Here is a 123,970-nt window from a genome sequence, read left to right on the forward strand (position 1 = left end):
GACAAGAATGCATGCATGTGAATTAAAAACAACAAATTATCGCTACTTCAAAAATGTTAAATTTATACACTCCATTTTACTTTTATTTTCTTTGATCTCTTTAATAGAAAATACTCTTTTTTTCTATATTTAATTTTTCTTGATGCAAAAAATGTCATCCACTAGAATCATCATAATAGAATTTTAATTACGTTTGTAAAATTATTATTGTATTCTTGGTAATTATTGTACTATATCATTAAGAAAATTAAAGTTTGACAAGGATTCATTTATCTTTAAACAATAAGAAATTAAAGCATTTCTGGTTAATTTTTATTAAAAAAAATACAAAGTTGGATTTTATTAATATTTATTATTGAGGGACGAAATAATAAATTAATGGCATGTCAGTGTTATTATTAGAGTGCTCAAAACGGGTCAGTGAACCGGCCGTGCCGCAAACTACCACAACTTGTTATTTGGCGGGATATAATAAGTCAATTTTTAGTTATATTTGACGGGTTAGGCAAGTTAGACCGCAATACGCCACAACCCACTATTTGATAGGCTGGTCAACCAGACGCAGCTGACTCATTTTGACAACTCTGGTGATTATGCATGAAATATTATTCTAATATTGAAATTTTTTGTCCTAAAACATACTACTCCGACCGATAACGGACATGCCTCAAGTCTTAAGAGCAGTTGAAATGGGTGAGGCAGGTCGGCGTGTCATTTGGGAGGATTGAAAATTTTCCAACCCAACCCGCGCGGTCGGGTGAGCTTATCCGACATGATCATCTCATTTGGTGACTCTACATGCCTTTGTATCATTTTCATATGTTATCTAGTATATTTGAATTATTAAAATGATAAAATATATTGATTTTTCATCTTTTATATTTGAGTTTTCTAAATTTGATCATCTATGTTACTACACTGAATTTTAATCTTAAATCTTTCGTTTTTCTTTTTTCTTTTTTCTTTTTTTTTTTGTATTTTAACGATTTGTTTTGCAATTTTAGTCCTTTTTTGCATGTAAATATTAACCTGAAAATTGACACGTGAGAGCCAAGCTAGCACCACATCGGAGGCACGTGGATAGATGACTAATTTTTTTTAAAAAAAAAATCAACAAAACAAAGATAGTTGACTAAAACTTAAATGTAACCATATATATGACTAAAATCGCAAAGAAATAAATATAAAATACCAGATTTTGCAATTTTCTCTAATAAAGTTTAAGAAAAATTTGTGGTATAATTAATGTTATGATTACATTTAGTTTAAACTTGCTTTATCGATTTTTGTTCTTGTTTTGAAATTGGAACCAAAAAGTTGTGGAAATGGTTGTTGGGAGCTACATTTGATTTTAATATATGATTAAAAAAAATAATGGTAGGATTTAAATATAAAGATCTTGCAAACAGGTATTGGATAATTGTTTTGGAGATTGATAAAAACAAAAGTAACCTTTTTCATTTTCAGATTTATAATTGTTACGGGGCTGGCCCAGCCCAAGTTCCCGTATTGCATGGTCCACGCCTTACGAGATTACATGTATGCTGCTTATGAATGGGTACTTCAACAACACAGTTATTGTCATTAAAATATGTAGATAAAGATTCAACCTTTCGAAGATAAATCAAGCTGCTCCTCGTATCATGTTAATGGATTGTGCCGTTTGTCATAACAAAAGATGTCTGTAATACATATGGAAAATATATTTTTTTCGTCGATTAACTTGCCCAATTTTACGTTTTAGTTCATCAACGCGTCAAACTTTGGTCTCGACACGCTAAATTTTATTTTCCGACCATTTTGGTTCATTTACTTACATGGTATCAGGCACATCACCACTTTTTTACAATTCCCAAAACACCCCTATCTATCTAATTATAAATAATGTTTTTTTACGTTTTATTTTCTTTCGTATCATTTAAATTTCAACTATTTATAACGTTAATTTAAAAAAAATCCATTCTCTATGTTTTCTACGAAACATATGTATCGTGTGTGTCACGATCTATTAATATATATTATATACGAGCCAGAATAATTCCAGACATCATTTTAAGTAGTAAATTAATAAGCCTGATCCGCTAATCTATGCTATTTATTAAAGTTAATTTTTTTTACCAGCAAACTTTCGTATAGATTTATGATGGTGGAACTTTTTTTATAATTTTTTAAACACCATCTAACTATCTATTTATATATAGCATTTTTTTTATATTTTATTTTCTCATATCATTTCAATTTCAACAATTAATAACTTTCATTTAAAAAAAAAAAACTACTTCATTATCTTATCTTTTCTTTAAAACACACGTCTCACGTGTGACACGATCCGTTAATATATGCCGCCATAAAAATTAATTTGGGACATCTTTTTAAAGTAATAAATTAATAAGTCCGGTTCAACATCACATCTAAATAAGGAAAAACATATATTTAAAAACTATATCTTCGAGTTTAAAAAAAATGGCAGTTATCTTCAAATCGACAATTATCACGTGATTATATATCAAACATATATGATATTAATATATATGTCATACCAAAAAGAGAAAAACAAAAAATATAAGAAACTTATTATTTTTTTAATTCTTGGGAGTTGGGAGTTAATAATTTGAAAATTGGAGAATCTATTTTTTTTAGACTGAAAATGATTGTGGTGCTATCACATGTGTATGAGTTGAAGAAATAAGTGAATGTTTGATCATGGTCAGTAGTTCGATTATCTGTCAACACTTTTTGGATCGCACAAAGTTTGTCTAACGTGGTTGCAGGATACTGAATCTACGTTAGATCGATAATTGATCCACTACATATCAAAGAGTAGCGATTTAAAATTTCACCGTCATAAAAAAAATTATTGTGATCATGATTTAAAAAGAAAATAACTCACACTTCCTAATAATTTAGTCAAATTATTTTAGAATTAAAATTATTAAAATGGTTAAATTACCTCCCGGCGGCATAAAGGGCAATTTCCAGTTGCCACAAGCAATGGATTATTGGATTATATATTCACGTGCAAACTCACTAAATGCATTCATTTTTAAAAAGGTTTTTTTTCCCTATCATTTATATTTATACTGTGTCCTTTACAATTCAACGCGCTCCTCGGACAACCTTTTTGACCCGTGAAATCCATTAATTCAATCTTAATTCCATTTTCTCCCTTCCCCCGTGGATTCTTGGACTGTGCTCCCCCTTATATATATATTTAAATCAACTTGATCTCTCAGCCGCAACATTTACAACAAAAAATGGATACCAACAGTGGGAACTCGTCGAATCTCGACGCACAGGACCAAGAATTGAAGTACACGGGTGTAAGAAAACGTAAATGGGGGAAATATGTCTGCGAGATACGGCTTCCGAACAGCCGGGATCGCATATGGCTCGGCTCCTACGACACGGCCGAGAAGGCGGCGCGGGCGTTCGACGCCGCCCAGTTCTGCCTCCGCGGCCACAACGCCAAGTTTAATTTCCCGGATGACCCGCCGAATATCGCAGGCGCCCAGTCGCTGACGCCGGGGGAGATTCAGGCTGTTGCACAGCGGTACGCTAGTAGTTATGGGGGAAGCTCAAGTAGACAGCGGCTGGCACCGCTGCCAGTGGAGAGTGGAGTAGAGGACCAGTTTCGGTCCGGGTCTTCTAACTCCATTGATTGGTCGTTCTTGGATCCCGTAGAAAACGGCACTGGAGGTAGGAATCAACAGGAGAGTGTTTCTGATTTCGGGCTTTTTCAGGAGCACTGTGATGTGTACGCGCCGCCGGATTTCGCAGTTGATGTTGTTGACGATGATGAAGATAATGGCCATGGACATGACGGCTACTTTACGTCGAATTTTCTTTGGAATTTCTGAGGCAATTTTTGCATTCTCACATACTGAAAAATGATTTCACAGTAGATTAATAGAGTGAAATAGTTGGTAATAAAACTTTTATATATAACTAGTACTGCAAGAGCTGCATGCATGCATGCATGCAAGATATACTGAGAAACTAGAAAACTTTATATATCTTGAGGAGAATTAAAAATAATATACTTAATAGAAATAAGTTTAATTTCAATCCAAGATCTTTATTATTTATAATGTTCTGATGTATAGCAGAACATTAAGCTGCCTATCTAATTTAGGTAAATTTATGTCTTCGGAAATATATTGTCCAATATAGAAGCTTAATTGGGATTGTATAATTATTTGGAATGAATTCAATAAATTATAAAACAAATTTTATGACAAGGTTTTCTATTTTTATTTCTAGCTAGTGCATTAAAAAGCTTGTTAATCGATAACAAAGAAAATAGACATTCTAGTACATGAGATACAAATCTCGAAAATCGAAGTATAATTCGATGGTCACGTAATCAAAAAAAATTTAATCTCGTGTAAAAATTAATTAATTTTCAAATTTTAGCTACATAATTCGTAAAAAAACATGAAATAACTGATGTTATTAGCTAGCTAAAGTTGACTAAGGGACTGCTAAAGGTCATTTTTGTTATTATAAATACATATTCTCGTGTAAAGCATAAACTCCCATTTAACTAAAGTTTCTTCCTCGATTTGTAGAATAATGTTTCAGCTGTCTACACTCATTCCTTCCCCTCATCCCCTTTATCATGCTTACAAAAATCATCTCCAAAAACCTGCAAGTTCGCAAAGTACAACCAAAAAATTTAAATCGAATCCGATTTTTCCTAAGTTCAAAATACCATTCATCAAAGAGATTATTGATCTCCTCAAGAGGGTGTCCGAGTTGATGGATTTGGTGAGTGTTTGACCAATAGTTATGGTTCAATTCTTCCTATCAACACTTTCTCTGACAAGCCTTGTGCGGTTTACCTAACATTTTTTTGAGGATACTATGTTATCTCTAAGGTTTACTCAATACATATAGAAGAAGCGGCCGCGTGATAGACTCAGTGTGCATGTGATCATTGCATTCTTCACCAAACATTCGATATTGAATCCCACAATTTTCCTAATATTACCATTTTCTAAAATATTTGAATCAATTTTTTAAAGAAGACAAGCGGTAATAATTTGGGGTAAATGCCGCTTTAAACGAACAAAAGATATTTTTGACCATGTTATATTTTTTATTAAAATATTAACGCAAAGTATTTTTGGAAGCATTATTTAATGAAAAGCACAAAATTAATTTGAAACATATGTGTCGATTTTGACCATTTGACAACATAAAATATATACTAAAAAGATACCATCGGAAAATAAGCTAAAAAATTTAATAATTGTTAGGTGAACTTAAAATCCAGAACTTTTGTACATGGAATTAAATAAATTTTAATTTATCTATTGTGTGTGTATATGTATATTATCCGGTAATTGATATGAAAAATAAATAATAAAAATGATGATGACGAAAACTCGTTTTTAAAGGATGGTTTTTTGCTTGGGAATGGAATTCATTCGGTCAAACCTGTTTTAGCCGTTGAAAAAGCGCATTTGCATAATGCGTTGACTTGGATTTAAAAGATATGTGGCTGTCCAATATTATTTATTTATTGGTTCAAGGTAAAAGGTGAGTAACGTTTTTGTCGTTGAAAGTTAAGTAGTTAGTTACTTGAACATACCCCAAGATATAAATAAATTAGGCTTTGTTCTATCTACATCGACGCGTCGGGGGTCAAACCGTCCATCCATATAATATAAATTAGCTAGCCGTCTGATTATAAATATTTTATAATTTTAATTTTAATAATTAAATACATACATGTCTAACAAAATTAATCGTATTTAAGAATATTATAATTTGTAAAGTCACAATCTTATCTTATAAGTTTTTTAATTGGCCCACGTTAATCCATGCATTCATATGTACCAAATGGTACGAATATGTATTACACAAAAATTTGTGTGACACGGTCTCATGGATCGTATTTTGTGAGACGGATCTCTTATTTGTGTCATCCATGAAAAAGTACTACTTTTTATGCTAAAAAATATTGATTTTTATTGTGAATATCGGTAGGGTTGATCCGTCTCACAGATAAAGATTCGTGAGACCGTCTCACAAGAGACCTACTCATATATTTTTATCAAATAAAAAACACAAGTAAGGTGACCAAAATTATATGTTCTATCGCCACATGTTATTTGGCCTAGTGATATCACGTGTCCCTAAAATGAGACTGATTTTCAGTTCAAGACCTGACATAACATCGAAAAATATTGACATATTTGATAACATATCAACGTTCCGATAAAAATAAGACCAAAAGAAGAAAAAATACAAAATAAAGATTCGATTTTGATTACTTAGATTCTTAGCATATCAAAACCGATAATAGATTAACTTAGAGAACCGTTTTGGTAATTTTTCACTACTACATTATATGGGTTGTAACTTGAGTTGGATTTTGTTTTTTTAATAAAAATTACACAAATTTTTCCAGTTCAAATGTTAATATATTGTGTATAATTCATAAAAACAATTAGGGTATATATGCTTGGTTTGGCTCTAAAAAAACAATTTTCCCACTTTTAAAAACAAAATAAACAATATTATTTTATCACCATATGCTTTCAGAAACTCTTTTTTTTTAAAAAAAATATTTGGATATAAACATTAATTTTAATATCACATTTTACCTCTCCCAGAAAATATTATATATATACTATTCTAAAATCAATTAGCAAATAAAATTTGTACGATTTATTAGAAAATCAATGCCAACTAAAAAAACCAAAGAAAAAATGTAATGTTATTTTGGTTTTTTTTTTTAATTTAAAAAATTAGAAATATTAATTTCATTCCCTGTTTTACTTTTCAATAATGCATTTTCCGACACAGATGTTAATATGTATTTCATGCCTAATGAGTAATAACATGTGTACGTAATTAAATATACGTTAATCTACAGTGATCTTTTTCGGTCTTTTAGATCACATATGCGTCTGTGTATATAACTTTAAGACACAAATGAGAATGAGACTCTTCTTTTATGCCATGGATGTACATAAAATAGTACGAAGTGTGGACAAAATAAATCGAACCATAACTAAAACTTGAAGGCTCGACTTCGATAAGATTGAAAACAAATCAAATATTTTTCGAGCTGATTTGAAAAATTCGTGAACTGGCTCAATTCATTTATTCCATTAGTAAGCACATGATTAAATAGGTGAACGTAAGCATACAAAAAATCACACTATAAATTTTAAAATTTATCATTAAAATCTGATATATATATTGGGTGGGAAAAGACAAAACCTGATACTTAAAAGAAATTACAAATAAAATTTGAAGGATTCGTTATTTGACACTTACAATGAAACCACGTAACGTACGTGTTCGCACCATTCCTCGCAAAAAGCACTAAAATTTTGACATTCTGGCCTCTTGCACAACTGCATTAGATAATTTGACAATTCATTTCCTCTTAGACATTTGCATCCAAAATCTGAGAAGACTGAGTTTTCTTTTATTATTATTATTATTATTATTATTTTATGAGAGGGAAAAATGGATATTTTCCATGAATGAAACTCAAAACACACCGCCGTTTTCCAAATAAATTCATTTCATGAAATAACAACTTAATATACGTTAAAAGTGTGTTTTCTGTAAGACCGTCTCATTAATTTATATACGTAAAATAAGTTGATTTTGGTCTATGTTTTCAATAAAAAATAATATTATTAACATAATAAGTAATATTTTTTTATAAATGGGTCGTGTCAAAAATTAATCTCACAAAATTAATTCGTGAGCAAATTGTTTTTTTCAAGATTGAAAGTATGTTGTAATTGATTAACGAACTCGATGACTCATGTTAAATTTGAGACTTTTGTATCATATAAATCATTGGTTATCGGCCATCGCAAATGGTTTAATAGAACCTACTACATATTAATGGAATGTTAATTAAATATTTGATCTATCTATTTTTAAGTAGATTGGATATCACATGCTTTCATCTAAAGTAAATAACAAAGTATATAGTTGACATATATATATCAATAGGACCGACCAAATTAAGAGGGGTTTCCCAGAATTGACTACTGACTATATATAGATTTTTTTTAAAAAAAATTGTTATTTTTTCTCAATCCAATTAAACCGAAATTGATTTGCATTCACATTTCTTATATTTTATACAATTTTCATTTATTTTCTTACAATTATAAAAATTATAACATGTCAATGAAGATGAACGACATATCTACTCGATTCTACTTTATCTTATTAAAGTTGAGTACATTATAGTAACCACCTAGAAAGCACACCAATTTTTTTTCCAACTTTGCCCTTATATGATATTAATATTACACTTTTGTTTTTTGTTTTAAATTTCAAAACACACTTTTATTTTTTTTATTTATATAATTTAAATATCAATTTAATCCTTCCATAATTTGTTAATTTTCACTTTAGGCCATCAATAATGATAAAAAAGACTGTAAACACAAGCAATGCGTGTGCGAAGTAACTAATATATAAAATTAGGGAAGGTGAATGAAAACTACCTCATATCGGTTAATCAAAATATTTATTATCTTAAAACATATTCGATCAATATATTTTTACCTTAATTTAAAGGCAAAAACTTGTGTGAGACGGTTTCACGGGTCGTATTTTGTGAGACAGATCTCTTATTTAGGTCATCCATGAAAAAATATTACTTTTTATGCTATAAGTATTACTTTTTATTGTGAATATCGATAGGGTTGACACGTCTCACAGATAAAAATTCGTGAGACCGTCTCACAAGAAACTTATTCTAATTTAAAAGAAGTAATTCGATATTTTAAATTGGGAAAAAACTGAGATTATTATTATTATTATTATTATTATTATTAAAAAACTCGGTTGATCAAACTCCAAACTTATGCTAAAATCATGGTAAAAGCTCAACTGCCTTTAATTTCTAAAATCAAACTGACTGCAAGTTTTTTGAGTTTCTAAAAATATATTTGATTTTTATTTGAAATTATTAAATTCTTGAATACGCTAAAAATATTTTCGAATCGAATACAAGTTCAAATTATTTTATCGGATAATCAGTGAACCTCTCACGAGCTTTAATAATATATTGTTGTAATATAAATATGTATTAAATAAATATATATCGAACTTTTCAAGTAATAACTCGAATATCTCGTGAATATGTTTGAATTTTTAGAATCAAATTCGAAATCACACTCTAATTTGAATCAAATTTGAGCCGAAGTTTTGAACTATTCGAGATTCGAATGAAATTCAAGTTCAAATATGATTAGTTTGAATCAAATTCGAGACTTGTAATTTTTTTCATATTAGATTTGGTTCACTTGGATTCGCTTCCAAACCTACGTTAACCTATATACACACCCTCAAGGAATAACAATCTCTCTATAAATGAAAAACTTTATTACTTTATTTAATATTTCTAAAAGAAATTATTTTATCTGTCAAAAAAAGAAAAAAAAAGAAATTATTTTTAATATACATTAAATTAAAATACTCATCGTAAATTCGGAAAAAGAGGATATAAAAAATGGATTAGTTTATTTAAAAAAAAATTTAAACCAAACCATTTAAATTTTGTAAACTATCATAAACAAATAAATATTAAATCATTTAATAATATAATATATCATACAATTCCAATTTCGTATAAAAAATAAAAATTCTGAAAATATAATTTTGAGTTTTCATGTGCTATCACCACCGATAAGGATAGATCCACCCACTGTCACTTGCGATTGCGAGATCCAAGTTGAAGTTTTGTCAGCTTCACTCAATTTTCTGGGTTACATTACTGCATTTATCGATGGATAGGGAATCAATAGGGATTGAGTTCGACCCGATGGGTGGTGGGGAGGAGAGGTGGTGCGTGGTGACCGGCGGGAGAGGGTTTGCGGCGAGGCATCTGGTGGTGATGCTAATCAACTACAACATGTTCTCGGTGCGTATTGCTGATTTAGGGCCCACCATCAAGCTGGATTCCGACGAGGAGAATGGTGTTCTCGGAGAAGCCTTGAAATCTGGCCGTGCCGTCTACGTGGCCGCAGATCTCCGTGACAAATCGCAAGTGTTCAAAGGTCCTCTTTCCAACATTATATTTTCATAATTGATGGTTAATTTGTATGAAAAAAGAAGTTACATATTCTCGCATTCAGTGGATGTATACTGCCGAAGCAAGAAGTTAAACGTGTAAACAAATCAAATTAAGAGTTACGTCGTTCAAGCTCGGTTAGCTTTTTTAATTTATTCATACTTCAATAGTGTTTGGATTCATTCTTTGGTTTGATTGTTTTAAAAACCGATATGGAATGAGCTTTAGTCTAGCACTTTTTAGGGTAAGTGATGTATAAGTTTGATTTGATGAGTCAAGTCCTTTTTAGCTCAAGTTAGCTTTTACCGATTGATGGAGCCAAATTTGAACTCGTTGCTTCTTTTTTATGGTCAAATGCTAACTTGTTTACGATAACGTTTTGCAAAAGAAAGTAATTTTTTCACATCTTTTGCTTGTGAGTCCACTATGCTCGTTAGCATTTTGAAGACCGTTACACAAAATTGGTGTGGCTTATCTGACAGTGTTGAGATTATGAATCAAAATGTTCTTACAGAGAGTCTGGTATTGTTCATTAGACAGTTAAAAATAAGAAAGAATAATAACTTTGTTAGAGTTTGTAATCATGCAGTCCAATCTGATTTCTGTTCATCTATTCATTGCAAATTTGAGCATCTAGCCTCTGGAATGTGTCATTAGCAAACAAACTTCTATAACTAATGGTGAGCTTTATGTCTTTTTTAAATTTTCTTGATGGCAATAATGGATTTTTGGCTATAAGGCATTATTATATAAATTTTGTAGGTAGAAGTGAATTCGTAAAAATATTTTAAAATTCGCACTGCAAAAAGTGTAATTGTAACAGTTGCATAGGTGGCCTCTTACTTCTTTCATCCCAAGATTTTTTAGGGATATCTCATATCAGTTGATTGAAAAAAGAAATTCTGAAATGTCTTTGTTTATGATAAACATTATTTTGTGTTTATTGATGAATAATTTAATGTATGAAATGATGTGTGTTTGGAGAAAAACATGAAAAGAAAGAAGTTAAAAAAATAGCCCAAAGACAAATTTGTGAAAAAGGAAAATAATGGGATATTTTGCGGAAAGGAAGAGAGCGGAAGTTTCAGTCCTGAATTGATGTATTAAAATCCCACGATCTGGTCTACTAAAAAATTTAAACTTGGCATTTCAGAATATACTTTTACTTGTTTTTTTTTTTTTGTTAATTGAACTTCAGTACAGATTTTTGAAATTTTTTGACCATTTCTTAATTTTTTTTTGCCATTGCAGCTTGCCAAGGATCTGAGGTTGTCTTTCACATGGCTGCTCCCGATTCTTCTATCAATAATCATGAACTCCATCACTCAGTCAATGTACAAGGTTAGTTGTTTCCTTAATCTTAGAAAGATACATGTAATTTTTCTGGATTACATTCTTTCTCACCAACCAATTTACTCTCCCTTTATACTAATAGATCTATGGTATGTAGGAACCAAGAACATTATTGATGCATGTATCGAGCTGAAAGTAAAACGGCTTGTATATACAAGCTCACCAAGTGTTGTCTTTGATGGAGTCAATGGAATTATAAATGGAAATGAATCAATACCCTATCCTGCTAAGGTATTGAATGGAGAATAATGAATATTGATATTTTTGTTGGTTCAATGCAGCATAGTGATTGATTATCTGACGCAGTAAGAAGTAAGAACATTGTTACTCTTTTTTTAAGTGTTTATATACTGGTTATCACTTGTCAGTTCAATTCTAAGAACCTTGATGTTTAATATTTCTTGACCTGTTAGTGTGAATGCTCAATCTCGAATCCCCACCCGTGCTTTTCATAAAGCATTGCTTTCAGCTATTCTTTTTAATATAAATCACTAGAATTCATATGGTCAATTTTTAGCACAATGATTCGTACTCCAGCACCAAAGCTGAAGGAGAGGCCCTGGTTATCAAGTCAAATGGATCGAATGGACTTCTAACATGCTGCATCAGACCTAGCAGCATTTTTGGCCCTGGTGATAAATTGCTTGTTCCATCTTTAGTTGATGCTGCAAGGGCTGGGAAATCAAAGGTAATTACTCGAAATATCTGGTTTTGTCAATCTGATATTATTAATTCGTCAAGTTGTTATTTACGAAAGAGCGAGATTAACCGTTTATTTCAACCGTCAACACTGTGTTGTGTGTTCGATTGGGATTACATAATTTTGGGAGTGATCCATGAAGTCATCCTTCCTCCTTTGTTTTATTTGTTTTTATTTTGATATGGATTATATTTTGTCTCGTATACTGAACAATTCAAGCACTTTTTTCGGACGTTCTGTTGTGGAATGACCAGTTTATCATTGGAGATGGGAACAATATGTATGATTTTACTTATGTCGAGAATGTGGCACACGCTCACATTTGTGCTGAACGAGCTTTGGCATCTGAACAGCCAGTATCAGAAAAAGCTGCCGGACAGGTACATTTTTGCAGAAAGGTCTTCTTGATTGCTTTATCTTAGCATTTCGTCCTATTTTGATAGACTGATATTTTTTCTTTAATATGAAGTAGAAATATTAAGCCTCATTTGTTGTTGAGGTCGCATTGAGATGTTTCAATGGCAAATCATTCTTGCAGGCATATTTCATTACCAATATGGAATCGATTAAGTTTTGGGAGTTTATGTCTCTCCTTCTCGAAGGTCTTGGTTATGAAAGGTATTCTTTTGTTCTGAAGCATGTGCATCTTTTTCGTTTTAGGACAATTCCCCAGCTCCCAACATTCATTGGTGCCTAGCAATGAGTTCGGAATACTAATCTTGGACTGATTGGTATATTTAATCACGTCTAGAAGAAAAGTTGAAATGGCTCTTTTTGCTTGATATCAGATCTTAGGGCAAAGTTTTTCATTATGTTGTCCTGAGTTGCTTTTTTTCCTTGGCTTTTGAACGATGTATTTAATGATATTTTTCTACCGTTCATACATGACTGCTGCTTTGACAAATGCTATGATAGTAAGAAATTCAACAGTTTCCCCTTTTGCATGGCCAATTTTTTTTTTTTTTTTTGAGGGATTGTTTTTTGTTTCATATATATAATTAACAGTTTAAGTTATCTTTATTTCTGATCTTGTGTAGTATGCAGGCCAAAAATTAAGATTCCAGCTGCTGTTATGATGCCAATTGCAAACTTGGTGGAGTTGATTTATAAACTTCTAGCCCCCTATGGAATGAAGGTACCACAATTGACACCTTCAAGAATTAGACTTCTGTCTCGGAGCAGAACTTTTGATTGTTCCAAGGCAAATGATCGTCTTGGCTACAATCCCATTGTCACACTCCAGGTCTGCGAAGAGTAAACTCTCTCTCTTTTTCATCATTGGGAAACACAGTTGTTTAAGTTGGTTGCAAGCTGGAGCTCTACCATCTCATGCTTTTGTTTTCTATCTGATACAGTTTGGTTCTATCGACTTTATAGGGCTTGATTGATGCTGTGTGCATGTGTATGCAGTTATATTATTAAGCCCATGGAACAATAATAACTTGTCTAGTTCTATTAAGTCACTTCATTCAATGCTCAATATTGATTTAAATGTCAACATTTTCGAGGTATTTCTAAGATGAACAAGGCAAACACTCTAGTTTGTGAACAAATGAACATGATTAAGATGAGACCGAATTCCTTTTGTGTTACAAATTTTTTATCTCTTTATCAACTGCACAATTCCAATTTTACCTGTGCGGTACTCGTGGAGTGTGATCTCATCTATTTAGTAATATTTTCCGCAACTATGCGCATTTTGATTAGTTGGATGCTGTTATATACAGGAGGGCCTGAGAAGAACTATCGAATCATACCCACACTTGAGGGCTGATGCTCGAACTAAAAGGATTGGGCCATCTAAAGCTGAATTGCTTCTCGGCAGTGGAAAAGGTACTGACTTTATGATGGAAAAACTTATCTATCGATGTCATTACTGAACCACAGACTGTGTTTGCATTGATATGCATCTTTGAACAAGGATATCTGGAACCATGTTTTAGATTATTATTTTTAAATGTAGTTAACTAGCTAATTCCAAAGCAGTGGTAATTTTCGGAGATAGTGGGCCAGTGGCAAAAACCATCACTGGGTAAGTGCTCTTGAACAGTGGCAGGGATGCAGACAATTTATGATACCCTGGCTTGGGTGCAATTATAAAAGAAAATGAATCGATCTTTTCACAGAATATCACTTTTTTGTGTGTATTGGTTTATTGTCTGCTTCTTTATTGCTAGTAATCACATCCTTTTTGCAGCTTGATTTCAATCTTTGTTTCCCATGGAACTGAAAAGCTGTGATGTAACTAATGGTCTAGCGAGATTATTTGTGTTTGACTTGGGAATTGTAATCCATTTCAGTATCTCTAACCGATAATGATGACACTTGCAGTTGCTGATGTATTATTGTGGAGGAATAGAAAGGAAACATTTACTGTATTGTTGATCTTGGCTGCTTTTTACTTCAATTTCATAGCAACCGGGTACACCGCCATTACTATAGTTTCCAAGCTTTTGTTAGCAGCATCAGTTTTCCTTTTCATCCACAGCAAGCTACCAAAGAAAATGTACTAGTACTTCCCTTCCCTTTTCCATATATATACAAACACGTGTGCTTGCGTTCGTGATTGCATTAACCTTCAATTGTTTTCTTTATTTCTTAAATGCAAACGCTCTGCCTTAATGATATAAATCATTTGAAAATTGAAATATTATAATGTAAGTGGTGTAGAAGTGGTGTTGGAATGCTTATTTCAACTTTGTGATGTTGTAGATTCGGATATGAAATTGAAAAAATTCCGGACTCGAAATTTCATGTTTCAGAAGCTGTAACTCGCCAAATCTCCTTGTCAGTGGCATCTTGGTGGAACTCTGCTATGAATGATCTAAAATCACTTTGTAAAGGAAATGACTCTATGCTTTTCTTCAAGGTAATGTACTGCTAAAAAAAAGGTAGTTGTGTAAACTGTTCATTCATAAACTGCTAACCACCTTTTCCTGAAAACATCAACACTTCACTTTAATTTATTGTAATTTTGGGTTCACAGGTCGACAAAAAGTTTACATTTATTGTCTTTTTGTTCGCTAATCCCCATCAAGAAGAACTTACCGAATATATTCGTATTTCACAGACATTACTTCTTTCTTGCATCTTAAAAGTGATGTTCATTTTTATTTGCTCTTGAAGCAGGTATTTCTCTCTTTATTGCTTGTCAGTATGGTTGGAGCATTTTCACTGCATAATCTTTTTGTGATAGGTATGTAAGATTCTTTGTATGATCTATGTATTTTGGGCATGTATTACCTGAGTGTGTCTGTGAAGTTGACATTGATATATTTTATTTTAATGGCACATTATGTTCGCTACATATACTTCGAAGTTCTAATACTCACGTCCTCTATGATTTCTTTACATATCTTTGAACATCGCAGGACTTCCCATCATCTTCATTGCTTTTGTTGTGTACGAGAAAAAGGAGGAAGAAATAGATGATTTGGTCGTCAAAGCTCTCTCATTCGGGTGCAAATTTAAGTCTGACTCAACCAGAATACTTTCCAACTCAAAGAAACAACAATAATTGGTGAAAGAGCCAAGTATCGATGCCCTCTTTACTTGCTGTGACTAATTTATTGATTTTCTTTCAAATTTGGTCTCCCATTGGTATTAAATGTTCTACTCCCATTCTTAAAAAAAATATTTTGCTCCCGCTTCAACTTAACTGAGAAAAAGAAAGACGAGCTCCGAAATATTTGCTGATACATTTTCAACATCTTAACTGAGAAAAAGAAAAATGAGCTCTGCTATATTTGCAGATACTTTTTTACATCAAACTTTTGACATGGAGCACCGTGTGTATTCTACCCTTTGCAGTCTGAAGCTGAGTGTCATGGACCTTGAGTTTGGTTTCTCTTGTGTCTCATTCATTGTTCTTCCGTTTTCTCCTCGATACTTTGTGATTTTTACAACTAACCGAGACGTTATTTTATATTTGCTGTATTGAGATATTCGTCGCAAGTAGCGTTTTTAATGTCTTGTGTTGTGCTCTTTTATTGGGGAATATAAACGTGTCCTTTTTATTCATTCGATTCACTTGCCCATCAAAATCCTTTTTTCCCCCTCAAGATCTGTTTTGAACGATGTTTTATTTTGAATTTTATGCATGTAAATTAGTGTCTTGTATTTTAATATTTGAAAAATGATTTAGTTTTTTTTAATTTTTTTTTATTTTCTGTATTTCACATCATTCTATTTATATTTAGGATGTATTTTAGACATGTATGTAAACGATCCAAACTAAGCTAAATAATATCAAGCTTGAGTTTGACTCGTTTAAAATTGATAGAGGTTTGAGCTCGTTTCGAGCTTTTATCATCATGATCGAGCTCAACTTGTCTTGAAATTATTAAGTTCGCGAAAAGCTCGAGCTCGGATCGTTAAAAGTTCGTTTTTCATGTTAATCAAGCTGGGCTTTAGCTTGGTTCATTAATAGCTCGTTTATCATGTTTAAAAAGCTTGACTTGAGCTCGGCTCGTTTCGAGCTCGTAAAACATACTTGAGTTCGAGTTTGAGCTTGATTCGAATTTGTTAAAAATTAAATATATCAATGAACTAATTTTAAATCAGACATAAAATTGTAAATTCATTCATAAATAACCAAAATAACAAACATAATGAACATAATTGCAAGCTCACGAGTTGAATATCTTTATGCTTAAGTTTGGTTTGATTAAATTGTCGAGCTCGAGTTTGGCTTGATACGATTAACAAACGAATTCAAATAAGTTTTTTATTGAACTGATTTTTTAATAATTCATCAACGATTTAGTTAGTTTACATCTTTTATTTTAGATAGATATGTCAAAAGTAGTTAGTGAAGCCCACAACGACGGGCTGTCTATCATGGGTTGAGAAAGTACCAACTCAACTAACTTATTTTAGATAGTGGACCGATGAACTTAGCCAATTTCATGTAATTTGATAGTTTTTGGAGGGTAAACAAAGATGGACACCATCGTCCGCCCCAGCAATGCAACACGATGATAATGAGCACGACAACAACCCGATCAAAGCGAAGCAAATTTTGAGATCAGTTCGATATTGATAAAAAAAGGTACAAACAACTCTTTTGTCTTACGTAAAATTTTCAAAACTAAATATTCTTACAAAGCGAGTGGTGGTTCTAGTGGTACAAACAATTTGAAAAAATGTTTAGTCAATGTACATAAACTTGACTCTGCTACACTACATCTATTCAGTAAGGAACCAACCCGACAACAAATTAAGCTTTCACAATCACAAAAGAAATTTCTCGAAAACCATCGTAAAACTTGTTATAAAATGTTGTAACCTTTTATAATAGCTGAAAAAGAAGGTTTTGTTAGATTTACTAGCATTATTCAACCCGATTTTCATAATATTTCTAGACACACTTAAGAAATATTGTTTTGATATACATAAAGAATATAAAGAGACATTAAATCGCATATTTCAAATATTTTATGTAGAATTAATTTGAAAACTGATATTTGAACTAATTTGAAATATGAATATTATCTTGTTGTTACATGTCGTTATATTGATAAAACTTGGACTATGCCAAAAAAAAAAAAATAGTGCTAGATCATCTAGAATAGTCACGCAACACATACACTATAGCTAGATATGTTCTAAATCTTGTTAAGATTTATGACATATAAAATAAAATAATGTCGATCATATTAGATAATGCGATGGTCAATACTATTGCAATTAAATACCTTAAATATTCATTAAAATCGATTTTAGATGATAATTTTTTTCATGTTAGATATGCATGTTTTATTATCAACTTATGTGTTAAATGTGTAATGTGATTAGCATATGTCTATTATAATAGAAATTTTAAAGTATGTCACAGATTATTACGTGAAAGAAGACATATACATGATTTGAAAAATACTGTTAAAATCAAACAGGATTAAATTTAAAAAATTTCCTCTGCCTGTTGAAACTGGATAGAATTATTTATATAATTTACTTCATACTTTGTATGTTTTCAAGATTTATTTAATCCATATTATAATAATATGTTTGTAGAGTTTTTAATGTTGACTGACGATTATCAGAATATTTTGAGTAATTGTGTTTCTTTGTTAGAAATTTTTAAAGAAACAACTGAAAAATTTTATGTCATTAACTACCCTACTTCAACCATGTTTCTACCCTAGCTTTTCAATATATTTATAAATTTATTGAATATCACGTTGATATTGTTAGGCATGATTTTGTTTCAAATATGAAAATCAAAATTTTAAAATATTGAGAGAATATCTCAATTGTACACGACTTAGCAACATAACTTGATCCTAATCAAAGTCAATGTGGGTTAGACGTATTTTTTGAATATTATGCTATTTTTCTTCGGAAAAATGTTGACGATCAAAAGAAGTCAGTCGTGCATTCTCTCCAAGAATTGTTTGATTTGTATGCTAATGAACAATGTGAATTGAGTGCGTAGCCACAGAAGAGGCCAACAGATAAAAGTAAAAGTGGTGCATGCACTCAACTTCTTTCAAAATTTGAGACGACAAAAGTTCAAAGGAAATCGGTGACAACAACAAATTACAATGAGATCCAAATTTATCTGAGCCGATATATTGATATTACAGAGAATTTCGATGTTGATTGATGAAAAGTAAATTATCAACTTTATCCATGTTAGCAGTAATATTTGCAAGAGATGTCCTAGCCATTAAAAGTTCAAGTATTGCTTCTGAATCAACATTTTCAGTATGTGGAAAAATCATTGGTGAATAAAGAACTAATTTAAAGTAAGAAACATTTAGCATGCTAACATGCCTACAAAATTGGTTTGCAGCTGAAAAAAAAAAGAACCGCGGGAGAGATTGATGAATTTCAAATCTCAAGCTCGGACGAAGATCTGTAGTATTCAAAATATATTTTAATAAATCATGATGAGTTTAGATATTCAATTTTAAAAATCAATGTTTAAGTTGTTTTATTTTTATTTTTATGATTAATCAGTATTGTTTCTAATCAAAATACTGAATAAAAAATTTATCTACTAATAAAAGTTATTTAATATTAAAAAATAACAAAATGGTGCCAAGGTTTTTCTCGGACCGCCCTATCCGGAATCGGAACCTGAGAACCGATAAGCATGTCTAAAACACATATACAACACAAGGGTTATTTTTTAAAATTTCCACTGTTGCAGATATACCATGCCACTAAAAAAGGGTAGCAAACAGCTTCAACATGGGGTTATACCTTAAAACCAAAGATTGATATTCATGGCAAGTTTTATATCGTGAAATAGTATCTGTATATGTAATTCTGTTACGTTTTCAAGATCCACTACGACGGATATATAACCCCAAGCAGGCTTTTAGATTCCATAAACTGGTCAATATCCGAACCAACCTCAACAGCTTCTATACATACAGTCATACAGACTCTTCCAGTTTTGACAACAGCATTGATGATGAAGGATCCTTTTTCTTTGACGCAAAGGAGGACAGAAAGGAATCTCAGACTTCATTTGTGAACTTATCCCGAATGCTCACAGAAATGTTGTACGCACTCTAGATTCTCCGTTTCATCCATTAGTGCATTATATTTTTTTCTAGACGTTGAAGCTGTTGAATATTCCTTGACTTTCTTATGCTTTTTTCCCTTGATCGTTTGGAAATTCATAACATCATGAAGATATCTGGATCCACTATTTAAGTTATTTTTCCTTCGGGGGCGGGCCTCAGTTCGATTTAGATCCATTTTTGTGCTGTTCTTGCTAAAGATATATGCTGCTTCTTCTATGATACCATTTCTGCATTTGTGGGTTAAGTTGCAGTGAGAAATCTGAGTTAGCATTCGAAAGCCATTTCCTCACTGTAATGTTTCCCGTTGATCGGTTTTCCAAGATTTTATCAGACAAAGTCTAGTTGATCATGAACGTGAAAAAAGGTAGGTAGTATGGAAAAAACACAAGTGACAAGAGTTTATAGATATATAAAACAATTGCATAGGATTTTTTTGAAACAAAAAGTCGTTACTTTTAATAGGATCATTTGTATAGGAAAACGTTACGATTCGATTTTTTTTGAGGCAAAAAGTCATTACTTTTAAAAATCATCTTAAGAATTTAATATATCAAGATACATGATAAATATCATTTATAATAATGAACTTTAAAATAAATTCATAGTAAAGTAAGTAAAAAAATTGAATGTACATATGACATTATTCATTCAAATAATTTAGTTATACAATTTTGTACTCTAATAATTATCACTTAATTTTATTATTATTTATTATTTATATATTTTTAGTTTATTCAATATATTTATGTAAATTCATATTTATAATTAGAACAAAACAAATATATATATATATATATAAAGTGTAGAATTAGAATGAGTAAATATATAAATTAAAATAACCACATAGATACCGAATAAGCTCAAATGCTAAATTATTTAAAACTCATAGAAATTCATGTATAAAAAATTTGCTAAGTGATTAAAATTCCTAAAATACATAACTATATATACATATTAATCCCGAGACTAGGCTGGGCTAAAGAACACCCTAGCTCCTAGTGAAGCTACGCCCGGTTAGGAATGACATTAAAAAAGCGTACAAATTACTTTGTAAAAATTATTTGTTCATCCAAATAGTAGAAGATGTAAATTACGTGTTTAGATTCTAATTTGCCGTCCATTTTAAATCATGCACTAATTTTCAAGGTCTAAAACAAGGTAATTTTTTAATTAAATAACATAATAAAATAAAAAAACCCACCCAAACACACAATATATATTTGACATCTTGACCATTTCCTTTTTTTTTTTTACCAGCATTTCCCACTTGTTTGACCCAAGAAAGTGTGAAACTGAGATGTCCCATCCAATGGTTTTTTGCATCGTATTTCACCACTCGCACTCATTCTTTTAATGACCATGGCCCAATATTGACGTTTGATTTGATGGTTAAGGATTCATTATCCTTACACACACTATAATCACAATCCTCTCAGAATTAAAGTCAAATCTCAGGTTTGCATGCACCAAACCTTAAGCACTTCCTTGTCCTTCACAATAACTATGAAGTAATTAAGAACCCAAATTCAAGCATATTAATATTTCACGAATTAGATGCAAGCTCATATATTTTCTCATGTACATGGCATGCATTTTAGAGTTTTTTCTATAATGTAAATCGTCATGTCTTTAGTGAATTAACCGATATATATTTGATCTTAGTATCAGAGAATATTTTAATGTGGAAGAGATTTGTGGATGGGAGTGTATATTGGCCAAAGGGTAACAAGGTGTAACCAAGGTTAAAGGTTTTACTACAAAGAATGGCTAAAAGATTTAAAGCAACATATTTCGACAGTTGTCTTGGCTAAGTCATTCACCAATAAAAGAACCATTTTTGCACAGGTTTCGGAAAGTTTCTTGTCTCTCAATCCAACAATGGAAAATGCCATCGAATTACCATGTATACCCCTCCCCCACCCCACTTCCTTCCCTATCCTCATCACCCCTTCAAGATCTCATTTTTTCTTCTTCGAGGGTTTTCTGCAAACGAAAAGCAAAGGCCTAAAAAAGTTGTTACTGTAGAAATGGGTAGAGGCAAGATTGAGATCAAGAGGATCGAAAACTCAAGCAACAGACAGGTCACTTACTCAAAAAGAAGAAATGGGATCATTAAGAAAGCTAAGGAGATCAGTGTTCTCTGTGATTCTCAAGTTTCTGTTATCATCTTCTCCACTTCTGGGAAGATGCATGAGTTTTGCAGCCCTTCCATTACGTAATAACTATTGAAAAAGAAAAGATTTAATTTTGTTTCTTCCCATATAAACAGCTTATTGTTGATATTCTTTGTATGCATAACTAGGTTTATTTTTGGTTGCTGATATTTCAGTAATATCTTGATCTGTTTCTGAAGGTTATCAGACATTTTGGAGCAGTACCACAAGCTTTCTGGGAAGAGGCTGTGGGATGCTAAACATGAGGTACTTATTCTTTGTGTATATATATGTGTGCGCGAGTTCATCACATAACCCTAGTGGTATTCAAGATTTGATCTCCAAGTTTTCACTTTGTTTTTTGGTGTAACTTTAATTAGTTGAAAACAAAGACATAAGTTTTTGCTGAAATTATGTAAGAACATTCAAATGAAGAATTTTGTGAAAGATCTATATTTAGTCTTATATATGTATGAAGTTAGTTTTCTATCTCTGGATCTAAGTCTAAACTTGTCCCCTCCACCTTTTTACGTCATTCCCAAGTGATTTAGTACTTTAACCATGATAAGAACACCAAAGAAACTGCATGAGATGTTACATCTATGAACAGATCTGGTAAAGAAATTGATTTCTCTCTCTTCCCTTTGTTTGCAAAATTTATGAAAGAAACCTATGAATATATATATCTTTTCAGTATGTTTGCTCATTCAAGAGACCTTGAATTGATGTACTAAAATAGATCCAGTTGGAAAATATTAATTCTATATCTTTTCAGTATGTTTGCTCATTCAAGAGACCTTGAATTGATGTACTAAAATAGATCCAGTTGGGAAATATTAATTCTACAAAATAGTTTGTGGTGAACTCCTTTTTTGACCTGTTGGTGCTAATATAAAAAACGGCTTTATGGGGACTTAATTTACCAACAAATTATATTTTCATCATATTTATTACAGTATTTGGCGTTTCTGTTGTTTGATTTATTGATTTGATGAACTCCTTTGAATTGCTTGCAATAATTTTGACAAAAAAAATCCAGCATTTGGACAATGAAATCAACAGAATCAAGAAAGAGAATGACAACATGCAGATTGAGCTAAGGTCTATGAACTGAACCCTTTCTTGTTTTTCCATCGGGGTTGACTCTTTGGTCACTCCTACTGGTTTGCTCCCTAGTAGGCCCCCGAAAACTGGGGGCAAACCCAAAATCTTTCTACTTGCGTGTGACCTTTATAATCGCCCCACTGCTTTGCTCCCTAGTCATATATACCCCTTAGAAAACCCTCTTTCTGCATGATTTTTATGTCTTATATCTCTTGTTCTCTACAATTTAGGCATCTGAAAGGAGATGACATTACTACTTTGAACTACAAAGAACTAATGGTCTTAGAGGAAGCTCTAACAAACGGGATATCAGCTCTTAAAACCAAACAGGTCCCTTCTTTCTCCTGGTTGACAAGTGTTTTTGCAGCGAACAATGTTGGGTATACCGGCCACTCGTTATTGTATATGGTAGATTTTCATTTAAAAAAAAAGAAGATAAACAAGTAAGGTTCCGGGATCAATAACAGATCGAGACCCTTCGATAATTCTTGTCAGAAATTTTTTCGTTAGGACTTCCTAAATCATTATATATTTACTATCTTATAACCATACAATCTCATGCAAAACTTTTTCTTTTACAGATGGAACTTGTGAGAATGATGAGGAAACATGTATGACCAAATAGATACATCCATGTGATTTTCAAGCATACTATATATATACACGCATATGCAGCTCAATAATATTGCATGAACTTGTTAGATACTTATATATACGCATGTTGGCTGAACATTGTTGCAGAATGAGATGATAGAGGAAGAGAATCAGAACCTCCAATTCAAGCTGGTATGTTCATTCCCTCTGTATATATCTATTCACAGATAAACCGGTACCATGAGTTCAACCATCCATTTCTTCAATAATATCCAACATGTGAACAAACTCAAAGAAACACTCAGATCAATCTCAAAGTGAGAGACAGGGACGTGTTTATAGCACATGGATGTGAAAAACAAACGATTAAAAACCTCGATGACTGCAAAACATGAGGCTGGATGCAGTTTCTCGTAGCAAGCATTTCATTTCGAGTTAAAAAGCAATTTATCTTTGCCTCGTTTCTTTCATCAAACAAAAAGTTAAAGCTAATTAATAATTTTTGTAAAATTATAAGTGTCGCCCTTAAAATACATTAATTAAATCACTTCTATATATCAACTAATTTTCAGCGTCAGCTGCAGCTGGATCCGATGGATACCGGTGGTAATCATGTAATGGAAAGCCATGGCCAGGGAATGTATGATCATCAAGCCGGAGTTGCAAACTATGAAGCTTGCCACAGCCAGATGCCGCCCCCGCCCTTCGCCTTTAGATTGCAGCCAATGCAGCCTAATCTACAAGACCATTTCTGAAAATCCTACATGCTTAATCTCTGCTATTAATTGGTCGTTGAATGTTCATTGTTCCAGGACAACCTTGTGTTAGAAACTGCTCAGACTTGATACAGTTGTACTTCATGAGTTACCATGTCGTTATCTATGTTTCTCTCGACCTGCTGACGCTTTAGAAGCTTGCCTCAAGATATCTTCTTAGCTAAGTGTTATCAATATTCATCATATAATCTATATTAGTGAATAACATAAATTGATTTAGTGAAATATTAAATTCTTTTTTTAAAAAATGAATAAATTTACAGTAGAAAATTATTTTTTATATGGCTTTCAAAATCGACACTCCGTATTCCTTGGGTTTTAATTATGCTTGAGACTGTGTTTCAAAAGTGTGTATTTGGAATTTCCAGTTTATATTTTATGAAGTGTTCTCTCTCAATAAATAGGAATAACTACAAAATATTTTTTTTTATTTCCTATACTATTTTATTCATGTATCCAATTCAAAACTTTACTCTTTAGTAGAAAGATATTAAATCTACTACTTTAAATTAAAATTTTCATAATTTCAAATTTTGCACCATCATTCGAGTAGCAATTCAAAAGAATGTGACACCATATATCGTTCCATATATCTATCTATTCACTAATAATAATCTTCCCCAGTCTCTTCAGTTCATACATCATCAGAAGTGCAGCTGAGTCAAATGAACTCTTCTTATCCGCTCTTGTCTCCCCTTTGAGTTTAATTACGCCGAAATCTGGAATAGTGAGACTGATTTCTGACTCATGACCATTGAAGCCTTTAACGTCAAGTCGCCAACAAACTGAATGGGAGTCCTGTAAACCGGAGATTAACTTGATTTATTCAGACTGTTTAATATAGAATGAAGCTAAATCGGGCAATGTTTGAACATCAAAGTTATGCTAATCTTGATTTTTGCTCCATGGTGTCAAAAGAAGGCAATGGCCATTGAAGTTTCTTGCAGAGGTCGTAAAGTGAGATCCGAGGTCCTCCTTTCTTCATGTTAATTGGTGGAAACACTGTTGACAAAGAAAGTGTCACAAAATATGAGAAATCTTTGATATGAGAGAATATTAGATGAACGGCACCAAATAATATGGAGAAAATAGATTGAAACTATACTTTAGCGTATTAGCTCATAGGAATTTCATTTGACATAACAACTATATGTTATTCAAATATAGGCGATGACACAAAAAAAATTCAGGTGCAAGCACTGATGAATGAACTGTTTTTTCATATGGTTTTTTGAAGACAAATACAGGGAATGTCAAGATCTTTAGAGTCACTGTCTTTCTCAGTGGATTCCCCGTTAAATTGATCACTTGGTATATTTGGCTGCGGCTGAGTTGTCTTGTGCTTTTTGCATGCTACGTAATCAGAACCTCCGCTGCATGTCAAGGATCTGATGTTAACATCAGAGTCTTGATCCGGCTGGTGATTTTTACGTTTGGAAAATGATATTCCTCTGGCTTGCCATCAAATTAAAGCATCTAAATCAGGGAAGCTTGGATGCTTCAATATGAACATCATAAACAGAAAAACCAGTCTTAACTTATTATGCATCAGTTACTATTATTGTGCACTTAGTTCCTCTTGAACCGAGTGTTTGCCATCGTACAAAAAGATATAAATGTTGTCAAAGTTACAACCCAAAACTATTATCCTGTAGAGCAGTAGTTGTCCAAGTGCCATATTTCATAATTGTGATGCATAGGCAGTCACACATAACAGTAGATCAATCGTTGCCCTCCATAAGTTACCAATAGGGGGAGTTAAGGTGATAATAGCCTGACATGCCAAAAGAAGTCGAGGTACATGTAGCACACAGCGACAGAATTTGCATCTTGCATATACTGTATTACCTCTGCTCTTTGCTCATTGCATTCTAGAGTTGGTAGACCAGGAAAATGTGAAAATTAGGAAGGATTTATAGGATTGAAGAGTAAATTTCTCATAAATTTAAGCAGAAAGCAACCTCTAGTTTCTTCAACAAACAAAGAGCTGACATTCCCTTTCCGGCTTTCCTGTTGGGTCCAGAGCCTCGCCCGTTCAAGAGCACATCTTCAAGCTGTAAAGTAAGTTCTGCATGTATGACATCTCCTTTTGGACTATAATTTTCTTTGACAAAGTAACCAAGAGAGTCGCACAACTCAATTAGCTTACAAGGAGGAGGAAGTTCGAGCTTTTCAGGAGTCACAATTGGCGATAGAAGCGGTTCAACAACTTTCCAAACTTCATCCAAATCCAGTTTAGAATCAAAAAGAATATCCCCAATTATGCTTTCGACCAAGTCTCCAAGTGCCTAAGACAGAAAATGAAAATACTCAAGAAATTATTAGAACAAATGAGAATAGATTAGATGAAGATCAAACAGCAAAAGCATGTTCTAATGATCGGAAGGCAGTATTCAGCAGTCAGTATCAGTAGCCAGTAGTCATTAAAATACTTACATTAAATAAACCTCACCCTAGGAGCTATGTTTTTCCGGTGTTAATGTCATGCTGCTCATACCAGAACAGACTTGACAAATGATGATATTTGATCTCTAAGACACTCTGAGTGATGCAGAAGGTGCTGATGAAGGTTGCGTCTCACAGCGGCAAAGGCAAAGTTGTTATTATTCACGGATGCAGAACGTAAATCTGTCAACTCCCCTGGATCAATATCTTTACGATTTTCATGAAGGTGCCTTGTAATAAGTATGGACAGTACAGAGTCACCCAGAAATTCCAGCCGCTGTATATGTTAAATAGTTGCTTGGTCACCTCTCATGAGCTTAGACAATGTTTTAAAATGTTTCCGAGAAATGTTTTCATTTCCAGGAATTATAAAATACAAATATTTTTTACAAATTCTTCCCCAAATATTTGTCTGTCTTCAAATTCTCATATACAATCATCAATTTTGTAGTTGAATTTTCTTAGTTCCCAAAAGATAGCATATGAAAATTAAGGTCCACCTGCAACTGGAGATCGACACCAAATTTATGAAGTGTTGAGTTACTAACAATCCTGGAATGATAAGAAGATAATAGTCCTTCGTGCTTCTTCGGATACTTGAGAAAGAGGTGGCAGCTTACAGCATACTTTAAAATTGCATCTCCGAGTAATTCCAACCTCTCCATGGAGAAACGTTCCATATATCTTAGGGTAGTAAGAGCTTCCAAAATCTGATCATGAATGAAATAATTAGATTAAATCAATAAATACCAAAGGAATGAGCATTAAAATTGATCATTAACCGCTAGAAAGGCACATACCTTAGCTTGGTATATTTAATTCACCAGTATGATGTGCTATTTCTTGCCCAAGTTGGCTAGCCAACATCGAAGACTCCATTTGGCGCATTAGTGAAGGTAACAAGTAGAATGATTTCGTTACATCTGTTCTAAGGTCAGTTCCAACGAGAAATTGCGGTCTACGTGCAGGTTGATGTGGCTTTTGCACAACATTTTTCCCACCACCTTTTGGTTTATGTTTACAAGAATCACCTTAAAATTAAGAAAATTCTCGCACAAAGAAACTATCAAAAAGGTGTATGAATAGTTGATTGGAGTCTATTCTTAGATCTCGAAGAAACTTAAACAAACAATAGAAAAATGCAGATAGGGTCTGGGTTAAAATTTCCCAAGTTTCATCAGCTAGGGCTTTTTGTCATGCACAAAGGAGACAATCAGGAAAAGAACAATGTAGTGCTCCGAAAACATACTAAACAGGAAAATTACCGAAAAGAAGCAGTTAGAGTGCATCTTTTGGGTTCATGAAGTTCTAGCCACACAGCAGATGAGTCAATTCAAAGATACAAGGAAACCTACAAAATATCATAAACAAGAAAGTGGTAAGAGTTGGGACGAGAAACTTCACACACCTTTATTTCTAAAGTCTACTAGAAGATTGTGTGAATTGTGGCTCTGCTTCAGAAGTAACAGAGGCTGTTCTGGATATTTTAGAAGAATTTTATACCTGACCAAAAGTAAGAGTAAATAATTGGAAACTAAGGGTGGAATAGAAATATCAAATCACTACAGACCCACTTTTTCTTATAATAATCAGCAAAAGATAAATAGCTTGTTTCCGTCTCTCCCTCAAACAGGCTTTCACCAGATGTATCAGCAAGTGCATCCAAAATAGAATAAATTCTGCCAGTATGGATGGCAACAACTACCATCCCCTTGAGGTTGTCAACAGAAACAGATATGTTAGCCAAGTGAATCCACATTGCTATCTAATTTAGTGACAACAGAATCTCTCATATGAGCTAACGAGTTTTTGTCAATGGCTTCAGATTGCAGAAAATTTAACCAAGCATTTTTTTTATCAAAAATTTTACTGCTGAAACACAAGAATCAATCCCTGTCCAGTTCACTCTCACACATCCCTGACCAAGCTTGTCCACTAACTCCAGGGGTAATATTAAATAATTATTAGACAAATCCCATAAGGATTCCTCGGAATTAAGTAAAAAGCTCCTCTGTCCAGATGATGATTTAACAAACAGTTTGCCAAATAAACTATTAAAAATCAGTTCCTGAAAGCATTTTGCTTTTGCCACCTGTTGGAAAAAGAGAATGACCATATACACGTATAAAGATGGAAATTATCTCAGATTTAACATAGAAACCTGCCTAGCATCCAAATTTGTAAGACCAGAAAACGAAACAGAAGATCCAACATATTTTGCGATCAAGTACAATTCCACTTGCATGTTTCCCACATCACCGTCAAGCTTTGTCTCCAATAGAAGCACAAAACTCGAAAATTTCTCCAGTAATGTTACAAGAAAAGTCCATTTTGTATGCATAAAAAGTGGCATCATCAAGTTTTTCTCGCAAAGTTCCAGACAACAAGCGTACACTAACTGAACCATGTAACTCCTTTCGCTTTGTTGTTCACATAATCCAACCAAGATTAATTTCATCAAACCACACCACATACAATAAAAGGGAAAGAATCCATTAATCATCAAGAACTTAAAATACTGAAACCATCACCAAATCAAAAACATACCAAATGTACAAGACAACAGTGGGTGCCAGGAAAACTATCAATCTATTGTCACCGATGTTACTTTTCAACATTTCTCCGATCTCCTTGATCAATATCACCGACATCATGGTTTTTCCAACCTCGGTCTCCAAAACAGCAACTGTATTTCTCTTCATTGCCGTTGTAACCACCTTCAGTAGATAACTTTACGTGCATGCACTCAAAATACCAAACTCGGCACCGAGAATTTCAACCATTAAATGAACGTCGAAACTGTGAGAGCCCAGCCCAAGTTATAACACCCAAGCCCAGCCCATTTGTTTTATTAATTAATTAAATAATATGAAATAATGTAAAAGAATGTATCAGAAGCGCTTTTCTCTCTCCCGTACCTTCTGTCCGTAAAAGTCAAACGATTTCTTCTGCCTTTGACCGCCTGTAATTCCACCAACTTTCAACGATTTTCGAAAGTAAGCATATTTTCGAAATCCTCTCGACGAGAGCTATCCATTGATACCAAAATTTCGCAGAAAACTTGCGACTCCCGGAAACCCATCGGAGACCGCCGCCTGTTTTCGCCGGAAAAGTTGGAAGAAAGCTTGTGTTAAGTTGTTTGAAGCTTAAATTCGAAACTTTGAGCAATTGTTGAAAGTTTAGAGGTATAATTCAGATTTTAGGGTTTCGAATTTTGGGCAATTTAATTCAATTGAGTTCCAATAATTAATATATATTGGATTATTGATTGTAGGTGCTATATCGGAGCCGATTGGAGGTATTAAGCTAATTTTCGAAATTTATTTAGATAATATTTCGAATTTAGCTTATTAATTTGAGAATTTATGATTTGTGAAATGTTAAATTGTTATTGTGATGTGTTTATAGCATTAGAAATAAAAATGAACATTTTGGAAATTCCTAGTAAATATCGAAAAATTTCAGATTCGATATGATCAAATTTTCAAAATTTCAAATTAAATATTATTGAGGAAATTAGGTTTATTAAGTTAAATAAATCATTATATTTGACTTTGCGATGAGTTTTAGACATATTAAAGCCTAAATTATGGATTTTAGAAATTTAGGCTAAATTAGTGAATATTGGAAAAACAAATGGAACTTAATATGGAATGTATTATTTGCCACAGGATCGGATTCTGCGAGAAATATTTAAGAGATTTTGTGGTAAATTAAGGATTCAGTTGAGGTACGTATGAACTGTTTTATTATGACGTCTGTAGTGATGTGGAATGACGTTAAGTACTTTGTAATGAGTTGTGGCATGCATTATGTGCTTCTGTGAATACGTGATTGCATTCATGTATTTATTTGAGTTGATACATAGCATTTCGAGCCTTGACTCCGTTGATTGCTAGCATTACTGATCTTTTGAGCTGTTGCGTCATCTATGGAGCGAGTGATAGGATTAGATCACTCCTGACATCTCATCGATGGAATGAGTGATAGGATTAGCACACTCCTGATGACTGCTCGAGGACTGACCGGGTCGCTACCGGACCCTCGATGCTACGTGCATGGATGAGCGGCGGCATGATATTACGTTGCTGCATTCCTGGCACGGGTGGCCACTGTTCCTGTTGCTGATGCGTTTTATTGGACTCCGTTTTGGTATCCGTTATTTAATTGTTACCGACACGCATTGCATTGTATATCATTGCATTTTACTTGATTTTATTTCACGTCAGTTATAATTGTCATAATTTTACTGGTTCGTCGTACTGGGGCCTGACCCCTCTTTTCTGTTTATGCTGTGGTTGTTTTTGATGCCATAGCAGATTATCCAGGAGGATTTGACGCGCGGTGCCCAGTAGTTGGATTGTTGTTGCGAGTTCCCAGATATTCTATCATTGAGTCATACTTTTGCCAGGGAATGCCCTGTGTAGCTGTACTGTTATTTTACGATGTTTTGGATTACTAGTTGTGTGATTGAGCCTTGTCGGCTATGTATGCATTAGTCCTGGCCAGTGCGGCTATAGGTTTGTGAATTGCTGTTATGACTTTCTTTCGAGTATATAAATGTTGTTTGTGTTGCTTGGAAATTTTTGGGATGTCCTACTTACGGGGAGGTCATGCCGAAATTTCTATTGGGCCAAAAGCAAAATTTTTAATCGCTTTCGCTATTTACATTAAAGAATCCTGGTTGTTTGGTCATTAAATATTAATCAGGAGCACGGGCGCCCCACAGAAACAAACTTGATTTCATACCAAGAAAAGCAACCATTATAGAAACCTAAAAACCAATCAAATTAAGAATATCAAGAATTCAAGAAACAATCAAAAAAGGGAAGAAAAAAGCACCCATACAAATTCAACGGGAAAAGTACAAAACAGATACTCTGTTGGTTCTTAGGAAGCGTCTATATCCACGTGTTCATTTCTAGGTAGAGTACCAGTCATTGCTTCAGAACTTCTCTTTAGTGGGTTTTTGTTCGTTCCCTCTCCGGATTTCCATTGAGTAGCTTTTCTGATTTTTTGAAACACTGCGCCACAATCAGACATTGGGGGTGCCTAACATACACCACACACAAGAAGAGCGTGTGCAGAGAAACAGAGAAGAGAGCTCATGTATGTACTGATCATGTACAACAAATCATCGGGGATCTTCTGACCAAAAACAAAAAAAAGCATAAACAATCTCTTGTTCAAACGGGGGGAAGACGGAGGACTTTATGAAAGTAAAGGACTTCAGGGGACAACTTTTTTTGTCCCTCGGGAAGACACAAAACATTTTTTTAAATCATGTTTTAAATTTAAATATAAAATCAAGTTTAATATATTTTTTTATTATTATATATGTTACCCACTTTAAGTAAATGTTTTACCCAAAATAATTGTAAGAATTACTAAACACCGACGGCCCAAATATTAGTGGCCCTTTTACATTTCTTCTTTGGACTCAAATGGATGGCTTGAAACTTGAAAGCATTGAAAATCGAGATGTCAAAGATAAGTTTTATTAAAATATGATAAGTTTTATTATTTTTAAATTAATGATTTTTTCCTTTTTTAAAAAATATGATTGAATTTTAAAATACAGATAAAAATAGAATTGAACTATTTTAGGAAAATAAAAAAAATGTTAATAAATTTATATAATGAGAATTTATATAATTGTGATTTTAAATAAGACTTCACTAAATAAATTAGAAGTTAATTAATACAATGTCTCGAAATTTCAAAACAAATCAAGAAACCACGAAAAAAGGTTTTAATGAATAATATATATAATAAAAAAAACAAATTAATCTTAAAGAAAATGAAATTATCTCTACCATAACCTGCAATTTTTCATATGAGATTTCGATTTATTATGTTTGGACAAAGCACATATTTAATTATGAAAATATTCGAAAATGTTAATTTACCCTTAATTCCCATCAATTGCTGGTCAATGTACGATGTAGTTACCTAATTGTTGTATATATATTATCGAAATTAACTAACTAAAAACGAATCATAAGTCGAGTTGGTAAGGCCCGGCCCTTGCCATCGAGAGCACGTACATGATCTAATTTATGAAATATAAAATTTAGTAATTCCACACAACTGAAAATCAGAATTTCTTCCGTCACAATTTCATCCATATATAGTATATTAACTATTATTGTTCATTAATTATCGTCCCGAAAAGATATTCTAGTAGATGAGTGGGTGAGCATTTAATCAATATTCAGGATTTTTATTCTTCCTACCAGCATTTTTTCGATCGAGCTTTTCATACTGGGCTTATGTAATATGATTTACTTGACTAACATGATTTGCAGTATATTGCGTTATTTGGGTGTTTATTCAGAGCACAACGAATGATAACAGATGCAGGTTCTCACGTTATCAAAAAAAAATTTCATGGTTATATTTAAATAGTAAAAACGATATATAATATTTAGTTAAAGATTAAAAATACATATATTATGTGAATGATAAGACAAACCAAACAATTCCTTTAAATATATTTTCATGAGTCATAGAAAATGTAAGAATTTAAAAAAATATTTGCGGTGGAAGGACAGTCTCCGTCTATTAATTTATGTTTTGCATATTAATTTATCCCCTTTAATTTAATAATGCAAACAAGAGATCGATCTTTATTTCAAATTAAAGGTATTTGTTATACATAATTTTTTTTCTAAAATTATAAAGTAAAATAAATTATTTGGATCATATATATATGATTTGGATTGACATTCATTTCTTTTCCTTTTATTTTTTTTTTCTTTTTTGGTGTGAATATTCAGCTCTACACCAAGCTAATTAATTAATTATATAATAACAAGCGGCTCCATACATTGGTAAACGCTTATTTGCTGTGGAGCTCCAATATTAATTCTTGTCTCCACGCTCTGGAGTTTAATATGCAAGATCCAAAGCCAAATCATTCCGAGTATATTGATCAATCAGAAAAACCCTTGACCGAAAACGAAGAAGATGAAGAACACGACACGAATAATCTCGCAGAGAAATACACAAACAGAACAATTTATAATCCAATCTTCTCCACCATCCTCGAACCATTTCAATGGCTTCAAATGCTATCTTCCAGGTTAAACCCCACCTTCGTCCTCGGAGTAGTCTTGGTCTACGGCCTCAACCAGGGATTTTCATGGTCATTATTCAAAGTGGTGTCGGATTATTACTGGAAAGACGTCCAGAAGGTACAACCATCGGAAGTACAGCTCTTCATAGGTTTATACTACATTCCATGGGTTATGAAGCCTGTCTGGGGTCTGCTGACAGATGTGTTCCCGGTGAAGGGATTCAGGAGACGGCCGTATTTCATCTTGTCCGGTGCTGCCGGAGCACTTTGTGCTCTGAAGGTGGCGTCTGGCGGCGGCGTGGCGGTGGCATTGGCTTTGGGTTGCTTGATGGGGATATCCGCCGGTGTGGCCATGGCGGACGTGGTAATCGATGCGTGTATAGCGAGAAATAGCATCGAGATAAGGTCTCTGGCTGCTGATATGCAGAGCCTTTGTGGGTTTTGTTCATCTGCCGGAGCTCTCGTGGGGTATTCAACCAGTGGTTTTTTTGTTCATCACATTGGACCTCAGGTCAGATCTGCGTTCTCATATATTAATTTATTTGCTTAATTATCCTCATTTATTTAATTAAATACATTAATCCAACATTTTTTTTGAATGACTCAAATATTTGCATAAACATATTATATATATATATAATATATATATATATATAGGGAGCATTAGGGCTTTTGGCGATTGCACCATTTACATTGATTATTCTTGGCTTTGTGATTTATGAACCAAGAAAGAGTGATGACAGTCATGTTCCAAAGAAAAAGGTTAGATTTTTTTTTACCCATTATTCTTTTTAGTTATTACCAAATTTCTATTATATTTTTCAAGTTGTGATCACTTAAAAATATCTCAATATAAAAAAATAAAGGCTCGATTTTGAAAGACGAAATAAAGATATATGGACTGATCGATACAGAGTTGTTCACATAAATTTAGCAATTTTAAAAAGTATTAATTAAGAATGTCATTTATATGTTAGAAATTTAATATTTATTTTATATTAAAATGGGAGTTTAGCTATAAATGGGGCTGTAGCATCGGACAGCTTGCAATGCGACGTCATTCTACTTGGAGATGTGCTCTCAAGTTTTTAAATATCTGTTAAGTACTGTTATTTTAATTACCGTTAAACCAGTCGTTTTTTATTATCAAAATTAGTTAAGATTCAGTAGGTCTATTGATTTTTACGATAGATATTGATCGAGTTGACATGTGAAATCGTTTCAGAAAAAATATATGTATTGTTTTTAAACCATGTCATTATCCAAATTTTAACTATTTTACCGACTAGACTAATTATATTTAAGAGTTGACTAATTGTATTTAAATATAAAGTGTAATAAACGCAAGAGTTTAAACTCCAACACGTTGAGTGCAAAAATCAACTTAATTTGACCAATAAATCACTACTAAGGTCTATATTGGTGTAAATGAATAGAATAATGATAGAGATATTTCTTTCTATCTCTAGCTTCAACGAGATGCCACCCTCTAGAAGTTCTTTCCCTATAATTATTTAACGTTTCGCCTTCTTTGGACATATAACTAGATGATCGCCATTGTATAGATAAATATAAAAATATACAGACCAGAAAATTTGTTTATTACAGGAGATTGACTTATAAAGAAGTAGAAATTGGAAGTCAAAAAGAAAAGGGATGATTTAAATATCCATGAATTTTACATTTCCAAATGATGCAGTGTGTTTTGGCCCGCAGGCTCAGGCAGCACAGAAAATAAGAGAAGCGGTGAATGATATGTACAAAACACTCAAATTCCCACAAGTGTGGAAGCCTGCACTCTATATGTACATGTCATTAGCTCTGAACATCAGCACTCATGAAGGCCAATTCTATTGGTATACTGATCCGCAGGCGGGTCCAGCATTCTCCCAGGTATATATAAAATTTTTGTCACTGCATGCTAATTCTATTGAAGCCAACTTGTACAGTAATGCACTTATATTGATCATTACGTGCAGGAATTTGTGGGCATGATTTATGCAATAGGTGCTATGGCTTCCATAGTCGGAGTCGTAATCTACCACAAGACCCTCAAAGACTACCCTTTCAGACCCGTTCTCTTCTTCGTGCAGCTCCTCTTCGGAATATCCGGGATGCTGGATATCGTCTTCATAAGACGTTGGAACTTGGCTCTCGGTATTCCTGACTATTACTTTATTATACTCGAAGAATGCATCTCCCGAATTGTGAGCCGAATCAGGTGGATGCCCATAATGGTGCTAAGTTCACAACTGTGCCCTTTGGGCATTGAGGGCACATTCTTTGCTCTCTTGATGTGCATCGACAGCCTCGGCGCGCTCACATCGAAATCGGCCGGAGGGATTCTCCTACATTATTTGCATGTTACTAGGAATGATTTCAAGAATCTTTGGGTGTCTGTTTTAATCAGAAACGTTTTGAGGATTTTGACATTAGGGTTGGTTTTCCTCGTCCCGAATTCGGACATGTACGAGACTCTGATACCACCTAATGTGGTGGAAAAAACTAAAAATGTGGATCATGAGAGTTTGCAGATGATTCCATTGAATACAAATGAGAAGGAAGAGACATGATCTGCTGTAGTGGAGGATGCTATTTCTCTGTCCTAATTATGATTGTTATAATTTTGAGAGACATTGCAATAGCCGGTTGAGTAGATAAAATAAGATAACGTCGTGATTCCATTGACTGTACTTTTAATTAAATTCGATTTGAAGAATAAACGCTTGATCAATTATTGTCCATTTTGTAGGTTGGGGGTAGAATTTCAGTCTTCAAAATAAACGTTAATTATTTGATAAGAAACCCGGTTAATCAATCCATGGATGATTTTATACTTTATATAGCATTGCTTCACTTGTGTGAGGGGATGACATGCAACAAATTGATAACATAATGATTTATAATTCTAATTCTTTGTGAAACTTGAATCATACATTGGATGAAAAATAAAAATATATAATCGACTAATTTCTTATTCTTTACATCAAACTTGTGTCATGCATGCATGCATATTGTTTGGGATTGGGAAGAAGTCTTTTCAAAAGCATGGAGAAGAGGCAATCAGCAAGTTTTGTAATCATTTCAACCGATCTGATGACACCCAGCCTCGTATAGGCCAACCATCGATTCTCAGTTAGTTTGAAGAATGATGCCCAAGGTTTCTTACACACGCATTATCAAGACTTGCGAACTTTCTATTAATTCGCGGGTTACGTGTGGACTGTGCCTAAAAAATTAGTGACATCGGTAACCATGCAAGCGAATCTGTAATGAAATTACTCCTTTTCAGATGTTTTAAGTTGTGCATCGGTCTTCCTATATCGTACTCATTGTCGTAATCTTAGAAATTAGCAGAGTTTTTGGTGTGGGAGAAGGTCTAAAAAGTGTGATGACAGTAATAATGTGAGACTGAAGGAAAACGTTTTGTATGCGTGCTTATTTTTCATTTTCTTACAGATTGAGAATGGTATAGCATACTGAACATGGCTCAGGATACTGAGCAGACTGGTATACATGTCAAAACGAGCCGAAAGGATGAATTGATCAGTTTTTTTATGAGTCTGGAAATTACCAACCCTACTTGCCTACTATATATATGAAAGACGGGTCGACCTACAATTTTGATTGATCGAGATATTGCTATAGCCTAACCCCGAGCACGCCTTGTGGTGGAACGGACCTATCTATTTTGACAACTCTACAAGCTTGTCGATGGTCAAACTTAAAAGTCAATGCACCCACGGGTATAAACAAACATAAGCACTCATTTCCTCCAATCCCAATTGTTTATGCTACTTACAAAAGTCGTAGTCACTATACAAAAATTGAAAAGAAACATAAAGTTATAGATGCTCTGACCACGTAAACTATAGCATTCTTGAGATTGGTTTTTAGTTATCGGAAGCAAAGATTGATTCAAAACAATAACAAGTGGGACAACTTTCAACCAAAATGATCGATCAATACTAGTCGATCCCCCTCCTCAAAGGCCATCCACTAAATCCATCGAAATTCAACGATGTCCGGAATCATAGTTAGTGAAAAGGAAAACCTCCACCAGAATACTCGACTACCTGCCAATCAAAACAAACCTTATATTTATTTTGGCATAGCAGTATAACAATAACAAATCCCAGTAGTAAAAGATTTTAGTACTAGAGATTGCAGTAGATCTGAAATGTAAAACTTGATTTGTTCCGGAAAAATTGGTTTATTATAGTTACGATTTTCAAGAGCAAAATTATGAACTTATATGAGCATGTATGATCGTCGAACCTGAGCAGGAGGCAAGGATGAAACCCAATCTGATACATGAGTAGGAAGGAGACCCAAACTATTAAGCTGAAATAAAAAAGATGGTTTTTTAGATTTTACAAATGTTCCGCGATGCTATGTGAGAATACATTGCTTTCATTAAGGGTCAGAGAACAAACTTTCCAGACGCCAAGTCCTAAGCCTACCAAATTCAGAGCAATGAATACTAACTTAGGCACAATCAGGTCCACTTTATTGTCCTTGTAAGGCTCAAAAACTACAAATCCAAAATTTCCAGTCAGCACAACATAAAACGAATTAATAAAATCACACAGTAGTGAAACTTTCTTTAGATAACACACTCAGAGTTCAAGCTGAATCAGACTGCAATCTGAGAATCAAAATGAATTAAAAAAGAAAAAGAAAAAAAGAAATAGCAATTGATAATAACACCTTGGCGAGGTTTAAGAACATCTGAACTTAAATAAAGGCAGTATAGTATGTAGACAAAAGGTTGACATGTTAAAACACTGAGCTGACAATAAGAACAACCGTGTTACACACAGATTGCAGGCTAGCAGCAGAAGAGATCATAATGACCATGAAAGAGCAAAGAAAAAATGATTAAGATTTAACGCCTCATCCATATAGGCTTAAACTTGCACAAAAAGCCGAGAATCAAGAGACACTTCTTCTACTTATAGTCCAATTACATAAGCGGACATCAAATAGTGATTAAGAACCAGAGTAACTTCTCAACAAAATATATACAAGGAACCATGTCACGGCTCAAAAACTGACAATTGAAAACATCACAAATGACTTCATCAAATGCACAAGCACGAACAGAAAGGGTGTGGGGGTCCGTGCTCCTGATTAATCTTTAATGACAAAACAACCAGGATTTATTAATGTAAACAGCGAAAGCGATTAAAATTTTTTCCTTTTGGGCCAATAGAAATTTCGACATGACCTTCACGTAAATAGGACATCCCAAAAATTTCCAAACCACACAAACAACATTTATATACTCGAAATAAAGTCATAACATCAATTCACAACCCTATAGCCGCACTGGCCAGGACTAAACACATATAGAGCCGGCAAGGCTCGATCACACAACTATCAATACAAAACATCGTAAAAATAACAGTACAGATACACGGGGCATCTCCCCGGTAAATGTTAATATAGTATATATATATCTGGGAATTCTCAACCATGACTCGACGATTGGGCACCACTACCTGACGCTCCACCAGACGCGTCAAATCCTTCTGGATAACCTGCTATGGCATAAAAAACAACCACAGCATAAAAAGAAACGAGGGGTCGGGCCCCAGTACGACGAACCAGTAATATTACGACAAATATAACTGACATGAAATAAAATCAAGTAAAATGCAATGAAATGCAATGCAATGCGTGTCGGTAACAACAAAATAATGGATACCAAAGCGGAGTCCAAATGAAACGCATCAGCAACAGTAACAGTGGCCACCCGTGGCAGGACTGCAGCAACGTAATATCATGCCGCCGCTCATCCATGCACGTAGCATCGAGGGTACGGGAGCGACCCGCTCAGCCCTCATGCAAGTCATCAGGAGTGCTAATCCTACCCACCCACTCCATCGATGACGCAACAACTCGATAGACCAATATCAATAGCAATCAAAGGAGTCAAGGCTCGAAATGCTATGCCACAATAGTATCAACTCAAATAAATGCGTGAATGCAATCACGTATTCACAGAAACACATAAGGCACGCCACAACTCATTACAAAGTACTTAACGTCATTTCACATCATATAGACGTCATAATAAAACAGTTCATGCGTACTTCAACTGACTTTAATTTACCACAAAATATCTTAAATCCTCAAGAAAGTCCGGTAAATGCCAACTCAGACAAATCACCTGAATATTAATTTAAATGGTCTTATCATCATATAAAAATTCCAGAACCATTTAAATTCACTAAAAATCCAATTTCAACAATTTAGGCATTTTAAATTTCTAAAATCTCAATATTCGACAAAAATGCCTAAAATCAATCATTTCTATTTTATCGTTGCAAAGCATCGAACTAGTTGATACTCGATTTATTCATCTCATTAATTCAAAAATCTCTTATTAAATATTCTGAAATTTGTTCAATACCTTGAATCAACTCAAATTTGTACCTACATCCAAAAATATAATCAATATCAATATTGATATCAAATTTAACCAAAAATGGAGCACCCTTAAACAATTTCTGGAATCATAAATTATACTTCAATATATATACCAAAACGAAGCTTATGACCCAGAGAACAAAAGCCCTCAATCAATTTCCGAACTCCGGCGACGTACGGTGACGATTCATCGGAGAAAGGGGCGACGGGTTTCGGACGGGTTTTTGAGAATCTCGATTTTTCCTATCTAAAGTGGTATCAACGGAAAGCTTACGTCGAGAGCTTTCCAACCGTATATTTACTTAAATATTTCGGTGACCGGTGCGGCCACAATCGACGGTCAAAGGTGGCAAAAATGGGTTGAAGCTTTTCACATAAAGTTACGGGAAGAGACGCGCGGCTTACGAGGAAAGATTTAGGATGATGATGTTTAATTTATATAATATTTATTTACTTAATCAAACTGGGCCGGGCTTGGGGAATGTATTTGGGCTGGGCTCTCACATTCTCCCCTACTAATGAAAGATTTCGTCCTCGAAATCTACCATACACAATATTTATACAAAATTGGTTTACAAACATTTACCACTGATAGTACATAGGGAAATCAGAATACATGGAATAATTTATTACATCTTCAAACAAATGAGGCTATTCCTGACGCATCTTAGCCTCTAATTCCCATGTTGCTTCTTCTCTCCCATGTCTACTCCACTGCACCATAACCAGTGGTATCGTCTTATTCCTAAGTTGCTTTTCTTTACGATCAAGAATTTGAACTGGATGCTCAACATAGCTGAGGGAACTATCCAACTCCACCTCATCAGTCCTCAAGACATGAGAAGGATCCGGCTCGTACTTTCGTAACATAGATACATGAAACACATCATGTATCGCAGACAAACTCTGTGGTAAGTCCAACCGATAAGCCAAAGTGTCAATCCTCTCAACAATCGCATATGGATCAATATAACGCGGAGCTAGCTTCCCTTTGCGCCCAAATCTCATAGTACCACGAAACGGTGATACTTTCAAGAAAACTTGATCGCCAACCTGAAATTCTAAAGGCCTACGCCTTTTATTAGCATAGTTGGCTTGACGATCCTGTGCTGCTTTCATTCTTTTTCTAATCATTTCAACCTTCTCTTTCATTTCTTGTATAAATTCTGGCATTGACATTTGTCTTTCTCCTACATCTTCCCAGTATATCGGAGATCTACATTTTCTACCGTACAAGACTTCAAATGGTGCCATTCCGATGGTTGCTTGGAAGCTGTTATTGTAAGAGAACTCAACAAGTGACAATGATTCCTGCCAACCACCCCTGAAATCCATCACGACTGCTCGCAACATGTCCTCGAGTGTCTGAATGGTCCTCTCAGACTGACCATCTGTCTGTGGGTGATATGCAGTACTCATCGCCAACTTTGAACCCAATGCTGATTGCAAACTACCCCAAAACTTCGAAGAAAACCTGGGAACACGATCTGATACTGTGGTTACAGGCACACCATGCAATCTCACCACATGATCGATGTACATTTTTGCCATTTTCTTATAAGTACAAGTACGATCATAAGGAATAAAATGGGCTGATTTAGACAATCTATCAACAATCACCCAAATGGGCTGATTCCAAACGTAGATAGACAAATCCTTCAATCACAACCACAACTAACCTAGAACCAACTGTTTTACACGCGAATTACATTAATATAGCAAAAAATGAACCTGAGCTTTCCAATTTCCTTCAGCATCCTTCTTCTGCTTACTCACGGCCGCCGAATCGTCCTACCCAAAACAGCAAAGATCCAAGTGAAAAAAGAGTCGAATTCTACAGAAACAAAATCCGGTGAATCGAAACACACCTGTTCCTGAGATGCGCGATTGAAGCCCAATGGATCAGGAATATCGCGCGACGAATTGGAAGCTGAACTATCCGTTAACTCAACGGCCCATCTGCGGCCCGATCCCATTACAGCTTTGTCTTTGTCCATTGTCACACGATTGGAGAAAATATGAAATAAAATCAAGAATCTCACACACTCAGCGTGCGAAACTCATATATATACATGAAACTCGTTGTACGTGTTACTTTTATCTTTATTTGCGAATTCTTTTCCCGTTGCTAATGATTGAATTTCTACTATGCTAATTTATTTATTTTTATTGATCGAATTCATTAATCATTTTTTTATGTTATTCCAAATTATATTATAATTCAAAGTAAAACATATCATTGGGTTTTTTTTAAAAATAATTTAATTTTTAAAATTAATTTCAAAAATAATTAAAAAAACAGGTATGCAAAAATACCCCAATCCGCGCTTACGAAGCGCGGACGCTGCAAATTTAATTTTTAAAATTAATTTCAAAAATAATTAAAAAAACAGGTATGCAAAAATACCCCAATCCGCGCTTACGAAGCGCGAACGCTGCTCACCTGGTGCTCCACGTCCGCGCGACGGAATATTTAGCGACGGAATATATATCAAAACCGTCGCTTTAACCGTCGCTAAAATGGAATCAGCGACGGTTTCAAAACAGTCGCTGTTCCGAAATTTTGGTACATTCCACGCTATGAATAATTGTATATATGCACGCCGCAAATAATAGTATTAACAGCGTACACATGTACGTCGCGGATAATCTTGAACTTTCAACGGCTTGCATCTTTGCAGCATGCAATGTGCGCTGCGGAAAATGAATTTGCGCGCTGTGAAAAACCATTTTTGTTGTAGTGAAGACATAGAAAAAAACTGACAAAAATTCATCACGAAATAAGTTTTTTCAGGAACCTATACTATTCAACCTAGTTTTTTCAGTAACCTCTACTATTCTTGAAAAAACTTATTTCGTGATGAATTTTTCTGTTTTTTTTCTATATCTTCACTACAACAAAAATGATTTTTCGCAGCGCGCAAATTCATTTTCCGTAGCGCACATTGCATGATGCAAAGATGCAAGCCATTGAAAGTTCAATATTATCTGCGGCGTACATGTGCACTTTGTTAATACTATTATCCGCTGCGTGCATATATACAATTATCCGTAGCGTGCAATGTACGACGTTAATGAATACACCAAAATTTCGGAACAGCGACTGTTTTGAAACCGTCGCTAAAATGAGCGACAGTTTGCAAGCCGTCGCTGATTCCATTTTAGCGAAGGTTTATGAAAACGGTCGATTCAATTTTAGCGACGGTTTTGATATATATTCCGTCGCTAAATATTCCGTCGCGCGGACGTGGAGCACCACGTCAGCAGCGTCCGCGCTTACGAAGCACGGACGCTGCTCAACGTGAGCAGCGTCCGTGCTTCGTAATCGCGGATTGGGGTATTTTTGAATACCTGTTTTTTTTAAAATTATTTTTAAAAAAACCCAACATATGTTGTGTTTGAAATGAGAATGAGATCGCATATTAGAGGATTTGGATTAGATCTCCTCCATTATGTAATAACTAGTATTTAACACGTGCGATGCACGGGATGATATTATTATTAAAAATTAGTAAAAAATGAATAGATATTTAAATTGAAAAAAATAATATAATTATAAAAAAATAAAAATAAAAATTTTTTTCGCTAATTTTAAAAAACTTTCTTAAATACATATGTCGATTAATTTTTTTTGCTAATAATCACTATCATATATCAAAATTTTAGATTGTGTTAGCTTAAGGCAATGACATGATGCTTATCGTATTTAGTATATTGATTTCGACCACCAACCTTAATATATATTTAATTCTTTGATTTTCGAGAAGCTATATATTATTATTTTTTAACGTGTGATAAAAAAATATTTTTAAATCACATTCAAATAAAATTAATGAGAAATTCTTTTTTAAAAATTCAGTAATTTCGTCTAAATCCACATTCACAAAAAATTTTGTGACATGAGACGTGTTTGACATATTTGAATAACAACAATAATTGTTTCATCAATATATTTATCCAAATGGGTTGCGATTTTATTTAAAAAATCACTTCATAATATACACAACAGCCTATTATTCTGAAAGAAAAATTAAAATGTGATATAAGTAAATTATGTATAAATCAGAAAAGTTATTTTATCAACATTTACTATGTGTATTCCAAAACAACGTCAATAAATTTTATAAGGTATCTTCTAATAAGATGTGTACTTTCTTTATAATTGGTTTAATCATTTCTATTACGGGACATTTTATACTATCATGTATCTGTAAACTTTGTAATATAGAAGAAAATTATCACATTAGTAATTCGTAATAATTAAAATTTTGTACAAATAGAAGAATAATATTTTTTACTTCTCGATCATAAAAGACATATTTCAAACTTGATGTCTCGTTGTTTCCATATGTAGGTAGTTCATAACAACGAACAAATCTAAATTTAAACGAACATTACATCTTGGAAGGATTCAACTCATATATGGTGCTGAAAAGAGGAGTCATTTCAGAATTCAATTTTGGAGTAGATAAATTTGGTAAAATAAATAGAATAAAATTGATTTCTAATATAATATGCAATATTGCATTATTTATAATTTAAAATTCAAATAAGACATTCCAAGAGACAAAAAATATACATTGGACGCTTTTGACATATTATACCATACATTAACTCTTTAACCAATCAAAATAAATTGCAAAAAATACATAATAAAGAAGAAGGCTACGTAAGAATTAATGAACTATGGAACTAAGAACAAGTATTCAAGTTGAGTCTTCCATGATTTATTATTTTCCTCCATTGCAGCCACATTACTGAAATAATAATAACAATAATAAAGATTAAAGTAAAATAAAGACAGTGCACATACATGCTACATGCTTATAGCCGAGAAGATAAATGAGATTAAGACCTTTAGCAGTACTTGGAATTTGAACAAGGATTTTGTCGTGACAAAAATTTGTGTGACACGGTTTCACGGGTCGTATTTTGTGAGACGAATATTTTATTTGAGTCATCCATGAAAAAGTATTATTTTTTATGCTAAGAATATTACTTTTTATTGTAAATATCGGTTGGGTTGATCCGTCTCATAGATAAAGATTCGAAAGACCGTCTCACAATAGATCTACTCTTTGTCATATGAAATTTTTTAATATCTACCGTAAACTAGGAGGAGAATGAGGAAGAAAATGGGAGAAGACGAGAGTGAAGAGAAAAAATTAAAATGAAATTTGAGAGTATCAGAAAGAGAATGTTAAATTTGGGTTGAATTTATAATGAAAAATAATAATTTAATATGTTTTTTTTTCTATCATGAATGATATAATTTTCTTAAATTTGAATAATAAAAAAATAATGTTTGAAGAAATATTTGTGACAAAATATTAAATAATAATTGTTTTTATTTAAAAGTAAATATATACAAGGTTATAATAATAATAATTATTATTTAATTTTCAAAATATATATAGAAGAAAGAAAATTAGAATTGAGATATTTTAATCATTATAATAAAATATTCAAAATTAACCAACAATTTTAAAATCAATCAAACACCACTAAATTATATTTTTATTTTTATTTTTAATTTTCTTATTACACTAAATTATCTATCGTTCATTTATCGGTACATAAAAGTTAATGTAATAATTTAGTGGGGATGTTTTGGAGGGATCATCCCAACTGTCCCCACCCAGTAGCAGCAGCCGCCTCTTTCTCCTAGCCGTCCTCCGCCACACCACCGCCGTACGGTTCATCGGAGTAAACGACCTCGCGCCTCCGACACAGATTACCCAGGTCCTCAAACAATAAACCACCGAATCAAAAATTATTTTTTGTCCCGATGATGTTGTAATATCTTTTAACACCATCGACTGAGTTAACGTCGGTTTCTCCGCCCCAAGACTGAAGCTTTTTTCCACAATCTCTGTGCCGCCGCAGTTACTGCACATCTTCAGTTCCATAAATTGAATTATGCCTTCACTAGTCAGTCCCATTTTCAGTTCCATTCCAAACCCACCGAAAGTAACTCGAAGGGATCATTCTTCCTTTAATTTCACCGTTTCAATGATGCATATGCCAAAAAGAAGGTAACTTTTCTCGCCTTACTGTTCCTATTTACGGTTCAATCAACGTGTGTTTTGTTAATAGATTGTATTTCTTTATTTTGATTACAGTGTTGATTTGTTTGACTTGCATCAAGAACTGGTTCCTTATGCTGAGGCTTGGTCATGGCAAAATGCTGTTGTTGAAGAGAAAAAATTGTTGAACGAAGAGGGTAAAGATTTGACTGACACTTTGATCATTTTGCAACACAACCCTGTATACACATTGGGTGCTGGTAGTAAGGAAGAGTACTTGAAGTTTGATGTACAAAATACATCTTTTGAAGTGCATCGAACCGAACGAGGTGGTGAAGTCACGTATCATGGCCCTGGTCAGGTATATGATACTGTATGTGTTCTACATTCTGTTGAAACTTGACTTGATCCCACACTGTAGTGGATCTTAAAGTTGAGTACTGTAGAGCAAATGAGCCACGCCTGGCTTTCTCTCTCAGTGAGGGTTGATAGGTGGAATGTATTTGGTATTTTGTTCTTTCCGATCTGTACTCATTTCACAAATCCACCAGGCATTCCCCCGACCCAGAGGAGGCAATCGCCCTTGGTCGGAAATGTTTGCAATTTTTATGCATATATTTCTAACAGCACAAGTAATGTAAAGTCTGTTCCACCCACCAAAATTTTGGGCTGTGCACCTAGGTACTCTAAGTTGGTGGTATAAAATAAATGCTCAAGATCATTTAAATTTTAATGACTTGGAATAGATGCTGTCGAAACACATTTGTTTGATTTAAAATGGATGTTTGGGTCTAAAAACATATCATAAAATTGAAATTCATGTGACTATGATGCTAATGTTTTGTTCTGAATGTTCCACGTGCTTGCTGCATTGTAGCTGGTCATGTACCCCATACTCAATCTCCGTTACTACGAGATGGATGCTCATTGGTACCTCAGGAAACTTGAAGAAGTGGTCATCCGTGCTCTTTCCTCGACGTTTTCTATTGAAGCTTCACGTGTCGAGGGCTTAACTGGTGTTTGGGTTGGTATGTCTAACAATCTTTTTTTTGCCTTGAACAGTCTCAATGCTACTCATAATTCAGAATTCCTCTAAATAAATTTCCGTGCTCTAGAATTCTGATAAGCTCTTATTAACCTTTTTTGTGTCCCTCCTCTATTTGGCATAGCATTCTTGAATCTTGATAACTTGAAATCTTGTTAATTCATCTTGTGTTCTTTCATATCTCTTCAGTGTTAACTATTTTTAACACCCTTTTGAATCCTTCAGGAAACCAGAAATTAGCAGCCATAGGTATAAAAGTATCAAAATGGATAGCATATCATGGCCTGGCGCTGAATGTCACCACGGATATGAAACCCTTTGAACAGATAGTTCCATGTGGGATTCGGGATCGTCAAGTTGGAAGCATAAAGGCGCTGCTGCAAGAAAACTTTTCATCTCAAGTAAATCGACAAGTGCATAATCACGATAATGGTTATTCAGAATTGATTGATGCCACTCATAAATCGCTGATTGAAAAATTTTGTGAAGTTTTCCAAGTTGATATCCGGAATAACATATTCAGTCAGGTGTCTCTCAAGGAAAAACTGTTGAATTAACATGCTGAAAAACAGACGCAGAAGATTCAATCAGAATTTATCCAATACAGTTTGCCCATTATAAAGAGACTGCAATGCTAGTCTGTTCCCTTTTCTGTTAACACATTTTTTGTAATTTATGTTCATTCTACATATTGTTGTATTTATGTCATTTCAATTGACACGGTTCAAAAGTATCACAATAATGGAATGAACTCAAAATCTTAATATATGCCTTTTCCGTTTTCTTGGAAAAGTTTGACAGCTGTGTCATGGAAGAATAACCATGTGATTTTTAAAGTTTCAATAGTGTTAAATTGTTATCATCCAAGAATAACAATTAACAGTGTTTGTACATTGGTTTCTCCCCTTATGTTTTATGCATGTTATGGGTTGTATTGTTTTGTCTTCACCACTAGAGCTATATAAAATCTTTCATCCCAACTAGTAATTGAGGATGAATGATTGTTGCATCAAAAGCAATAATCAATAAGAAAACCAATTCGCTCGCCATATTTAAACACAATGAAACCAGCGATCAACTGACTTTCAAGTTGGTAATGATCAAACACACCAAATTTTTGGATCTTAAATAGCAAAGAGTAACAAAAAAACATTCCCACGACTCTCAGTTGTCTCGTACAATTGCCGAGAATAGCAACTGGTTGATATTGTTAGAGCCTGGCTCCTCCACTCCCTCTGCAAAATCAAAATTGTTTGAGTATGTAACAAGTGAGATCAAATGACTTCGCAGTCACGGACTAACTAAGCAAAGGTAACTTAAGTCTTTATATCAACATTTACACTATAAAATTCAACCAAAAAATAACCTGTTTTAGCTCTGACTTGAACAGTCCATTCATCAATAATCTGTAAATCATAAACAAAAGCTTTACACAACAGCCACTCTACTTCAAGAAACAGTGAGAAATAGCCACCAAGAATGTCAAAATGTGCAGCGAGGCTACCAGATATCAATTCATGCAATGATACTTGAAAAAACAAACCTCGCCACTTAAATATTGGTTGCTTGCTGGCACATGATGCAATACTTTATGCAGCACATGGAAAATGCAACCCGTAGAAACTAAAAACATATTTTAAAATTCCTATCAGTGGCCTATATTTATCGTTAATCGTGGATGGAAGGCTTTAACAACAGTAGTTCAAATCAAGATAGTCAACATAGAACCTGGTTGAAGTTCTCATAAGAGAGATCATCATCATCACAAGCCATGGGAACACCTGCAGAAACTTGCAATCTCTGCAGAAGCGCCTTGTTCCCCACCAAGACTGTTCTAGCTTTATCAATCAGATCCTGCAGGTTGACAAGACTGAAACACGTTCGAATACAAGTGTGCTCAATGAAAAGCGATAAATTATCCTACTTAATCATCATGGAAAATGGTAATAACAGCAAGTACTTGGGCTTTGTGAGAAAAATAACTCAAAACTGTGAGAAAACATCAAATATCGGTTTACAATTTGAACAGGGGTCTAAAAATCAAAGTAACTCCATTTATTTACAACTGTTAATTGATTGGCAACCTATATTTCTCTTCCCATAATTACATACTTTGTTGACATTGTTGACACAAACACAAAGAATTCGATTTAGATTTCCAAAAGATACGCGCGGAATCTCCTATCCTTCAATTGCCCATTTTATACTAATAAATTAGTATCGATTCATATTGAAGAAACAACTCAAAACTAATAATAATTCAAAATAAGACAACTTATAGTTCAGTAGGCGGAAGCACTATACAAAAATTTCAAGCACAAAACACAAAAATATTCTCTCGCAAGTCGCATATAACATCGGGGCGTACCTGTTTAGCAGCTAACAGTTCCCTACACTGGTTCTTGAGGGATGACATTTCTCCTTCGATTTTTTTCAACCGACCCACAAGATTCATGGGATTAGCCTAGCAAAATTGAACACACACTCAGAGTGGCCAAAAAATAGAGGAAGATAAATGAAAGAAGAACAGAATACATTATCGGGGTAGAGTTGATGGAATTCTTCGCGGAGCTTATGGTGAACCATGGAGAGGTCGCGGTTGGCTTTGGAAAACAGGAAGAGCAGCCCGTCTACTGCTTGGTGACTCTCCATTTCTCACTTCTGCTTCGAAAATTTGAAATGAAAGCCCCAATTTCTGAGTTCAAATCTCGCCCCATGCTTTTCATTGTTAAAAACTTTATAGTTAACAACAATTAAATAATATTATTTTTGCTAAAAAAAACAATAGAATAATATTACTAAAATTTTGGAACAATTCAACCAAAATAAGCGAAAGTTGTGATTTAAAATCTAATTTACCGAACCGAATCAAAATAAAATATTTTTGTTGGTATCAAAATTAACTGAAATTTCCTTTCGAAAACAAAATTGAAAGGATGATTGATAAGAGTGATATCCCCGCGGATGTAGGTTATTTCTGTCTTACCACAAAATTGTGTGTCGTTGTTCTTATGCCCTTAATGTTCTTGTTATTCATTTTTCTAGTAATCACTATTGATCAACCTTGATGTTCTTTGATTGTCATTGATATTCATCAACCGAGTTTTTCATATTTTTATGAAAATTGACATATATATTAATGATCCAAAGACTAACATTTGACCGCATTACAGAGGAGAAATACTTCAAATGTAACATAAAATAATCCGAACATACGTATATGATGGTTTAATTAATCGAGATTGTTAGACTTCCGCTATGGGTCAAGGTGAGTATGATACAATCATATATGAATAGGATTAGATATTGGATCCCGTAAAACTTATACAAACTTGATCTACTGTCGTCTATTTTTGTATTAAATTTTTTGAATAACTCGAGTTTCAATTTTGCCTAATCTAGCCTTTGTTTTAGGATTATTGGAGTGGAGAGTATGGTCCAATTACAGAAAACTTCTATGAGACCGCCTCACGGATCAATTTTGTGAGATGGATCTCCTACCCAACTCAATTCATGAAAAAATATTATTTTAAATTTAAAAAATATTACTTTTCATTCTAGTTTTGAACCGGATCGATTCGTCTCATGAATACACACGAGATTTACTCGTCCAATTGTTAGTTTTCTTCTTTTTAGATCGTCCAATTTGTAACGCATCCAGTGTCACTGCTTACATACATTATAAATAATAATAATTATGATATAGTTGATGTGATAATGCATAAACCTATAATTGTCACATTTTCCATTAAAAAAAATTCTAATATGTCGTTTCTCACATTATATTAGTTAGTTAGAGACTCAGATCGTAATTTCAAAATTTGGACACATGATTCTTTCAAGTTTGGTTCGTTTTCACTGCCTATATATAGATTAAGATTGGCCTCACCTTTCCTCCTAGCTTGAAAAAGGAGCAGTACTGTCTATTGTTGAATACGTCGAGTTTGTCTTGTACTTTTTAACATTGAGAACCCACAACCTCTATATTTTTAGTGCACTTGGGGTAAATTCAAATGGCCAACACAATAACCAGTAAATCATGCTAACCAGATAAACTACGTCGCGCAAACCTTATACGAACTAAGACCTCTCGATAGTTGTCCCTGTCCATAATTTTGACTTGGGTAGTATGTTCCACAACAAATCTTTATCACTTGTCCGAGTGCATGTTTATTTATTGTATTAATAATATTGTGGTCCAATTAACGTTGCCGTCGAAAACTTCTATTACACCGCCTGTATGGATTTGTTCGTGTTACTTACTATATGGGGAGACTTCTAAGTCTTGATCCAAGGACTGTAAAGAGACTTCAGCCGTAGATGGGATTTGGGTAAGTTGGGTATTATACAAAATTATATTTTGCCATCGATATATATGTGTATATATATATGGTTTTATTGTACTTATAATCGTATATCACCTATGATAGCATACATCAATTTTGGTAACTGGTAAGGCTAAGTTCTAACTTGTGCTTTCGGTATTCTTAAATTCACTTTCGTACTATTTTTGGCCTCTTCGATTCCAAAATTTAACTAATTTTCGGTTTTTATAACTAATTGGATTTAATTTAATTCGAAATCGAGTCAGGTTATATTAACGATGGAAAAAACTATTTGTTATGCACCTTTTCTCTTCAAGTCTTTTAGCTCATAGACCAATACATGTAAAAAGAAAATAATTAGCTCGGGAAGTTGTCTGAGTTAGTGGAGTACGTGAACGTTTCACGAATGGTCAGGAATTCGATTCATCCTAACAACACTTTCTCGGAAAAGCATGTCACATAGTGATTTCACAACATGGTCTGTACCAATAATTTAGGACCACATCCATCCTTCTTATTATTCAAATTAAAATTTATATATGTCATCTAAATTAAATATTTTTTAAAATAAAATGATTTTTAATATCAAAATAAATTAAATAAGTTTTATTATATGCTCAAACTGAACGGTTTGTGGATGAATTAGCTTTAAAAATCTTTCTTTTTTGGTTGTTAGTGGGTTGACGAGTTGACCAATTAGGTCAAGTATTTCTACACTCCTAATTGGCTTTACTGTGTGTAATTTTTCAAGGAAGCTTCCGAAGAAAAAATCATTACATATATGAAAATAAATAAATGAATATCTGATTTTTCATAATACATTTATTCGAGGCATACACAAAAACATGAAGATATTTTAATATCGTCAAGAATTAATCAAGCTAGCTTGTTTGGTTTAACTTTCTTCTCCGATGAATCTATTAAACTGGAATATATATCAGTGCATTAATGCACGCATTGTATGCTTTTTAAAATCTCTTTTAATTATAATTTTACGTTTTGATTAATTAAAAATTTTATTTAAGAATTGATTGACCCGACCCAGTCTACTCAATTCAACCGGATTACATCAATTCACATTATTAATCGCGGGACAAAATGCGTATTTCGACGTGATGTTTTCTTAGGAAAAAAAGAATAAAAGAATATAAATTGATATGCATAATTAATATATGTCAAAAAAAGACTTGGGAAATTACAAACAATTAGTCTTACGCGTAGAGACTAAGAAAATCGAGTTTAGAACGAAGACCGAGAGAAATGTATTTTTATATTTTTTGCGATATTGATTTGTTTATATATGTTTTAAAATTTGATTTAGTCGGTTACATTTTTTTTTACAATTTTAATATTTCTTCCTTGACTTGAAAGCATTGCAGCATTAACGTATGTTGTGTCACGTTCAGTGTTTCCAATAAAAAATGACTAAAATTCTGAAAAAATGAATACCAAAATCGTACAAATTAAGGTAAATGTATACGGCAAAAAATGCAATTTTTTCTTTGAGTTCGAGTCGAATAAGCAACACCAATTTGTGATATGAGATTTATTTCTCATTTGTGAGATTTATTTAATTTTCTAGTATGTGATAATTTATTTGGGTCATATTTCAATACAAAATCGAGCAATATCATCATAAAATAAAACATCCCACGAGTTTGACACAGAAGAACAATGAATAAATAGCCAAAAATAACCAAACTTCCATATTTAAAAGCAAAGGTAATGAGAAATACATTGAAATAAAAATAGTGGGTGACGTGCGGTCTTGAAATATTCTATTTAAATATGAAGATAGGTAGCTGATATATCCCACCATAAGCTAGCGTCGTGCCCGTTCAGCTAAATGGCCACTCTCACTATGAAATTTAATTCTCCACTTCTCCTCATTTTTCTTTCGTGTTTTTCACACCAAATCCATGCTTTGGAAGGACCAGAATCTGCCTCCGAAACCCATTTTCACACTGTTCAATTAAGCTCCTTTTTACCAGCTTCTGCCTGCACTGATCCCCCGACAACCAAAGGTCGCAGATATTCTCTTTTATCTGGTGTAACATGTTTTAATATTTCCTCTCACTTTTGTTTATATTTAGAATGGTCATATATATTTTTTCATCTGTGTGTGTGGATTTTTTTAAAAAATTACAATCCCGGCTTCATCAATATATATTGATAATGATATATATCATTTATATATGATCATTTATGATCTTTTTTCGTTATACGTTGATGCTTCTAGTACTTTTGGTCTTATGTAGTCTTATTAATAATTAGGTGTAAATATAGGAGAGATCAGAAGATTCAGTGAGTGAGTATATGTCTGTTGTGTGTGGTGTATATATAAAATCATACATGCGACTCACTGTTTTCTCAAGTGGGATAATATGGTGAGCAAAATCCAAAAACCTTGGTTTTCTACTGGGAAAATGTTTACTTTAATTTTCTAAAAATTAAATATAGAATTTTAGAAATATTTTATTTGAGAGGATGGCAAGTACTTTTAGCAGATCTAGTTTTATCCATGCACAAACATTATATTGGATGTGAAATCTAGGCAAGAATAGGACACTATTTTGCTGTGTTGATCTAGTTTTCAAGTCTGTATCATCCAACATGAAACAGGTCACAACAAGAGGGAATCAACGATCAAAGTTTTTAGCCGGCATGGTCCATGTTTTCGACAAGGTCAAGACAAGACCGCCACCGCGATGCCATCCCTGAGTGAACTCTTTTCCCACGATCAACTGAGGGTGGACTCGATCCATGCTCGACTAGCTCCAAAATCGAACACAAACAAAGTCGATGAAAGCAAAGTCAACCTCCCGGTGAAATCTGGCCGAACCCTCGGTTCCGGGAACTACGTGGTGACCGTTGGCCTTGGGACCCCGGCAAGGACCCTGTCCCTCATCTTTGACACCGGTAGCGACCTGACATGGACTCAGTGCGAGCCCTGCATTCGGTCTTGCTACAAACAACAAGATCCTATCTTCGACCCTTCTACATCGAGCTCATACTCGAGTATATCATGCAATTCGGCTATATGCTCTCAACTCGTATCTGCCACAGGACACAACCCCGGCCTGCCTTTCCGGATCTACATGCCTATACTCGATACAATATGGTGATTCGTCCTTCACAATCGGATACTTTAGCAAAGATGAACTGACACTATCTGCAACCGATGTGATACCAAATTTTCTTTTTGGCTGTGGCCAAAACAACGAAGGATTGTTTGGCCTCACTGCAGGAATAATAGGCTTAGGAAGAGACCCTTTATCACTGGTCTCCCAAACAGCTCAACAATATGGCAAATACTTCTCTTATTGCCTTCCATCTCTTTCAAGTTCAACAGGATACTTGTCACTAGGCAAAAGTTCGTCCTCAAATAACGTAAATTTCACCCCGTTCGTTAGCTCACAGGGCACATCATTCTACTTCATCGACATAATCGCTATAACCATCGGGGGTCAGCAGCTACCCATCAACCAATCCGTTTTCAAGACTGCTGGAACCATTATAGACTCCGGTACTGTCGTAACACGACTCCCGCCTGGAGCGTACAGCGTGATGAGCTCGGTGTTCAAGCAGCTAATGGCCAGGTACCCGAGCGCACCAGCTGCTTCGATCCTCGACACTTGCTTTGATTTCAGCAATTTCACAACCGTGACGTTTCCAAAGATAGCTTTCACCTTCGGCGGAAATGCGGAGGTTGATTTGGCTCCTCCGGGGATACTCACGGCCGCAAGCTCATCTATCTTTTGCCTTGCTTTCGCGGCGAATAAAGCTGCAACTGATGTTGGGATATTTGGAAACACTCAGCAGAAGACACTGAATGTGGTGTATGATGTTGCTGGGGGGAACTTGGGATTTGGCACTGCTGGTTGTAGCTAAGTAAAATTCTAGCATAAGGACGGGAAGTTGGAATTGGAATTGGAATTGGAATTTGGAAGTTAAGGACGAGGTGTATACATTTACTTACCTTCACAGGAAAATCATATACTTACAATTATCATATGACTTTATATTTTATTAATTGTGTGTTTTGATTGATGAATTTGATTTGGAGAGTTAAATTTGGTATGAGCTTAGGAATGTATTTCAGATAACACTGGTATTGGATTTCAACCACAATTATTATTGAAAGTGTATAACCGAATAAAGAGTAAATTATAAATTCACCAAGGTTGCATTTGGGAATAGTGATTTGAAATCCATGAATAAAACATGTAAGTGTAGTATTTGAAGTTTATGATTTTGCTTTGTCTTAAATAACAAAAATACATTTGAAATTCATGAATTTCAAAGTCATGTATCCAAATGTAGCTTAAATTTTGTTCACCAAGGTAAGTCCATGAATCTTAAAATCGATATCGAATAATCGTGTATTACATGAAATATTTAAAGCATAAAAAATTTAATACATATCATAATGACCAAAGATCGAAGGGGGCTTGTGGAAATTATGTTCATAATTAATATAGAATATAATTATGAATTGACTTTGATTAATGAGGTCTTGCCACAAGTTTATTTTTCTTTCAAATTTATTACAAGATGATGTATGAAGTTTATATGGGGTCTAGAGAAAATAATTAAACGGAAGGTCCTAGTTTATGGATGGAATTAAAAAAAAAAAAGTGGGAAAAGGAGAAAAACAAATGAGATACTAAAATTGTTTATGGAGTTTGCCAAGGCAATAATGTATTAAATATAATCTATATCACACTTTTTTGAAAAAAAAATATGCGAAAATGAACAATTTATAAAAGAGAACATTTATGAATTTCGTCGAAAATAAACAAATTAAATAACTTTTTGAACAATTCTTGTTCTCCTAGCTAGATGGTCGGATTATTTCATGCTATAAAAAAAAGATGTATTCCGACATTACATATCCAATGATTCAAAAGTATTATTGCACGAGTTCCACGGAAAATATATATAGATCAAACAAATTATTTTATCATATAGATATTATCCTCATGGTAGCAGAATGACTCGGATCAGTTACGTTGGGGGCTCCTTGTAGGTGTGCATAAGTACAAGGAGTGACTGATTGCAGCAAAACGAGTATCGACCTAATTTATTTATTTTATGAAAATGAATATATATTGATAATCCCAAAAGAAATGTTTTATTAATATGTCAATATCATGAAAATGAGTAGGTTTCTTGTTAGACAGTCTCACGAATCTTTATCTGTGAGACGAGTCAACCCTACTGATATTCACAATAAAAAGTAATACTTTTAGCATAACAAAATACTTTTTCATGAATGACCAAAATAAGAGATCATTCTCACAAAATACGACCCGTGACCGTCTCATACAAGTTTTGCCCGTCTTAATAACTATTAAAATTACAAAAAATCCAAGTATAACCGATTAAAATTTAAATTTGACAATATCTACAAACACATAAGACATTATAATTTAACAACTAAATCAAAACGATATCATTTTTTATTTGTTTTGTTCTATCAACAAATAAGATATTTATATCTAAAACAAACTAGTAAAGTTTATACTTCACCAAATTTGATTGGATTGTAATCGATTAATAGATAGTAATTGTACTTTGAGAGATGTTTTCTGTTACAGGCAATGGACAATTTGCATGTAATAATAACCAAATAAATTTAGAAATGAAATTTGTATCCAGTTTTTTCCCTCCGCTCGAGGGATAATTTTGCTCGCACGTTTTTCATAGATCAATAACATATTCTGTATGCATAATTCATATGATATTGTATAGGATATCAATCTTGTGAAATGAATTTTGCATAACAAATTAATTTTGTTATATGAATTTTCCATCTGATTCGGTCCATAAATAATAATAATAAAATTGCAATCATTCAATTCCATATCTGTCACAAGTCTCCCTCAAAAAAAAAAATCATCTGTCAGAAGTCAGTACCAAACAAGAAGAAGAAAACGAAACTGTTCACAGCTCAAGAAAGAAGAATCCAACGTAATCATCTTTATAGCCAAACACAACTCAAACAAATAAATATCCAATAATTGACTTTGAGGTTAGATACATCCAACCATATTCAGAGGTAATTGAAATTTGGCCACCCCTCTTAGTAGTACATTTTCAGACTACCAAGTTTTCGTCAGTATTCAACATTTTAAAAAAACTCGAGAAGTTAAAAATTTAATAAGTTTTTTAGAAATTATTTACAAAACATCATCTTTTTTGTTTAAAAGGGAGAAACACATGGTAGGGCTGGTCATCATCAACAAATAGCAAGAGAACAGCCAGCCAAACATTCTGGCCCCAAAAAAAGCACGACTGAGAATGAGTATGGAGCTATCAGAACTCCATTTTTATCAAAACAAAGGCATATTTCAAGAATGGATTACCTGCACAATAAACAAGGTGAAATCACCATTGACAATTAATAAACACCGTAGACCTTAAGGTTACGACAAATTGCCAGCACTTTCTGCTTTGCAGACTTTGTACTAAAAGCAATTTCTTGGATCCTGTTTTTTCTAAAGCGCTTAAATCCATCAACCATTGAATTGCAAATAAATTACACGCTGACTACTAAAACACACGCAACACTAAAACGGCCAATGATTCAGCTGATGTAGCCTTATAATGAATGCATAGGTAGCATAAAGACTGGAATTTTAGTAGTTTATAGGCTGCCTGTGAATGACACAGAAAAAATATAGAACAATGACGAATAAGAGATGAAAAGACGAAAGAAATGGTTGATTAATTCCCACCAGTGGCTACTATCTACATTTCCCAATTCCCATTTCTAAATGGATTTCATTATTTTCTTCACCATCATTATGAATTTCAGAAACTTAGCCTCAGTAAAAATGGGAAAGAAAGTCTAAACATTATTCATTATTATCATCATTTTCACTTTCACCACCACTGCTCATTGGCAAAACCTTACTCGTGGGTGTGGCGATATCAACAAAAGTCGCAGAACTCATCTCCATTTGGCATATCCTCACCGCACCAAACAACCTCTCCGGCAACTCCTCCTCCGTCTGTGACTCTACCAGAAAACCCATATCAACAGTCACTGCCGTTACGCATCCCAACGCAAGCCGTAAAATCGCCGTAGCTATAGTCGAGCTGCCAATGTCCACGTCAATTTCCAAATAGTTTGGGCCCCTATGATAGTAGCAACTCAAAGCCTTGCCCAGCAAACACGCCGAATAATTCCCGACAGCAGTTTTTACAATCCACGGTCCTTTCACAATTTTATTCACGATTTTGAACCTGCTATTGCGAAATGCGTCCGATCCATTGATGAATTGATACAGCAACGGATGCGAGTTTATCGACTCACCCACTTTCGTAGCAAAATAAAAAACCGCGGAGTGATGCTCACGGCCTGGTACTTGGAGATTTATCGCGATGACGAAGGTTTTTGACTTTTCATGATTACTGGAGCCATGCAACCCGTTCATAACGCGGTTATCGGATCGCGCCAGAACGTCATCGATTTTCGCGTTGGATCGGAGCCAATCGACCCCAGCCGGATTCAGCAGCCACTCTCCGGCGGGGACTTTGATTTTCTTCGTGAAATAATTTGGTCCACGGACGGAGAAAACATCCCCTGGAGGCGATGCCCATCCGCTGCATCCCCTGTGGAGATCCACATGTTTCAATGATCCACCGTTGATCGTCCCTTCTCTCCAATCATCAATGTCACCGGCAGTGGAAGCGAAGGAAGAGGTGGAAGAGCGGTGGCTGTGTTGGTGTTTTTTGTGTTTGTTCTTCTTAGGACACATGTTTTAGGCTGTTAATTTCTCTCTCGCCGCGGCGTCGGAGGCTCCGCCGTGGGTTTTACAATCACTATAGAGTGAGCAGGGAGGAGGACTGAGTGGCCTCCGGTTAAATTAGGAGGAGGAGAACACTTACCCTCGGAATTAAAGGAAACAACGAGAATGCCATTTCTCGTACATTTGTTTTTTTTTTCCCGTTAAATAACATTTATACATGGTATATATTATATCTACTCGCATTAAATTAATAATATTTTTAAATCGCGTCTTTATAAAAATCAGAAGCAAATATTATACAAATTATATAAAATTAAATATCATTCAAGGGAATGTATGAGTCGTGTGCCGCACATGATTTTTTGTCAGACAATCTAAATTTTTAATTAAAAATATTATACGTAGAAGATTTTGTATCACAAAATTGATATCGACTTGTAAGATCATTTTATAAGAATTTTGTATTGTCAAATATGATTTATAGCTAGTTAACGTGTTTTATTAGTCCTAAATTCAATTGTCAATATTTTTAAAAAATATGATTATTATTATTAGTGTCGTAAAACAATACGTGAAGTGTTGGTATATTTTATAGTACTGAGTGAGAATCTTGTTCAGTAATTTAAAAGCAAGTAGTAAAATAATGAAGAATGAAGCAGAATGGTGGGATTGAACGGCATGGAGTTGCGTGTACCCAGTTTTCCACGGCTAAAGTGTCAAAACGAAGACAAATAACAATTTAACCTTTCTTACACTTCACGCATTTAATATCATATTTCTTTTATGATTTGCTTTCAGTCATATGTCCACTTCAAATCTGGCTCTGGTTTATGTAATAAATATGTTACTGCAATACTCTAAGCGCGCGTTTGACCGGGATGATTAGGTGGGTTTATTTTTTTTAATCCATCTAATCACATGTTTGGTATGATTGATTATTTAATCAAGTCTATCCCTTCTATGAATGATTAGATTATATTAGGTAGGTTAAAATAATACATCCTCACCCCCTAGAATTATTTATCTCACTCTTAATCCATCATATTTTTCCAATTTTACCCTTCTCCTAAATTCAAATTCACCACCACTTCCTTCCACCGACCGCCCACCGCCAACGACCGCCGCCGCCCGATTGCCACCGCCGGCCGACTGCCGTCGCCGACCGACCGCCGCCGCCTCCTCCTCCGGCAGACCGCCGCCGCCTTCTCCGGCCGACCGCCGCCGCCACTTCCAGCCGACCGACGCCACCTCCAGCCGACCCCGCCGCCACTTCTGGCCGACCGCCGCCGCCCCCACCGACACACAATTAGAAGGACAGTTTTGTCAATTCATCAAAAAATTATTACTTATAACATTTTTATCCATCATATCAAACATAATATTAGTTTATCATTATATATTATATTTCTACTTCAATCATTCTTTTTATCATTTTTTTTTAATCATTTCATTAAGAGACTAAACTCTTAATGACTCTTTTATATATATATAGACTAAACTCTAAGGCAAACATATTGCGAGTATATATTTATATATATAATATATTATTTTTTATTATAATTTTGTAATTATATATAATTAATTTAAATAAAATATAAATATTTATGACTATGTCTTCATTAAATAATTGTTTTTTTATTGGTTGATTGAAAAATTAGAGAGAGAATGAGTGGTTGAAGGAAAAAAATTAAGGAAAATAAAAATAAATAGACTTCACCATCACATCACTAATAAGTTTAATACATAGATAAATCATTATTCTTGTGAATGATATCAACTCCATGTTAATTATTTAAACCAGCAATCGAACATATTATTAATACTAGTTATTTTGCACACACGATATATGTGTGTATAATCTTTTTTTATCATTATCGATGGACTAAAATGAAATTTGACAAATTATGGAGGTACTTAATTGATATTTGAATTTTTTAAATAAAAAATAAAAATAAAAGTGTGTTGAATTTTTTTTTAAAAAAAACAAAAAACATAAGTGTAATATTAATATCATATAAGGGTAAAATTGGAAGAAAAAGTTGGTATCTTTCTTAGGTGGTTACTATCATGGCCACAACTTTAATAAAATAGAATAGATATAATAGATTATGTATGCATATTATTAATTATAAAGCATTTTGATTTAAATATGATTCTACAAAATATATAGGGCATAACGTAAGTGATAATAACTGGAAATAAACATAAAAATTTAGTCATTAATTAAATCAAGTTGAAATACGTATAAGTTTTCATTACCATTTCTGCACCGTTTCGTCGAGCCATTGTGTTTTTTCCCTAATATATGCTAAAAGGACAGATCCAAAACCAAATATTAGTGACAAAAAGTAAATCAACAAAAAGAGAGAAAAAATAATGCTACTTGTAAAACATAATATTTTTTTCAGGAAGTAAAACGTAATTCTTGAATATTGTACAAGATGAAAAATAGAAAATGAAATGACAACCATTGCTTCCATGGTCAAGAACGCTAAAATTTTACTGGGAAAAATTAAAAATGCACAATGTAAAAGAGGATATAAGAAATTTGTGAAATTCATTCAAAAATACAATTAATGTGAGGGACAAAATTAGGCTTTCAAGGGAAGTCACAACGATCAGATATACTAAGGTCCTCTACACTCCGGAACGCAGAGAGGAACCTGAGTAATAGAGAAGTTCAAGCATGGTTTATGACTCTTCATTCAAGGGTGCTTGAAATGAAATTTGAGTCCAAATTAAACAGAAATGTCAAGAAGGAATGTTAAGAATGTCTCCACTGCTAAAACAAGAGGCGCACGCCAAAGATTCGGGTACGTAGCAAGCAAAATAACTCAAGAAACTTTATAGTAAGAGTAAGCTTCATTACATTCTCTCATTATTTTGACGTAAAACAAACGAATCAAAATGGGGAATTTGTAAAACTTGAAATCAAATCACAACATATTTTACAACCAATGTTTTCACAGAGCCATATAGCAACCACTGTCACCAGCCAGTTGGCTGCCCCAAAGCTTTATTTTCACTTTGCATAAAAGCATACACCATGTATACTTCTAGCATCTCAATCAACAATGCTTTATCATCTGCTCAAACTATTTTTTCAACATAACTCACCTATACAAACTGAAAATGCATATGACATCATTTGATTCTGAGTAACGATAAATATTTGAAGGGTAAATCCAGAGTTAACATGTACATCATAGCAGCCAACAAAAAGATACAAAACAATATCAGCCAACAGATATCACATAAGCACTCAAATTCAAAACCGATAAAAAAAAAAAGCACAAGCTTAAGCTATCAAAAGTGAATCTGTGACCTCCTTTCGAGCACCTCCTCGTGGGAAACCTTCCAACCAAAGTACCAATTGAATTCGTCAGAAAGAGATTACACAAAGAAACAACAAACAATAGTAACTCTTTAAAGATCGTGATAATTAAGCATGCTATACAAACAAGTCAATGCAGGAACCACAGAAAGCTACCCACTCTATCGAGGTTCAGTCTCAATTCTCGATGATCACGACGGTAAACCATTTTATAATACCATGACTACGAACATAAGAACTACTGAGATTGTATTTCCAAATTCACTTAAGCAACATTATCATTCTCACTCCAAATGAATATTCCTGGCAACATTAACATGGCAAAGGCAGGGGCATTGCAGGTGATTAGCCAAAGTTTGCTTCTTTATTCAATATTTAACGAAGTACAGAGAGTTGATTTGGCAAAAAAAAATTTTGAAATATAATTCATTAATAGGTCTACTAAACAATTGAAAAAAAATATATTACAGCGAGTCTTCTTACCTCTATTATATTCTGGAAATGGATTAGCTTAGCGCTTGATCTTTTTCGCTCTTTGGGGTTGCCTCTCAGTCGCTAGTTTGTAGATCCAGTAGACCTAAAAAACCGCATCAATTTACATTGAATTGATCGAACAAGATCGTTTTTGAGTTAAGCCTCGATTGCGCTAAACCGTGTGAATACTTGCCAGAGCAATTACGTGGGCAGCAATGAGAATAACGATCAAGAGAGGCACCAATTCCAGAAACCATGGACGAAACGAAGTTTGAGAGACATTCGCCATTCTTTTTTCTTTTCTTCTTCTTCTTCTTCTTCAGCCCTACTGTGTTTGTTGTGCTTGTTTCTTCAGAACCCAAAATTTTTTATTTTACTCGTGGGTCCTCGAATTAATCAATATTTTATTTTCAAGCATAGGCTTGCTACTTTGCTTCGAAAAATCTTGTATGCTATTAACACGCACGCGATTAACAAATCATTTAATTATTTCATAAGATTATTATAGTACTTTTTATAAGATCCATTTAAACGTTCAATATAGTTATACAAAGGTGAGAAAAATACTGTTATTTTTTATATACCGAAGTTTTTATATTGAAAAATACTGAAATTCTCTATATATCCAAAATTTCAGTATAATATGATAACGATAACCACAATTTTATTAATATTAGTATGAATTTTTTAAAATTTTGGTATTTCGATATATCTTAAAAAAATTTGTGGACATATATAGAGTTTTGAATTTGAATGTGAGAACACAATTTTGTGAAAATACGATGTAAATAAATTTTTGTGAAAAGTAACCAACACAATTTTGTGTTTATATTTCATTGATTATAATTTTTTTTTTATGCAAACACGTCGATGTTGGCTCATAAATTAGAAAAAATAGCGTGTGAATAGTCCTCGCGATTAATTTTAGTGCGTAAGAATAATAATCACGAAATGCAATAAATCTATGCATACCATCGTAGAATTTTTTTAAAAAACGCTACAATTAGATTTCGAACTCAAAATCTTGTTCAAAACTTAAGACATGAATTCCAGCTGAATTATATCATTATCGGTTCATCATAGCAATTAGCGATTTTAATTGTCAGCCATTTGACAGATGGAAGGACAATGACCGAGAAATCAATGCAAAATCTCATAGTTAGAAACAAACCATCTACCAAAACTGAAACCTCAGCCGAGGGCTTATCCTGCCGAGGGCTTATCCTTTACTTCAGATATGTAGGGAGTGTTTGGTTGGCAGGATTAAAGGGTATTATTTTTTTATCCTGCCTAGTCAGCTGTTTGGTACGCGTGATTATTTAACCAAGTCAATCCCTCCTATGAATGATTAGGTTATATTAGATAGGTTAAAATAATACCTCATCACCCCCTAGGATTATTTAATACCTCTTATTTTTTCAATTTTACCCCTCTATTATATTCAAACTCACCACCACCGACCGCCGCCGGCCTACCACCGGCCGACCACCGGCGCCGGCCGATTTTTCCGGCTGGCCGTTTCCGGCCGCCGCCCCCATCAGCCATTTCCGGCCGACCATTTCCGGCCGGCCCCCGCCGCCGCCGCGAAGGGGAAGGGCAATTTTGTCTTTTCATCAAAAAATTCAAAATTATCCTACACTTAAAAATCTTACAAAACATAATATTATTTTACACCATATATTACAATCCTACCACAATCATTTTCTTCATCATTTACGTACTAATCATTAGTTTATCATATCCTTCCAACCAAACGTAGCCGTAAAGTTTAAGAAACCGAGACAAACCATAATGTCACTAAAACAATAAATTCACAAAGATTTCAAGGCCCTGAGTCTATATAGACAATTCAATTTCTATAAATTAAATTCGAGCCAATTTTTCTTTCTTTTTCAATAGGAAACAAAACATTCATTATATTAGGTAATACAACTATTGAACATTTCAATTTAATTACTTGCAAAATGAGAAGTGCTTCTAAACTTTTACACCTCACCAAATTTAAATAAATATGGCTTTAATTCAGATCAGTTCGAACCATAATCAAACAGTGTTCAAGCGATTTCATTCTTGGTCCATCGTCCATAAAAAAAATAGAAATCAAGGGGAAGCCAAATATACCGGAGGCAATGTCTCTCTCGTACACTCAAAAATATCATTATTACAAACATTATAAACGTCCAGGAATACAACTGTGAATCCAGTTGATCAAGAGTGCAATAACTGAGCTCACAAACAAAAGATAAAATCAGCTTATTGACTAGGGAAAGTAGAAGATTATGGAATCACAGCAGATGGATCGAGTACCTCGACCTCAATATCTATGCTCCATCTTCTCCTTTTCCTGGTACCACTGCACATACCTGCAAGAACAAACAATTAGAAGAGTGAACCGTGTAGTTAGACTTGCAAAATACACTCCTGTGGACGATGTGCACAGCAGTGGCAACATCAAGGTAGATGCAACCGTTCAATAAGAGACTATAATGCAAATCAAGCTTCTTCTCGCGAGATCTTCTCCCCTATATTTGACCCTGAAAGTAACATCTTATCCTTCATCGAAGATTTCCACTCCTCACAAACAGCTGAAGCAGCCAACTTCTTCCATTTCCATCAACTGGTCACCAAAGATCTACAATTTACATCACCAAATACAAAAAACGAAGATGGCGGCACAATCTCGTGAAGGTCTACCAAGAAACTGGTTTTGCAGAACTTCGAGAATCAGGACAGTTAATGATGACGTGTTTGAACTATCATTGCATGGCTTTTCTTTACATTCCCATGAATTTTACACGCGAAAAATATGTGACGTTTGGCACATAACAGACACTGTCCCAAAGTGAATCTGTATTTGATACATATCAGACACTTAAAAAGGAGGATTTTTCATTCCGTTGGCAGATAGAAAATAATGATGTTCCACATTTCTTAAGTTCAATAGTTTAATCCAAAGATAATCCATGGGCCAGGTTTCAAAGTAAACCACCTGTCTGTATAGCTCTCAACTGAAGGAAAAGAAAAAAAAAACATAACTGGAACCTGTCCCACTATAACACCCTCCAAATCTTCGGTCAAGTGATGCAAACAAATTCATATAAGCAAGTCGCTAATCACGACAACCAATGACGAATCAGATCATATTCAAAACAAATCCATCGAATTAGCAGAATCAAAAACCACAACTTTCCAGCTGCATCCAGCTGAACGTAAAACCAAATCAAACAAATTGGACAAAGTTTACGCATCACGCACCCGATCCAAGAAAATCCACAATACGTAAGGATATACTTACGAGTAGGTACCAACGAGAGGTCCCAGGAGGAGGGTGGCTCCCATCCAACTGCTCGAGAATTTGTGGCTGATCTTTCCAGGAAGATCCTTCCACAGACCCGGCATCACCTTCTGCTGGAAAGGAGACAACGCGTACACCACCGCCTTCATCCGCACAGGTTGCTTTCCCATTTCTACAAAATTCAGCGACTAGGGTTTGTGTAACCTGCAGCTAAATGCAAATTGGGAACGAGATATCGAACGGAATCGTCTATTCTCAGTTTCATAAAAGCGGAGAGAAAATTGGGCTTCTAATGGGCTGGATAATTTATGTCGATGCATGGATAACTTTGGCCTCTTTTTGGGGCCCATAAATTTAATTAACTTGAACTAAAATATTTATAAATTAATATCCATGTCTTTTTTTTTTTGTCCCCACTTACGCCAGATTGATGATTTCGAAAAATTAACAAAATAATAATTTTTTGGGATCCTCTGAATATCATAAATTAATCATTATTTAAAATTATCAATAAATTTTAATTTATATAGTTAAAAACACAAATACAAACACAAGTACAAATATGTTACCATTTCAAAACTTGTGTGTGTAGTCGTACCAGGTACAAAATAATCTTCTAGTTATATTAAATATACAACAGGAAATTTTTTTCCAATTTACAAAAATTTCATTAAGTTATATCAAATCCCACCAAATATTAATTTCGTTTTAAAATATCATTCTATCAAATACTCAAAATTAGATTTCTAATTATAAATCCCACCAAATTCCAATAAATCCATGAACCAAACATACAGATATTTTGAAGCTGGGGTTTTATTCACGGGTTTTCAAAAATCTATCACATGCATAAAAAAGAACAAAAAAAAAAGGTGGTTGCAGGTGATTTTAACCCACAAACTGTATGAATTCCTAACTTTGAAATGTGTCATCATATTCATTGGTCTCCAGTGATATTGAGATAAAGTTCATTGTTGTTCTGAACAAGACGAACTTTGAATTCTTACACCACGTTCGATTGACTCCAAAAAAATGACTTCCTAACTTTGAATTCTTTCACCACATTAGATGAACTCCATTGATATATTTTTTTACAACGAGGGTGGAGATTTGAACAAAACTCGTTTCCGGCAGGGCACAAAAAATCGAGTTATTATTATATATGAGTTCTGTTAACAATGCACATCATGTTATGTATATAGCTCATTGCAGAAGCATGACATTAAGAGTAGTGGTAAAAGAAGTAACAACGTCGGCGTGACAGATTTGATATCACCAGAGAAGTAGGAGCTCGGACAGTCTTTTTTCTGCTTGGCCCATAATGCAGATCGGCCCAAAGATCCCACAAGTCAGTCCCAGGCCCGACTTTCAGGTCATTCAGATGACCATCCACTAAATTGTGCCTGTGATTAATCTGCTTATATTCTGCTGACCTACAACTTTGCATCTTCTGCGTGTTTTTATGTCTAACTTGAGCGTTTGTGGGGATTAGTCGGAAAAACCTTCTGATACCTTTCGCACGTTTTTGCACCCTTCGCGACGACAGGTATCACGTCTTTTAGTATCATTTCGTAGTCTATAAAAAATATTTTTCAGTTTTGGTTAAAAAATTTGGAATTGAAATCGGTAACAATATGTAATCTTTTCCCAAAAATTAGTAGCAGAAACCGAAATGGCAGCAACAATCAGTATAAATTTGTCAATTTATAACAACTTAGATTATTTGATGTATTATTATAAAATTAAAATTTCATATCTACTTTATTTAAAGGGTGATTTGGCCAGTTTTGGTACGGTGATGGGTAAACACTGAACTAGTGTAAACAGACTTGCTAAATAGAGATGAGCTGCTACCCACCGCAACAAAAAAAAGCAGCAACCTATGGATCAGATTCTTCCAAGAAAGCAGAGGAGCTGCAGAGGAAGGCTAGGGCTGAGAAGTTTGTCTCTTCTTATTTGATGTTCATGTTTTTTGGGTTATTCTGTTAAAATCGTATTTTATGTTTCCCTACATTTGGGGTTGTGCAACCTGTCTCCGCTGATGAGGAAGGAAATAAGAAGGCTTGGCTTGCTAGGTTTGGGTCCATTTCCAAGCCTGTTTCGGCGGATGAAGATAAAAAGAAAGCTAGGGCAATCAGGTTCTTGTCATTCCACTCATGGCTCCTTTCTTGTGTCAATAAAACAGAGTTTAGAATAATTATGTGATGGTTTAGACCACCTCAATTCCACAGGTTTTGTAAACAATCCAGTTCATTGTCAAAAGAAAAGGGTGGAAAAGACACTGAGGAGGTAAGAGTTGGGCATTTCAATTACTCACCCATTAGTTTGATGCCATGTGTATCGCGTTGCAAAGATTAAAAAAACCTGGTAGTTAAATTTATGAAAATAACTAAAACACATTTGTTTCGATTAAATCTCCCTCACCTTCATATAAGCTGATTGCTTAATTAGTTCATAAATTGAGACAAACGTCCGATGAAAAAAGATGACAAGTCATCTAGCACAATCTTATCCGTCTCATCAAGCCATCTCCTTGTCCCAAACCCGTGCCCGTCGGCTGGATAGAGACCTTTTATCCGTTCCGTCAAAGAGATCACCTAATGCAAGCCGTGCAAAAATGAGATAATTAAAATATTTAAATGTGTGGTTACTATATCTACTTTATTTGAAGCGAGAATAAGTGTGAAATGGCCAGCATTGGTACGGTAGTAGGTAAACAGATTAATACATGTAACATGCTTTGTTATCCACAGCAGTACAAAACCAGAACAAGCATGTGGAGCCGGTTTGAAAAGCAGAGGTCAATATCTCTTCTCTCATTTTTTCTTTTCTGTGTTTCTAGCATCTTCTTCACTTTTTAACAGTCTCTTGAGTTTCGATTCTTCCTCGCGGGGTTCTCTTTTTTTGGGATTGGAAGGCTTCTACTGGGTTGGTGCTCTTCTCTTGTTTTTGTTTGTTTTCTTTGCTTTTGTTGTCTTAGTTCATTGAATGGGTTATTTAGGTCACAGTCTTTGAAAAAAAGGTCACCGTCGGTTGGTTCTGGTTCTTGCATATCAAGCATGTAAATTCAATCTCTAAAAGAAAAGCTTGTGAGGTACAGAAAATAATATGAAATCCATGAAAATAGTTGTAATCAAAGCTGAAATTCCACAAGTTGTCCTTTCACAAAATGTGAAACTGGGCTAGACATTCCAGCTCCAACATATCCAAAAAATCTGTTACATTAATAAATAAATACCTACAACAAGTAGATGATGGTGAAATTAAAATAGAGATTGAACATAGGAATAATATAATTTAAAGTATAATATGCAACCTAATCAAGAGCCATGCATAATTTCATGTCTTTATGTGCTTTGCTGCGTTCTTGAATAGTCTCGAGGGTGCTGCCGGCTAGGCAGGGTTGATGGCCTTCCATGTTTTGAACACATTCCAAACAGCTCTTGCACAATGCCCCGCAGTTGCAAGTGCATCCTCTGTTGCCTCACCAGCACTCTCTCCAAACCTGCATGTTCATCATAGATAAATCAAAGTACCATTCAAAAAATATGTGTAACTTCCCCGTCAAATCTAGGGGCGGATCTGTAGGACCAAGAGGGTGGTTGAAATATGTCGATGGGAGAGGGGTCACCTAGAATATCTCTCCGAGTCCGGCCTGAGCCTCCACAGCCTTTGCTCTGTCAGAAATATTCTCTATATGACAACTCTTACATATAATATTACAAACATCTCTAGCTTAAGTCATAATCTGCATCTGCACTTGCTAATTGCCATATAGATTTATATTTTAGGCCTAAAGGTCTAGCAAGTTAGATTCTATAAATCTTTTATGGCAATCACTTTTTTTCACGTCTACCGATGACATAGATCTCTTTCAGCGAGGAAGAAATTGGTTCAGATCTAATTACAAAATTTTATTGCATTACTAATTTTAAAAAAATTATAAATTCATTTTATTTCATTTTTATTACAATAATGACTTTTTTTTCATACTTAACATTGATAGAATTTGTTTCCCATTTTTTATTTCTTTAACATTTGTACTTGAACATATTAATTTTGATTAATACCTTTAAAACTAGCCATATATGTTGTTAACTATGTCAATTAAATTAAAAGAAATCGACGATTGTTTTATTTTGGTTTAGATTTAATTATTTTTATGCATTTACAATAAATAAATTGTGAAAAAATACATATACAAATGTAGACGCATGTTTCATTGCTTGAAAAAAAAAAAAGAAACGGTAATACGCTGCACTGCATGCCTGGGTAAACACCTCAAGAATTGAGGTGACCATACCTAGTAATAACGAAAGAAGGTATCCCTGCTGTGGGGATCCCCACAGCAATGGGTGCTGTGGAGTAAAACATACTCCACGCAAAATCAAATTTTTTTTTTGATTTTTTAAATATTTTTATATATTTTTTTATTTTGGGTCCGTGATAGGTTCACGACCCTTGCCTTTATTTCTTGTATTCAATTTTAACGACTGGCAAAAGAGGCCATGATAGGTTCCCGATCCATGCCTGTACTGAATGTGATGTCCTTAAAATCCTTTTGTTAAATTAGCATTTTTTAAATTTGTGAAACTAGGAATATATAATTTTATTGTAAAAGAATTCACATATGGGGATTTATAAATTTGATTACTTGGAGAAAATCTAGATAGAATATTTGCTCATTTTAAAGAGAATAATTAAAATATTGTAAAATAAATTTGTAATATTTGGAAATGAAAAGCAAGTAATTAGGTAATTTCGAGTCACGAAAGACCAAATCAAAATTTGACAACTCTAGACAAACTCCCACAACAAGATAACCCTCACCCAAGTGGGAATATAATTTAAAAGTATTGGAGTTTATATAAAATGTAATTAGGAGAAATATATAAATGGTATTTTGTTTTTCATAAATGATATAAAATAATGATCATCCATTTAATTCTCTCTATTGCTTTCGGATTACACTAACTCTTATTTTGATAATGGTATTTATAACTATTTAAATTTAACATTCTTTTTACATTTATTTAATAATTGATTGGGTCAAACATCTCTTTATTGCATATTTGTTCTAAACTTATTTTCTTACACTTGAAAGGAGAAACAAAACAAGGACTAGCTAATATCAATTAAAGGCACGAAAGTTGGAAACTGGAATCAGTTGCTTGTACGAGTTTTAAAAGGAAATTTGTTTACTAATAAAGGAAGTGGGCTCTATTCTGTATCTTTCCTCCAATTTAATTTCCTCAACCACTTTTTATTTTTTTTGTTGGATCAAATATATATACATTACATGTTTCCAAAGGGTTGAGAGTTTTTTTGAAACAACTAATTAAGGGTTGAGAGCTATGTACCTTAAGTAGTGGAGGTTCGAGCAATCGAGTGATTTGTTTTGTTTTAGGGAGGATTGGAGCCATCTTCTTCGACAACTTTTTGCGTCTCGCTATCGTCTTTCTGGTACTGATTCATGCTTACTCTCTTATATTTACATAGAAAAACTCTTTCGAATAGTGTTTGTTGGTTTTTCATATTTTTTTGGGTTTATAAAAGATACGTATTTGGTTGGATTATTTCATTTTGGAATATAGTATATTTTAAAAAACAAAGATATTTGTTTAGTATCAATATCCAAGGCAAAACTGTTGTCTGATTTTTCATTACTTATTTTACTAAATTTGGTGATGTTCTTATACCAAATTGCAAAGAGCAATAACACTTTATATATGTCAACAACACAATATAATATAATAAGTCAATAAAATTGTATTTTACAAATATATTCTTCTTGCAAGTGTTTATGTTCACGTTTTTATGTGAAAACCTTATTTTTGTTCCTTTTTTTTCAGAGAACCCGCACATGCAATTTATCCACCACAACCGTTGTTCACTTTTTGTATGTAAAAATCTTATTTTTTATGAAGCATATTTGTTGTGTAGAAAATACCAATTTTTGGGAAAGTATGTGTCTTTCCACAATTATTTTCTTCTTTTTACACATTATTTTATGCTTGAATTCCAATACCTATTTATATATACTATTTGTTTTGATTCAATAAGAACATGAGATATGTAAATTTCAAGGGTTCGGAGATACCAATTTTTTGGGATATGGACATTTGTCCTATCCCAAAAAGCATATCAATACCCCGGATAAAACAATACATTGAGAAAGAACTGCGAAGCTTAGGATACAATTGATCAATATTCATTTGTAGATATGTTGAAAATAACAAAGTTTCCGAAAAAGTTATTGGGCAACTAAAATTATGTGGCATGATGATAACTGAAATCGATAATGGTATAAGGATTTTGATTTGGAGATATATTTTTCTTTTGAATCTAATCTTTTTAATATTATTATTATATGTTTTATTTATTTTTTGTGAATTTGTGTTCATTTTAATATTATTTATGCATTTTATTTCTTGTTAATATACTTTCAATTTAGTATTGTTTGTGTAAGAAATATACCATAGAAAAGATGATGATTGTTGATATACCAGCATGGTGGGTTGGTGAGGATAGGCAGCAGATTCCTGGAAACTGCATGTTGATTTCGGATAATTATGAATTTTCCTCTATATTACGTAGGCTGAAAATGAAAAGTTCAACATCTTATTGGCGCATCATAAGGTATTGCCAGTTGTTTCGTCCCCCTTTACATGTGTTGCAGGTAAAATTTGTGTATTCGATTGCCTACTAAACGGGTATGCGCTGCTGTCATAGTTGTTGTAGCCAGATGCAGAACCAGAGTTTTAGTTAGGAGGTTAAAAAAATTTATTGATCAATGGACATCTATGTTATATTATATTATATGATGAATTTTAATTCGACTCATGTCCTTATGCTCCAATGATATCAATTATTTATTAAATTGTTGTTCTACTTATACATTTGATGCAGTGGTTGTCAATTTGTGTCCATTTTATGAAAATGTATCCTTATCAAATGAGATTTCTTTCTGGGATTGATATATTGGTATGATTAGGATGAATCCAAAGATTTAGTTCATTTGTTTAGATAGATTATGTTATATTTATTGTTCTAAATAAGTTTATTACTATCAAAGATATTTCCATTGCAATCGAGGTGCATTTATTTATTTTTACGATGAAACCCCTCCAACCCAAAAATCTTAGCTTTGTCCATAATGTTGAGAAAATAGAAATTCACGTCGATTGCAATGACAATTGCTTTGGTAGTAAAGAACTTATTTAGAACAACAAATATAACATAATCTATCTAAACAAATGAACTAAATCTTTGGAGCCACTCTAATCATATCAATCCCACAAAAAAATCTCACTTGATGAGGATACCGTTTCATAAAATGGACACAAATTCACAACCACCGCATCAAATGTATAAGTAGAACAACAATTTGATAAATAATTGATATCATTGGAGAGTAAGTACATGAGTCAAATAAAATTCATAATATGATGTACCATATATGTCTATTGATCAATAATTTTTTTTAACCTCCTAACTAAAATTCTGGTTCTGCCTTTGGCTACAACTATGGCAGTGGCGCATCCCCATTTAGTAGGCTTTCGAATACTCAACTTTTACCTGCGGCACACGTAAGGGGGGACGAACCAACTGGCAATGTTTTAGGATGTGCCAATAAGATGTTGAACTTTTTCATCTTCAGCCTATGTAATATAGAGACAAATTCATCATTATCCGAAATCAGCATGCAGTTTCCGGGAATCTGCTGCCTATTCTTACCAACCCACCATGGTGGTGTATCAATAATCATCCTCTTTTCTACGGTATATTTCTTACCTAACCAAATAATACTAAATTGAAAGTAAATAAAATACATAATAAATAATATTAAAATGAACGCACGTTCACAAGAAATGAAATAAAACATATAATAATATTAAAAAGAGTAAAGTCACAAGAAAAATGTATTCCCAAATCAAAATCGCTATACCATTATCGATTTCAGTTTGTCATGCCGCATAATTTTAGTTGATCAATGACTTTTCGGAAACTTTGTTATTTTTAACATATCCACAAATGAATATTGGTCTATTGTATTCTAAGTTTCGTAGTGTCTTTTCTATATTTGTTTTATCTGGGGTATTGATATTTTTTTTTGGGATCGGACAAGTGTTCATATCCCAAAAAATTGGTATTTCCGCATCTTTGAAATATACATGTCTCATGTTCCTGCTGAATTAAAACAAATAGTATATATAAATATACTTATCCCAAAAATTGGTATTTTCTATACCACATATGTGCTTCATAAAAAATAAGATTTTTACCTACAAAAAGTGAACAACGATTCTGGTGGAGAAATTGTCGGCTGTGCGGGTTCTCTGAAAAAATGGAACAAAAATAATGTTTTCGCATGAAATGTGAACAGAAACACTTGCATGAAGAACATATTTGTAAAATATAATTTTATTGACTTATTATATTATATTGTGTCGTTGACATATATAAAGTGTTATTCCTCTTTGCAATTTGGTATAAGAACAGTTTAGTAAATTAAGTAGTAATCATTTTCTTGAAAAATCAACAACAGTTTTGGCTTGGGATATTGACACTAAACAAATGCGTTTGTTTTTTAATAAAAGCAATTATTTTTTTCATATTATTTTCATTATTCCAACTTCATAAATTAAACCTTCGATGTGCAATCTTTTCTAAATAATATTGTTTTTATTCAATTTATAATATTAGGATCGGATATATGTTTAGATGTTGTGAATAAATATTTTAAAATTAATTCAATTACAACTTGAGGTGGACTAAATAGTAGTTAGCCATTTATGCATTTTTCTTAATCGGCTCAACCACAATAGATGACTAAGGTGCGGAAGAGGTCCGGCTAGATTAGATGAACATGTAGATATTCAAGTTAAACGATGAATGCATACAGATATAGATTTATGCATTTTTCTTAATCGGCTTGACCACAATAGATGACTAAGGTGCGGAAGAGGTCCGGCTAGACTAGATGAACATGTAGATATTCAAGTTAAACGATGAATGCATACAGATATAGATGAGTGAACATATGGTGATCAACTAGAAGTAAATACCACAAGATATTATGGAACTTCAAAGGCAAACTTCTTCTACGTATCTTCTTTTTCCACTTATAAAGGAATGCACTAAAAAATTTTGAATTATACAACCCTTTTACAAACTCACTTCAATCTAGGACTTATTACACTTATTAAACTGGATTCTTAGCATCTGAAACAACAAACAATCTGTTGAACCCTCACTCCAAACAGAAATACAAAACAACTCTTATAGCTTGAACAACTAGAGTCGTTAAGGTAGCATTGAATGATCCTAAAATGATCAGATGTAGAAAATCAGCCAGTGCAAGGTTAGATAATGAAAGCTTTGAGTAGTCAAAATTTTTGCAGATTGTGAATGCTTATGATAAATCGGTCTTGGTAACATTCTTCACTCTTGAATCTGCATATTTATACTGGTGCTTTTTCAATGGTGAAGTCCTTTCCTACAATCAATTGTATTAGGATACAACATTAAATCAAGTTGTCTTTTGTCTTATTTCTCTTTATAATACGCCATAATAATTGCATCTTGATTTGCGTCCAAACGAGGTAATAAACGGTTTATGAAAAGTTGATTAATGATAGAGAAATATTATGCAAATATCTGTGTGTTATTAGATGACATTCTTGCCAACTGAAGATGGTTTTTTTAATTGAATTTTCCAATGATCTTCTCAAAATTCAAGCATGATGTATGTGGTTTCACATGCTCGCCGGTTGGACGTAGCAAGGCAACTAGAGTTTCAATTTGTAGAGCGGTTGGACTTCTCAGATAGATAGCACAAAAGTCCAACTTGTATCTTGGGTGAAAAGATGTTCGGCTTGACTTCCTGGTATCCAACTGGAGGTCCACAAATACAAATAAATAGCAGCTAGATCCGAAAATAGCTCGACACTGTTTATTATCACCAAAACAAAGACATTTTCAATAGAGCAATTTTTCTTTTTTTGGTGATGACAAAACTAAGCTGTTAGTCAGAGAAATACAGGTAAATAAGAAAAACATTGAAACAGAAAAATGCATTTCATTGATAGAATGAAATTACATTGTTATAGAGATCTATCTTCAAGAAATATAAAAAAAATATTAATACATCTACAAGAAAGCAAGAAATCCTATCTAAAAGTTTTATGTTGAGAATGAGATGGTTTGTACGGACCACTGCCTCTACCATTACTACTTCCACCAATGCCACCAGCACCAACACCTCTATCACCTCCTCTTTTTTAGTGTTCCTGAACCTTATTTCTTCTCGCTTCCTCTTATTTTTGTCTCAACTCTTCTTCTCTTTTACGTTGTTCTTTCCTTTTTTTGATATCACTACACTGAATGTAGTCGAAAATTTCTCGGATTTGGCCGCCAAGGGTACTTTGTGCATTGTCTATGCTGGCCTCGAGAGCTTCGAGCAAATGATATCTGGGCCGTTAGAACAATGTTAAATCGATTTGTATAGTGCCTCACTGTCTCAAGCTGTTTAAAGTTGTGAGCAACTGAGGCAGAGAGAGATGAGATCTGCTTTAACATTTGACTATTAAAATCGGCAAGGTAAGAAGTGGAATCATTCTATTGGTTCTTGAAGTTGAAGCTATCCATTTTATTGTTAAAAGATTCCACCTGAGAAAAGATGTAGAAGTAATGAAGTATGCAGTGTCTTTTTTCTCTCTTTCCTCAAGATCGTAAGAGGTTTCAACCTCAAAAGATCGAGGCTCTGGCTGGTATTGTTGGGAATCAAGATGGGCAACAACAATGATCTTAGTGTTGGATGGGATGAAAGGCCAATCTTTGTGTCCAATAGATTGATATCCAGCCTCTGCAGACAATGTATTGGATGAACTTGCAACAAAAGTGCTGATACGAGTTATTTTATCTTTTGTAAGAATGTGGACATCAGCTTCCATATCTGCAGATTGATTGTCTGTCTGCATGTCAGGATGGGTAGTGAAGTCAAATTCGGATAGAGACTTCACCACATCATCCACTGAAGTTAAGGGCACCTCTGGGAGATGTCCCATATGAGATGAAGACGGTGGTGGATAGGCATGGGTGGTGTCTGCGGTCTCCATCTGTGCTTTTCCTCTGGATGGGTTCTCAAAGAAACCAAATAGGTGATAAAATTTGGGAATTGAAATCTCTGGCTGCTGTGAATATGTGTCAGCTTTATTTTGAGGGAGTTCATCCACAGATGATTTCTCCTAGCTTGGGTTGGAATATCTCCTAGCTTATGTTCGAGGTTCTAGATATTCTTTAAATTCTACATTTACATATTTTTCTGAAGAATGATTCGGTAATCTTGTTGCAGTTATAGATTTAGAATATATTTTTGGAATGGATTAATGTGTCGATTGTTTTGTTTTTGGAGTTACTTGGAAAATCCTTTGTTAGCTTAATGTTAGCTGTTTATAATGGAAGAGAATCTATGGAACCTGCATCATATTATCATTTATTTTTATTTTGGGAGGGGAAAATTATGAAAACAAAACCAAACAGATTGTAAATCCTATGGCTTATGTTAGCTCAATAAGCTGTTTATTGTCTTTCGCTTGAACCTACATCATGCCGACCTACCATTTAGCTGTGGTAGATATTCACCAGCATAGGTGTTTGTCAATAAAATTGTGTTCCACTTCGCGTTCCATCCATGTAGAGAGAATGGACCATGTCCTTCACAAAATATGTTGTGCACTAGTTATTTGCTATCTGCATTATCATAGGTGACAAATGCCTGATTCGCAATTGGATTTGTCCTTGCCGCATAAACATGTTGAATTCATGAAAACACACATCGTGGACACTTTTAGTGCCACAATGTCTGTCTTATCGAAACCAGGAAACGTCTCTCAAGTATGGGTATCCTAAGATTCAGGAAACTTACACTCAATTGGTAGTGTTTTTTGTTTTCCTGGTGTGTTCCTCATATCCATTTCTCCGGAGGATGACATGCAAATCCTGTTTGTTTACTCACCAATTTCGCATACCCCGTTATATTTCTCAGCCATTTATAACTTTTGGTTACTTGTCTGTCTGGTTCTCTCTTTCAATTCACTGGGTCACAAAATGCTACTGAGAGTGGTTACTGGGTTTCAATCTCTAAGAAATGCAGTGAAGTTGGTTCCAGATGGTGGACGGCTATGGGCATACGCCTTGCGTTGAAACCGGAGTTTCAAAGATTTGCATTTGATGTTGTGTCGGCTTTATCATCACATTCTTGCCGCAAACTGCCAGAAGCATTATGGATATGTATGTCAAGAATATTCATAAGGATGTTCTTCCAAATTTATGATATAAAGCTTTTTCTCTTCTTTTGCACTATTCTGTTATTATTAGCTGCGAGTTAGTCTAGCTAAACCCTGTATTTTCGGCCCAAAATATGTATCATCACAAATTACATTGTTACATATTAAAACTTTTAAATTTTAAAACCAACACTTCTAAATTCATAATTCACAGTATGGAGACCAAAAGAACACCTGTAAAATGCTGAACTATAATCAATCAATTCAAGCAGCTTGTGGCACGTTCATGAATTATTAAACAATTTAGTATATGATCGTGATCTTGAATTATTAAACAATTTAGTATGTCTCGTGGATTTTATATATTTTTACTTTGAATTCAAATAATTACATAATATAATATATAAACTTATACATGAATTTAGATAATTACATGAGCAAAGAGTAACATTTTGTACAGAAGTACTGATATTTGTTTGCTAAAAAAAAAGTAGTCATCTTTTCTGAAATAAAACTATTATCTCAGCATGGTTGGGAATTAAATGAGAATGAACTTAAATGGAACCTCTTTTTATGCATGGGATCCAAGTGTATGGCCACCGCAATTCAAGTTACACCAATTTCTGTCGTACTCTTCCCACAAATGACCTCATTTTTCGGCTAACATAGTACTCAAAACCAAATAATTTCAAAAGAAAACTAATAATTATTATTTGACAATAATAAATTCCCAAACAAACGAATAAAAATGATCACCATAGTGTTTAAAGAAATATTTTTCCTGTTTCTTGAAAATATATTATGATATTAGTAAAGAATCCAAGAAAAGAAATTTAAGACTTTACACAATTTGGATTGATGGAATAAATAAATTTCAGCTAAGGCATTTCCATTTTGCTTTCCATCTTTTAGGCTTATTCTTCTCCCTCATCATGATCATGTCTCTCTTCTCCAACTCCTGCCTTCAGGTCCGCTGTCTCTCCGTCTCCCTATTTCTATACACAAGCACATTCAAAATATAGCATTCAATTAAGATGCATAATTTTCATGCATTCTTTCTCTGTGTTCTTATACGCGTGCAAAATGATACAAAGTGATCAAGAAGTTTATTGAACCGTATTTCATTTTTGAAGCCAAGAAATATATGTAGAAGGAAAAGATAATTCTTTTTTATGGTTTTGATTTATGTTAACAGATACACATGTACACAGGAAAATCTTTTCCGCCTTTTAGATTAGATGTTTTAACTCTGTGATTGTGGGAGTTCTTCATTTTTATGCTTCATAATATGTCTCTAGTTTCTTAATAATCTATTCATGAATATCAAGTTTGATGGGATTTGTTTCATTTACCTTTTTTATTTTGGTTGGCAGGTTGGATTTTGAAATGCGATATTGAAATTGAAATTAACTCGCATGCTGTGATGGTGTGACTTCTTCGTTTGTGCTCTTCTTTACTCCGATTAGCTAAGAAAATTCCCATTTTGGGTTGTCTAGATTTGTTAGTGACAGATATAAGAGGAAAAAGTTTGGTGATTTTCTCGTTGGACTTGGAAAGATAAAAAATAGAAGCAATAAAGGATTGAAATTTAAAATTTAAGATAAAGATTGGTTATATGGGTTATCTGAATTCAGTGTTGCCACAATCAACAAACCAAATCCATGTTGATGATGCCCCTGTCAGTGGCGGCGGCCTCAGGTTTTTTTATTCTTCTCTTAGCCGTTCTATTTATTGTTTTTGAAATTTTTGCCATTTTCTTGCCAAAGCCCTAAATCAAGAGTGACCCCAAAATACTGGTTAGTTTGGCTGGTTTGAATTGGGACCTACAGCTGTATGTGCGCATGTGTATAGTATTTATGCAATAATTTGCACGATCTTGTTCTAAATTTGAACTTGCAGTTGTGCTTTGTGTGTGATAGATTAATTATATGGAGGTGATAAATTTCTATTGCCTTTTTGTTTGGCTTGTGTGTCAATCTTGAGTTTGGTAAGTTAAAAGTGGTCGGTGGCTTTGTTCGGTGTCGTCTTATTTGGTATACTTTGATTTATTGTTTTGAAAACCTCGGTCGGGTCGGCTTAGAATCGGGGTTTGTTTTCACGCGTCAGAATTTTGGTCATTGAGTTTTCAAAGCATGCGCCATGAGGCAGCATTTAATTGCTTATTTCTGATAATGGAAACTCCTATTTGGGCTGTGTTTGTCAATGTTCGTGTGCGGATACCGTTGAGATCACCCTGTCTGCTAAGTAAAAAACTTATAAAACTAATTTGTAGTTTTTGACACTGTATTATCGTTTCTTTAAATATTGTTGATAACGTAAATCTAACAAGGAAAATGGTCTTGTTTTTTGTAACTGTTTAAATTGGTATAATATAGTGGTTATAGTTTACAAGCATTATGATTTGTTCATTGAGATTTTTCTTTTTAGTTTCTTAAATTTGTTCATTATTGAAGTTTGTGGTTTCGAGGATATTGGTGATATTTCCATTGCACCAATGAAGAAAAGATCATGTGCAATGCTGTGAAACTTTGATATATCATACCTTCTTGCAGTCACAATGGAAAATTCAGCTATGGATACTCAAGTTTTCCAGGTAAAAGATCTTCAATGGAGGATTTTTACGACACGAGGATTGATGGTGTGGAGGGAGAGGTGGTTGGTCTCTTTGGAGTGTTTGACGGTCTCTCTCTCTCTCACACACACACGCACGCACACACAAACAGGCACACACCACATTCTAGGCGCTGGCTCATACATGCTGTGTTCTTTGCATGGGTTAAAGTTTTGGGAAAAGAACCCATTCTTTTGTCCATGGTTTATGGAACCCATAAAGTTGTCCTCGAATTCAACATTTTAAAGCTTTCACAGAGCTTGGATGTGGTCGAATGTGATTTTCTCTTTCACTCTGCATTTCATTTCAGCATGAAACTTGAAACATTATATACTGGGAAGCGAAGGTCTTGTTGGTCTGCTGGGTCCACCCATGTCATAAAAATCAAGAGCAGAAGAAAGAAACTTTGCCGAGTCCTACGTAATCTATGTACCTATAAAAGTGTGAATCACTCATTTGTTTTCCAATTGTGAAAAGACATAAATGTCTTCTTTGTTAATATGAATTCAAAAAATCATATAAGGATATATATGTAAAATTGCAACAAATACTAATAAATTATCATTACAACATACATTGATTGTAGTAATTTATACCATTTCATCTATATATATATACCTATAAAAGTGTGGATCACTCATTTGTTTTCCAATTGTGAAAAGACATAAATGTCTTCTTTGTTAATATTAATTCAAAAAATCTATATACCTATAAAAGTGTGGATCACTCATTTGTTTTCCAATTGTGAAAAGACATAAATGTCTTCTTTGTTAATATGAATTCAAAAAATCATATAAGGATATATATGTAAAATTGTAACAAATACTAATAAATTATCATTACAACATACATTGATTGTAGTAATTTATACCATTTCATCTATATACCCATAAAAGTGTGGATCACTAATTTGTTTTCCAATTGTGAAAAGACATAAATGTCTTCTTTGTTAATATGAATTCAAAAAATCATATAAGGATATATATGTAAAATTGTAACAAATACTAATAAATTATCATTACAACATACATTGATTGTAGTAATTTATACCATTTCAATAATAAAATATAACTCCTATATTAATTTTAACAAATACTTGATCTTTATACTACATTTAAATGTTTTATTTTTTTAATTCTCTCTCTACATTTTTTTAATGATTTTATTATAATTTTGTAATTATATTTTTATTGCAATTTCTAATTAAGTAATAAATAAATTATAGTATTACAAGAAGATATATAAAAAAATTTAACTATATGTCCAATTGTAGAATAACATGATAAATATAAAATAATATGATAATGTGAAGTTTAATACTAACATATTTTATGGGTTTTTAAACAAAGAATTGAAAGTAAATAGTTTAATAAATTTATTAGAAGAATTTATATCAATAATTATGAATGTCAATATGTTAATAATATCATAAAATATGAAGCACTTGGAAAAATTTGGAGAGTTTGACTATATTAAGAAAAGTAAAGATTTTAGTAGCACTTTTATAAAAGATTATACATACGACAAATTTATAAATTCAGTACACAAAAATTTGGTGATATTTGAAATATCTACTCCTATAGGAGTATGGATGATAGACAAAGTTTTGAATAGATATTCGGTAATAAAAAATACATTAGAGAAATAATATTTTCTTCATACATAATTCTTACAAAAATATTAAAAGAATAGATTTTTTTAATAAATCTACACAATCATTAAATACATGAAGATCATAATAATGTTTTTATTTTTTAATAGAAACTTGCAACATAAGAAACTTTGAAAATAATGTTACATAAAAATTGAATAAATAATTGATAATAAAAATATATTAGAGAAATAACATTTTCTTGATACATAATTCTTAGAAAAAATATTAAATGAATAGTTTAATTAAAAAAATAATTAAAAATATTAAAAGATTATATATTTAATTAAGTGTAAAAAGAATAACAAAATTTTTCATTGTAAATTTTCTACTATTCCCATAAATTATGTGTTGTTAGATTAATTGCATGAAAATTTTTTAAACAATCATTAAATACATGAAGATCATAATAGACATTTTTATTTTTTAATAGAAACTTGCAATATAAGAAACTTTGAAAATAATTTTACATAAAAATTGAATTGATATTTGATAATAAAAATACATTAGAGAAATAACATTTTCTTGATACATAATTCTTAGAAAAAATATTAACATAATATATTTTTTAATTTTAAAAAATAATTAAAAATATTAAAAAACTATATATTTAACTATTATACTTATAAAAGTGTAAAAAAAATAACAAGATTTTTCATTGTTAAAAGCAAATATTTTTTAAAAAGTTTATTCACCGCATCTAAATTTTTTCCTGATCTCAACAATATACAATCACTAAACACATAAAAATACGTAATATATATATATATATATAATTGTAATCGATGGCTTAATGAAAAATATAAATTATATACTTTTTAAAAAATTATTCATTAACTAATGTATATGAAAATTAATTTATCTATGATATATAATTCTAAAGCAAAAGATAAAAAAGTTTTGTAGGAGGATAAATAATATTTAAATTGAATAATATATGTTATATTTTATTATCAATATTATTATTTCATTAGTTTTGATAATATTTTGATGAGTTGGTTACAAATATTTTAAATTGATAATTATTTGTCCTTAGTGTGCTTCACTTATATAAATTATTATTTATGCATTTATAAAATCCATAAATTGGTTGATTTTTAGGTTATTATACCTTATACGTGGTGCTTAGATATATATGTTTTCAAAATTTGTTTCATTTCAATTCGTTCTATATATCATGCTCATTATAATTTATTATATAACATAAAATTAATTGCTTGAATTTTAATTCGAGAAATGATTTTGAAAGTAAGGTATATAAGTTTTTAATTAATTTATTCGTCTAATATGACAAAAGACTAAACCAATATAAATAAAAAAATGATTAAAATTATTTTTAAAAAAAATCATATTTTAATTTTTTTAAAATAATTAATATTCACGTGCTTCTTGCTAGTATTTAAAATGAGTACATAAAAGACTTACCTTTGGAGATTGTTTTGACATAGATTGCCTTTTCAAATAAACCCTTTGAACTTGTTTCTTCTTTTCTGCCTTTAGCTTAGCGACGCTTGGCCTGTAAAGAATCACGGTTCTACCGATCTGCCCAACGACGAACCAGTTGATAATAAGTGGCAAAAATGTTATATGCTACAGCTATCAAAATTAATTTTTTCATTAGTATAATAATATAATCGGTTAAAGGATGCATAAAATGAGTTTGCCATAGAGTTTACTCGAAACAAAGTGTCAGTAATAATGAATTCATTAAAATTTACACATTTATGCTATGGAGTTGAAGACAAATTTCTCGCACCGAAGGTCTCTGTTTCACTACCATATGACTTAATGATAATTCCATAAGTTTCGTGAACAGTTGCTGTCTTGTTTGTTGCATCATGTCAGAATTTTTTGGAATTTTCATTATTTGTTTTTGCTGTCTGAGAGATGGATGGTTTGGAGCCTTTATTTACATAATGTACCAATTTTTTTTGTTATTTAGGTCATGGGGGAGCTCGAGCTGCAGAATATGTCAAGCAAAACCTTTTTAGCTATCTGATCAGGCACCCAAAGTTTATTTCTGACACCAAATCTGGTATAGGTATGTGATTGTATTGCTGCAATGTTTATGACTTAACGCTCTATAGGTCAATTTTTACTCGCTTTTACCTCATGTTTTCTGTATGTTTCCCTTTACAGCTGATGCATACTGTCATACAGACTCAGAGTTCCTGAAATCAGAAAACAATCAGCATAGGGATGCTGGGTCAACTGCCTCCACCGCAATCCTTGTTGGGGACCGTTTGTTGGTAGCAAATGTTGGGGATTCGAGGGCTGTTATTTCCAGGGTTGGCAAGGGTAAGACAGACTAGCATTCTTTTTTTAATCAATCTCTTTTCGACGACTTGAAACAAACTCAACCAAAAATTTCTTTACATCAATGCTGAGTTTAAAACCTGAAATCAGGAGCCATAAATATATCGAACTATAAGATATGTCATACTGTTGGATCAGCTGATTAGCCATAAATCTTCTTATTTCGTTACTCCGAGATATTCTCTGGAGTATATTGTATGATTTGATTAGATTTTTATTTATATCTTGCAGCCATTGCTGTCTCTCGAGATCACAAACCAGACCAAACAGATGAGAGGCAGCGAATTGAAGATGCTGGAGGTTTTGTGATGTGGTCAGGTAGAAAAAGATGGTCATGTTCTATTCATCCGAGGTTTCTGCGGAATGTCGTGTCATTATTTTTTGGCTTTCTTTTCTTTGGATATTGCCTGTAGGAACTTGGAGAGTGGGAGGAGTGCTGGCAATATCTCGAGCATTTGGTGATAGACTGTTGAAGCAGTATGTGGTTGCTGATCCAGAAATTAGGGTATGGTGTAAGAATTTTGGTGAAAAAATGTATACATATAGGATAAAATTGACACTGTTGAAGCAGTATGTGGCCATTTCTCGAGAATTTTTAGCATATTATAGTATGTTCTCTGTTGAAAAGAAATCTGAAAAAATCATTCTGCCTATATAGGAAGCTGCAGACGAAATCCAATATCTAACCAACAATATCATTGATTGAATTCTACAGGAGGAAAAAGTTGATGACACCCTCGAGTTTCTTATCCTCGCGAGTGATGAACTTTGGGACGTAGTAACGAACCAGGTGACACTTTAGAAATTTTGATTCTTGAAGGCAACGAATGACTGAGTAGTTTTAGTCAAATATCTTTTTATAAAATAACATTCTCACGTGTATTTGAAAACATTCAAATAAAAGAAGGTTGTTGGTATTTCAGTTGGTGGAGTGGGGGGATCATGGATTTTGACAGTGCAAAACTTGTATTTTTAGAAATAACTCAAATTTTAATAATTTTGGGAGAGTGATTTGATTCCCGTAACTCGCTCCCTTATGGATAACGCATATATTTGATGTCCTCACCTTGATTCAGGCACAAGTATTCAACTTTTTCGGTTATATATCATTTTTTTCCCAGGAAGCCGTTTCCATGACTAAACCGATCCAAGAACCTGAAGAAGCAGCAAAACGGCTGATGCAGGAAGCATATAAGAGAGGCAGCGCTGACAACAACCGTTGTTGTGGTCCGGTTTCTTGCTAACCATCCCGAACCCTCAAATAATAACTCTGGTTTAAATTGAAAATATCTCCGGCTCGGTTTGTGCCAACTCTATTTAAAAAGTGATTTAGACCTGAAGAATGTGCGACCCTAGATTTCCCACTTAACGAGTAACTCTTAAATTTGAAGTGACGTTTTTAGAGCCTTGGGTATATCTTTATCTGGTTCTTGCTGCCACATTTTTCTTCGAGGTTGTGTGCTCTCTTTCTTCTATATCTTTCATCCACTGTTAATACGAGACGGTAAATCAAGTATGTAACAATGTGTTATAAACAGATGGTATTAAGTACTAAAATATGACTAATGATTTTTTTTACTTTTGAAAAATCTAATAATTTATTACTATTTTACCTCAATATCTTCAATATACGACAAATATCACAAACGCAGAAATCATTCTCATAGCTCCGGCAAGAAGTAAAGGATTACGTAACACTTTGAGGTGATGGCCAAAACCCATAGATTGGCATACAACACTCGATCCAATTTGAGGATTCAACGATGAGATTTTACATGATTCAAAATTGTACGAGAACACAAGGCAAGATGATCATACATAAGTGGAGATCAGATAAAACTTCCTGAATACTAGAATTCTACGGGTTTTTAACCGGAATTATTAGTTTCCAGAGAGTACATCAAATTTTAGCAGTTCACTGCAAATTGTTCGAAAAACCCAAGCAGCTGTCTAAAGACAACCACCCCTCAAAGCAAGAACAAGATGAAGAACAGAGCCACCTTCGATGTTGTAATCCTTGGCAGTTTTGTCGTCTGCAAGCTGCTTGCCAGCATATATAAGCCTAAAGGAAAACGTGGCAGATTCATCGTGTTAGCAATGATAGTCGGAGAATACCTGTTTTATATATGAATTTTATTTCTCCAATATTTGAGGCTATAGTTCTGCAGCTAAAGGATTTGAGATAACTGAACCATAGCAAACTAGACCATCAAAATAAATTGAGATTTTATCGAGAATATGGACTTATTGTTACCCACAAGTACTTCATTCCAAATGGTAAAAAGATTTAATGGCATCGGAACTGAAAAATTGATTGGTATGGCATAGAACATCTCAACGTCAAGTGAGAAAATAAACAAAGATAACAATACTGATAAATCAATTAAAGAAAACATGACTAACCTTTGTTGCACAGGAGGAATTCCTTCCTTCTCCTCGACTCGTTCCTTGATCCGGTCAATGGTATCAGTAGGTTCAATGTCGATTTCAATTTCCTTTCCAGTAAGGGTCTTGACTTTTATCATTGTTCCTCCCCTAAGTCTCAAAACAAGGTGAAGAGTTGATTCTTTCTGGATATTGTAATCTGCCAAGGTTCTGCCATCTTCCAACTGTTTACCAGCAAATATGAGCCTCTGCTGGTCTGGAGCTATGCCTTCCTTGTCCTAAGACCAGTAATTCTCCCGTTTGTTTAATTGTCGAATACAATGCAGGTATGATAGAAGGAAAAAAAAACTGCCCATACTAAAATTCAGAAACCAAAAACAGAATCTTTCTTTTCATGTTCCAGCACTACCATCCAGCCATTCCCCAAACAAGAAAAAAAGGTAAAAGAAGAGCAATCGTCAAGCATATGTCTTCTATTGCATGTATTCAATCTTTTCCCCAACAGCAACTAGGGTAGGATCAGGGAAATAAAAATTGGCGGAGATCGTCGAGGGGTAGGGGGTAGCTTTTTATAAAATTATAGTTATACTCTTTTTCACTATAGAGGGGTGATTGCTCTCTCACACCCTGCCTGAGAACGTCCCCTCCTCTCCCAACTCGATATGTTTGTTCAATAATAAACAATCATCAAAATTTTACCTATAACATATACCTGAACAAGTATGTAACCAATTAATAACTTTCAGGCGTATCATAATCTAGTGCACTCATGTATATTCCCACCAAGATTCATCCATGATCGTGGCAGATATTAGCAACTGAACAACTGATCATTCAAGCTCCTTCAAAAAACATACACAATTTGACGCAAACTTTTCCTCTCATAAAGATAACAAATAACAACAAATTGCTAGAGTCCAACTAACTCATTCAACATCATCAGCAACTACAAAAAAGGAAAACAAAAGGAACAGACTCGACCAACAAGCAGAACAGCAACAGAGACGAACAAAAAAAACATAATTGGATAAACCAATCGAAAAAACCAAAATGATGATCGACACAAAAGGAGGAAAATCGACAACAGTAATAGGAAAACGATCGGACCTGAATCTTGGTCTTGACGATGTCGATGGTGTCACTGCTTTCGACCTCGAGCGTTATAGTTTTTCCAGTTAGGGTTTTTACAAAGATCTGCATCTTGAATTCGAGCCCCTCAAATTGTTGAAATTGAACACTAATTCCTCTGAAAATGGACTGCGTAGTATCAGATTGCCAGAACCAATTCTGGTCTATCACTTTATATATTGCGGTTCTTTGCGGGCCGAGGAATTTTTTGGAAGCTTACCCGGTTCTGAATTCAGAGAGTTTGGTATCAAAATATGAATCTTCTAATTAAAATTTAAATGATGCACGGTCAATCGAGTAGGTTTTCAGTGAGACGATATTAACACATGTATATCCGTTAGATGTATCGATTTAATCTATATAATATTTTTTATGAATCAGATTAGTTATCTATCTCATAAAATTGATTCGTGAAACGGTGTCGCATGAGTTTTGTTTCGTAAAAATAATTTATATATGAAGTTGGTACAAATAATTGAACTATATTATATAATATATTAAACTTTGCAAGGTTTTTTTTAGTCTATGGTATGCTTTTACTATGTTCAAGTTTATAAATCAAGTTGGTGAGGCATAAAAAAAAATTCAAGTTTGTAAACCACAACTTGGAGAGAAACCATTAAACTTGACAAATAGAAAAAAAAAGTTCTGCCCAAATTTATGAATTACCTTTGCATCTATTTTTGCGAATCGAAATTCATCTCAACTTTAAATACAATAAACATTTTAAAATATTTTGAACTTGAATATTCTTAAGGTAGTGGAAGCATTTAATTCATAAGGAATGAGAATATTTGAAACGTCAATATCTTAGAAAGATACCTTTTTTTTTAAGTAGGTCTCTTGTGATACGGTCTCACAAATCTTTATACCGATACTTACAATAAAAAGTAATATTTTTTCATGGATTACCCAAATAAGATATATGTCTCCCAAAATATGACTCGTGAGACCATTTCACACAAGTTTTTGTTTTGTTTTTTATGGGAGCATCGTCTACGCATTGAAGGCTTAAAGATTTATTTCTCGGCTTATTATAACATGCTATATTTTTTTTACTAATTCCTTCATATATTTCGTAATTAAAAATATTTAGTTATTATTTCCAAAAAATGTAATTAGTTATTAAAAATATAGTTTAAATAGAAAGCCCATTCTTATTGGAAAGCCCATTAATCATTTGTAGCCCGGTTGATATGGGTCATTCTTGTATGACCGCCTTTTCTTTCAAGATATTTTTTCTCCTCAGTTAGATGAAAATCTGTATGGAAAAGTATTTATAAAATGTTTTCACAACAATATTTTTGCAAATTTTTTGGAAAATATTTTAAAAATTGTTTTACGAACAAATATATATTTTTGTCAATTATTTAATAAAAACGTTTTTACATTTAAAAATAATATTTTTTGATTATGATCATTATTTTCACTTTTGAAAACATAAAAAAACACATCTCAATTGTTTTTTTAAAATTATATGGGGATAACACTTTTTTAAAATATTTTTCAAAAACTTTTACAAAATTTTATTCGAACACATACTTTTAAGTGTTTTTTTTTACTTACAAAGTACTAAAAACGTTAAAGTATTTGTACAAACGAAATCTAATCTTTTCGAATTGTTTTTTTAGAGCTAATTTTTTCTAGCTATTTTCGTGTGGCTATGTTTCCTCTATCACCAATGACCATAGTCTTATGCCGCATTAATTGTTTGAATTTGCTTAGATTTCAAAGAGTAATTACTAAATTTGAAAAACATTTCTTTAAAAAAAATAAAAATATTTCAAGTTCTAATAATTCAAACAAACTACATCTGCAAAACAAGATGTCAAATTATGCTATGACTTTGGAGTTTGAGAGTTTTATTTATAACATATAATTATGATGCAAAAGATTATTATATGTTATGTCCGAAGAATTTATGCTCTATGATGTGGTTAAATGTTAGTATCTACGTTAATTTTTATAAAAATGTGAGAGACTCACAAAATTTAATGATATTGAAATAGAAAAAAAACACGAATAACTCTGGAGGTAACAATATTACATTAGAGTTGGATTAAATATTACATTAACATCCACCAAACTTCGAAGACATAAAAAACTTGAAATCCCTTATTGATATTGTTAAAACTCAATGAACAGAAGAACTTTAATCGGTTCGGCCAAGCTTCCGGCCTACGTTCACTGGAAGAAAACAACCACCTTTATTGATCAATTAAAGAGAGATTTTATTACTAGTACGAGTCGATCACAATGAAAGAATTACAATCGAGTCTATTCCCTCAATCTCACCAACTTTATCTCTGTTCCTTGCACTTTCTTGGATCTCTGTGAATCGGTGATGATGGTGCAGTCTTCCGGTTACCAAGCTTTCCCATGCTGTTCAATATAATATTGAACTCAAGATTCCAACTAACTTCCTTTCGTTTATTGTCATTAACCAAAAGAAATCAGTTTCCTATTATATTCTTACAGCGTATAACCAACTTGTGAGACACCGTCTGAACAAAAAAAAGATCTTTGATCCTCCAAGGTCTCACAGCATTCCCACGAATTATGATCAAGATTACAACCCAAAGTTGAGCTTGCGTGGAATCTCACAGAGTTTTAGAAAACAACAGCCTGAACGTCACTTAGAACACGAGATGATCAAGATTAGAAAGCGGGGACTACACAAAACGAGGCATCATCTTAAGCAATGAAGGGATCGACTTCATTACTTCAAGCTCCGAGAGCTTAGCAAATCTCCCTTTAATTCTTGGCCTTGTCTCGGCATAGGCCTTTCTCGATGCATATCGAATGGTTTTCTCAAACTTTCTACTCTTTATTTCTCCCTGTACCTTAAGACCCTTGCTTTTCTGTCGATCCCCGAGATCGGGATGGGGACAGAGGCAGAGTCGTTTGCAGCGTAGGCCGTGGCGGAGTTGTGGTCCGGCACCACTACCATTTCCAATGAGGAAGATGATACCAGCAGCCATAACACTAAAACTTTAAGCTATCTTCCAAACAAATGAAGATGGAATGAATTTGAGAATGGTATATATCTACGAACGATGAAGAATATTTATACACTTTGGCTCATGGAATGCGAGGTGAAACTGTACGTTGGAGATTTCACATCATGATTCATGATTAGGAAACCCGCTCACAACCGGATCCAGAATATGACCCGAATCCAATTCATTTTAGGCTTGAACTGGAACAGCTCCATGCTGCTCATCAACAGCAACATGCTTAGGCTTCTGTTCAACGGATATCAAATCAAGATCCAAAAATGGATCGGAATCACTGAACAAGTACTCCTCTTGATGAGACTTGTATGCAAGCCACCTCGGACCGTCGCCCAGCTTCATGAGGAGCCATGAAGCGGCCTCCGCCTCCTCCTCGGCGTAGTCGTTGCCGAATGAGGCAGAGGCGGAGGAGGTGGCTGACTTTGTAGTGGAAGCAGCGCCGTTAAATGGAACAATTGGGAGCCGCTGGTGGCGACAGGCAAGGGGGTTTTCCGAGTGTATGTCGCCGTCGCACGCGGCGCAGAGTGCGGCGGCGTCGGCTTAGCAGGTGACGACGGCGGGGGCCTGCTCGCAAACCTCGCAAACCCACACGCTCGAGTGGCGGGAGGCGAGCTTGTTGGCGGAGTGGATATTAGAGTCGCATGCCACGCAGAGGAAGGCGGAGTCGGCGCGGCAGTAAACCAACGCCGGCTTCGTTTTGCATGAATCGCATATCTTGGATGTTAAGCTCCATGTTTCGCAACTCCCCATTTTCCAATCTTTGTATCTCAACACAGTGCAAAAGTATGAAATCTTTTTTTTTGAAAGTAAAAAGTATGAAATCTTTATCGAGACAGGGAAAGTTAATAGGTTAGTGAAGCACATTATTTAAACGACACGTGGCACTTTATCAGCCAAGCTATTGCAATTTGATATATATATATTATATTTGAGTCAACCTAAAATCTCATAAGAAAGAATATATATTTCGTTACTTCTTTTTACTAAGACAGAGATTTCAACGGTTGTCACCGTTGTATGCGTATTGACTAAATTTTTGAACTAAAATATTAACATGTAAAATACGTTGAATAATTTTTTTGCGATAAGTTCGATTGAAAAAACATTATTAAAATAAATAAAATTCATGATCATTAATCAATTACTCACATAATTTACCAACTAAAACATCATTAATCTCTCATCTTAGGGGAAAGATGGTAGGTTCTTCCTCACTCTTATGGCATATAGAGCGGATTAAAGTCCCAATAACTTTTATTGACCCAAACTTTGGTCAATAATACATACATTTTCCGGCTATGAGAAAGAGTAAATGATCAATAAATCAAATATAGCTACTGTTTAGTTTATGTCGAACCAACAAAATTTCTACGGTTTTTTATTCACACAAAATATTTCTGCACTTTCTGAGCCCCCAAATGTTATTTGATGAAAATTCGTCACAAAATTTTGAAAATTTGGAACTGTTATATGATATTTGAGTATAAAACTTTTCAAATCTGACATTAATGTATGATTTTTGAGTACTTGAACATGTATAATAAGTCAAGTCTTTTTTGAATGGAAAACGAAACAAAACATTGAAAATATGATATTAATATATGTTATTAGAGTATAAAATATTTCGGATATGATATTGATATATTATTTTTGAGCACTCAAACATGTATAACAAGTATTGATACTAATGATGCATGTCTTTTTCTGATGAAAATCGGTATAAGATATTAAAAATATGGTATTAATATATGATATTTTAATATCAACTCTTTATAATATGATATGATATTTGATTACACAAACAAATGTAGCAAATATTGATATAATATGGTTGTTCCAATTGTATATTTAAAATTTTATATTTTGTATCAGATTTAAAACAATTAATAATCAAATATCATGTATTAGTTCCAGATTTTTAATATTTTGTATTGAATTTCATTTGAAAACACTTGTGGGCTCAGAGAATGCAAAAATATTTTTTGAGTTAATAAGCGACTGCAGAAAAAAAAATTGGGTCCGATAAAAACTTGATACAAATACGACTATGCAGTTGGGATTAAAAAACAAGTTTTATCATAACGGTTGACTTTATTTTGATAATTTATTTTTATAGCACTAATAATCTATGTTCAATTAATAAAATTGTCATTGGAGGTGGTGATGGTAGACTGGGGATTGGCATTGAGTCATCTCCAATCCAAAATTCTATTTTAAAACAACTCTACTCTAAAATAGTGCAGTTTCTGCACAAATAAAATATTCATATTCAACTCATCTATTTCAAATCTTGCTCTAAAAAAGAATATTCTCGGAATATTTTTTTTTTATTTATTTAATTTTTTTTATAAGTTATTACATATATATTTTTTAAATGTAGTGTTATAATTATAATTATATTTTATATTGAATATATTTAATATTATATTTTTAAAAATTGTGATAATATTAAATTAATGTAATAATATAATATTATTATATAAATAATATTTATAATTCTTAATATAAATATTTATACTTAAACAAAACAAAAAAAAATAAAAAATAAAAAATAAAAATGCTCTGCGCCACATTTGGAGCTGCACTATTTTGCAAATCGTGCAGCTCCATCGGAGAAGCCCAAGCACTGCTTGGGTTGGAGATGCCCTTGTAGGAGTTGACAACCAAAACTAAGGCCAGTTGGTTTGTTCATAATTGACATATTTTTCGGGTTCCAACTGAATACTTGGTCAATTTTGATTTGGCTCCATTCATTTCTCACAAATTGCCTCCAATATTGAATTTATGCCCAAAACCATTAAAAAATAAAATAATAACAATTTGTCCTATACTGATTTCTCATCGGTTATATTTTAAGGCAAAAACTTGTGTGAGACAGTCTCACGAGTCATATTTTATGAGACGGATCTCTTATTTGGGTCATCCATGAAAAAATATTACTTTTTATGCTAAGAGTATTATTTTTTATTATGAATATCGGTAGATTTGATCCGTCTCACAGATAAAAATTCGTGAGATCGTCTCACAAGAAACCTATTCATATTTTAAAGCATATAATATAGCATGAAATTATTTGCAAGATTTTATTTGCTTTTGCTTTTCTGTGACCGGAATATTCTGAGGATGGCTTTCATAAAAATTTTCTAATTTTTCCTACCAACCATGAAAATTATAATGGATCAATTTTAGAAATATCGGGCATAAATTTACCATTCTGTTTCATTACGAAAATTGGCAAGCATTTATTATAATTTCAAAATAGATACAATAGACGCATATAGAGAATGAAATGAGATACATTTTTTAACAGACATTGAGAAAATCTACATTAATCATAATCTTTTTTACATCTTTAGCAGTTCTCCATCCTTGGCCATAGGATCATTCTATGTTGCATCAACTCTTGGATTTTTTTATCCAATGCTGATCCTCAATATACACTGCGAAAGGTGTGGATCACCCTTCAACAAATCCAAGAATTAATGTCCGAGTCGAACTACATGGAATCATCTCATATCCTCTTATCACATTTATTTACCTCTGGTTTCTGCAAACCATTGCGCAATTATTCCAGCATCTTGATCTGTGAGCTTGTATTTTTTACCACCTTCTGGATGCGCCTAAAACGTATTTTGAACTTTATCAGGCACCGCGTTTTGGTGAACTAGTATAGAAAAACGGTAATTTAAAAACCTTATATCTCTCCTGACATCATGAGATAACTCCAACTTCAATGTTGTGGCGTTGAATCCGACACTCTCTCTGTTTACAAATATCCTCACACATTATCTACAACGGGCATCTGCTGCTTTCATGCCAATGATGGATGTTATTATCCAATTTGAAAGGAGCTACCATGAACGCCTCAAATCCAAAGCCAATGCCATTTTCTCCATGGTTCCGGTTCGCAAATGCTTCAACAAGGCCTCGTCCAATTCGACTCTAGAATTCAACCAATTTTTAAGATATGTTGCTAAAATCCAGTAAGCAAGAAAAGTAAATTTGAGACAAAAGACAATAACAACGTGTGACTGAAATATAAGAGCTCGATCCCTCGTTACTTGCATTCTAAACATAAGACAAATAGTTACTGGTTATTTAGAAAATAATAAATAACATTGGCAATAAAAACGCAGAGAAAGAAAAATAAGTGTGAAAACGGTTTGAATAAATGGAGAATCAAAATAATAGAAACAGAGAGGAGAAAAAGGTAGAACAGTTGTGAAAGCATACCTCGATTAGAAATCCAAGCTGCAACATACCAAGCGAAAGCTTCATACAAATGTGAAAGCTTTTGGTTGCTGACATGTAATTAAATATTAAAACCATTCAAATTCCTTTCTTTAACCATATCAAGTAAAGATCAAATACTTTATCAAGCTCTCTCGTCTTGAAGTATCTCTTCATTAGTATAAGAAACGGAATATGATCCATTCGTAAACCAGACCAAAGCACCTTTAAAAAGAGCTCTTCTGCCTTCTTCATGCTACCTCGTAAACAGTAATGCTTAAGTAATATAGTATAAGTTACAATATCTGGATCACACCCTTTCCTGAGCATCTCATCATGTAGTTGGAGAGCAGAACTTAAGAGACCAATATTACAAGCAACACCAATCAACATATTGTAAGTGACTAAATCAGGGAAAACACCATTTAATAGCATCTCTTTCTTCAGGTAATGAACCTGATCGATATTTCCGTTTCTTACTTGTGCCTGGATCAGGGCATTGTAAGTGTAAATATTGGGTAGTACACCAAGTTCAACCATTAGATTTCTCACAGACAATGCCTTATGTATGTCTCCACATTTTCCAAAGGCCTGAATTATAACATTGAAAATGAGAGGATCTGGTCTGATGGAGAACTCTAACATGTGACAAAGAAAATTATTAGCTCTAACTGCATCCCCATTAATGCACAAACCTTGGATAATCATTTTGTATGTGACGTGATCGGGGGAAACACCCATCATTGACATATCACCAAAAACATAACATGCCTCGTTGATCCTGCCTGCCTTGCAAAGCTTGCCAATTAGTGTATTATACGTAATAACATCAGGAAGATGACCACTTTTAAACATTTGGCACAACGATTTATATGCACCTTTCATGCCTCCGATAGCAGAGCGTCCATGAATGATAACATTATATGCTACAACATCAGCCTCTATACCCCTTAAGACTACATCATTCCAACAAGTGAGCGCTTCAAGCGTGTTCCCAGTCTTGAAGTGACCGTCCATGAGGATAGTTGAAGTGATTAACTCCGAGGTTTCCCCATCATTATCATCTCCCAGTATCTTCTCAAGAAGCTTTCTCGCGTCCTCTAACAAACCCTTCTGGCAAAGGGCATGCACGAGAATATTACATGAGACTCTGTTTGGTCTGATTCCATGATTAGCCATGGTAGAAAAAAGATCCAGACCCTTATCCACTTTATTGACAAGGCAATAACCATTCATTAAAGTGTTAAAAGTAGCGCAAGTAGGAAAGGGTCCCTGGAATATCATCTCCCTAACAAGCCACTCTGCCTTCCCTAAGTCACCGCTTTTGCATATTGCATTTAAAAGGTAATTGTGAGTTACAACATCAGGAAGTCTAAGCTGCTGAACCATATTAGTCCAAACGTATATGGCTGCTCCTAACTTACCTTCCAAACACAAAGACCTTATAAGAGTTATATCACCACTGTAATCTGTTTCCAAGATAGCACCACAACCCCTTGTATGAACCCAACTTATGCTTTCCCTGCATATATTTTGAGTTTGAGTTAAATCCATGTGATAAACATTAATTGAAGCTCTCATGTTCAGAAGTTGTTAATGGATGCCAAGTTTGTCACAGTTTTCTCACATTACTTCAACATAATGATTAACAAATTTGATCTTTACGTGAAATTCAACATTATAATCAGTGACTCGGTCTAAAGATAATGGTGTCACAAGATTTTGGATCAATATCTGACGGTTTAAGTTTTAGTTTCAGACTTTCGGTGACTCCTAATACACAGAATAGCTCATCACCCCTACCACCATCAAATTATGCTTGTGAATAACAACTAATTCGGTATTAAAAAGGATAGATTTCTGTGGCAAGGTCCAATGCGTGCGTGAGTCGAAATATATTGAACTAGGTATCTCAATCTTTCCTAGACACGGGCTTAAAATTCCTGTATTCGAAAGCCGCAATGTAAATTTCCGAGTACCATCTACTGTGAATTACACTAATAATATCTAACTAAAATAAAAAAATAAGGAAACTGAGCCAGAGCAAACAACTCCTCAACTAAAATGCATATCGAATAAAATTAAGAAACAGTCTGGAAAACTACATTGATCCGGGGGAAATTAACTTCTCAATTAAAATAAATAAATTTGATGTTTATTTCTTTTTGTAGAAAAAAATTTCGTCCCTGAGCATTGAACTTCAATTTATATGAGACCCAGATTTAAGAACAAACAACCAATTAAAGTTGTCAAAAACAAACCTCATTGCTTTTAAGCGATCTAAACTTCCTTTCAACAACGCATCCAACACGTTGAAAACTGCACCCCTCGGCTCTCCTTCGCCATCTGAGATTTCATTATCATTCTGAATGCTAATCACACACCTACTTCAAAAAATGTTGGAAAAAATATGAAAATTTTGTCAATTCACGCCTCCGAAATTGAAGATACGCGATCAAAAAATTCAAGAAATGTTCTTACCGAGATTCGATCAAGTCGAAGCTGTATTTCGAACAATAAAGAGAAATTAGGTCTCTCAATGACTCAATAATTTGGAAGCTCCCGCACAGTACTCGTAGAAGAAAATTAGATTCTTGAGCGGGGAATAAAAGCTGGAACTTAAATATTTAAAAAATTAGAATCTGTACAGGCATTGCAATGGCAGGGAGAGCAACTTCCACTTACAGATTGCATTGGTTCCGGAGAATTGAACCGATTAGGGTGGCGACAGCGGTGGAGACGGCGGCCCCAAGCTGCTTCGAGCGGAAGGAATCGAGAGGACATGCACTGATAGGCTTTGAGACTAGATTCTGACTTGTAAGAAATAGAAACTTGGGCTCAAAATATTTGGGCCAACCCATTAGATTGTTTTAAAAAAATTCCCTACCCCGTTGGATTCAAATTTTTTCTGGACCATTAGACCCATTGATTTAATTTTATTTTTTTTTAATAAACCATTAGATTCTATTTTATGTATGCATATATAGAAATATTTTAATAGAATGATTTATTTTGAGAACAAAGTTAATTTCATCATAATCTTACACATCTAACAACTCGTCCTATTTTTAGAGTTCAGTGTCAGATGATCAGTAAGTAATAACTAAAAAATTAATTTTTTTAAACAGACTATAGATAAAAATAATTCTCTTTCAAAAAGAAGGATTGAAATATAATTAGTTTCCTAATGATTAATAAATCTAGCAATTTAATTAAAAACACTATACTTAATAATTAAGGTTTCTCGGGGGATATTGGTGTGCATTCCTCTAATAAGTACATTCGATAGTAGACATGTATCCTCCTACGTGAGATGTGGTCCATAATGTTTTAAATAAATCTCATGTGAAAAACCCTTAGGTTGCACTTGAGAAATGAATTTGAAATATATGAAATAATATATAAACATGTAAGAGTATATGAAAATATTCCATCTGCAACAGTTGATCACAAGAATGTATGAAAATTATTTATGATGATACAACTTCTATTAGAGAAAAAATTCATTTATTGAACAAATTTTGTTCGTAATATTTTTTTTTAATGACTCGTTATTTATATTATTTTGTAGCATAATGTATGTTTATAATCAAATTATTAAAAAACTTCGAGCTAAAACAATATCATGCAAACTACGTTAATCAAGTCACACTAAACAAACTCAGTGTGATAAGCTCGTCCGAGAAAAACGTTTGATTACTTCTTTTTATTTTACTATTATGTTTGATTACAAAGTTATATACGTTTTATTTTCAAAATAATTTATATACATCTTGGTTTTTTTATGGACATTTTGGGTTTTTAACCATCTACAAAATTCATCGACTTATCATCTATTGTTTTTGGGCTTATTTTAGCCCAATTCTTGGGCCTTGTCCAAAACTTCTCGCACTTAATAATTGGACAGCAATGAATTATTAAAATAAAATATGCAAATATATTAGTTTTTTAAAATTAAAAAAAAAAAAGGAATCTGAGAATGTGACAAATGACATCTAAGCCATTTGGTGTTTGCCTATTATTTATTGTAAAGTAATATAAAATGAATTGATCCTATTATTTTTAACTTAAATTCAAATTTCTAATTCCATAAATATAAAAAAAATAAAAAAAAATTCAAGATTTTGCTCTAAAAAGTAACAAGATTTATGTGTGTAAATAAATAATATATATTATTATTGTATGTATATAATTTATACACACAAAAATTTGTGCTAGTTATCAATTAAGCGGGCCTATGTTCTTAGCACTAGTTGGGAAGATTCTTTGTACCCTAACACTTGTCGGTGAAGTGTTTGTATTATTCTTCCAGCTCTCACTTTTTATCTTTATTGCAATTGGCACCCTATATTTTTTTATTAATTCCGTTTTGGTACTTATTTCAATCTTCTTGTGTGTTTTACTGTTTTATACATATAATTATTATATTTGTTATATACACATATTTATATTATTTATATATTATATATTATATTATTAAACTTGAACATATCATATAAATTAATTATTCGGTATGTAAATGTGACACCAAAATTACTTTTCAGTTTTATAATATTTGTCAGACAACTTTATTATGTGAGTTTATAAGTAATTTTTTAAAATCCTTTTAATTTTTCTATTTTTTTTTTTCTAACTCATCTCTAATTTATCGAAAAATTTAAATCATCTCATTAAATCTTATCTAATTAAGTAGGTCTCTTGTGAGATGATCTCACGGATCTTTATCTATGAGACGAGTCAATCCTACCGATATTCACAATAAAAAATAATACTCCTAACATAAAAAGTAATTTTTTTCATGGATAACCTAAATAAGATATTTATCTCACAAAATATGATCCGTGAGACCGTCTCAAACAAGTTTTTGTTTATCTAATTTACAAGTATCATTCACACAAAAACCATCATAGAAAAAAAAATTAATATGATGCATATTGCATGTCACGGAACACTAGTATATAGTGCAACTAAATTTAATTTAAATTCAAAAGAAGGACTTTCAATAGATTGTTTGTTACATACAGTTCAGGACAAATTCAGCTAAAGTGGGTGTCTGTATTATTTTACATGAGAGAATTTTATATTTTATGTATATTATATTCTTTAAAATTGTGTTTATTAACCAAAATTTTCGAGGTTTCTCTCAAATTCTGTAGTTCCACCATTATTAATTCTATTAAATTCATCGATCAATAACCGAATATTCTCAATATGGTCGATTATTTATAGAATATCTTACGATAAAATTTTAAGTTTGGAACATTTCAAGCGGTGTTTTTATAACTGAATTGATGATCGAACCGATTCACATTGGTCCATATGGTTCTTGATCGTTTTTTACCAGTTCTGATCGGTTTGACCTTAAAATGGTTATTTGACTTGGTTCGGACCAGACTCATGACTAGTTTCCAATGGAATTAGTCAAACCAATTAATTAAAATATTGTTTTACAATCTCCATCGTAACAAATCTCTTCTTAATTCAAAAAATTTGTATTCTCCACATGGGGAAAAAATAAAGAATAGTAATAATATAATTTTTTAAAACCGACCCTTTTCATTATCACATTCATTATCATAATCATACAAAGGTAGGACCAATCTTCTACCAAACATCATTCCTCCACTACTTAATGGTATTCTCTTTATACAATTAATCATTTAACTAAATAATTAATAATTAACAGTTTGTCTTATTTTTTGACCATGTCCACTAATACGTCAAAATATGCAGTTTGGTTCTCTATGAATATACAAATATATGAGCCATGCTATATATATTCTCGATGGACTAAAGTGAAATTTGACAAATTATGGATGAATTAAATTGATATTTGAATTTTTTAAATAAAAAAAATAAAATAAAAATGTGTATTGAATTGTTTTAAAAAAACAATAAACAAAAGTGTAATATTAGTATCATATAAGGATAAAGTTGGAAAAAAAAGTTAATGTCCTTCCCAGATAGTTACTATCATATCCTCAACCGTAATAAAATAAATAGATGGAATATATATTTATATTTGACCGTCAAAATAAGAGTAATGCTTGATAAATAATAAACAGGAGATGGGTGGTTGCTGTCTTAAATGCGGACTTTAGTATTATTAAATTGTTGACGTTTAATTATGTACCGTTGCATTCATCAGTAAACATGTTTTTGTTTTTACTGGTGACATTATTATATCTATTTAGTATCACCATCTAAATATGATGTTTGAGCTATTATTAGTTATAGTTTTTGATAAAATCATAAACTATCGATCTTGCACTTGATATTAAATTAAAGGTGACGAGTTAAACTTTCACTGATTGTAAAGAGTGTGATTATTGAGATAAAGAATATTTGATGTAATAATTGTCTCTGCTGGACAAACCAATTGAAACGTGACGCTTGAATTGTTATATGCTTTAAAATATTTGAGGTTTATTGTTACCATCAACTATAGTTTTTAATAAAACGCAAATGTTCATGTGTCCTAAAGTTTTGGTTGATCCAACGTTGTCTCAACAATTCAATTCTAGCAGTACCATTTTTTGTTTGGTTGTTCTTTCACAAATGAAAAACATTATATTTTGTATTTTTGCGATTTTGGTTTTTTATATTATTAAATTTCAATTTTAATATGTTATTTTTGTTTTATTCAATTTTAATCTTTTTTTACATAGAACTGATATAGTTTATATTTGACGCTAACATTACATCGATATGGTGCTAATGTATGCAGTGTAATATCAACACTTAAGAAAAAATAAATAAAACTAAAATTCGACAACATAGATAACCAAAATCGTAAAGAGTAAATTTTAAGTTTTTGATTCACGAGATCATAATTATATCTTTTAATATATATAAAGTAAATCATGCCATAAAAAGGTTAATATAAATATTTTGTTCATAAAAAAAAATACTATCATATAAAAATAGGTTATCAACAAAAATTCTTTAGAATAATTTGTTGAGTATGTCTCTTGTGAGACGATCTTCCGAATCTTTATTTGTGAGACGGATCAATCCTACCGATATTCACAATAAAAAGTAATATTATTAGTATAAAAAATAATATTTTTTCATGGATCACCCAAATAAGAGATCTGTCTCACAAAATACGATTTGTGATACCGTCTCATACAAGTTTTTGTCTAATTTGTTTGGCTCATAATATTTCGTTGGCCCTATTTTCCGCTTTTGAATCCAAGGCCATATGAGCTGGTTGAATCGTTTCATCTTACAATTTACAATTGTAAAAATAAAATTGTTGCTTTTAAATTACAACAGCTTAGAATTTTTATTTTGGAATAAAAGTGTAGGCTTACCAGTTCATTGAAACATTTTATTTTTTTTAAAAAAAATGAAATCCCTTCGAACATATGTTTTTTTGATTCAAAACATAATTTATAAATAAAATTACGAGCCTTTGATTTCCTTGAATGTGAGGTTGTGCTTGAATGGAGATATTTGATGTTATGAATTTCAATTTTCATTTGAATATTTAAATGTATTTCAAATTCATCTATATAATTTTTTAAAATTTTGTAAATGTAATGATTATTATAGTAGATCTGAAATTCACTCAAAATATGTATCACTCCGAAATTCAAATATTTAACTCCAATTCAAGTCATAAATTTTTCAAACAATTTGATGGGATTTATATTAAGAATTCGAAATTAAAATAAACAAATCCTCCAATTTAAAACCAAGCCTGCAAAAATTAACACGTTTCTGTTAAGAAAATAATATAGTTCTTGACTTTTATTATATAAACATAAAACGTAAGCTCGAGGATGACATTTGTACTGTATTTTGTTTCTTGCATGGCGACCCCTACGCAAACCCCATATTTTTCCAACGATTTAAAACCCTTTATAATTATCTAAAAAAATATTTATAATTATGTAAATTTAGATACATATCAGAGTTTCCATTGTAAATATATTACTCAAAATTTGGACTCAAAAAATGTTTTTTACTTCCCTAAAATGCCATTACTCAATTTAGATTATATAAAGTTACGCATCATTTTTTTTGTATCCGATGCATATGTTTGTCACAATTGAATTTCAAATAATATAATTTCCTGTGATGTGAATCTCTTCTCAGCATCATTGAGTTTTCGACTCTCATAGGCAATTGGGCGCCCATCCTGCAGCGCCGTCATTGCATACAACAATATAGAAAAAGAAAGAAGAAAAGGCATAAGCCTAAAATGCCATTACTCAATTTAGATTATATAAAGTTACACATCACTTTTTTGTATCCGATGCATAAGTTTGTCACAATTGAATTTCAAATAATATAATTTATCATAAACTCGAAACCTGAGCACAAGATGAGCAACAAGTCCATGCATTTGCTAGTTATACATTATTTGATGGCCAATAGATTTGATAATCTAACTTCTCTATGAAGAGAATACTGCACAACAGTACTTGTCTGCATGGATATATATTACAGCCAATAAAACACAAGACTTGGCCAATTCGAAAAAGTTAAAGCATTGCATTGTTTTAATTGTAGATGCTATTTGTTCCCTCATTTTTTATTTAATTCAAGGCTGTTGGGAAATTGTTTCTTTGAAGGTAAATCTATCAATTAAAAAAGAAAGATTAAGGCTAAAGGGCGAGGAATCAATTAGTAAATCTGACTTTAAACTCAAGCTTGAATTAATGATGCAGATGAAGTTTATGTGAAACATGATTCATGTCTGATTAATGGTCACTGTAAGCATGTCTTTTTTTAGCATGGGATCTGCGTTATATTACCGTGTCATACTTTTACCTTATCCACTTGCAATTTTAACTCAGTGAATTTTTATGATCAGTTGTTCTTAATTCCTGTTAGCATGCCGCAAAATTTTTACCTTTTCCTATATGTGTGATTCTTTGCGTTTGCCATTTCAAGAAATCGAGTTCCTATGCTTCTTGGGATCCTCTTCTAGTTGTTTTCACTTGAAAAATCATAAAGGCGAGATTTTATGGTACCATGTGTTGAAATCTAGGGATTTGCAGGGAAAATGAAATCCATTTTTTAAATGGTATTATTTCTCTGGTAGATGCTATATACCTTTCTCTGAAATGGTGCTTTGCTTTGTGTAATGTTGTGTGCAAAGAATATTTGTCAATTTTTTAAGCTATTTTTATTTTGACTTCTTTTTTTTTTTGTTTTTTTAAACTTTCCTGTACTCTGCTTCTGAATACCGAACTAGCTATTTATTAGTGAATTTTTTAAATTTAATTTGAGCTATTTTCTCTAGTTGGTGCTGCCAATTTCAATTTGTTCGGTTAATTGTTTTATGTTGGTTGAATAAAATTTTTTAGAGTTGTATATATAAATTTGGACAATCTTATACTGAAATTAATTTTTGAGATTAAGTTAAGTCTAAGTTTTAATCTTAGTATGTTATAAAAGCTCAGGTTCCGTTGTGTGTTGGTCCATCATTTCTCCTCATTATTAGGTCGTACGTAAACTTCACGTTCCAAATGTTCACGCATGGACGTGATGAGTGTGTTAATTGTATCACATCCGTTGATTAAATATCATAGTGTTAGATATATGAACTTGAACAATCTTTTATTTACTTAACTTTTGATGTTAAATCAGGTGCAAGTCTAATTTTTAACATGTACTTTTGTATATTCTTGAATGTAAAGATTTGATGCATTTTGTCTCTTGAACCTGTTTTTGAATTTTGGGTCGGTTTCTATATTCCTTGCAGGGTGAAATTTTTACCTCCATTTTTAGAGGAAACAAGAAAATGGTTCCCAGAATGAATCTTTTCAACTGGTGGACTAAAGACACATCTCAAGGAACTCCAGTGGTAGTGAAAATGGAAAATCCCAATTTCTCCATTCTTGAAATCGATGGCCCCGATGCTGCATTCAAGCCAGTGGACAAGAGCCGGCTCAAAAATTCCAAGCAAGTCAAATGGGTTTTGCTTCTTAAGGCTAATCGAGCTGTCGGCTGTGTGGCTTGGCTTGGAGCCATTTTGTGGGGTCTTCTTGGAGCCATCAAGAAGAGGTTGATCTTGAGACAAGGAGTGGCTTTTGCCAGCGAGAAACTAGGGAGGGGTAAATTGATACTGAAAGTTATAAAATCCTTTTTAATGATTTTATTGGGAATTCTTGGTTTTGAGGTGGTAGCTTATTTCAAAGGGTGGCAATATTTTGAGAATCCAAATCTTTACGTTCCACGCACTTACGATATCCAAGGCCTGTTCCAACTGTTTTATGTGGCTTGGTTGGAGTTTCGAGTTCGATGTATTGCGCCATTTGTGCTCTCTTTATCGACCTTTTGTATCGTTCTGTTCCTAATCCAATCGTTGGATCGGTTAATTCTGTTTTTGGGATTCTTGTATATAAAGTTGAAGAAGATTGGACCTACAATAAATGGTGATCCTTTTGAATACAAAGATCTTGAAGGAGAAGCTCAAAATTACCCAATGGTTCTTGTTCAAATTCCTATGTGTAACGAGCGGGAGGTATGATATAGTTTCCTTCAATATTTCTTCTATATGTCGCTTTCAGTGTTTGATATGTTGTTCTTAGATCATTAAGCGCAGCTCAGTAAGACAATGCAAGGATACATAAGTTTGGTCTAATGGGATAAATGGGAAAAAAACGTCATCTAAAGATTTGAAAATCTTTTGTGAATAAGAATATCTAAATTTGTATTATTCGTACAGGTGTATGAGCTTTCTATATCAGCAGTCTGTCAACTAGATTGGCCGAAAGAACGTCTGCTAGTTCAAATTCTTGATGATTCTAATGATGAAAATATTCAGTTGCTGATTAAATCGGAGGTTGCTAAATGGAGCCAAAAGGGTATTAACATAATCTATCGGCATCGTCTGATTAGAACCGGTTATAAAGCTGGGAATCTTAAATCAGCAATGAGCTGTGACTATGTGAAGTATTACGAATTTGTTGCTATATTTGACGCGGATTTTCAACCAACCCCCGATTTTCTCAAGCTGACAGTCCCACATTTTAAGGTTTTTTACTTCAACTTTTGGCATTCTTGAATCACAGTCAAATTTTGAATTCGACAAAAAAAATTCTTTTGTTGTAGGATAATCCTGAACTGGGATTAGTTCAGGCAAGATGGACTTTTGTTAACAAGGATGAGAACTTGTTGACTCGCCTCCAGAACGTAAATTTGTGTTATCATTTTGAGGTAGAACAGCAGGTTAATGGGGTGTTCTTGAATTTCTTTGGTTTTAACGGGACTGCCGGTGTTTGGAGGATCAAAGCATTGGAAGATTCTGGCGGTTGGCTTGAACGGACAACTGTAGAAGATATGGATATTGCTGTACGTGCACATCTCAATGGTTGGAAGTTCATATATCTCAATGATGTCAAGGTACCAAATTCAGTCATTTCACTTTGTTTTTCAGCCAGCCAGCATGCCTTAGAAAGCATAGCATGGCATTCCTACTTTTTGAAGAAACTCGACTATTATGACTAACGCAATTGTATTCTACGTGCATATGAACTTAGGTTCTATGTGAAGTTCCTGAGTCATTTGAAGCTTACAGGAAGCAACAACATCGATGGCATTCTGGTCCTATGCAGCTGTTCCGGTTGTGCCTGCCCGCTGTCCTGAAATCAAAGGTGCATTTAATATTAGTTCTATAAGTCGCTGATAGTTTTCAGATGAAAGCCTCACTGATGATCGACGGATACTGGTTCTTTTCTGCAGATACGAACATGGAAGAAAGCGAATTTGATATTTCTCTTCTTCTTACTTCGAAAACTCATCCTTCCCTTCTACTCATTCACGTTATTCTGCATAGTTCTTCCATTGACCATGTTCATCCCCGAAGCTGAGCTACCTACGTGGGTCATTTGCTTCGTTCCTATCCTAATGACGTTCCTCAACATACTACCCTCACCAAAATCCATCCCTTTCATCGCCCCCTATCTCCTATTTGAAAACACTATGTCAGTCACTAAATTCAATGCCATGGTATCGGGACTCTTCCAATTAGGTAGCTCATACGAGTGGATTGTCACCAAAAAGGCCGGAAGGTCTTCAGAATCCGACTTGTTAGCTGCTGATGATAAGGATATGAAATCACTTATGCAACCACAGATCAATAGGGGAGCTTCGGAAAATGATCTTTCTGATCTCACCCTATTGAAGGAACAAGCAGTGAACAAACCGGTCAAGAAAACTAACAAGATTTATCGAAAAGAGCTAGCTCTTGCTTTTCTTCTGCTAACTGCTTCAATCAGAAGTCTTTTGTCTGCTCATGGACTTCATTTTTACTTCCTACTATTTCAAGGCGTCACGTTTCTACTTGTCGGTCTTGATTTGATTGGAGAACAGGTTAGTTGATAAAGAAATCATGATGAAAGGTAAAATGAAGACAAGACAACCTATGTCATTTTGATGCCTTAAGCAGCTCATTTAAGGGGTAATTTTGTTTAAGTGTGAATATCATTCATCAAGATTCACGCCAAGTAAAGCTTTCTTCGTCCTGTTAATCACCTTTTACTGTTCTTTTTTCGACAAATTTTCTGTTTAGATAGGATAACAATAACATTTACACGTAAATCGTAATTTCATTATGTATAGGTTGGAAGATCAATTCTTCTGTTGTGGTAATTGGTCTCGTATATTTGTGTGTACTATGTCATTCCACTCTCGCCTTGTATTGTAAATGATTGAGAAATACTTTAAAAGATAAATTTGCTTGTGGAAACTCTTGGGTTGTGTCTACGATATATAATGAGGAAACATTGCACATTTGACTGTATAGTTACCAGTACTTTTCTTGACATGATACTTCTTCAATTTGACATCTAAACTCCCACATTGTTGGGATGCAAGCAATGTGCATCAATAGATACATTTTACTTCTTCTGTTCTTATCATTGGCTTTTCAGTTAACTTGATGAACTGTGTTTACTAAAGATCAGGATATTGAAGAGATCATTCCACCCACTAGTCTATCAAATCAACTTCACAAGAAAGTATGGGTATTATTTTAGGATTAGATTCTAAAACTCGTGTCGCAAGAAATCGCTGCCGCTAACGTCGTTGATGCCATATAACAGCGTAGATCGTCGACTTGGATATCAACGTTTCCAAAGCAAACAATGTTGTGACACAGCTATTGATTTTGCAGAAATCTTGAAATTGTGATTCTGTTAAGGAGAGACTCCCATCTAACATATTGGTCGTTATCAAGGTTTTCTTGCAAAAATAGATATTCATATCTAGTGTTTAAAAAAATGGTGTCGGCACTGCGAAATATAGGAGATTGGACATGGGAATTGCTTTAAGCAATGGAGTGGCCACAAATGTTTTGTTTTAATTTTGTATAGCAAGTTGTGGGATGTTTTGCTCTTACGAGTTGGGACAAAGCTTCACCTTTGATTGACTGTGGTGGTCCACCATTCGAATTTCTCGTCAATGGAGAGTAGGAAACGATTTTGACATGCTACCTATGAAATTGTTGCCTTCTTACACTACTATTGTTTTGTTCATATTCCTTTACAGTAGTATTTTTGGTCTTTTATTTTCTTTACATCGTGTGTGACACAAACTTATGATCTTGAAAGAAAATTAATGTTTGGAATTAGTCGATAAAACATTAATTCCATAATTAGCATCCTTTTGTGCAGGTGAATCAACAAGAAACCAATAGTCAACGCAGATCGGAAGAATTTAGAAGTTTTCAAACACGAGCTCGAATATCTCAACGTATACACAATTCGAGTTATACATAATTTAAATCGAGTCGACCTCAAATAGTACGGTACTCGAACGCGCACCCTACCTATATATGACCTGACGGCTCGAATTTAAACCACAGTTTCTCCAACTATGATAAACATACATTATTAAAAACGTATCTGCTTGATTGTTGCTAGTCCCCTACTTGGTTAATCCCATGAAAATGACCGCCAAAATTGCAGTGTAAAAACTTGGCATATGTTACGACAAAATATTGAAATTTTGGTGATGCCAATTTATTGTGTTTTCAGAAATTATATATAAAACTTGGGGTGTTAATAACATTCGACATTACCTATTTAATTAATTACTGGACAATGTCACATGTGTATTTACTTTCATTATATTATAAAATTTGAATTTACCTTGAAATTTTCGATTTGTCTTTGCCAACAATACGTACTCATAATTTTTTTCCATACAAAAAATTAAAACTAAATAAATATACCTTTAATATTAAATAATTTATCCCTGGTTTTAGTATGGGTATATAATTTTTTTATTACAAAACACTTAAAATATTGAGGTGTACAAGATTTCGAAATATCACATTCTTATTTTTTTTTACGGAAAATTTCATTAATCATGCAAAGAGTTACAATAATAATCTCAATGTTCAATCAAACAAGGGGAGCTTTCGAAATAAATTGAAGGACTAGCATAACAATGAGCGGCTTTTACTAGAGCATCTACTACAACATTTGCTTCTCTATAAAGAAATTGAACCGAAAATAAGTTTCCTTGATTCAATAGATGCTTGCATTGGCGCACAAGACATCCAGTATATCCTTTAACCGTATCATAATTTGTATAACACAAAAATAGTATTTGTACTATATTCATTTTATGCTGACGTCAATAAGCTATTAAAATTAATTCATATATATATATTAATTTTCATTTTGAGAATTTTTTGTATATGACAAAAATTACGATAGAATTTTAAAAGTAGTTGTGGCATACACAAATATAGTATGTAAGTATTTTTAAAGTAAATAAAAATGTTATATTATAAAAGAAAAATTATAAAAAGGGTATTTATTACTGTCTAGAAGATAATTAAATAGATAATATGGAGTGATATTAACACTTTTAAATAATATTCTCCATGAAATTTGGGAAAATATTCGTCGTTAAAAATCTCTAGACAACTATAAATGGTTCATGATAAACTAAGTTTCGTGTCATAAGTACAACAAGTCATACAACACTAAAAATTCAATACAAAAATTTGCATTTATCAAAATCTGATGATAAATTAAATATAAAATTTCACGAGAAAATAACAAAATATCGCGGTATAATTTTTTTTAAATATCGATATATGATATATTTATCGTACTTTTAACAATATTTCTTTGAACATCAAATGTTAGAAGATTGAACTTATTCTTTGTAGAAAAGCGGATTTTTTTGTGTGAAATGAGATTGACTCGAGAGGCTTTGTAAATATGTCGTCCAGATAGGGATAAGAGCAAAAACAGATGAGAGACGTTTGTCAGATGAGCAGAGATAGTAGGGTGAAACAAGAGATGGAAGGAAATAAATGAGATCGAATCCAAAGGAATTGGCTAGGAAAGCTGTGGATGAGGGAGAGAGCTCGGATCAAACTGTTCAAGAAATTGTTTCAGCATTGAAGTTGAAATTATGCTAAAATGCTATGGATAAAACCGATTGTGTATTATTATTTTTTAAATCTCTATATTCTATATGTTACATGATATGCTACCTATGTCCTCGAGGTTCTATATTGGGCCTGTTTGGAGTGGACTCGGGCAATCATGATATTCGGCCTATTCGAGGCCCATCATTACAAGTAAACATTGCTGGTTGGGCCAAAGTGTCGGCCTTATAATTCCACATGGTAAATTGGACTTCTCACACAGGCAACAAGGAGTCAAGGACCGAGGATTTCTTGCAGTTTGTGTTTTAAAAGCATTTCTAATTGGATGTTTTATTTTCTAAAGATTTGAAATATAAAAGTCAAATATTGATACCAAAGTATAGAGTTGACTAATATATATAATTCCGTTTTTATATTTAGTAGTGTTTTCGTTTTGACTCATATCTTCATAAATAACTAAGTATGAGAAAACGTGCAAGCATGCGCAACCATATTTAAAAAGAATAAGAAATATTGATAAAATTTAAAAAATGTCGTAAATTTTATTTTTTTCAATAGTTTTCTTAATTAATGTGAAAATTCAAACAAATTAAGTTTTATGTTGATAATGTTGGATTATGCATATATATAATATATATATATATTGGGTTGTGAGTTAATTGAGTTTCTTTATGTGAATGAAAATCAAGAATGATGAGTTTGTCCCACTTGGGAAAAATAATGAGGCATAATGAGCTTATATTGTGTTATATTTTATAAAAGCATAAGAATGATTGATAAAGAGGCTCTCTCTCGACACGCCGTGCAAGCGTACGAGCGTGATCCTAGTGTGTCGAATTTTGGACCGACCAAAGCGAATATCGCCTAATTAATATGTGCCATATTTGGCTATTTTTTCCTTTGAAGAGACCTTTTACGTGCAACTTTTGACCTTTTGCATTGCTGCTATTACTATATATAAATAGGAGATGTGCCAATGTAAGAAAACACACCGAAAAATTTACTTGCTCCCACATCTCCTCGGGGTGACTGAGACTAAGCTGGTTCAGGACTGTGCCGTCATCACCAGTATTAAGACGGGAGCTGACCCCCTCAGTCTCAGGACACTCACCTAATACCGGGACAATTTCCGTAAGGGGATCATATTGATCCACCTCTCGGAAGACCTCCTCGGAGGTCGACTGGGTAGTAATGTTTGGGGAGGTCATGAGATAAATACCTAGAGAAGATCGGGAGATCGGGAAGATTGAAAAGAAAAAGGGATTCTTTTGGAAGGTCGGAGCCGAGGTGAAACGAGAGGAAAGTAAGAAATGAAATGAAGGGGGTGGCTTGTATTTATAGAGGGACCATGAGGAGATCGGACCGTTGATTTCGAAGGGGCTGAACGGCCAAGATCGTCTCGAATTATGTGAAACTAGCCGTTTGACTGACAGCTGGCAGTGACGTTTCGTGTTTAGGACATGAACCAATAGGGCTAGAAGCTTTGGGCCTCAGCTCTTTCTCAGCTCAGCACGGATAATGAACTTAATCAGTGGCTTTTTGGGTACGAACATAAGCTCAGCTCTTTCTCAGCTCAGTACGGGTCATGACAAAATCAACGGGGTTGAGGACTTCGAGTCTAGGCTAAGCTCAATCAGAACCTGGCCGCACCCCAGCATAGTATGGAGCTTTGTTTGGTCGCTCAGCTCGGCTAACAGCTCAGTCTTCCAGATCAGGAAAGCCAAAAACTAAGACCTAAGCTAAAGATTTTCCCTCCCTGGGTCAGCACATCCTATAACTTTATCATCTTAAACTCAGCACAGCTGAATGGTATTAAGCTCAGAGTAATCAGGGGCCACCGAGAGCTCAGGCAACCACGAGCTTTTGGTCTTCAACGTCAGCTCGACTTGAGGGGGGGGACTCGTGATACCCCCGGATTGAGGATGGGCTCGGCCCGCTCTCGGTAGCCCACCTAGTTGAAGACCCGGCTTTCGTAGAAGCACGGGAGGTCATCAAGCCGACCTCCCATATTAGCAGTCCCATCAATCAGAAAGGTCAGCCGACCTCCTATGCCGATCTCCGGTGCCGACCTCTCACACTAAAGCCGAGCCGACCTCCGAGATTATGGTATGGGTGTGATTGGAAACATCTCGGCCGAGCTCCCATATGGGCCCACACTTCAGGCGGACTCATGCCGGAGAAAGCCCTTACTCATGCAGTAGCGCGTAGCCCACAGAAATCAAAGCCCATTAAAGATCTAATCAAATCTGACACAAGATCTAATCAAATCTGGCTCAAGATATTATCAAATCTTTCAAGATTCTGAGGATCCAAAACCTACCAAATCAGGACTCTATCGTTTTCCTATAAATACCAGGTTCCGTTCATTGTTTATTCATTCATATATTCACATTCTCTCAGCAAACATATTATTCTCTCAAATTTTCTATTCTCTGACTTGAGCGTCGGAGGGGCTACGCCGGAACAACCTTCCGGCCCCTCTTCTAACGTTCTTGCTCGTTTTGCTAGATTTCGAGAGTCCAATCCGAGCTCCCCGAGGGATGTGCCTACCTCCCAGCCAGCGTTCCAAGGCCTGATCCAAGCTCTCCAAGCAATGATCTGACCTGCCAGTTAGCATCACCGATTTTAGCATCATCAAGTCTTTAGACCGAAAATTCAATCACTGGAACAAGAGGGGACCAAATGTCCGCCACTCAAGTATTAGCAGCCTCTCGTTTCAAATTCAGAGTGAACATAAAAATGTCATGAGTACGTGTTTGCTCAATGTACCGTTAATTAATTGTGTTATTTTGAAAAATAAACTGTCTTTGAAATAATAATAATAATTGTTTTTTTACCTCCCAAAAATTTAAATGGAAAATTGTAAAACTATATAATTTTCTTTTTTCCTAGACACGCAAAAAAAAAAAAAAGGGTATCCCACTGGCATAAGTTGGAAGTGATGTCATGCACAACTTTGATCCAATTCATATTAATCAGGTTCGTTGACATTTCCCATTACCATATAAACTATTCAATTTAGTTGGAACTTAGGAAGTACAAACAATTAACATACGGCAAACAGATTTCAGCAATAATGATTTATTGAATTCACACTTTCCAATAATAAATAAGAAAGTAGAGTATCGTTCTTTGTCGTAGCTTGGTAGATGATATTTATATAAAAATGTTATCATCAACTCAGCACATAAATTTTGTGTTTGTTGTGTGTGATGAGTGATGAATCGTGACAATTTATTCATACATCATAGTTTAATAAATGACCATAATTAACTATTATGCACACGTGTCATGTATTGAACGTGAATGTAAATAACATAAACTTTCCTCTCGTGGCCTTTAATTTAAATATTGAAAAATTAAAAGTCAAAAGTTTGATGTTTTAAATACTTAAAATCGGGTGAGAATGTATAAAGTCTATATTAAATAACATTAGTGGCGTACATTTGCTTTCGATTGCATCTGATTACTTTTAAATAAAGTGAATAGTTGGGATTTACTTTTATGTTGGATCCGATCGCTTTCCTTTTTTTTTAAAAAAATAAATATTAAAATAAAGTTGTCCAAACTCATGAGAATCTCGATGTTCAAGCCCAATTGAGCCTAACCATTCTTCTAGATTATATGATTTTTCTAAACTAAGTGTGAAATTAGTTGTCGAAACACACAAACAAATCTCCATATCGATATAATTAACAACTTTGACATTTTTAAAGTGATGAATTATCTAAATTATAATTTGATTTATATGTCTATTATCGAGTCGAGTTTAGTCTGAATTCTCTATATTTTTTTATCATCAAACTTTTTAAATATAATCTATTTGAAATCGCGAGTTCCTCTGACTGGTTACAAGAGATCGATTTCACAAGTTATTTTTTATGAAAAATAATTTCATCATTTGAATTAGTTTCATGGATCACTTTTAACCATTTTCCGATCATTGATTTTTTTCCCCGTTCTTCTAATTTGTGATTAAATTTAAACGACTAATTAAGAAATGCAATCCACGTGGCATCATAATAATGGTTTTGGTAATTAATGCGATTTTTTTTAACAAAAAGTCTAGAGTCAGCGTCCACCCAATGCATCGCTGCCGTTGATGAGGCTAGCTTGATCGTACGGTCGTGAATTCCAGAGCCTTTAGTGGGATTTAGGAAATTTCCAAAGTGGGTCAACCGTATCCCACATGATGTCTCCCATTTTAGTCAGCCTTTCTTAAAATAAAATAATAAATATTTTTTATTTTATTAAAAAAAATTTTCTTTTTAATCTCCAATTTATGGGAACTTTCAGAAATACCCGTTTCACCCCTAAACTGTCTCCTTCCGATAAATTTTAGAAAAATAACATTTTTAAACATAATGTTTTAAAATTTTTATTTGGTATTCCATTTTTCCATGTACCTAAGGGTCATTTTACCAAAGAAGATAATAAAGGAGAATTGAAGTAGTAGTGCTTTTTATGTAAATTTAGCTTGACTTGATATTGACGTATCAAATCGTTTATTGCACCTAACTTCATGTTTAATCAATAATAGAGTATATTTTTCATGAAACGGTCTCACAAATTTTTATCTGTGAGACGTGTTAACCTACCGATATTCACAATAAAAAGTAATACTCTTAGCATAAAAAGTAATATTTTTAATTGATGACCCAAATAAAAGATCCGTCTCACAAAATACGACTCATGAGACCGTCTCACACAAGTTTTTGCATCAATAGTATATTGGGAAACCTAATTGTTGAAATTTTAAAAATTATTCTCACTCGGAGAATCTTGACCTAATTCATTTTCATTCAAATAAATACAAATTGTTTCAAAAGGTAACATAAAATTCGATTTTAAATGAGAAAACTGTGATTGAGTAAGAGTCAAACGAAAAATGGACACTATTTACTTTTTATATGGTAATTGTGAGAGATGCTTTTTAACACTCGACTCCGATGCCACGCCAATCTCAACTTTGTATAATTAGTTAGTACGTTGCCCTTCACAAATTGTACAGAGATTTGGAAGCAAGTAAAATAGATCTGGCAATACTAATTTCCTCGATATTCCACTCAAAGGGTCCCCCACCTCTCCCATTTTCAACAGAAAAGCCAGATTTCACATAGAAAGTTTCAAAGACCCAATATCAGCCGTTGGATAGTAATGAACCTTTGACTATCGTCCGGTTACCCTTTCGTCTTCTCCCATATATCACCCCCTCAGTCTCCTCTCCTCTTCCCATTCACATTTCTCTCCTGTTTGAATTCCCTCGACAAAACTGAATAATTTACAGCAGAAAACTCTCCGGATTGGATTTTTGGGGTGACACTTTTCATCAGTCAGCAGAATATGGCCGTGGAATTTCTCGGCTATTCCAATCTCAACGACCAAATGGCGGTTCAAGATGCTGCGTTTGCTGGGATTAAATCAATGGAGCATTTGATTCAAGCGATGTCTCACAAGCAGCAGCAGAGCCAAAATCAGCAACTGGACTGCAAAGAAATAACCGATTTCACGGTTTCCAAGTTCAAAAAGGTTATTTCAATTCTCAACCGTACCGGGCATGCCCGATTCCGCCGTGCTCCTGTTCAACCGCTGCCTTACTCCGACGAGTCTACTGCTCCTCAGTTTCATACCCGAACATCTGGATCTTACCAACTTCAAAATCCGGCTTCTGGAATCTACCAACATCAGCCTCTGAGTTTGTTCCCGAAGTCCACTACACCTGCGGCGACGCAGCCTTCGACGCTTGATTTCTCCAAGCCGTCGGTGATGGCCTTAGGGAAGGACACGTCTGAGGTAATGGGAAAGGAAGGGTTTAGCTTATCGACGGCGGGGACGACATCGGGAAACTCGTCTTCGACTTTCTTGTCTTCGATTACTGGTGAAGGGAGCGTTTCAAATGGAAAGGGTGGGTCACCGTCGACGATCCTGGCTCCCGCTGTTTCCGCCGGGAAGCCGCCTCTGTCAGGGAAGAGATGCCGGGAGCATGACCACTCTGAAAACTTCTCCGGCAAGATTTCGGGTTCCGGCCGCTGCCACTGCAAAAAGAGGTAATTTCATACCATATTTTTTCAGCTGAAACATCTTATAAAAATCATATATAACAAAATGACTAAAATATCTTTGCTCATGAAATTGAAACTAGATTGTTAGGAAGTAAAACTATCGATAATCTCATGTGCACATAAAAAAAACTTGGGCAACGGAATTTTGACCCTGTCACTTGGCGTTATTGAAGAAGGCCATGCGCTAGCTGGCACATAGGAAAAATCAAAATTGGGTAGAAACAAATTGGACAGATAATAAAAGCAGAACCGTAAGAAATGCTTGCATGAAAAATTAGTTCGATTTCTGCTGCCTCACGTTCCTTGGCAATTTATTACGGATTTAAGTGCAGAAATGTATCGAACGAAGGAACCCTTTCATGTTAAAATTGCGCCATTGTCTCTGCAGGAAACTGAGGGTGAAGAAAACCATTAGAGTGCCAGCCATCAGCTCAAAAGTTGCAGATATACCCGCGGACGATTACTCGTGGAGAAAATATGGTCAAAAACCAATCAAAGGATCCCCATACCCACGGTAATTTCAGTTCACCAACGCTTAATCTACCTTAGACGGAACGAATCCACGTTAATCGGGAAACAGTTTGGCTAATCAATCTTCTTACGCCAATTTTCAGGGGTTATTATCGATGTAGTACGGTGAGGGATTGCCCGGCGAGGAAGCATGTGGAGAGGGCGAATGATGATCCAACGATGCTGATTGTTACTTACGACGGGGAGCACCGGCATGTGCAAGGTGTGTTGCCGGAGATCCCTGACGGCGGCAGTGGCGCCAAGCTTGTTTTCTAGTCAACCCCGAGGTTGAATTGAAGATCGTGGAGGGGGATGTGGCAGTTGTTGTAATTTGATTAGAATATGAGGGGCCGTGTGCGAGCGAACATATTTTTAATTTTGTAGGAGTAGTGGACTTGAACAGTTAAAAGGAAATTGCTTCATTTTGTATATTTCTCGTTAGTTCTAAAATTGAAGAATTTATTTACGTTTTGAGTTCATTATTATATTTATATATAGTGACACTTACTTGAGAAAACAAAAGTGAGGTAAGTAAATTATTCGGTAACATTTTCCTCTGCCTTTTTTATTACGGATGGATATTTTGTGAGACGATCTCACGAATTTTTATTTGTGAGACGGGTCAATTCTATCGATATTCGTAATAAAAAATAATATTTTTAGCACAAAAAGTAATATTTTTTCATTCATGAGGTAAATAAGATATTCGTTTCACAAAATACGATCCGTGAGACCGTTTCACACAGATTTTTGTGATGAACATAACATATCTTTTTTTAAAATAAGTTTTACATGAAAAGGTCTTACAAATTTATTTGTTTGAGATATTGATTGTCTTATAGCTCTATATTTTGAGAAGTTGATTTATATTTGAAGCAAAAAATTAGTATTTGTGTCATGAAAAATAATTTTTTCATGGAACTAGTGTGATATTATGTCTATCTCAAGTAATATCTATAACGATGCCGTCCTGATTCGACTTTGAGACTTGTTATTAGTATAATAATCGTAGGATTGTTATATTTTTTAATTTGAAATCAATTTAGTATTTTCTTTTTATTTTTTTATTATGTTATATAAATAAAATTGTGGGAGTCGGAAAGTCAAAAAGGTTGAGTAAAGAATATGGAAACTAGAACACATCACAAAATTATTGCTATTTATTCGCACAACCAAGTCATGTGACCGTCTTTGACCTGCCTTCTTTCTTTGACTTTTAATTTTTAAATATAATTTTTTAAATATAATATAAATGATAATCAGAAATAGGAAGAAATGTCGAAACTGAATAATCCAGAACAAATTATCGATACGCGAAATCCATAAAATAAGGTTTTTATTACTAAAATATTAGAATACATTTCTCATAACATAGTCTCTAAGATCTATTTTTATGAGACATGTCACTACGATCTATATTTAAAATAAAAATTATAATTTTAACATAAAAATAATACATCTTTATGAATCGGATAGAGTTGAATTTTTTTTTTATAAAATAGATAGTAAAACGGTGTCACATGATATTTGTGCAAATATTAAAAGACGTACCCAAAAAGTTTAATCTAGTGGGTGATTTTATTTCCCATTTTCACCGTCTGATCGGTATTACTTTTGTCGATTCTTTAACAAATAAAATAAATAAATACCCAAATAGGAACTGACGAATCATCATATGTGTAAACAAACACACATTATTTCATATTCATCCCGATCTTTTCAACAATATAGATGGCATTACGAATTATAAAACCCATTTTTTTATATATATAAAAAAGAATAGAGTAAAAATTAATTAACAATCTCAACATATAAATTGAAAATAACATTAAAAACATCACACTAAAATTTCATGATCATACAAAATAATTGCACTGAAATATGTAATACTAGCAAGAAAAACAATCAAATATTTGTAAGAAACGAAAAAGATCGATTAACTTCCTCAATATCATGTTACGGTAATTTAATATAACTTAGATTATTAAAAATAATGGGTTGAACTAATTAAACGTTTTGATCCAAAATTTAAATGCCACTAAGTCGGGTTTGGGTCAGCAGATTAAAATTCGATAGAGTAATATAAAGTTGTGATTTTTTTCTTGAAAGTATAAAGTTTTGAATCTTTTTCGATTTCTCTTAGCTGCATTGATGGGTTGTATTATTGCTTTTGTGTTTCTGGAACAAAATCTGTTGAAATTTGGTGAATTTAAAGAATGAAAGCTGAGTTATACAAGAACCCAGATTAATTTTTTGTTCTCTAGTTGTTTAATTCAGCCTCAAGGAGCTAGAAATACTAGCAAAGGTGTGGAAAAGATCAAGTTTTACCTGTGGCTGGAGAATTTGAATATTTTTTTGAAAATAGAGGTTTGGGTTGAGTTGTTTGTAATTTGATTGATTGGTCCCTATGGATAATGGTGTAGAAAATTTGGTATCTGCTTGGAAGTTTTTAAAAGCCAGGGTAGAAAAATCCAAGGCCTTGGGATTGTCTTCAGAAAAAGCTGGTCTAAGATTAGACGAGATCAACCGAAGAATGCCGTGTTTGGAAGTGGCGATTCAGCCGATAAGGGCTCAAAGAGATGACCTTCGTGCTGTTGGTGGTCACATTAATCGCGCCTTGGTTCATGCTACCGCGGTTCTTAAGTTTTTTGATGCCATTCATGGTCTTGAAAAATCGTTGCCCGATCCTCAATCTGATCTTCCAGGCTATCTTGGCGTGCTTAAACGGCTCAAAGAGGCATTGAGGTTCTTGGGAGAAAACTGTGGAATGGCGATTCAGTGGTTGGCTGGTATTGTTGAGTATCTGGAGGATCATAAGATGGCGGATGAGTGGTTTATTTCAAGTTTAAAGAAGGCACTTGAGAATCTTTGGGAACTCGAGGGCGGTAAAGAAACGGGTCCTACTTGATGGGGGCCTGCTTCAAGTTTCTTTGGACAGATTGGCTGATCGACACTTGTTGTCTGAGAATAGCATGCCGTTGCCTATGGCCTCTCCAATCCTTGAAAATAAACACTGGTTTATAGATTATGTTGATATCAATCCGGATGTGTTCTTGTGTTTCTCTCAGCTTTCTTTGGTGTTCCTTGTTTTCTCACCATTTAATTTTTTCCATCTTAATCCTCTTTGGTAGATTTTGCTTCGGGTCGCTACCCCATTTAACATTGGATTCCTTTGTTCACTGTTTTGAAATTGGTCTTAACTAGTTTAACAATGTGCCTGACTAGTTTCTCATTCTCATTTTACCAACACATAATCAGTTGGCACAAAACCTCAGCTTCAATCTTTAAAAGCTGCTGCATCAAGACCAGAGCAACAGTCTGGAACAGCAATGCCTGTAAAACCTTCAGTTTCAACAAAAGGGCCACCAATTAACCCTTTAAGTGATGATTCAATGGTCAAAGCTACTGCAGTTGCTTCTGGGGCACGCATAGCTACGGCTACTGATGCTTCATCTCTACTCGAGGCTGCTCGTTCTCAAAATGTTGTCCATATAAAAACTGGAGTTGGTTCTGCGATAAAATCTTCTTCTACAAGCATAACAAATCAACTGTCAAGTAATGTACATTTCATTTGCAATGGACTGGCAAAAGCTCCAATCTCCTCTCCTGCTGCTGCTATACCATTTGTTTCAAGACCTGCTGAAGCTTCGAAAATATAAGGTTACTCTACCAATCCTGTTGTACCAGCAGTTCAGCCTAAGCCAATTATGTCAGCTGGGGTGTCGAATGCTGCAACCTCTACTCCATCCATTGAACTTGCCAAAACTAAAGATATTGCAGTTATTACCTCAGCAAGTGAGACAAAAGATCCCATCCAAAAAGCAGAAGGCTGTAATCGAGATGATATGTCAGTTGATGATCAATCATCTCAATCGGAAGAAAAGTCGAAAAACATCAATCCTCTGCCTCAGGTAATATATCGAAGGAAAATGCTTCAGGAGATCAAAATAACATTTCCTTGTCCGATCAAACTCCAGACAATCAAGTTCCTTTACCATGCTCAGAAGTCGTTGAAGGTGATTATTTCGGGTACCTATTAAGTGAAAAGACAATAGCTGAAGATAAGTTTATGATTGCAAGAAAACTGTTTTAATCTTGATGTGTCTGGTGAAACAAACACACATAATAAATGGCTGTTTTGCGATGACAATTTAGTTTTTATTAGTAATTTAAGAGAAATGTTAAAATTTTCTTGGTATATAATTGAAGGTTGAGAACCCGTGTTACATGCTTTGGTACACATATTATTTTCCCTTTTGAATACCAAAACGAATATCTAATCGTATTTCCAATTATGTGGATTAATGGAGAAGCCGAGGAGGGGCTGGTTCATTTTTTAGACCCCAACTGGCGCAAACCAGTCGCGGAGAGTTTACCTTCTTATTCAGGCGGCGAAACGAGAAGAAGAGTAAATATCGAGGTGGCGAAGCACATCTTAAGATCATACAAATAGGGTAAGCAATTTGCAACATAGTTTGACACTGGAAATGCGTTTTAGGCATCACAGTATTTAAATCATACATAACCTATCTACTGATGTTTTTGTGCAGTTGGTATAACCTAAACCCTAGAATGCAATTTGCTCTTTTAATCCAATTGTATTTTTTTATTTTAAAAATGACAATATTTTTTGTAATTTTTTTTAAAAAAATTAATATAATTTAATAATTGTATATGAACTATATAAAATAGTATAATTATTGTTGTAAAAGAAATGAGAGGAAAAACAAATATAATACTTATATAATTACTCTATATGTTTTCTGCCGTTGATTTGAAATGTGTGGTTTATTGGTTGATGTTGGAGTTAAATTCCCAGTGACCAAAAAATTAAAATATTGTGTTTTTTTTTTTACTACTTCACTACTATATGAAAGAATATAAATATTTCAAGATATGCAAACTCGATTTAAATATATGTGTATAGCATAATATTTATGTTACTCACACAACTTCCAAAATAAATTTTTTAAATATATTATTCACAAAACCAATCATCCAAAATCTACACAATGTTTGAAGGCAAAAATTTGTGTAAGAAGGTCTCACGAGTTGTATTTTGTGAGACGGATATCTTATTTGGGTCATCCATGAAAAATATTATTTTTTACGCTAATAGTATTACTTTTTATTGTGAATATCAGTAGGGTTGACCCGTCTCACAGATAAAGATTCGTGAGACCGTCTCACAAAAAACATACTCATGTTTAAATATTCAAAGTCAGCCTTAATTAAATGTCTCAATTTTAAATTATATTATATACTAGATACAATCAATACATCATACATGTGACATATTATTTAACGATTAAAATATAAACTAAATCAACTTAAGACAAAAACTTGTGTGAGACGAATACATCATACATGTGACATATTATTTAACGATTAAAATATAAACAAATCAACTTAAGGCAAAACTTGTATGAGACGGTCTCACGAGTCGTATTTTGTGAGACAGATCTCTTATTTATGTCATCCAGGAAAAAATATTATTTTTTATTCCAAGAGTATTATTTTTTATTGTGAACATCGATAGGATTGACCCGTCTCACAGATAAAGATTAGTGAGACCATCTCACAAGAGACCTATTCTCAACTTAAATAAAAAAATCACAATTTTCCCAAAAACTTCAATAACCTGTTTATAAAATATCTTTTTCCTAGTTTTTGCTATATATAAAATACACCACGAATCATCTCTTTTGCTAATTTTAATTTAGGAAAAATTGACTAGGGATGTGTGGGCCTCCGGCTCGGAGTTAAATTCATAGCCCAACCAAAATTAGCCTTTGTCTTGATAACTCATTTACCACATTTACAACTAGCGATAATTTATTGACCGCCAATGCAAGTAGGGTAATAAGGCATACTTATTAGTTTATAATTAAAAAAAAATGTGAATTCGATAAAA

General features: G+C 33.5%; 14 protein-coding genes, 3 long non-coding RNA genes and 4 pseudogenes across 33 annotated transcripts; 13 read left to right on the forward strand and 8 right to left on the reverse strand.

Annotated features, from left to right (window-relative positions):
• Positions 1 to 3,245: 3,245 nt before the first annotated feature.
• LOC142556626 (ethylene-responsive transcription factor ERF017-like) lies at positions 3,246 to 4,096 on the forward strand. The gene has a single exon (XM_075668103.1). It carries the CDS (start codon positions 3,255 to 3,257, stop codon positions 3,855 to 3,857), a length of 603 nt encoding a protein of 200 aa, XP_075524218.1. The 5' UTR covers positions 3,246 to 3,254; the 3' UTR covers positions 3,858 to 4,096.
• Positions 4,097 to 9,649: 5,553 nt separating this feature from the next.
• On the forward strand, positions 9,650 to 16,106 carry LOC142555537 (3beta-hydroxysteroid-dehydrogenase/decarboxylase-like). 3 transcript variants are annotated; one of them, XR_012822428.1, is made up of 12 exons: positions 9,650 to 10,046; positions 11,312 to 11,401; positions 11,511 to 11,644; positions 11,931 to 12,101; positions 12,368 to 12,493; positions 12,652 to 12,731; positions 13,158 to 13,356; positions 13,841 to 13,946; positions 14,445 to 14,619; positions 14,876 to 14,982; positions 15,243 to 15,309; positions 15,485 to 15,642. XR_012822428.1 is itself a non-coding variant. In XM_075666449.1 (12 exons), exons 1-12 carry the CDS (start codon positions 9,776 to 9,778, stop codon positions 15,628 to 15,630), a joined length of 1,722 nt encoding a protein of 573 aa, XP_075522564.1. In that variant the 5' UTR covers positions 9,651 to 9,775; the 3' UTR covers positions 15,631 to 16,106. The 3 variants fall into 3 exon arrangements, 2 of the variants coding, with proteins under 2 accessions (XP_075522565.1, XP_075522564.1); XM_075666449.1 differs by having other exon boundaries at positions 9,651 to 10,046; positions 14,826 to 14,982; positions 15,485 to 16,106; XM_075666450.1 differs by lacking the exons at positions 14,445 to 14,619; positions 14,876 to 14,982; positions 15,243 to 15,309; positions 15,485 to 15,642 and adding an exon at positions 14,077 to 14,438.
• Positions 16,107 to 21,610: 5,504 nt separating this feature from the next.
• Positions 21,611 to 24,393, forward strand: LOC142556627 (floral homeotic protein GLOBOSA-like). 4 transcript variants are annotated; one of them, XM_075668104.1, is made up of 7 exons: positions 21,611 to 21,866; positions 22,005 to 22,071; positions 22,844 to 22,905; positions 23,139 to 23,238; positions 23,490 to 23,519; positions 23,650 to 23,694; positions 24,075 to 24,393. In XM_075668104.1, exons 1-7 carry the CDS (start codon positions 21,679 to 21,681, stop codon positions 24,255 to 24,257), a joined length of 675 nt encoding a protein of 224 aa, XP_075524219.1. In that variant the 5' UTR covers positions 21,611 to 21,678; the 3' UTR covers positions 24,258 to 24,393. The 4 variants fall into 4 exon arrangements, with proteins under 4 accessions (XP_075524219.1, XP_075524220.1, XP_075524221.1 ...); XM_075668105.1 differs by having other exon boundaries at positions 24,087 to 24,393; XM_075668106.1 differs by lacking the exon at positions 23,490 to 23,519.
• A 463-nt stretch (positions 24,394 to 24,856) lies between these two features.
• LOC142504451 (endoribonuclease Dicer homolog 3-like) lies at positions 24,857 to 29,425 on the reverse strand (annotated as a pseudogene).
• Positions 29,426 to 29,468: 43 nt separating this feature from the next.
• Positions 29,469 to 31,387, forward strand: LOC142555539 (uncharacterized). The gene is made up of 4 exons (XR_012822429.1): positions 29,469 to 29,908; positions 29,998 to 30,021; positions 30,395 to 30,453; positions 31,043 to 31,387. It is a non-coding gene; the product is annotated as an uncharacterized LOC142555539 (long non-coding RNA).
• Positions 31,388 to 33,564: 2,177 nt separating this feature from the next.
• Positions 33,565 to 36,614, forward strand: LOC142555540 (putative folate-biopterin transporter 6). 2 transcript variants are annotated; one of them, XM_075666451.1, is made up of 4 exons: positions 33,565 to 34,312; positions 34,459 to 34,563; positions 35,518 to 35,694; positions 35,781 to 36,609. In XM_075666451.1, the coding sequence occupies exons 1-4, from the start codon at positions 33,620 to 33,622 to the stop codon at positions 36,372 to 36,374; spliced, it is 1,569 nt and encodes a 522-aa protein (XP_075522566.1). In that variant the 5' UTR covers positions 33,565 to 33,619; the 3' UTR covers positions 36,375 to 36,609. The 2 variants fall into 2 exon arrangements, with proteins under 2 accessions (XP_075522566.1, XP_075522567.1); XM_075666452.1 differs by lacking the exon at positions 34,459 to 34,563 and having other exon boundaries at positions 35,781 to 36,614.
• A 9,126-nt stretch (positions 36,615 to 45,740) lies between these two features.
• On the forward strand, positions 45,741 to 47,914 carry LOC142555544 (octanoyltransferase LIP2p, chloroplastic-like). Its single transcript, XM_075666457.1, has 4 exons — positions 45,741 to 46,271; positions 46,359 to 46,623; positions 47,140 to 47,290; positions 47,533 to 47,914. The coding sequence occupies exons 1-4, from the start codon at positions 46,156 to 46,158 to the stop codon at positions 47,862 to 47,864; spliced, it is 864 nt and encodes a 287-aa protein (XP_075522572.1). The 5' UTR covers positions 45,741 to 46,155; the 3' UTR covers positions 47,865 to 47,914.
• Positions 47,915 to 48,265: 351 nt separating this feature from the next.
• On the reverse strand, positions 48,266 to 50,036 carry LOC142555545 (uncharacterized). The gene is made up of 5 exons (XM_075666458.1): positions 49,843 to 50,036; positions 49,676 to 49,771; positions 49,036 to 49,161; positions 48,674 to 48,713; positions 48,266 to 48,542 (listed from the first exon to the last, which is right to left on the reverse strand). Exons 1-5 carry the CDS (start codon positions 49,957 to 49,959, stop codon positions 48,472 to 48,474), a joined length of 450 nt encoding a protein of 149 aa, XP_075522573.1. The 5' UTR covers positions 49,960 to 50,036; the 3' UTR covers positions 48,266 to 48,471.
• A 3,392-nt stretch (positions 50,037 to 53,428) lies between these two features.
• LOC142555547 (aspartyl protease family protein At5g10770-like) lies at positions 53,429 to 55,620 on the forward strand (annotated as a pseudogene).
• A 2,719-nt stretch (positions 55,621 to 58,339) lies between these two features.
• On the reverse strand, positions 58,340 to 59,573 carry LOC142555548 (protein ENHANCED DISEASE RESISTANCE 2-like). The gene has a single exon (XM_075666460.1). The coding sequence runs from the start codon at positions 59,396 to 59,398 to the stop codon at positions 58,493 to 58,495; it is 906 nt and encodes a 301-aa protein (XP_075522575.1). The 5' UTR covers positions 59,399 to 59,573; the 3' UTR covers positions 58,340 to 58,492.
• A 2,949-nt stretch (positions 59,574 to 62,522) lies between these two features.
• Positions 62,523 to 63,586, reverse strand: LOC142555550 (uncharacterized). The gene is made up of 3 exons (XR_012822430.1): positions 63,391 to 63,586; positions 63,207 to 63,300; positions 62,523 to 62,743 (listed from the first exon to the last, which is right to left on the reverse strand). It is a non-coding gene; the product is annotated as an uncharacterized LOC142555550 (long non-coding RNA).
• A 1,651-nt stretch (positions 63,587 to 65,237) lies between these two features.
• LOC142555551 (cytochrome b-c1 complex subunit 8-like) lies at positions 65,238 to 66,780 on the reverse strand. Its single transcript, XM_075666461.1, has 2 exons — positions 66,493 to 66,780; positions 65,238 to 65,560 (listed from the first exon to the last, which is right to left on the reverse strand). The coding sequence occupies exons 1-2, from the start codon at positions 66,660 to 66,662 to the stop codon at positions 65,512 to 65,514; spliced, it is 219 nt and encodes a 72-aa protein (XP_075522576.1). The 5' UTR covers positions 66,663 to 66,780; the 3' UTR covers positions 65,238 to 65,511.
• On the forward strand, positions 65,472 to 66,232 carry LOC142555552 (uncharacterized). Its single transcript, XR_012822431.1, has 2 exons — positions 65,472 to 65,591; positions 65,641 to 66,232. It is a non-coding gene; the product is annotated as an uncharacterized LOC142555552 (long non-coding RNA).
• Positions 66,781 to 67,410: 630 nt separating the features above from the next.
• Positions 67,411 to 80,378, forward strand: LOC142555554 (uncharacterized). Of its 5 annotated transcripts, XM_075666465.1 has the most exons (8): positions 67,414 to 68,038; positions 68,264 to 68,432; positions 68,505 to 68,630; positions 68,724 to 68,781; positions 69,246 to 69,292; positions 71,900 to 71,955; positions 79,695 to 79,750; positions 80,156 to 80,378. In XM_075666465.1, exons 2-8 carry the CDS (start codon positions 68,335 to 68,337, stop codon positions 80,165 to 80,167), a joined length of 453 nt encoding a protein of 150 aa, XP_075522580.1. In that variant the 5' UTR covers positions 67,414 to 68,038; positions 68,264 to 68,334; the 3' UTR covers positions 80,168 to 80,378. The 5 variants fall into 5 exon arrangements, with proteins under 5 accessions (XP_075522578.1, XP_075522580.1, XP_075522579.1 ...); XM_075666464.1 differs by lacking the exons at positions 79,695 to 79,750; positions 80,156 to 80,378 and adding an exon at positions 76,885 to 77,197 and having other exon boundaries at positions 67,420 to 68,038; XM_075666463.1 differs by lacking the exons at positions 79,695 to 79,750; positions 80,156 to 80,378 and having other exon boundaries at positions 67,411 to 68,038; positions 71,900 to 72,336.
• On the forward strand, positions 80,164 to 86,897 carry LOC142555553 (putative protein phosphatase 2C 59; annotated as a pseudogene).
• A 168-nt stretch (positions 86,898 to 87,065) lies between these two features.
• LOC142555555 (ubiquitin-NEDD8-like protein RUB2) lies at positions 87,066 to 89,105 on the reverse strand. The gene is made up of 3 exons (XM_075666468.1): positions 88,853 to 89,105; positions 87,764 to 88,023; positions 87,066 to 87,422 (listed from the first exon to the last, which is right to left on the reverse strand). The coding sequence occupies exons 1-3, from the start codon at positions 88,943 to 88,945 to the stop codon at positions 87,311 to 87,313; spliced, it is 465 nt and encodes a 154-aa protein (XP_075522583.1). The 5' UTR covers positions 88,946 to 89,105; the 3' UTR covers positions 87,066 to 87,310.
• Positions 89,106 to 91,043: 1,938 nt separating this feature from the next.
• Positions 91,044 to 92,646, reverse strand: LOC142556629 (zinc finger protein CONSTANS-LIKE 3-like; annotated as a pseudogene).
• A 2,519-nt stretch (positions 92,647 to 95,165) lies between these two features.
• On the reverse strand, positions 95,166 to 98,918 carry LOC142555556 (uncharacterized). 6 transcript variants are annotated; one of them, XM_075666471.1, is made up of 7 exons: positions 98,803 to 98,918; positions 98,599 to 98,735; positions 98,379 to 98,504; positions 96,121 to 97,639; positions 95,581 to 95,829; positions 95,426 to 95,507; positions 95,166 to 95,327 (listed from the first exon to the last, which is right to left on the reverse strand). In XM_075666471.1, the coding sequence occupies exons 1-4, from the start codon at positions 98,899 to 98,901 to the stop codon at positions 96,217 to 96,219; spliced, it is 1,785 nt and encodes a 594-aa protein (XP_075522586.1). In that variant the 5' UTR covers positions 98,902 to 98,918; the 3' UTR covers positions 95,166 to 95,327; positions 95,426 to 95,507; positions 95,581 to 95,829; positions 96,121 to 96,216. The 6 variants fall into 6 exon arrangements, with proteins under 6 accessions (XP_075522586.1, XP_075522585.1, XP_075522589.1 ...); XM_075666470.1 differs by having other exon boundaries at positions 95,166 to 95,348; XM_075666474.1 differs by having other exon boundaries at positions 95,166 to 95,507; positions 98,379 to 98,501; positions 98,599 to 98,729.
• Positions 98,919 to 105,726: 6,808 nt separating this feature from the next.
• Positions 105,727 to 108,809, forward strand: LOC142555558 (putative xyloglucan glycosyltransferase 5). Its single transcript, XM_075666475.1, has 5 exons — positions 105,727 to 106,597; positions 106,802 to 107,110; positions 107,188 to 107,478; positions 107,616 to 107,729; positions 107,818 to 108,809. The coding sequence occupies exons 1-5, from the start codon at positions 105,875 to 105,877 to the stop codon at positions 108,454 to 108,456; spliced, it is 2,076 nt and encodes a 691-aa protein (XP_075522590.1). The 5' UTR covers positions 105,727 to 105,874; the 3' UTR covers positions 108,457 to 108,809.
• Positions 108,810 to 116,705: 7,896 nt separating this feature from the next.
• LOC142555559 (putative WRKY transcription factor 11) lies at positions 116,706 to 118,522 on the forward strand. The gene is made up of 3 exons (XM_075666476.1): positions 116,706 to 117,531; positions 117,935 to 118,060; positions 118,161 to 118,522. The coding sequence occupies exons 1-3, from the start codon at positions 116,828 to 116,830 to the stop codon at positions 118,330 to 118,332; spliced, it is 1,002 nt and encodes a 333-aa protein (XP_075522591.1). The 5' UTR covers positions 116,706 to 116,827; the 3' UTR covers positions 118,333 to 118,522.
• Positions 118,523 to 120,139: 1,617 nt separating this feature from the next.
• Positions 120,140 to 122,076, forward strand: LOC142556630 (exocyst complex component EXO70I-like). Of its 2 annotated transcripts, none has more exons than XM_075668108.1 (2): positions 120,140 to 121,716; positions 121,828 to 122,076. In XM_075668108.1, the coding sequence occupies exon 1, from the start codon at positions 120,464 to 120,466 to the stop codon at positions 120,962 to 120,964; it is 501 nt and encodes a 166-aa protein (XP_075524223.1). In that variant the 5' UTR covers positions 120,140 to 120,463; the 3' UTR covers positions 120,965 to 121,716; positions 121,828 to 122,076. The 2 variants fall into 2 exon arrangements, with proteins under 2 accessions (XP_075524223.1, XP_075524224.1); XM_075668109.1 differs by having other exon boundaries at positions 121,837 to 122,076.
• The last annotated feature ends 1,894 nt before the right edge of the window (positions 122,077 to 123,970 follow it).

This window comes from Primulina tabacum, chromosome 9 (genome assembly GCF_025594145.1).
Source record: "Primulina tabacum isolate GXHZ01 chromosome 9, ASM2559414v2, whole genome shotgun sequence".
Lineage (NCBI taxonomy): Eukaryota > Viridiplantae > Streptophyta > Magnoliopsida > Lamiales > Gesneriaceae > Primulina > Primulina tabacum.

Excerpts from the sequence above, each read along its gene's own strand:
- LOC142556626 (XM_075668103.1), top strand. The coding sequence starts at position 3,255 with ATGGATACCAACAGTGGGAACTCGTCGAATCTCGACGCACAGGACCAA.
- LOC142555537 (XM_075666449.1), top strand. The coding sequence starts at position 9,776 with ATGGATAGGGAATCAATAGGGATTGAGTTCGACCCGATGGGTGGTGGG. Across the intron at positions 12,102-12,367 it reads CAAGGGCTGGGAAATCAAAG|TTTATCATTGGAGATGGGAA; the intron begins GTAATTACTCGA and ends TGGAATGACCAG. Across the intron at positions 15,310-15,484 it reads GCATAATCTTTTTGTGATAG|GACTTCCCATCATCTTCATT; the intron begins GTATGTAAGATT and ends TGAACATCGCAG.
- LOC142556627 (XM_075668104.1), top strand. The coding sequence starts at position 21,679 with ATGGGTAGAGGCAAGATTGAGATCAAGAGGATCGAAAACTCAAGCAAC. Across the intron at positions 22,906-23,138 it reads AACATGCAGATTGAGCTAAG|GCATCTGAAAGGAGATGACA; the intron begins GTCTATGAACTG and ends TCTACAATTTAG. Across the intron at positions 23,520-23,649 it reads TGAGAATGATGAGGAAACAT|AATGAGATGATAGAGGAAGA; the intron begins GTATGACCAAAT and ends ACATTGTTGCAG.
- LOC142555540 (XM_075666451.1), top strand. The coding sequence starts at position 33,620 with ATGCAAGATCCAAAGCCAAATCATTCCGAGTATATTGATCAATCAGAA. Across the intron at positions 34,564-35,517 it reads GTCATGTTCCAAAGAAAAAG|GCTCAGGCAGCACAGAAAAT; the intron begins GTTAGATTTTTT and ends TTTGGCCCGCAG. Across the intron at positions 35,695-35,780 it reads CGGGTCCAGCATTCTCCCAG|GAATTTGTGGGCATGATTTA; the intron begins GTATATATAAAA and ends CATTACGTGCAG.
- LOC142555544 (XM_075666457.1), top strand. The coding sequence starts at position 46,156 with ATGCCTTCACTAGTCAGTCCCATTTTCAGTTCCATTCCAAACCCACCG. Across the intron at positions 46,272-46,358 it reads ATGCATATGCCAAAAAGAAG|TGTTGATTTGTTTGACTTGC; the intron begins GTAACTTTTCTC and ends TTTTGATTACAG. Across the intron at positions 46,624-47,139 it reads CGTATCATGGCCCTGGTCAG|CTGGTCATGTACCCCATACT; the intron begins GTATATGATACT and ends GCTGCATTGTAG.
- LOC142555545 (XM_075666458.1), bottom strand. The coding sequence starts at position 49,959 with ATGGAGAGTCACCAAGCAGTAGACGGGCTGCTCTTCCTGTTTTCCAAA. Across the intron at positions 49,772-49,842 it reads ATCAACTCTACCCCGATAAT|GCTAATCCCATGAATCTTGT; the intron begins GTATTCTGTTCT and ends CAATTTTGCTAG. Across the intron at positions 48,543-48,673 it reads TCAAGTCAGAGCTAAAACAG|AGGGAGTGGAGGAGCCAGGC; the intron begins GTTATTTTTTGG and ends TTGATTTTGCAG.
- LOC142555548 (XM_075666460.1), bottom strand. The coding sequence starts at position 59,398 with ATGTGTCCTAAGAAGAACAAACACAAAAAACACCAACACAGCCACCGC.
- LOC142555551 (XM_075666461.1), bottom strand. The coding sequence starts at position 66,662 with ATGGGAAAGCAACCTGTGCGGATGAAGGCGGTGGTGTACGCGTTGTCT. Across the intron at positions 65,561-66,492 it reads CCTCTCGTTGGTACCTACTC|GTATGTGCAGTGGTACCAGG; the intron begins GTAAGTATATCC and ends TTGTTCTTGCAG.
- LOC142555554 (XM_075666463.1), top strand. The coding sequence starts at position 68,335 with ATGAGCTGCTACCCACCGCAACAAAAAAAAGCAGCAACCTATGGATCA. Across the intron at positions 68,433-68,504 it reads AGGAAGGCTAGGGCTGAGAA|ATTTGGGGTTGTGCAACCTG; the intron begins GTTTGTCTCTTC and ends ATGTTTCCCTAC. Across the intron at positions 69,293-71,899 it reads AGCCGGTTTGAAAAGCAGAG|GGAGGATTGGAGCCATCTTC; the intron begins GTCAATATCTCT and ends GTTTTGTTTTAG.
- LOC142555555 (XM_075666468.1), bottom strand. The coding sequence starts at position 88,945 with ATGCAGATCTTTGTAAAAACCCTAACTGGAAAAACTATAACGCTCGAG. Across the intron at positions 88,024-88,852 it reads TCGTCAAGACCAAGATTCAG|GACAAGGAAGGCATAGCTCC; the intron begins GTCCGATCGTTT and ends TACTGGTCTTAG. Across the intron at positions 87,423-87,763 it reads ATTCCTCCTGTGCAACAAAG|GCTTATATATGCTGGCAAGC; the intron begins GTTAGTCATGTT and ends GTTTTCCTTTAG.
- LOC142555556 (XM_075666471.1), bottom strand. The coding sequence starts at position 98,901 with ATGTCCTCTCGATTCCTTCCGCTCGAAGCAGCTTGGGGCCGCCGTCTC. Across the intron at positions 98,505-98,598 it reads TTCGACTTGATCGAATCTCG|TAGGTGTGTGATTAGCATTC; the intron begins GTAAGAACATTT and ends CATTTTTTGAAG. Across the intron at positions 97,640-98,378 it reads GATCGCTTAAAAGCAATGAG|GGAAAGCATAAGTTGGGTTC; the intron begins GTTTGTTTTTGA and ends AAATATATGCAG.
- LOC142555558 (XM_075666475.1), top strand. The coding sequence starts at position 105,875 with ATGGTTCCCAGAATGAATCTTTTCAACTGGTGGACTAAAGACACATCT. Across the intron at positions 106,598-106,801 it reads CTATGTGTAACGAGCGGGAG|GTGTATGAGCTTTCTATATC; the intron begins GTATGATATAGT and ends TTATTCGTACAG. Across the intron at positions 107,479-107,615 it reads TATATCTCAATGATGTCAAG|GTTCTATGTGAAGTTCCTGA; the intron begins GTACCAAATTCA and ends ATATGAACTTAG.
- LOC142555559 (XM_075666476.1), top strand. The coding sequence starts at position 116,828 with ATGGCCGTGGAATTTCTCGGCTATTCCAATCTCAACGACCAAATGGCG. Across the intron at positions 117,532-117,934 it reads CGCTGCCACTGCAAAAAGAG|GAAACTGAGGGTGAAGAAAA; the intron begins GTAATTTCATAC and ends TTGTCTCTGCAG. Across the intron at positions 118,061-118,160 it reads AAAGGATCCCCATACCCACG|GGGTTATTATCGATGTAGTA; the intron begins GTAATTTCAGTT and ends GCCAATTTTCAG.
- LOC142556630 (XM_075668108.1), top strand. The coding sequence starts at position 120,464 with ATGGATAATGGTGTAGAAAATTTGGTATCTGCTTGGAAGTTTTTAAAA.